General features: G+C 36.8%; 1 protein-coding gene across 1 annotated transcript; it reads left to right on the forward strand.

The window, feature by feature from the left end:
• Positions 1–24974: 24974 nt before the first annotated feature.
• Positions 24975–115568, forward strand: KCTD8 (potassium channel tetramerization domain containing 8). The gene is made up of 2 exons (XM_053975670.1): positions 24975–25859; positions 114260–115568. The coding sequence occupies exons 1-2, from the start codon at positions 25016–25018 to the stop codon at positions 114718–114720; spliced, it is 1305 nt and encodes a 434-aa protein (XP_053831645.1). The 5' UTR covers positions 24975–25015; the 3' UTR covers positions 114721–115568.
• Positions 115569–144179: the final 28611 nt, after the last annotated feature.

Genomic DNA, 144179 nt, shown 5'->3' on the forward strand with positions numbered 1-144179 from the left:
TTCTTATGTTGCTATCTTGTTAATGTAGCCTTGTCAGAATTAGATGTCTACATATGCATTACCCCCTTTTTGCTCTTTGTAGAACTCTTATAATCTGTTGTGGTGTTGTTTTGTTAGTGTAGCTGCACGGCAGGGCTGCCCACCTGCGTGCATACTCTTACAATGGTTAGGCTGGTCTGCGTGATGAGTCTTGTACAATTTAGATGCATTCCTTACTGCAGTGGAAGATTAATCCCTGCTGCATGAACAGAATTCTTATCTCTCATTCTTGGTCTGCACACCAGGCATATTGACTCCATACCAGCTCATAGACATGAGATGTCAGTGCACACATTATCAGGAAGTTTCTAATGGAGACAAGAAGAACTTATATACAAGTTGGAATGATATACTGAAATTAACATTAAGTTGATTTTCCATATGGAGGCAGAGTACTAAATAATATATAACAGAAGATCATATTCAAAAGTTCATTGACTTTGCTTCTAAATCTACTCCAGATTTCCCCAGATTGACAAAAAAGCTCTTAGATCAGTTTGGGGACTTAAAAAACCCCCAACTAACTAAGACCTGTGTTTGGTTACAAATAATGAGTTTCTTGTTTCCTTGTTTGCTTTTTGTTTTGGGTTGTTGTTGTTGTAGTTGTTGTTTTTCTTTTAACAAATAAATAAAAAAATAATAACAGAAAAATATTAGCAGCTGTCTCTGTTCTCATTGAACTCCCTCAGCTTGGGAAATTACTGCTGCTGATTGTGGCTCGTCACCATTGTATGCTTGCATTCATTCAAGCCTTGAGACAGTCACCCTCAGACATCTTCCCTGAATGCTGGAATGCCCTTCAGTAGTCAGTCCTGATGCCTAGCTCCACTGGTAGAATATATCTATATATCTATATATCTATATATCTATATATCTATCTATATATGACATACATATATATATGTATGTATATATATGTGTATATATATGTGTATATATATATATGCATATACATATATATATATATCTGACATACATATGTGTATATTTTCCTGTAGCAGATGAGTAATGTAAACGGTTTAAATTATTCCACATGAATCCATCTAATTCAGGCCATATGGTGAATTCTTAAGATTCTTGTCTTCAAGGACACAGAGCTTCTGAACAGACTGTTCATGACAGCAGAAAGAAATTAATTTTCAAATAATTTTTACTTTTTGCCAGAAGAAATTATATCAAACATGTCATGTCAGTTTTTTATTGTCCTGCCACAGAAGGGCTGACTGAAAGATCAACCCAGTCATTTCAAGCAAACTCTACCACTGGTGAAGCTCTCCTGAGATCACTTGTACTACCTTGTGGTTTGACCAGTAATACACGTGACTTCAAAGTGACAACTCACATGCTTAAATGTTGACATACTTTTGCTGAACTGCAGCTTTCTGTGACTACATTATTCATGATTAGTGCAAGAATCATAAGAATAAAATCATAAATGAGTAAGTAAATGAACACATGAATGAATAAATGTTCAACTAAAAGAATAATCTATAGAGCCTCTCATTATGTCCACATGACCATTTCATAAGCTCTTGAAGGACAGCTACTTTTATGATTAAAAGTAGAGTTTTACTGATTATAAGTTATGAATTTATGTACCTGTATTTATGATAGTTCAGTATTATATATTGTATCACTTATATTAAAACCAGAAAGGAACCATCTAGCCCTGAGGCATCAAACTGCTTGAATTAACAGTAAAGGAAACCACATTCTTATATATGATATAATTCTTTCAAACACTAAAAGATGCACCCCTACGCCATCACTAAAACAGTATATCAAGAGGCATAAAGTCACTCCTCTACAGGGACCTCTTCTCCATACTGGTTCTGCCTGCAGTGGGAAGGCATGCTGTAATGAGCTTGCTCCCTCTCACTGTGGTACTCTAAATACCAAATTAACTTCTGTAAGGATGATTTTACTTCTCATCACCTTTTATCATGAAATAGATGCTTTTATAGTTTAACAGGATCTGGCATCCAGCCCTTGGTTGAAAAGAGAAGTTCAGAAGAAGGAAGACTCAAGTAGGTATCCCAGGCTATGGCTGCACTGTGGGGTATGGGAACCCTGCCCAGCCCTCATGCTGTCAGAGGTGCACTCCAGGATTTCTGACTCCATGCCAGGATAGGACCTGAGCACAAATTCCCTGCATTTGAATACCCTGATTTCTGCAGGGACTGGCCAGGAGGGAGCTGCCAGTTGCCCAGGTGAGTACCCAACCCAAACCATCAGGGATCTCGATGGCACATCAGGATCATCCGGCCTGAAGGCTGACTAGATTCTTCCCTCCCATTTCTGTGCTCCCCTCTGGCAAGGAATTTAGGTACATAAATGAGTCCTCTCTATTCTGGAAAGCCTCTAGGTATCAAATAGTTGAACTGGTTTTCTGTAAAAACATTCCCTCATCCCTTTTTCAATGTGCATCCCTTTGCACCATGTAAGGGACTGCTGCGCCACAAAAAGGAAGGTAGATAATGTGTCATGCAGGTGGAAGGAGCTAAAGAATGTTACCTGATTCACAGCAGAAAATTCGTAATATGACTTTGATTTGTTTGACTATAAAATGTCAGAATATTTGGTTAAATGCTTGTGTCTCTGTTTTCTTGATGTATACAATTTGTTTTCTTGGTTTTTAGTGGGAAATAGCTGTTAAATAACCACTGATTTCTATAGGCAAAAAAAAGTTTGGGAACATATTTTAGGGAAAAGTTGAGAAAAAAATCAAGCATGGTCTTTTAAAAAAATACAGTATTTAATAGTATTCTTTTAAGGAAAAATGAACCCAAACAACTGATCACCTCTCCTGAGACATGAATCTTGCTGAGAAGATTAAGTTCTTTTTCTTTTAATAAGCATATTTATAATGATAATATTTGAGCATAGCTCATTTCATAAAAGCAAACATAGAAACCAATCATTAAAATTCTGTCTCTCTCACCAAAACCCATGCCTGGAAAATTATAATCTTCTGTAGGATAATTTTGTAGACAGTATATAATGTCAAGAATGCTATTATTGTTACAATAACTCTTTACAGAAGAATTTTAAAGACCAGTAATTCTGTCAGTAGTTACTATGTCCCTGCCAGATAAAAAATTCAGGTATATATATATATAAAAAAATATTCATCTTGAAGTTGCACCAGAAGAAGTACTTAGCAGCTGTTTATACTCTTTGGTAGTAGAAATTGATGGAAAGTACATTTAATGCGGATAGCTAGATTGATTTGTCATTCTAAATATCTTGACTGATTTTTTTAATCTTTGCAGTAATTATACAAACTAAATGACAAACTGATATAAAAATAATGCTTAAGGCGGAACTAAATAACCAATTAAATCTAGTTCAAGGAGTGAAAATCTGTTTACAAAACATAAATGTTTTCTAATTCAGAATTATTTTACTACCTATTCTTCCCTCCAGCAAAGAGGTACTGGGCATCGAATCTAGGTATTGAATTCTGCTCTGTTTCTGTTGCTTTCACAATTTTTCCTTAATGCAAAGCCTATGAAAATACACATTTATCTTGCAGGGGATTAACAAAAAAAAAATATAACAAAAGGCAAAAACAATAATTTGTGTAGCAATTTCATTTTGCTGAGCAGAGCAGAATGGATTTGCTCCAAAATGCTTTATAATTTGTGGTGTGTTTCACAAGAGTAGTATGTATCACCTTAACTGTATAATAGGTAATGCTATTGTATTGTGATGATGTAACTGCCAGCTTTTACATAACACCTGGTTTGTTGAGCATGTTGCTCCAAGTCATAAATTATTGGTGCTAAAAAAATTAACAAATTATTTTTTGAATATTACCAGAGCAGAACAACTACCAAAATTACTTTTTCTTTTTTCTTTTTTTTTCTTCTACTGAGGAAATGTCATAGCAGGAACCAATCTAATGCTTATGCAGAGCAGCATCTATTTTTAGTAAAGCAGTTTTCACTAGATACAATTTGGGCATTCTGAATAGAATATTTCAACCATTTCAAATTATAACTCCTCCCGGTTATGGAATAAAGCCCATAGTGTACGTGACAAAGGTGATTTTCTAACATTAGGATATGATCTTGGTTTTGATCTGTTGTTGCAATGTCACAAATTATAAGTGACTCTTGCATAATAAACAAAGAGGATACTCATTTCTGTATCCTATACAGCAAGAAGAGACAAAGTCAAGTGACCCAAATGAATGAAGATTCATGTAACTTGTTTCATTAGGGTAGGGTGGCCCCAATTATCTATGCATGGAGGAGGCATCCCAGCAAAGCATGGATATTTCATTTTGCATTGTGTTAATGTTCTATGTATTCCACACCTGTTTCTTCCATACAGAAATATAGTACAAAAGATAGTAAAAAAGGAGTGATTAATGTTTGTCCATTGCGGGTTCAGCCTATTAACTTATCTGTTTATTTGCCTGTATACACAGATTTTTCATATGAAGCCTGTGAAAGTAGTATCTAAGCAACAGACTGAACATTTCAGCTTTGTCCTGAGGACTCTATTCAGCATTTAGAATGGAACATAAATGCAGACAAGTTGTAATAGCTATGGGGAGTTTAACCACTGTGTTATCTTACTGGGTTTGTGCTAAGCAGCTGTAAGCAGTGTGTTATTTAAATGGCCACTATTTACACCTTGAGACAGCACTCTCCCTGTTGTTACCACTAAAGAAATTACCCCAGAGATGCTAATCTAAAGAAGTGCTAGGAGAAAGATAATACTAGAAGCAAAATAATCCAGGGGAAAAATTTTTTTGAAAAATCAGTGTTATACTTTGTTATAGTGTCTGCATGTGGTTGCAGGCATATGTGAGATTTAGCAGGATTTACTTTTCAGATAGTTAAAGAAGGCTAACAAGTTTTGAGAGTTTAGGGTGTTATTTGAATTACTTTATATATTTCAAAAAGTTGCTGTATTTTTTCACCTGTAACTCAGTGCTTCTTGGAAGTCTTCTCACAATTTCTATTTCTTTGTACCATTCCTCACCAAGACCTGAGACAGCGTGGTCCTCAGTACTATGGCAGATTTGGCTTTCTCACATAGAAGGGTTATGAAGGAAAAAAGGAGACCTTTCAGCAAGCCATCTGTAGTGAGAAAGTTATTTGGATGGCCCATCTTGAACTTTTACCAATTTTGATAAATACAGGGAAAATTTTTGAAAGAAAACTTGAAAAGAACTATCAGCCTGACTTGTGAGAGTGTTTTCTGTTGTTGAATTCCATTTCCACTGTTTTTGAAGAAAATAAAAACCCTGCAGCAATTAAGCAAGCAGCAATAAAAAGTCCCCATTTGTAGATCTCATCTGTATTAGACAAGTCACACTGATTGTATTGCAACTTTGATAGTACTTCCACAATTTTTGCTACAAAATGCGAGGACATCAGATATGAATATTTTCAGTTTAGAGAAGGACTGGAATATTGCATTCAAAATCTGGCCTTAGCTAAAGCAAACCTGAAAATTTACAATATTAAAGGTGAGGGCATGAACTTATTGGCTTAAAGCAAGAATTTCTTCTTCAAACAATGGGCTTTTCTGATGAAAATGAAAGAGAAGTATAGTAGTAATTGCTTTCATATTAAATAACTCATTGCATGCCACCAGATAAGATGCCAATGTCTTGTTGCTGTGAAAAGGAAATGGAATATTTATCTATGAGAGGACTCTAAAAGACTTGATGTGATGTGTTCATCCGTATTTGCAAGCAACAGTAATTGATGTCCTGGAAATTTTCACCTGATAAATTGCGAGTCACTATATGACTCTGGGACAGTTGTAATTCTCTGGATTCTATTTTAGCCTTTAAGATACAAATTCTTACTTTCTATATATACTGTTAAGGACAGTACAGATGTACACATACACTTCTGAATAGAATGTAGCTTGTTTAAAGTTTTCTGAGAGAAAAAGAATGACCAAAATCTGTCACTTGTGTGCAGAAATATATTTTATAAAGCACAGAGTACTTAAAGATAGCTAAGGTAATAAGATTTGGAAATTTAATCTTGAATATCTTGGCTAAGGTCCGCATATTTACTGTTCCGAATAATATCTTTTTATATATTGACAAAGTTGGATTATAGTTATACTCTCTTGCAATAATTAATACTTTTATAGAAAAGGTTTGATTCAGAATTATTGCTCATCTGTGGCTGTCCTCTTATTCCTAGGTTAATGAAAACTTTTTTCGTTTCAGATATGCAAAAGTAAGTGCTTTACTAGCAATTCTCATTTCATTTGAAATACATATTGCAATTGTTTATGTCTTTTGATTCTGTATTATTATTATTTTTCATCTATTTGATCAGGAAGAAGAAGTCACTTAAAAGAGATGTATTAAAACTGATGATCTTAGTAGATAGCCAGAGACTGTGGCCACTATATTATGAATAAAACACTGCAGTGATGCATAGTGAAGGTTGATTCATTGCAGCAAAAAAAGTAGAAATGAGAGGATGCCCCAGTAATCTAGAAAAATAATGCTTAAGACACCTGAATAAAAAGTAAAAAAAAAAGTTATTCAAGGGGAAAACAAAAAGTCTGGCAAAAAAATTTAATTGGTAATTAAATTAAATTTAATTTCTTGTCCTTGGTACAGGGCAAGAAAATACCAAGGAACTGAGAAAAAGAAAAAAAAAAAAAAAAAGGAGGATTAAATTGACTAAATTTTCTTATATTTTTGTATTCTGGCAACTATATGTCAACATAATGCTATTTTAGAATTGAAAACCAATTTTTTCCCTTTTTTTCACCAATAATTTTTTTTTTTTTGGCTGGTCTCCACAGAAAATACTGCAGTACTTTTTTCATACTATTCTTGCCAGTAAAAGACTATTCTTGACTAAGAGAAAAAACAAGCTGCTGCTCTGGAGGTGGCTAGAAAACTGGCATGATACCAGTGAACATAATCCTGGCATGGGACAGACTAGCCTACCTGCAAACTTTCCCTGATATTGAACATCAAGGGCTTTCTGGAAGTAGCAAGAGAAAGGGAGAGATTCCAAAATACCAAAACCTGTCATGATGTTTTAGTTGTGAAGAGTTTAAGGGACTCCAGAGATATTCTATTCTACACCACATGCTTCACTCTCTGTTCATTTTGCTTTTCATCTTGTTTTAAATTAAATTAGATGACTGCTTTAACTACTTCAGCTTAACCCTTCACTTTATCTATGCAGATGAGAAGAGTTTCTATGCCAGGGGCAAAGGCAGCCTCTCTTAAGTAGAGAAAAAAAGCAGTTTGAGTCCTGGATCAGCACTAGAGTGCAGTGCACCAGGGTAAGCCTTCTGGCAGTACAGGTAAGGTGGAGGAAGGACAGATTGGAGCATATCTATAAATTTTCTTTCATTTCTTGCTTTCCTGTCAAGCTTAGCTGCCTTTTCGAAGCACTGACTTCAAGACTGTAAACCTATGTAGACCTGAGGGTTTTCTTCTTGCCCCTGTTATAAACAAATCCATGATTTGTTTATCCTTCAAGAAAAAGTATCTAAGTATGTTTGGGGATGAGCATTTAATTATTTCAATTATTGTTTACAATATTTTGAAACATACACTTCTGAAAGATTGTAGAGATGTCCTATATTTAATAGAAAAACATATATATCCAATCCCTCAGAGACATCAAGCTCATTTATTAGTACAGGAGCCAGAAGAATACATGCTTGAACCCAGCACTGACACTGCCACATTAAACAGTCTTTAAAAAAAGTTCAACAAAGCTTCAGACACAGTAATTTGACACCTTAGACTTATTCCTCCTTGGTCAACTTTCCATTCCTATGTGATTTAAATATAAACCAGCCATTTGATTGAGAACACTTATTAATAAGTATTCAAGACTAGAAGCTGTGGAAAAAACCCACAAACAGCCCACAAGCTAACAGGACTTGAAAAAGTGAAGCCTTCATTCCAGATATGGAGCTAGTTTGCATTGCCATTTCTAACAAATAGTACTGAGCCTTTTATTTTCATATCTTGCTGTAAGTCTTTGCCAGCCTGCTTCTATTTCCCAAATAGCTTCTGCTTCACTACATTTCCATCTGTACAGAAAGGGCATGGCATAAACACTGATAAACAGTGAATGAAATCTTCCTTACTTTCCAGCTAAGGCAGGATACTGGCAGGCTGTATTTTTCTTTTCAGAAAATATTATGCTAGGGATTTAGTCTTTTATTGTGATTTAAAAGGGATTTTTACCAGGAAGCTGGCAGCATCAAGCTTCTTTTGCTAGATGTGGCACTGCTCTGTGATATACAGGCGTGTGTCTTTTGGCTGCTGTAACAACCTTTCTTAGAATCAGCAAAGAACCATTTCCTATAACGTCACCTTTTAATCACTGCCTTGCATTTTTTTTGCCTGATTTTTCCTCTGGTTAAGAACAAGATAAAAGATGCCCATACATGTATGTGCCTGTGTGAAAGAGGGGATGAAAAAGGTGGACTTTCCTCCAGGAACCAGAGAAAATATCACCTGGCAGCAGGTACAAAATGGATTTTGTGAGGATGTTATTTCCTGCATTAAATTAGCAAGAAACACTTGCATGGTTAGGATTTGGTATAATCCTGAGTTCTTTTTCCCCTATACCATTACTGTGCTGGTAACAATAGGTAGAAATTTATGTGAGCCTGCTGCACAATTTACACAGTTTTGCATCTACAGAAGAAATGCAGATTCTAAATTAGTGGAACTTTAGGACAACATAGATATAAGGTGTGGTTAAGGAATTACAACTCTAGATAATAACAAATGGACAGTTTTAGAAACCAGTAGCAATAGATAAGTCACTGAAAACAACCACTTTGCATCTGTAGTTCTTTTTTCTGTAGAAGGAAATTTTCAATATGAGAACATTTCAAGGAGGTACAGATGTATCACATAATCAGAATTGAGTTGTTTCACATCATGAAAATACTAAGGAAAAAATAATTGTCCATGTTGTATGTTAAATAAATACTATTTAGCTGGTGTTCCTGTAAACCGCAAGCACATCTATTGATGAAAAAGGGTAAATGTATGTCCTAGAAAACTACTGTTACATTACTTGGAACAATGTTTTTCTATAACTAAATTAATGTCATCACAACTAAGTTTACATCATTCTCATTAATATCAACAGGAAGCTGATGCCTTGAGAATAGATAATAGAATCTTTACACACACATGAAAAACAGATTTGCAGCTGAGTAATTATTAAAAAAGATTAAACTTGCTTTTATTCTCTGATCCTATGCAACACACTTGCAAATGCATATAAAATCTGTGCCTTGCATTCTCACAGGTCAGCATCTGCTCCTGAGTCCTGAACCCTTTTGTAATGTAATATGATGGCAGAAATCTAAGAAGAAGGATAAATAATGTTCTCCTCCATTTAACTGTTTGCCTTTCACTTCGAGGCTGTTCATCAGAGCTACTTGAGCCTGGAGGAGCTTCCCCACATGTTCTTCAGCCATGTTCAACCTCCAGGAGTCCCATGTTGAGCAGTGCACCTGCAGGAATTCACTCCAGAATATGCAGGAAGCATCTGCAAGAACAGGAAGATGGGGCAGAAATGGAGTTAAACTGTTTAAGAAAATTATTTTCTTAGTAATTGTAACAAAGGAAAAACACACTGGGAAGAACACTGCAAGAAAAAAAATGTATCCTTCAAGGAGAGCTGCACAAATTAAAACAAGTTCCTGGGCTTTAACTCTGATTTGGAATGAAAACAAAATTGTGATTGGAGAGGCTAAAAGTGACAGTTATAGCAAAGGGTTTAAATTGTCTGAAAGACAGATGCCTGAACTTTTGTTGTTGTCTGCCATGACCTTACGATATAACATGAAGGAAAACAACATAAGCACTTTAAAGATACTATCTTAGTGCTGTGCATTTTTCAAAGCCATGGTGACTATAAATCCCCATACCAAAAATCCATGTGGATCAAGCTATCCTTTGGATGTGATTGGGGGTATATGAATCTCTTTTAAACAAAACTCTGGCATGCAAACATTTCCTTAGTTTGTCTGAATGTGATATTCTTCTGCAGCTGCCCAAGAGCAGTATGCATGAAATGCATGTTACAAGTCACATGAAAGTTTGACAGTGTGGGCAATGGCACTTCATGAATTCCTACAAGATTTCTGTCTTGTACTGGTGAACATCTGACTGCTGAAGTCAAAGAACTCAGAAGTGATCAAAATGCTCCAACGGACAAAGAAAGTAGAAAACTCCCCTCTCCTTCCTTGAAATTTTGCATGCCTCACTGTTTGGCAAAATACCAGACAAAGTAATCCCAAAGAGCATTAAAAGGTATCTGAGAAGGCTTTTAGCTTTTCTGACTTCATATGTCATGAAGTTATCTGTCAGTACTATGAAAAGAGAAACTTACTTTCTTCTTCTGGGACAACTGTCCTTTCTATGCAGGTGCAAAAGGAAGTGGAGAGGCAGATTTGCCCTTCTTACAACCTGCTTCAATTTATTAAGCAAAGAAGCAAGACAAAGAATTTTCACCTGCTTCTTCTAAAGAATGTCTCCTGACACTTCCACAGAAAAATGGGAGGTCCCTGAAACTTAAGGAAGAGAAGACAGTAAGGGGGTAAGGCAAGGAATGACAGCAGATAAAGTTGCAGAATGAGAGAACAGATAAGGCAGATATCAGAGGAAATGCAGAAAGAATCTTGCACATTATTTCACACATCCTCCTGTTGTGTTACCATCTTACACCATTCATTCATCACTTGATTGATGAATTTTATAACTGAACTTGACTGATAAATTGATATTTACCAATATTTTAAGAATGCATGCAGGGTCTGCTCTTTGGACAAAATATATTCAGTTCATATTATTATCTTTAAGTGACACATTTGAATTTTAATTGGTTTGCCTACTCTTTTGTACAGTACAACATATATACAATAATTGAACTTTTCATTTTTAAGTGTTTATGATAAACAGTATTCTAAACTAGGAAAAATGAAAAAAAATTAAGAAATTATCAGAAAGAGGAAATGTAAAATGAAGTGATCTAATCACCAAGTCTGGTGATTAAATTTTATCTAAGATACAGATTTATTGACAGATATTAAGCCCCATGTCAAAATATTATGATGCACACAAAGCAAAGGAAACTTCTTGCAGACTTTTTTTTGGGGTTCTCTAATTAGAATGGCTGGTCCCTGATTGTTGGTAACTCACTAGACACTAATTAAATTTAGTTTTTAATTTTTATGAAATCCTTTTCCTGTACTATCCTAAAATATTCCAAAATATAGAAAACTGTGGTGAAATTACAATAATATCTAAATATAGTGAAGACAATTTTGCTTCCTAGTTCACTGTAACTTTGGATTATACAACAAGAATAAGGAAGATGGATCCATACATTGTATTTTTCTGATTTTCTAGATCTTCATTTAATGTGTTAAATAAGTTGGACTGAAAAGGGCAATTTTATGTGTTGGACTTCCATTTTGAAGAACCTGTGGATTGGCATGGTGTGCTTATTTTTTATTTTTGTTTTCTTTTTCCAAAGAGTATTGTAAAAGGAGCAAACTGGGTCAGTTAGGACTTTGAAGTTAAGTACCCCAGGAAGTACAGTACTTTATTTTCACTTAATAGTCTTTTGGATCTGTATAAAAGATTCCCACTTAGTGACATGATGTCTTACCTTGACAGTATTCCAGACTACGCTTAAATTAATCCTGACCCTCTGTTTGTAGTTTTCAAAGCCAGTCCAGTTGGGTTTTGTAATTAGACCCTCTAAGGCAGCAGGAAGCCAGTGCTTTGGCTCCTTAGTTAGCAGCTGTGCACCCAGCTGGGCGTGTTTTATAAATGAGGACAACTCCTCAAATTTCCATTCTCAGCATGATCATGCTTGGCTTCAGTCTCTGTTTCTGGACGTCACTGAAGATGAACATTAAAGGCAGTTCCATTGTTGCCTCGTAAAGATTTGGTTGACATAATGTACCAGAATGGTATATTTCTAATCAGGCTATTTAGCATTATCAAACAAAATTTTAAAATATGAAATCATAACTTGTTATTTGAATATATATGTAACCTTACTCAGACAAGTCTCTGTATAAAAAGTCTATGCAGTATAGCAACTGAATATGAAATTCAATATCTGTCTAAAGCATGCAGGTGATAACAAAACAATGGGACATGTTTGACCCATGGAGAAAGCATTTCACTGCTCATTTGAAGAAAATAATTGCTTGTATTTCAATCTCATTATAAAAACTGGAAAATGTGCTCTATGGCATTATTCACAAAATGCACAGCATTTTATTGTCTCACACCTAATTTGGATGGTTTAAGTGAGATTTAAGGAATACACAGGCCCAGTACTGCTTCTTAATATGAGAATTTAATCATTAATAGCTATAGATCAGATATGAACCTCTATTAAAAAAAAAGTTATGAAAAAAGCCTACATTTAAAACTAGTTTTTCCTGAAGTCTCTAGAGTATGCTTTTGTAGAACTGGAGGTTTTTGTTTCAGGTGATATTTTTACATGTACAAAAAAATGAGTCCTTTCCACTCTCCTTTCTGCTTAATTCTCTAACAGGCAATCTTTCCCTCTGCACCTTCTAGGACTTCCACTGTTTTTTTCGCATGATTCATTTAGCTTTTTGTCTCACATATTTCATCCAAGTGTAACAAATCCCCTCGAGCCAGCACTGGTCTAGAAAAGGCTGAGTATGGGAAAGCAAGTAATTTCATATCAGGTTAGAGACTTTAGATTATTGTTCTGCATTCAAATAACATTGAAATTGTCTACTTGATTTATTTTCTTTTAAATTAGAGTTTTAGTTGAGTTAAAGATTTCTCTGGCAAAATCCTATCAGGGTAAATGAGAATTTTGCAGCTGATTTCTGTGAAGCTAGGTTTTTACTTGACTTCTTTGCTTTTTAAATTTCTAAGATTTAAATTTCTGTTTTCTTGTTCTAATTTGCTGCATTCTCCTTTTTGGTTTCTACACATTAAGTCATCTAGATCAGCGGAATACAAAGGTATTTTCTTCAAGGTGACTTCCATGCTATTGAAAGCAATCACTTTCTTCCCTACAAATATACCTCCCAATGATCAGATATTCTCAATCAATTGTTTAGGAAGTTTTACTACTCATCAGTATTAAAATATATTGGTGTACTGCTCTGTTAGGAATATATCTGGTCCAACACATAATTTATTACCTCTCCTCAAGAGTCAGCTCTGGCTAGTGTCCATTAAGTTGTATGCTCTGAGCCCATTATCATCACTTAGGTAACACTAAACATAACCATAAGAAAACTAAACTGAAAAGCTTTCAAGAAAAAAAAAAAGGTGTTTTGTTTCTACCTCTTTCTAAGTAAAACAGTTTAGAGATGTTGATCCTTTGGATATAATTGTTAAAATGTAGTGTTGTGTGCTCCTAGGTAGGATGCTCTCAATATTCATAATATGAATTTAGCACTATCATCAAATTTTCTTTTAATGCAGTAAAAATTCTTGGATGGCAGCCAGCCTCTTTACCCCATAAAAAAACATCCTCTCTGATTACCTATGTAGTAGAAATCTAATAATATGTTACAACATAGTGCCTAAAAGATGAGTAAACTGGCTGAGAACACACCCTCCACACATGCAAAGTTTGGTCCCACTCACTGCTTGTTTGATATTATTGATGAAGATGTATTTTTTCTCCCAGAGATAAACATGGCTCCATAGGCCAAATTATTTTTTGATTTACATGCAATGCAGACTCTCTGGGCTAACTTAACTAATTAGAATGTGCTCCTTTACCATATCGTGCCTTAGAAAAATTACCTTTTTCTATCATACATCTTAGAAATAAGATATTTCACTTTGGGATGGTGACGTTGCTCTTGTGCATGCCAACAAAACCTGTCATCAGCCAGGCAGATAAAAATTAATCCAAGAAAAAACATGTAGGTATTCATGTAGGTCATTATTCATGTAGGTGACAGTCTGAAAAAATAATCCACAAAATTGTACTGAATTTTTTTTTTCTGCCTCCATCCCCAATTCAGTTACTGCAACAGAACTGGGGGCCTTACTTGATAATTTTTCATTATAAAAAGCTCTGAGATTATAACAGGCGACTGTTGGGATGAAGATGGATCTTATATTCCGCTAAAGTGATGATTTCAACCTTTTTTGATCAGCATCACCTACAAGAGGTTATGTCCTAATATTTAGTAAACTTCAACTTCATAGCAGTAATTTTGCTGCGTTGACCCCAGGAGCTGAGAGAACACAGGCTGTCTATGACAGGTCTAAGATGCATTTGCAACATACACAAATAAATTATTTTTTTTAAAAAAAGAAGACTTCAGAAATATGATCCTTCAAATCCCAATTTCCAGCAGATGGAAAAATGAGCAACTCCTATATTTGATGATTTATAACATGAAAAGTGCTTTATAAAACTGGAACCAATTTAAGACATTTTTTAGTCAAATCTAAAATTAGTTGGCCACGTTCTTATGTCTGTGTTAATGCTTTATTAGTGCTGGTATTTATATTACATTTATTACCTGCTTGCAGCACTAAGTACCTTTAGTATGTTCAATAATTGAAATATCTTTGTATTCCCTAGTACCTCAAGCCATTGGATTTTAATTATTAGTTCCTGAAACATTGGTTTGATGCTTAATAGGATTCATCTCTGTTTCACTTCAATTTTTGCTTTTCATTTCATCTTTATGCTTGACATCTTCCGTGCTTTCTTCACTCATATTTGTGGGATTTGTAATTCTCAGCAGTATTTGTGCTAAAAGTATTTTGAATCTTATGATGTAGGAAAATAGTAGCTGTGTTTTATTGCCATATATATACTGCCAGCTTCATTTCTTCCACTTGAGTCTCTCAAATCTATGACTAGGTTAAGAAAATCTCTCATTACTCCTACAGCTCTCTTGACCTTTCCATATGCCTTTTAATTTACTCAGTCATTTCACACTTGAGCTCTTGTTTTGGGAGAAGGTAAAATATAGCATATTGGTATAACCAGTTTATTCTCTGAGACCAATTCAGATTCAACACTGAATGACACTGCAGTCTTAGGAATGACCAGGTCACGATTGTTTTTCACTCAAGTAACAAGCAAGTCAATGACTATGTGAAAACCAGCCATGGGAGAGAATGCATAAGGGAATGTTTTGACTCCTCTCTGCCTTTTCTCATAGCAGGGATTGGACCAGCTGGAAGGAAAACCCAAACTTTTCCTCTTCACATTGAATTTTCTAGCTCATTTAAGTTGGTATTACAACATTTTTTTACCTTCTCCTTTACTCCAAAGTGAAAAGGAATTAAGTGGTCTCATTCCTGACGGCTGCTGCTCGTAAGGAAGGCAAAGGTTTCCCATTTCACAAACTTTTCATTTCACATTTCTGCTGATTTCATCTAATCTGTGACTGTTATTTTTAATAGCCCAGATAATGTAATCTTCAAGCCAGATTTAAGTTGTGCCCATAATAGCCTACTTCTCTTCATACGACTATCTCTTTCACCCTCCCATCTACTCGGTTAAACATATTTCCAGTTTTATATATTCATTTTAACATCCTTTTATTACTGAGCTTACATTACTGTGTATTAATGTCTATCAATTCCCCATTAATCTCTCATATAGCACATTTCCACCACAAGGAACCCACCCAAACCCTTGTTAACATTTCCTCTTTTTGTTTTCATCCTCTCTATGTATGTATTTGTTAGAGGCCACATTAAGGTAAGACTACAGTTTGCTTGAATAGGGTCAGCTGACTATAAGGTGTTCTTCTAACATTACAATACCTAAGAAATTGAGTTACTGATGCACTCAATTTCTAGAAGTCTTTCCTCCCCATTTGATAGATTAAATGAGAAGGGGTTTGCAGCTATTTGAAAGAGTCTCACAAGAGACAGGGAATTTGGATCACATGGAATGGTTTGGGCTTGAAGAGACCTTAAAGATTTCCTCATAAGTCTGTCAAGGTCCCTTCCCTCCAGCACGTCGACTGCATGCTCAGCTTGGTACTGTCAGCAGCCTTGCTGAGGGTGCACTCAATCCCACTCTCCGTGTAACCAACAAAGATGTTAAGCTGTGCTGGTCCCAATACTGACTCCTGAGGAAAAGCACACATCACTGGCTTCCATTTGGACTTTGAGCCTTTTACCACAACTCCCTGAGCATGACCACCCAACCAATTCCTCATCAGTCAAGTGGTCCATCCATCAAATCCACATATCTTCAGTTTAAAGACAGGAATGTTGTGCAGGACAGTGTCAAATGCTTTGCACAAGTCCATGCCAGGCATACCAGGCAGACCATGCCAGCTGTCCACCAACACTGTCATCCTGCTGCAGGAGGCCATCAGATTTGTCAGGAACCATTTGCCCTTACTGAAGCCATGTTGGCTGTGACCAATTCCCTCATTATTTTCCAAGTGCCTTATCACAGTTTCCAGGAGGATCTGCTCCATGATCTTGCAGGGCAAGAGAGGGTGTCAGACTCTGTCAATAACCAGCTGGAGTGCATGGAGCTCCACCTGGGAGTGGAAGAGGAGCCAAGCAAAAGCTTATGGGTTGGATATGAGGATCCAGGATGAAATACAGGGCAGGGACAGGTGACTTCATAGTGGGAGTCTGCTACAAGAGCCTGGGCCAAGACTGCTGCACAGGCAAAGGGTGGAAGCAAGGACAGGTAGCCTTGGAGGGATACAGACAGGCTGTCTGACCAGCCAGCAATGAGGGTAGGAAAGGTAATGCCTTGACAGAATTAAATTTGACTAGAGCATCAAGGGCAACAAGAAAAGTTTCTAGACTTATGTCAGTGGTAAAAGTAAGACTAGAGACCCATCACTGCAATGATGGGTCTCAGTCACTCTTTGTTCATCCAGGACAGCATCCTTGTATATCCAGGACAGCATCGCCCCAGGCTGGTCCTTCCAGTACCTGTGTCATCCCTGACACCCTTTGGGAAACTCCCCAATGCCCATTCCTTTGCAGCAGGTGCCAGGAGAACTGGTGCCTGTGACAAGAAATTTGGCTGTGCCAGGAGCATTGTAGTTCTGTATCTACATATGGTGCTCTAATTCAAACAGAGAAATCAGGAATATGAGACTGAGCTAGCAAATAAAATATATTATCTAATTATTTCCTATAAACATCTTGAAACAAATTAAGGCTGCTTTGTTGAAGCTGTTGTTTGGTTCAGATTTTTCTTCTTTTTTTTCTTTTTTTTTTTTTTTTTTTTTTTTTTGACCTTTTGATTCTAGCAATAAAGTATGAGGGTCAGAAACCCTCTCTTCTGAAACTGACCTCCTTCCTGTCTCCAGCATAAATGTATCTAGGATCAGTTTCAACTTACTTGGCCTTGGGCCAGCCTGGCCATTCAGGATTTCAGAGCTCATACCGTAGTCATGTACAGTAATTATACTCCTCTCAGCTTTCATTTTGTGCAACCAAGTATGACAAGCTTCTGTAGTTTTGACTTCTTTCCTTTTAAGATATAGTTATACCCTTAAAAAAGTCTGCCAAGTACGACACAGAACAGTTTCAAACTACCAGCATTACAGTAAGGGAAAATAATGTGGGAGAGCATTTGAACCAAAATGTCTTTAACTCTGTACTGTGTCTATTTTTTGTCTATTTTCCTGACTTTTTTATTGTCTTCCAAAGTGTGGGAGGCAGACACCTCTATGAATTTTACTTTATTATTTTTTCCTTACCGTCTAACACTATTTTGATAGTGATAACAATTTGGCTGTAAAATCAAATACATGTTGTTATTAGTACTACTGACTTTTGCATTCTTATGTGTTAATTTTCTGTGCTATTCTTTGGAGGTTTGTCACTTCCATACTTTTTTCTTTTAAAGCTATCATTAATTTATCATTGTAACACCTTCTGCAGCTTTCTTTTGTGAATGCAGCCCCCCGCATGATAAAGAAATTCTGTCTTTGTATTCTGATTTGGTTCCTGAATTCAGGAAGAAAATAACAAGTACACAAAGAATAAAAATACATGGAAATTACAAACAAATAATCATATTTCATTATGCTGTTTTGTCTCTTGTGAATGACATGAGTAGACAGGAAACTCTAAAACATTATGAATTATTGTTTTAAGCTTTATAGAAATACTATTTTATACTAACAAAACAGCAGTATAACAAACACAGAAGCAAAGACTTAGTATAATCTCTGATTCTGCATTGCATGTGCATACTTTTTACATTAATCAGTACTCCCATCATAAGCAATAGGATTCTTCAGATACTGCAAAAATGTTTGTATGTCCAGAGCCAAAACAGTAGCTCCTGTTTAGGCACCTCAGTCAGGAAAGGTTTTTGAATATTCTGTTATAAATCTGGCCTTAAGTGTTTTGCAGAATCAGAGCCTTGACAGACATGTCTTCTTCCTTTTTCACTTGACTAACAGAAACATTGACTTACAACATGGCAAATTAGGATATTACCAGAATAATGACTTTTATTGGTTTTGTGCATTTAGAAACTCAAGCATAATATTAAACTAGAAAAGCATTGTGTATTTTATTTTCTTTGAAATCTTCCCCCTTAATGAAGAAGGAAAAATTGTTATGATCATCTATTCCAAAATTAGATAACCTAGAGCAAACAGGAAAAATCTGTACTGAATTTAGAGAAGCCATAATTTGCACTACTGTAGGGAGTTCCTGAAATAAACACTCTGCATTCATTTCTGTGTGCTAGACTGTAGATACATACCCACTCAGACACTAAGTGCCTACTTATCAGAACTCCTGAACACTGTAAACACAAGCTGAAACCAAAAGGAGCTGTGATTGTGTAGACTCTATCAAAACACAGGAAAATCAGAATCTTTATTCACAAAACAGTTAGACTCAGACTGTAGCTGCTCCAGCACAAGTGTGTACCACTATACCTATGTCCTCACTACATGAGATTTCTGTATTTCATTCAATTTAGGTTAATAAAGAAGTGGCAGTGAGAGAATATGAGATTCCCTGTTCTGATAACAACAGTTTTTTCTGCATAAGAACTGTTGCTATAGCAAGTGACCATATTAAATGTCTTAATATTGAGGAAGTATTAATGAAATACAGCCTAACTTCACTATAAGGAAACCATATGATACCATATATATATATATATATATATATATATATATGTTCTCTCAAGCTGTTAATTTCTTCAGGCTCTGGTAAATTGCTGCTTGAGAATAAGAAAGAAATGAGCAGCTGAGCAGAACATCAATAAGCGGTACTTCTGTGGAAATGACTTCACACTGATCAACATTTAAAAGATGTTTTTTTCAAAAAAGATAAATGAATGAAGAAGGAAAAAAAATAGTACATTCAAATGCTAAATACAGCCTACACTGAGAAAAGTGAGAAAAACGCCATTGTCATACTTGGAATACACTTGCATAACTGTTCAGGCTATTAGGCCTAATTAACAGCAAGTGAACAGATTCTTGCTGTGGGGGTGTTTATAGGCAGAATATGTTAAATGCAGAGTTTGACACATTGAAGTTAGAATGTAGTCAGATTTAGGCTAGTGTAAATTTACATAGAAGACACATTTCTACTCTGAAAAGGAACTATGAACTAAATATTTTTGGAATGCTAATTCTGCATGCTAATCTTGATGATGAAAAAGAAATTGTGCACTTTTCATGGAATAAATCCAATAATATAAAATATCAAATTATTCTCATATATGTCTGGGTAAATAAATACAGTTGAAATATTCTAAAAAAGGTTTATAATTCCTGGAGTTATTCTTTCTTTTAGTTTTGCTTTGGTATTGCTAGCAGGGAATACTAGTTATTTAGTAGGGAACACTCCAAACTGCTACAGTATGAAAGCACAGGCATCATTTTAACTTTCATAAGTGAAAAGTGACTCTCAACCTGCAGAACTTGTCAGGTAAAGCTAATGCACCTGTTGGCATGAATAATTCAAACAAATCACTTCAGCCACAGTATGACAGAGCTGACTTCACAGTGGTAACCTCTGTAAATACTGTCAGAAAACAGATAAATTAACTATTAGTGAATAGAACTTCCAGTCTTTGGGAAGCAAAAGTTGCTAAATTCTTTCTTGATTAATCTGGCTTACAAAACTTCTCATCAGGCCTTTTTTTTTTTTTTTTTTTTTTTTTTTTTTTTTTTTTTTTTTTTATGAGAATGCATCATTTTTAAAACCTTAATAGCTGTTTGCTATGTTTCAAATGCAACTTAAATTAGAGCTATGAATAACTACGGACTGTAAAGAAAGTTCCCAGATTCCCAGAATCAGGCCTGCAGGCTAATTTCTTCTGATTTAAGTCCCAGTACTGCAACTAAATAACCTATAGTCCTAACCCAAATGTATACAATGCTGTTTAGGTCCTGAATGTACAAATTCCCACAGCACATCTACATGTGTGAGTGCTTCTCTTTAACTCTGATAATTAACTATATAAATACAAACATTTCTAAATTCTTGTAGAACACAATTCCAATAATTTCAGAATAATGAAATGTTAAATATAAATACATCTAAGGTTTTAAAAGGATGAACCTCAGGACTGGAAGGAAAATGTGCTGAATGAGCTAATAAGGAACAAAGAGAACAAACATATGTATTGAAGGGTTGACTGGTAGGTGGATGGAAAACAGACAAGCTCAAAGTCTTTAGAAAAATCAGTACTTTGGATTGATGTTTTGTTGCTAATAGAGAAGCAAGTAAGACCTTAACAGGAAGAATTCTTAACAGCAAAATATTAATATCTCTAAAATTGACAGAAATGACAACCAAAAGGAAAGAAGGAATTGTGAAAGTGGCCAAGACTTGTAGGCTTACTGGGCCAGAGTACAACAGTGTTGGAAATATGATTCTGCTGGCAGTTTGTCACACTCTTGTCTACAATTTTAAGATCATTCTTTGTGCTGATGACTGTTTAAAAGACAACATAATAATCTTAAATGCTTATTAGGTGATTTCTGTAATTACTGCAGACCAGCTCATAGTAATCATCTGGAACTTCTTTTTCAAGAACTCTTCCTTCCTGATCCTGCAACTCAGGACAAAAGACCAAGTCTCTTTGACTTCACCAGGAACCCACCAGAAGAATTTTCTCCTTACTAGAGAAGTTGACTTAATTTATTTCTTTGCTGGGACTAAAGAACTTTTTATATTTCTCTCTCTAAGGGAGTATCTGTTCTTTCACTACACATTATCCTTTACTTGGTTGTTGATTTTCATAGAGAAATAAGATTTTTTTTTTACAATTTAACTTGAAAACTGGTTATGTATCCTTTATTTCAAGTTATCCAATCACCTTGTATTATATAAATGAATAATTTTTCTTTTTTTAATAATACTCAAGAGTGTCTTTAAAACAAGTCTCTCATGAAGAAAACTCTCACTTTCACCTCTCTCCTTTCAGAAACACTGTTTATCAAATACAGTTTCACAAGTGATTAGTGTTGCATTTTTTATATGTAAAAAAGTTACCTTTACCTGGGTAAATCAGTTCAAAACCTGGCTGAGCAGGAAGCCAAGTAAATGTATTAATTCCTGACATCCTAATTTCCATTTTAGAGCTGTCTGAGCAGCAGTAAATGCATACTTTTATCTACATGAATGTTTCATTAGAATGACCTGGTTGATCAACATGATGTGGTCCAGATGATCCTCCTGACCCTTTTCTTTTTTTTTTTTTTTGTTCCCTCTCTCAGCATGATTCTCTGAGGTTAGTTGAGTTTTATCATGTAGACTGGTCAAACCAGCACACCAACTGACTCCAGGGCAGGAGGGACTACAGTGAAAAGAAGATTTTTATCTGAAGAACTTATCCTGACTGTGCCCCTCCAGGCTACTTCCAAAATGATTGTTGCTGCTGCTGCCTGCTGCTTGCAACAGTGTCCCTACCTAAGGGAATCTCCAACTAACATGAATTCTTCAGCCCAATCTCAAAACACTCCTGACAGAGAAAGAAACAGATCATGACAGATTTTCACCTGCATTTTTCTTCTTTGCTTTAAGCATCAGAAACCATTACATGTCTGAAGCTTAAGGATATTTACTCATGTACTTAAAGATTTACTTTTCTCCATTGCACTGCCCTTAGACTTCACTCAAATAGCACTTCAGGATGCTGCTACAATACATAACATAAACATGTAAGAAGATGGCTCCTACTCCACAGAGCGCAAACAAGTTCTCTCTGTCCATTCTCATGAAAAATTACCTTTGGAGTTTATATGGGCTATTTTCATCACCTCAGACAAAGGCATTGATGGGCCTAGCATATGCTTATTCACAGAGGGAACCATAAACTGACCAAATAACAGGCAGCATACAGAAGCTTAGTATTGAAGTGCCTGTAACATTTGGTGTATGGATTTTTCAAGTGTCACAGTGGCTGTTGAGCCTAGGAAGAATGTAGCACGGATTGTCCCTTCTTTCACTGATAATCCTGAGAAGAAACTTACTTCCATAAGTAATACATTAATATTTGCTTTATGCATGACTTCTATGCAAACTGACAAACTCTGGTAAATTCTGTGTGGCAAATGATCTCACTCTATCTTGTTGAACTGTGTATTCTTAGATTACACATCCTTGCAAACACAAGTCACCAGAGAGAATGTTTAAGATACAGTTCTGCTGCAGCTGCAGGCTTCTGGAGGGGAAAAACAAATGCAATTATCCTTTTGCTAATGGCACCACTCTGACCATAGGAACAGTTCAGTGCTGCCCATAAGTGTGGTGCTGCAGTGTCACAGCCATGCAATATTCTTGCATGAGTTGTCTTAGACGTGGGCAAACTATTATTCTATATTACACAGAAGACAGTGGACAGGAAATCTGTCCTCTTAGAAATCAGTAAAAACATTTCATCTGAATCCTCAAGAGAAACAATATCACCTGCAGAAATGAACAAGACAATGAAAACTGAGTCCTCTCATATCCCAAGGAATTAAACCTACAGAAGCATACAGCAAAATTGTCAATAAACAATGATGCCTTTCTTTCTTGCCCAGCAGTTTGAATGTTTTTTTCTGGCCTTCAAGACCATTTCAAACAAAATAAACAAGGAAAGGGACAAAATTTTACTTTGTTTCTTACAGTTATTTCTTTTTTCAAAGCTGATAATTGGTTTCAGTAAGTGGTTAAGTGGTTAAGAAGGGGCACTGCAGAAATCTTTCCTGAAATCTTTCCTGCACATTTGTTTGCATGCCCCTTAACTTCCACAAAATTCTTATGTCTGAGGCACAACACATCTTGTTTTCTTGGAGTATTTTCTCAGTTTGTGAAAACCATGTAAAAGCTAAAAGAGCTCTTTCTAAACACGGATTTAGGGTTAGTCTATAGCAAATGAAGTGAGAAAAGTTATCACCATGGACAGATTCCTTCCACCCTGAAGGAGATATCTAAGACAGGTCAGATGAAGTGCTGTAGATGTGTATGTTACTGCTTTAAAGCAGAGAAGTCTTTACTAGTGGTTTAAAGACCCTGACCAAGCTTTGGATGACTGGTCATCTTGATCACACCACACTAGTGAGGAAGTAATAGATTACAGCTACCTACCTGCTGATGATTTTTACCCCCAGGCCTGAAGTCACTCTTGTTGAAATGAAGAACAAGTTGGGCTCCTGCCTATGTGGCACAATTAATGGTTGAGCCCTCACCACTTAAAGGACTACAAAAAAAAAAAAAAAAGCTGAAATGTTCCCATGTATGAAACACCCAGCTTAACAGTCACACTTAGGCCTGGCACTGATAGTCAGAGAAACACAGTCAGGTTTAGGCCTTGGTTTTTACTGGCAAACACAATTGTACATCTCTCAGTCAATGCATGAGCACAAATCTGGGCTCTAATATATTCCAGCAGCACAGCCTGGAAATACATGCATCAGAAATCTGGATGCAGGTGAGCTGTGGCTCTCACTAGAAACAGATAAAAATTAAAAAACCTATACTGCTTGAATATAGTACAAATTGAGGTGTTTCATAGCCAATAATCTAATGTGTTCCAAATCACTGTCATCTGGACCCTAAAGGCAGCTGACTTTTTTTTCTGCTCTGAATCACCCCAATTCCATCGTCAATCTAGAGAGCATGCTTAGATTCTCTGAAAATCAAGATCCCAGTGTGCCTTGCCATAGTGAATCCTCACAACATCAAAACCAGCATTTGTGTCCCATCAGGAGCCATTAGATTTGTGCCACGAGCACAGCAGAACGCTGGTTTCTTTTGTACCCTCTTTTAAATGCCCTCTTCACTACCATTAAAGGCATGCTGATGGAGGAAAATGGGCAAAAATGCTGTCATATGCATCCTGCTGGATGCTACTTTTGGAAGGACGACCATCATTCTGGCACTGCAAGTGTCGACTGGAGCGACAGTGTAAGAGAGACAGAGGCGTTTGGGGGAGGCTGGGAGATTTTCAAGCGGGGGAAAAAATTAATTTCAAACCGAAGCCAGCCAGCCGAAGCGAGGGGAGGAGCCCGGTATGGGCTTGGCTCTTCCCTGGGCCGAGCCTGGCAGCGCGGCAGCGCTTGGCAAAGTGGCAGCCGGCTCCGGCGGCCGCTCGGCCCCGAGGCGAGCGCGGCTGCGGGCTCCGCGCCCCGCGGGCGGAGCGGGCAGGGCCGGGGGGCGCTCGGGTCGGGTCGCGGCGGGCCGGGCCGGGCCAGCCCAGAGCCCAGCCCAGGCTGTCCCACCGCCGGGACAGAGAGAGGACGCCCGGGCCGGGGTCCTGCCGCCCGCTGTCGGCGGAGGGCGGCGGAGCAGCGGCTCCGTCCAGGCGCTTCCGGGCGCGCCGGGTGGCGGGGGAAGGAGGAGAAGGAGGAGAAGAAGAAGGAGGAGGAGGAGGAGGAGGAGGAGGAGGAGGAAGGGAGGTGTGGGTGGAGGGGAGGGGAGGGGAGGGGAGGGAAGGAGGGGTGGAGGGAGGCCGGCTTTTTTAGGAGGGAGACCCTCCTTCGCGGCCGCCCGCTCGCAGCCATGGCTTTGAAGGAGGCGGGCGGCAGCATCCTGCCCATCAGCGACATGGTGTCGGGGCCGTCGGGCTCGCCGTTCCCCGAGGTGGTGGAGCTGAACGTGGGGGGCCAGGTGTACGTGACGAGGCACTCCACGCTGCTCAGCGTCCCGGACAGCACGCTGGCCACCATGTTCTCCCCGTGCCGGGGCGGCCCGGCGGCGGCCCGCCAGCTGCCCAGGGACAGCCGGGCGCGCTTCTTCATCGACCGCGACGGCTTCCTCTTCAGGTACGTGTTGGATTACCTGCGGGACAAGCAGCTGGCGCTGCCCGAGCACTTCCCCGAGAAGGAACGGCTCCTGCGGGAGGCCGAGTACTTCCAGCTGGGCGACCTGGTGAAGCTGCTGTCGCCCAAGGTCACCAAGCAGAGCTCGCTCAACGACGAGGGCTGCCAGAGCGACCTGGAGGATAGCAACTCGCAGGGCAGCAGCGACCGGCTTCAGCGGGCGGCGCTGGACAAGCGCTCGGGCTTTCTCACCGTGGGCTACCGCGGCTCCTACACCACGGTGCGGGACAACCAGGCGGACGCCAAGTTCCGCCGCGTCGCCCGCATCATGGTGTGCGGTAGGATCGCCCTGGCCAAGGAGGTCTTCGGAGAGACCCTCAACGAGAGCCGTGACCCCGACCGCCCCCCCGAGAAGTACACCTCCCGCTTCTACCTCAAATTCACCTACCTGGAACAAGCCTTCGACCGGCTCTCCGAGGCGGGCTTCCACATGGTGGCTTGCAACTCCACCGGCACCGCCGCGTTCATCAACCAGTACAGGGACGACAAGATCTGGAGCAGCTACACAGAGTACATCTTCTTCAGTAAGTGCTGCCCGCGCCCCGGTGTCGTCCCCCTTGCCCTCGGCCCCGGCGGGTGCACCTAAAGTACAGCTGTACACCCAGAGCACTTGCTGTCCCAAAGCAACATGTAGCTGGAGAGAAATGGGGGCTGCCCCGTTTCCCCTCACTCCGCTCTGTCACCGCCATAGTTCAAATTTCATTTTGTGCGTTGTGGGGGCGGGACAGGACTGCTTAAAATGCCCCGTCCGGAGCGCGGCGTGGGAGCATTTCCCCACGCACACGCCGTGCGGCAGCCTGGTGAGATCCCGCCTTTCAGTGCCGAGAGGCAGCCCCTACGTGTCGGGGTGTCCCGGGGGAAGGGTCACTGGTTACGGGTCGGGGGGCTACGACCTCGGGGGGGTGTCCCTGCCCATGTGGGCGGGCGCGGTGCGGGCGGGCGCGGCTCCGGCTCCGGCGCGGAGCGTTGCGGTGCTCCCCGCCAGCGAGGCGACGCAGAGATCCCCGAGCAAGGAAGGGTTTTAATATTTTATCGCTGCGTTTTCTTCAAGTGAGCGCACTGCGCCTAGGCACTGTCCCCGTGAGGGAAGGGGCAGCGAGGGTACAGCCAACTTCCCAAGGAGCAAGAAAGAGTCTGGCTCCAAGGTGGATGAAAATTGGAAAAGAGAAATTAACCACTTCATAGCCATTACACAGCTCCTAAGCAACTTCGCTGGTTGGCTGTGGGTAGCTTTAGAGGTTTCGGGTCACTCGCGGATAGGAAAACCGAGCGATGACGAATGAGTTTCAATCTGGCAAAGTATATAGTGCTATGTAGGGCACTGGCTGAGCAGCGGGTTCGGGTCATGAAACTGCAGCTGGATCGAAAACACCATCCCCTGGCAGAGATTTGTCTTCGAAAGGCACAGGCAGCCTTAAACATTACAGATGTGTTTGAGAGACGAGCGAGTCGGCAGAAGAGAGATGCATTCACTTCTTTCTTCTCCTGCCTCTGTGTGGTCTCACGCTCCCTGAGCAAAGAAGGGATGAATTGGCAGAGCATCTGCCTGCCTCTGTGGTGAGGTGGGAGATGCAGCCTCTGACTAACTTCACTGGTTAGGCAGCTGAACAGAAGCAACTTGTTTGCCCTGCAAAAGTGGACTTAGGCACGGTATTTAATAGAGGAGGGAAATGTGAATGGTTTTCTACTAGGAGGGGAAATTCATTAGTTTATATTGTTCTATATTGTATAGGTGGTGACTTCCATTTGCTGAGCAGACTTGAATACTCAGATCAATCTTTGAAACTGGGTTAAAACAGTTTTTGAAGATTAATTGCATAACTTACCACTGGTCGTATTTCAATGGAATATGTGAAAATTGAGCTCTAGAGGAGCTTCACATTCTCCTGGGTGGAATTCTATCAAGTATTTCACATGATTATTAAACCTTCTTTCTCAGAAAATTTGATGTAATTATTTTCTAAAGAATAAAATTTCCTTGAAATAGTATGTACTGTTTGCTTATAAATAGATTTGTAGGTGCATAATTTTTTTTGCGTGCATTTGTGATGCTCATAATGTTTTGGTTATTTTCTTGTGTGTATGTTATGATGAGGTTGCTGTATAGAACAGTCCTCTAATTCACATCAGTGTTCCAAATTAATCCCCAGTGTAATACCACTGATTTATTTGGAATAATGCCAGGGATGAACTGGATGTTGTATGTCATGATTTTTGTTTTGGTTTTTAGTTCAAGCTTCTGATGTGAAGAGTAAAATAGTTAATTACTTAAATTGATACAAATAACTGAAAATTTATGGTTTTGCTTAATTTTTCAGGTAGGAGTTTTGTTTTATTTTACTTCTGAATGCAAAAAAAAATGGCTAAGATAAAAATAGGCTGAAAAGATGTTGGTTGCTTGTTATGCATTTAGAATCTTTTTTGTATAACGACTTTATACATTGTTTTATGATCAGATACATTTCTCTGAAATATAGCAAGATGGAAACAACACTTAAGAAAAATCACCAAAATGGGAAGAGAAAGATGTGAAACAGTGCCTGAAGTAAATGCTTTAGTTTTTTTGTTGTCTTTTTTTTTAGTCTGACTAGATGTCCAATTGATGGAGACTGTTGCTAAGACAACACTTTATTATAATAATAATCATAATATGCCCTGGATGGATTGTGTGTGTGCTGCTGCCTTACCTGACAGCTGCACAAGAATCCAGCCAAGGGAGAGCGAACCTTGGAAGCCTTGTGCTCTGCACCAAGAGTGACAAGAGGGATCAGGGCTACTGGCTCTAAGCTCTCCAACAGCCTTAGCCAGGGCCCTATTCCTTCCTTGCTCATGAGCAGACCTTAATACACAAAGAAGAGCAGTTGCTTTTCAATTCATTCATTGTGAAATGTCCCCACGAACCCTGAAGAGGAAGCAGTTTTAGATGGGAAGTTTAACTTGCTGATTTCAAGAGCTCTCAGGTCCAACCCTGGGCTGTGTTTTACAGGCAAAAAAAATATCAAGACGAAAGACTTTAGGGAGCTTATTTCAGTTTTGGACAGTGCCTGAGACTTAATTTGGTGCTAGCAAAGAAGAAACCCAGTTTTATATCCCACTGGAAAAAAAGCTGTACCTGCATTTGCATTTGTTATTCACATCATGAGCATCTGCAAACAACAGCAGCTGTATTATTTGTTGCTGTAAGTCCATAGCAGTCACATAAACTTATTTTTCACCATTTCTCCTGAGGACTGTGGACAATTCTGTTTCCTAGTAATGGTAGATAGTAAAGTGATTGAAAATATACATGAGGATATATTCATTCTGTCTGTTTTCTGAGGCCATAAGTAGCTGAATGAGTTTCTACCCAAGAGCTACTAAAGAAAGACAAAGGTTTAATCTGTGGTTTGTGAAACATATTTCAGGTCTGTTTCTAGGATCTTTCAAACTTTGGTAGGTTTTTTGAGTTGAAATGATCATCTATCACTTTTCTAAAAAAATGGAAATTACTTTATATCCTTAAACATTCTGGAAGATCAAATTCACCTGGGATATTGCATATACATTTAACTCATTTATGAGCTGCTTAATATCTAGGGATAGATGCAGACTAATTCTGATTGAGGAATCAGAGGTTATTTGACACTGCTTACAAGGAAATAACACTTCAGCCTTTGGCAATGTGTCATGACGAATACCAAACCAGATTTCCTTCTTAGTATGTATAAATCCTATTAAAAAAATTAAGTTCTTTGCCCCTAGTGGTGTTTGAGCTATCATGTATGCAGTGACAGATTCATTTGTCTACACAGTTAGTACATGGCCAGAATTTAGCCTGTACCTTGCATTCGTGGCTCAATTCTGAAAAGTACTCATAGATCTGTTCCAGATGTCCATTACAAATCCTGTCCCTGTCTCTTAATGGTCAGTTAAAGGAGTAAGCTTCTATATGGTAGTGAAAAGGCTCTATCAGAGAGTACCACAAACTGGTTTTTTTTGGCTCCATGCTATTAAGTCTCACCTTAGTACATGTGAGGATGACTTGGGTCAGGTTAGTGTAATATGAAATGCATATGCAGTTTGGGAAGGATGCTCAAACTCTTCTGCTGCTTAGTTTCACACTGCCATAGAGGATGACAGATTAATTAATTACCTGTTGATATACAGTAGGTTATGGCTGTCACAAAAGCTGCTTCTAACTGGATACAAAAGACCTTGCTTCTTCCTGTGGCTGCAAGCACTGTAACATGTCTTCTGTTAGCTACATCTTGGTGAGAAAAGGGTGAAATGTATATGTTTAATGTTTTTGGGGGGATTTTTTTTTTGTGGTTCATGGTATCTCTCAGTACAGTTGTGTAATGCAAGATTGCCTGTGCATGCTATTACTAGTTTTTTTGTTCTGTAGAATCTAATTAGTCCTAATGGATTTTACTTTTAACATCTGCTATGCAATGTGACTTAGGGGTGTTGAGAGTATTGTGCTCAGCTGAAAGCTTACTATGCTGAACTGACATCTTTATTATAAGAAGAATGCAGTAGTATTTCCTGAAAATTTTGACATGCTTTCTTTGTTGACACTCCTGTTTCACATATGACAATTTCTGTTTTCTCTTGTTTTTGTTTTATAACAGGTGACATTATCATGGATTTATGGTGCTTATTTTCCACTTGAAGTCACAGCATTTTGAGATTACATTGGATGCTGTGGAAATTGTCATAAACAAGTGATAATAATTTTGTAATCAGATGGGGAATAAGCAGTTGGAAGAAATGAATTTTTAAGAGGCAATATGGTATAAAAAAAAAAAGAAAGAAAAAAAAACCAACCCCAAACTCAAACAAAATGATAGCAGCAACCCCCTCCAAAAAAAAGCCCACCCAACAACAGTGAAACCTAACCAACATTGATTGTGTCATTGCATGTAAAATACATTGAGTTGTTAATTGTAAGTGCCAAGTCCAGTTCAGTATCCCACTGGGGTAGTAAGGGGTTGATAGGTTGGCAGATAACCCTAGACTGCTCTTTTGAGGGCAGAGTGCTGTGAAGGCCATCCTGCAAGTGGTTACTGTGACCATGTCAAGCTCTTCTCCATCCATCGCTGCATCTTTGGTGGAGTTTTTAATATGTGGAGTGTATCTGTGCCATTTTTTTTTTAATCTGGAATAAATATATGTAAGACATTGAGGAGAAAAAGGAGACCAAGGAATTTACATCTCTGTGATGCATGGAGATAAATGTGGACAATTTACTTTGAACCTGAACCAGAGCATAAGATTAGAGTACAAATTTTTGTTGTGGCAGGATGATGTGAAGGTTTAAATCAGTATCACAAGCACAGTGTAGAAAAGCTTCAGATTTCTAACAGTTTCAAGATCTAGATTGTTGTTTCTGACAGGACTATTGAGCAAAATAGTCCTCCCTTTAAAGAGAGATTTTTGTAGGCAGTCCTTTGACTTTGGAAAACTGGTGTGGAATTTTAGGATGTTCTGTCTTATGATTTCAGCTCAACTCTTAATACAGCTTAAAATTAAAGAAATAATAGACTGCTTCTTATCTTGCCATTGTTTCAATATGTATGTTTCTGAATGCAAAGGGAATCAAAGTGTGCAGTCATAATTAATAATATAAGAATATTACTCTTATGCTGCCACTTGATATAACGTGATAATCTAGTCTACTGAAACTGGTATTCTGATGTTAGTCATAATTTCAACCAATAGACTTTATCTCAGAATTGTTTTAAAATATGAGGTTAAAAAGAACTTCGAACAGATTTGACTTTCTAAAAAATGAAAATAACCTGCATTCCTCTCCAACTGATAAAAGACACTGCTGCAGTGAAAAGCTGTGCCAGGAACCTCTTGATTTTTTTTACACTTCCTTCAAAATACGCATAACTCAATACAATGATTTGTGATTACATTTTATCAATTGTCTCCAGTTTCTGGCCTTACTACAGAAAAATCATATTTTAAGTATTGTGGAGCCTTTTTAATATTTAGAGCTGGGTGTTGAAAATGTTGTGTGGTATTTTAAAAATAGAATTAGAGATTAACTAAGAAAATCAGCTATCCTGGATATTATATACCAGGATCAATGCTCAATAAAGAATAAGCAAGAATTGATGGAAGCAGCTGTTTTTTCTGATGTCGGGAAATGGAAACACAGTGGCTTTGATATTATCCCAGACTGGTATTTCTTGTGGATTACTTGGGGAAAAAAGTGACAGTGTTAGAAAAGCTGACTTTGCTGGATCTGTAATATTTTGCAGGAGAACCACTTCTTGGTGTCAGATCATTTCATAGATTTTCAAGGATTTATGACAGTAGTTGCAGGGAAATGTTTATTTTTTCACAGTAAGATGAGCAAATCATATTTTATTTTTTCTTTAGTGTCAACATGAAATTCTAGTTATCTACTGTTCACGCACAGTAGTTATGCATATAAAAGTATTTTTTTAAATATTGTTCCAGGCAGATAACTTAAAATTAAAGCATTACTGCTAATAAAATGTATTCTGCAACGTTTGCTTTCTCAGTATGATATGGCTGGCATTTCATTATGGCTGGTCTTCTCCTTTGCTGTAAATACCACATTTGTTACACTGTGGTGAGAATTTGTGTGGCAAACAAAAATTCACTGAGATTTGCACCACGAGGTTTGTTCATTGATTGTCACATTAGCCCCTTTCTTGCCATAGTTCCACACACAAGTGTCTAGAAATTAAAAACTGCTCAGGCACCTCTCTCAGAGGTCAAAAGAAAGATCCTGTGGGTGTGAGGAGGGAAGAGTATCAGGAAAGGTCATCTTCTTGGTCCAGCTGAATACCAGGAGGGCCTGGACAAAGCGGCCAGAAGTAATTGCTCGTGTTCTGGTGTGTTACCAGTTTAAGGATGAGCTCAGAATACCCAGATGGGTCAAGAAGGAAAGTGCACAGGGTGGTGTGCATCCATCTCACCCTGCTGGGATCCTGAGCAGCTTGAGACTGGTGTGGTTCTTAGTGGAGGTTGCAGCCAGCTCAGCATTGTCCTCCACTGTCTCAGCAACTCAGCAGGTCCTGGGTGTCACACGCTGCAGAAGAGGTGAGTGGTGCAGCCCTGCTCTGCATTTGCTCCCAGATTTTTCTTCAGATTTTCTTTCTTCAGTTTTGGAGTACTTTACTGTAAGAAGTCTGTTACAGAGTTAAACTGGCCATGGTTGTGTTTGCAGGGCTTTTTCACACTACAGACTGCTTATTTGGTTGGTGGTTATTTGACTATGATTGAAAAAAGGTGAAGGCTCTATACCAGCTAAGATCCTAACCTAACAAATGGATGTTACTTTTATATCCAAGGATGATTTTGTTTCACTTCTCCTTACAAGACCTTTATTTCCTAAAGCATGTGGAGTACTAATGCCACTCAAATCATAGATAGCTCTTTTATAAACTGAGCCACTGGAACTCCAGTGGAAAATCCTTTAAAAAATGACTAGGCAAATTCCATTTTGCTTTAGCAAATCAAATGCTTCATGATGGATTTCCTGGAGAGATTGTTCACTCCAGCTTGATCAAACTGCATGTTCTTTATCAGAAGAAGTAATTTATACTTTACTTAAAATTCATATATTGAATAAACATTAAGAGAAAAATGTTCTATGTGTAAAATATTCTCAACAGAAACAAAGTACTTTCATTTCAATGTTTTGTATTATTTTTATTTTTTATTTTTAAGCCAGTAATTGCATATTTAGCTTTTACCTCATAAAAATTGAAGAATATTAAGAGAATTAATTACTTTTTGTTTTTTTTTCTTTGACCTAAATGGAACTAATCATATATATAAGGACCCACAGTGTGTGAAACTCAGAATCAAGTTCCATTCAAATTTGCAACTGCACTGGGATTGAAGCAACAAATAGCCTTGTGCTAGTCCCTCACATAAAGGTGAAATTCAAACTACACGAGTGGTTCTTTGGTTTTGTAACTGTTTCTAATACCAAATCCTGTCAGGAGTTAAGCAGTGATGATTTGTAATTTTTACGGCAACTTTAGAAACTGATGCCATTCCATTTTGGTTGCATTTGATCAGATTGTGGTAGCTAAACTTATCATGTTTGTTATATTTTGACAGTGTAGCTTCAGAAGACAAACTAAAGGGTGCATCTTGCTGCAAGGTGCAACTCCATTCATATCATCACAGCTCTAAATATTCTGAGGACTTCGCCAGTCAAAATCACAGTGGTGTTAATGAGCTTCATGATTCTTGCAACCAGATGAATGCAATGCTTTTAAAACTTTTATGCAAATACTGTTTCTTTGTGAGATTCATTGTATCTTGTCTTTCCTGGAGTTGCTCAAAAGGGGAGATATGCCTTCAGAGCTGTGGAACAGTGTGTTTATCCATTCCTTGTGCTATGGGGTTTGCCTGGCTTTAAGCAGTGTGAAGACTGCTCTGAGTTACAGCTGGTGCAATGATTCCTTCATCAATATCTTGCAGCTGAGAGCAGTTGGGTCAAAATGTATTTGTCCCCTTTCTCATTGTTCCTAACATGCCTGAACCCTGTGGCAGAGGCTCTGAGCAAGAGGTGCAGAGACAGGGGCTGCTGCCTCTGGGGTCTGCCACCGCCTCTGGGTTGGCTTTGTACTGCTCCAGTCACATACCCCATACCTGACCTGTTTTCTGTCCCAATGGCATGCACTTAGCAAAAAAAAGAAAACTAGACTAGCTTATAGAATAAAAACTTATAGTACTTTCTTTTGAAGGGAATGGTACAACACTTTAAAAAAAAAATACTATGAATAACTCAACCCAGAGACAGCAATTCAGTTACAAGTGCAACCAGTGCACTGAAATAGGTATTCTGCACACCTCTTCGGGGTAGAAGGTTGTGGGCTGGGAAACTGAGGGGGAAAATCAACATCATCATTGACTATTATAAATGAAAGTAAAGATTCAAGTCTTCACTTAGCATATGTTCAGTTGTATTTAATAATTATAGAGATGTTCTCTTTGCATTAGCAGAAAGATATTATTCAGAAACTAAGTCAGTATATTTTTTTGTTGAATAAGCGAACAACAATAAGCTTCAGATGCATTTGTATATTTCTCTTTCATGCATGCTGGGTTTTACCCTTTAGTAGTATTAACAGATATTCCCAAAGTGCTCAGGTACTCTTGTCACATTCTGTTATAAACATTCTCCTGCAACTTAAGTTAGTAGTGAAATTCTTCTATATGTTATTGGATGTACATGTTCAGCGGTTCTTTCAAGGATTGCAACTATGTCAGTATATTCCACAGAAGTTATTGAAAGTGTACTATCATTCCAAAAGCTTTGTATTAGTGAATATTTTATATATGTCACAGGGCTCTGTGAAACTCTTTATTTAATGATAGGAGCAAAAAGGTCTAGAATTGCACATATTCATGATTATATAAATATTTTTTCTGGAAAAGGGTTAATTTCATAACCTCTTACTAACAGTTTAATTAAATGGGATTTTCCCTCTTTTGTTACTCAAATCATCATTAAAACCACCATACCTGCAAAACTATGAGAGTAATGACAGATGCCCAGTTTATGTATACAGAAGTACTCTAACACTCTGGTTCTTAATCCAAGCTTTTTCATTCTCATTGAAACTCATGAATACAAAATAATACGAAAATCAACTACAGAAGGGCTGGAAGGCAGATAAAATAAATCAGTAAAATTGAATGCCAACAATTTAATTAGTGTAATGTGTAGATAATACAGTGGAGAAAGATTAAAACTAAACAACACTTTTTGCTAGTTTTTCTTAGTAAACACATTTTCTTTCCCTTTCTTCTCACAGTCACCCTTTTATAGGCAGTCACTCACCAGTATTGTTCTTTTCAGACAGCTGTTACTATTTCTGTTGTTAATGCCTACTGTGGCTTTTGAGCAGTTCTGAAACAAAGCAGAGGCATGGCTACTCTTGCCTTTCCATCTATTTTTGTCTCTTTCCAGTGTTTGGTAATATAAATATCACTCATTCTGTCCTTCTAAAAATACCATTATAGAGCTTTATACAAATACTGATCAATATTGCTGAAGCTACATGGACTTCAGAGGGGGGAAAAAGAAAGAAGAAAATAATTTATCTATTTATGATGCAAGATGGAATAGGACTGTTGTTCAAGCAAGGTTGTTTCTATCCGCTTTTAATTTCAAAATTTTGGCATCAAATCCCACACCCTTTCTGCTTGACTTAGCATTGAAGTACCCCTTCTTTGGAGAAAGAATTTTCAGAATCTGTATGTGCAGTTAAACCTTATCATATTTAAAGAGGAAAACAAAACTCTTTAAGGAATGGAGCTAAGACCACTGTAATTAGCAATCCTGCTTGGAATTTTTACTTTCCCAGGACCCATAGATTTCAATTTTCTGTTACCAATCCCTCAGAAAGCTGTGCTTGTTTACCTATCTTAATGTTGTCATAGATTACAAATATAAATTTCTCATCTTCATACTGTCAGTTTGTTTCTGGGGATACAGGAAGTGAATATAAATCTTATAGACAGATGCAGTCTGTGTGGTTTTGTTCCCCCTAAAACATATGAAGTAACAGATAATGACATCCTTTGGCTTCAAAATAACCCTGTAATTCTTTAGGATAGAAGGGACAAACTTTTCAGAACTGATTGTTACTTAGATACTTGAAAATACTGGAATTTTTGAAGTTTTACCTCATAATCTGCTAAGTTTATATTTTCATATGACTTTTAGCTGTCTAGTAGTTCAGCCTCCAGCCATAACAACACTCACATTTTTATTCCTCTACTTTCAGTATTTATTTTTTCCACCTGTAGCAGTTTGGTGTCTGAATTGGTGGAATTATGCCACTAATAATTGCATCTGTGATCACATCTAATTACAGGAAGCAGAATGTGCTCATGGCAGAGATTAGGTTAAATGCTCTCTGTCTAATCAGTTCCCCAGGTACTGTCTCCTGGCAGTACTTCCTTCCTAAATCCCATTTCTAGGGATGCCGTGAATAAAAACTGCATGGCCTGTGCGAGTCCATGTCTTCAGAAGATGGTTTTGCTTTTCTGGTTTGAGGGGTCTGACATGGACTTAGGAGCAAGATTGAACATTGGTCACCCTTGCCAAAAGTGTATGTGGGGCTCATGGTGCTTTTGGGTGGCCTTGGCAAGGTGGGTGTAAGGCCGTGGGGAACTAGAGAGTGTAGGTGCTGCTGCCTTGGGGTCTGCCATCCCCAGGGGGGACAGCTGGAATGGGTCCTGGGCAGGCTGGGGAAGCCCAGTGGGTCTGTCAGGGCTAGTACAGCCCTGGGGGTGTCCCGTGGGTATCTATATATATTGATATTTATATTATTTCCCATGTCTGCCCTCTGTGAATACCAGCAAATAAGCCAAGAGCTGCATCCTCCAATGACCTCTGGCCAGGCACCATAGTGACAGGTGTCCTTCAGTGCCAGAGCACTGAGTCAGGGTGGGCATTCCACAATTTAAAAACTTGTTATAATGCAAAATACATGAGAAATAACTCCTTGGGTTATTTTTATGCATGAAAACCAAAGGGTTCTTGGTCAAAGGCACCAGTAAGACCAGAGTTGCATCTAACTAATATTTATGCAGTGTTATGGCACACCATTTGTGTTCTTGCAACCATGCTGCTGAAGCAGCTTAAATTCAATAGTAACCTCAGTTTAGTTAATCTAAATATTCTTTATTTGTCTGCAAAGTATGGAGGGACAAAAGCAGTTGTTGTAAGCAATATGTAACCTGAAATAAAAAAAAATGGAAAAAATTATTTGCTTTTTAGACTATGGCAAATTTTTTCATTTATAATTAATATTAATGATGTATGCAAGACTTTTTGTATTGTCACACATGATGCATGAAGGTACAAAGGAAAGCTGGAGTGGTTGCTTAGCTGCATTTTCTAAACACAGAAAAAATATTCTGAACAATGAGAAGACATCCTTTGGTTTTTTTTTAATATTTTAATACATGATTTTGAAATCAGGATTATCCTCTGTCATCATAATGAGATTACTAACAAAAATAGTTAACCTTTTAAATGAACTGTGTAATGAATCACATTTGAGAATAATATGAGAATAAAATTGACCTCCAAATCAATGCTTTCAATCTTGAATGTATTTTCAGAAAATCCAGTCAAGTTCAGTGAAAATTTCTATCTGCACTTTGAGTACCAGGCAAACAACAGGGATAGAAAAATTTGAATTTAGACTGCTGGTTTGGAAAATTTAGTTTTTCTTATCAGCTCCATGACTGGCAGTAAACCACACTTATTTCTTTCCTTCCTTATCCTGTGGTTATAGCGTAGTTTTAGCAATCCAGAAATTGACTTTTTATTGAAATTCACCTTGCTTCCTAGCAGTGGTTAGCTCTCATTCATTAACTTGCTCAATTGGGTCAGTTTGTAACAGTGAAAGCAATGCTAGTAAAAGCTATTTATTACCAATCAGTCATGTAGCAAGACTATTGCAAATTACTAGACAATTACTGCTGATCCAGAGCATGTTGCCATAATTTCAGTTCAAAAAGGTATATGGTTTTTGACTGTGGATCAGAAAATTAAGAGTATTAAATGTTACATGTGGTAGGCACATAAAACTCAGCCTTCAAGCTTCCTAATAGACTTAAAAGTTCCTTGATGAAAGGCAAAACATTTCCTCCATTAAGGAGGTGTTGAAACAGTCTGTGCAGTGATGCTGTGCGTGTTGTGTGTCCTTTCAGGCTTTCAGGACTTGTCTGGATCGAGCCCTGCTAACCTGATCCAACCTCATTACTGACCGTGCTTTTGAGCAGAAGGTTGGACTGCTCCTAAGTTATCTTCTGGTTCTCTTCTCTGATGTGATTTACATTGACATTGGCTATTTGAAAACACTTGTCAGAACAGGGGAACTGAACTGCTGCAGGTAAATTATGTAGATGCTATAAATTCTGATTATTCTCAAAGTCAAAAACTTCAAAGCTTTAGCTTTATGTTGTCTTTTTACTTACATCAGTGTGTCTTATCAGAATGGAAACAATTGCTTCAGGATAAAGTTTCTTATAGGACTTTCTGGCCCAAATTCAAAGCCATAGAATTTTAAATATGCCACAGTTAAGAAAGTATCTGAAAAAGTAATCAAACTACTTATTGGATAGCACTGTTGTTGTTGATCACATGTTGCTTGAAGAAAGAACTATCACAAATTTAGAAAATCGCCACTGTTTAAAACTTTAATAATTTTTATTGTCATTCTTTAGAGAGATTCTGGTGCTATCTCTCACAAAGGTGACAGACTGCCTTTGATTTCTTTGGGTTTCTCTCCATTTTGATGGTTTTAATCAGTGTTGAATTCCTTTATTGTGACATATTTTTTTGCTGCTGATTTTCAACTTCAGTATTTTTCCCCTAGCATAGCTTGAATCAATTTATGTAGTGACTGCAAAAATGCTGAAGAGGATTATTTTGGTAGCCTTTTTTACTATTAAAAATAATAATAAAGGAAATATGAACAATATGGAGATACTTGTTAGCAATACACTGCGGAATGGATGCATAGCTTAAATACAAGGTAGTTAATTATTAGGATATTTCAACAGTTTAAATTTTTTCCTTCTTGAAATTTTAATGTAAGAATAGAACATGAGGCACTAGTAACTAGGATTATAAAAAAAATGTTGGATATTCCTCTTGCTTTTCCCACATTACTGAAAAGATTGCTGAAGTGATGTAGCTGAAGGTTCTTTGTGCTGTTAAGAATTCCCTTATGACAACAAACTAAAACAGAAATATTGTTTGCTTTGACTGATACCTAATAGTTAAATATAGATACATGATCATAGAGAAGCGGCATAATAAAAAGATCTTAAGTAAATTCTTGTGTCAGTTGTAGGTTGTCAAAACACTCAATATCAATGAAATTGTGTCAGTTATGCCTAGTAATATGTTTTCTTCTCAAAAGTTATTTTTCTAGGTGAGGCATATGTTGTTAAGGTATAATGTATTTCCCTCACTATTTATTGCACAGATTGGTACAGATACTCTTGTTATGAGCTCACCTGCATCCACTCAGAGAACATCTGGATGTCTTGATGGTGTCAGCTAGTCTGTGCCTCTATGTTCACATTAAATATAAATCAAAAATTAAGTGACACGGTATTCAAAACCCTTTGGCTTGTGTTGTGTGAACTTTCAGTCATTGATGTAGCTTGTATTCTAAAGAGTTTTGTTCATCCTCTAAAGAGGATGATACAGAATATCTGTACCAGCAATACATAAAACTCTCTTGCTACAGTTCTGGAAAGAAGTCAGCAACAGCTTTAATCAAGTGTTTAAAATTCTTGATAATAACGGCAGTAATATAGAGATTACAACAAGTTGTAGAAATACTAAATAATATAAAGGTGTTTATAATCACTGGTCTTTATGAAGGCTCTGCAACTTTTGTAAATTTATTCTATCTATTCTCCATTGGCTCATGTCATGTGTACTTAACTTCATCTGTACAAAGCTGGTCCAAGCGAAACAGGTCAAATCCTTTGCATGTTCACTGAACAATTGTAGGTAATTTCACAGGACATAAAACAAAGGAAACTGGGGCTGCATGGAAAGGAATGTCTGGAAGACAAGAGAAAATCTTCAGCTATTACACAAAGTGGCAAATCCATAAATTTCTGATTTTCTGGTCTTACAGATTGCTATGTTGCAATGCTTTCCATATAACATGATTTAGAAAATCGAGTCTTGAAACTGTAAATTTGCAGTAAAATGTGTGGTAATTAAGAAAAAGCTCTTTTCTATGAAGAGATTCCTACCATTAAATACTGTAGGATTTTAGTTTTACAGAGTTACACCAAATGAGGCTGCTGGGACTAAGGGCTCTGCTGAGTTTGTCTGACATGATGCAGTACCATCTGATGGAAGCCATTGCAGCCTATCAGGTCAGAGATTTTCCTTAAAAGGGAGGGCTTCTGTGCTTTACCATAAAGTGGAATGGTGAATGTTATGAATATCATGAATTGAAAATTGATGGAAGTCAGTAGAATTTCATCTGCCTTTTGGTAAATGCTCTTTATATTTTTTTTTCTTTTCTATTTTTCCTCTTTCTTTGTTATATTGATTTTCCACACTAGATGGCAGTGCCTTAGCACTAGTGCATGACAGGGGAATTGATTTAATTTATCCAGGGGGAAAGAAATCCTTCTGTTTCATGTTTCCTTCTACATACATAACTTAAAGAATTGCAGGTGGGAGACTGGATTTTGATGAGCCACATATGGATGGGCAAAGAAAAATGCAAATTTTTTTCCTTTTTCTTTACACAAATGGAAGGCTATTCAAGCTGATTGAACCAGGCTTGCATTGGCTGGATGTGAGATGAACTGGGGCTGTCTTTCAATGCTATTCCCAAGGAATTGCATTCATAGAAACTTCAAGTGAAAAGCTGTATTGAGTTAGAGCTGAGAGTGCAGCTAGACTCTGAGCAGATTGCCTCACAGTTTTGAGCCATATGTTGTCTATACTGAGAAATCAGTGAGAGAAAACACAGCTTCTTTCTCTTTCCAAGAAAACCAAGTGCTGGAGGGGTGGTGGTGGAGAGCTGAGAGGTGCTGGGGTGCACCTAGATATTGCTGTTTTAGTACTGGAAAACTGCCAGGGCTCATAATTCCTCCTATGAACTGGGATGCAATCCTGGATTGTGTATTAGTTGAAGCACTGTAACTTTGCTGACTTGAAGTATTTTAACTAAGAGGTTATTGGAATGAGAATTGAGGGACACCGTGATTAGAAACAAATGGGCTCTGGAGGAGTAAATGTGGCAGTAATAGGTGAAGGCTAAAAGCTAGAAGTTAGTGGTTAGAGTTCAATTTTAAATTGGTAAACAATGTTCAAAATTTATGGATGAGATCCTTGAAAAGAGAGGGTTATTAAAGCAAGCATCTGTCTCTACTGTTCATATTTTCAACCTTCTTGAAAGAAAACCTCCAGTTAATGCTCTGAAAAGAGGGGACAGAAGTTTTTAAAACAATAAATACCAAGAGATTCTGCAGTGAAGACAAAAGAAATAGACATATCATTAACAGGATAAATTAAATACAACACAAGAGTAGGAAAAAAAAAAGAAGACACCTGACATAGGATTGATTGACTTTATGAGGAATAGATAAAAGGAAGAAGGTATAAAAGCACCTGAAAAAAAACCCAAAAATTAAAAGGCGAGAGTTGTCAAAGACATTTTCTCTTTGTAAAATTTATTAAGATTATTCTCATTGTATGGTTTGTTCAAAAATAAGATAGTTTCAAGTTTCTGTCCAATTTATACTTCACAAAGGAAAATTTGATGCAATACCTTCACCTTTTTCATTGGAGTTAAACATTTAAGAATCTGGAAGGCTCTTGCCTGAGGCTGGGAAGCATACTGCCATGAATACATTTTCTTAAAGAAAATTTAGCTTAACTTGGTGTCTCCTGGGACCTCACTGCATGCATCTTCTGTCTTATTTATTCAGATTTTTTTTCTACATGCCTCCTGAATGAGCTGAATAAAGCCAAATTGAAATACAGGAAAAACAAATTTTCTCTTACGTTTTTACTGGATCTGCCATAGCTGAAATTTCATTAATACTGCTGGAAGGAAGGCAGGCCAAATAGATGTTTATCTGTCTTCTACTGCAGCATTCGCAGAAACTGAATATTCTTTTCAAAATATGCTGCTATTTGCTGTCATTTTTTGCATGTCACAGAAAGTGATAGTCCTGTCTATAATTTATTACATAACTGCCAGAGCAAAAGATGCAGATGGCTTACTATAAAAATGCAATTCAAATTATATTTGATAGTAATGCTTAGATGATTCCTTGCTAGTTAGGGGAAGCAACAAATGGTTCTAAGTTGGAATTTGGTGAGGGAAAATGAGCCTTAGTCTTGGGGCAGTTATGTGGGAGGTAGAAGTTGCCAGTTCTTTAAGTCAGAGAGAACAAATGATTGAAGATAGACTTTCCACCTCCCAGGTGAGTTTTCTAATTTCCAGGTTAGATTGTCAAGGGATGTACCTATTCATTTTGCAACAGGGATTTTTTTTTTCTTTCTGAATTTGAATATAAATATCTTCCCTCAGAGATTTTCATAAAATAGAAACTTGCCTTCCAATTAGGCTTCTTCACATCAATAGAAAGAATGACACAGAGTTTGATAAAAAATTATTTATATGGACAGTCTTATGCAAAAATTTGAACTTGGGCATGTTACTTGTTGATTGTTTTTGTGTTTTGTCATGGTTGGTTCTCTTTCATCTTGTGGTGGAAGGTAAAACTGGGATTTTCTCTTGGTACAAGGAGTTTCAGTTTTCCAAAGCACTCAGTTTTCAAGACTGGGTTATAGAGAGTATTCAGAGGTAGGGAGGCCCACTGGATACCTGTAGCCATTCTGTTGCCATGTTCTCCTTTTTTTAATCAGCCATGCCCAACACTTTGCAAAACAGAAGAACCCTTTTTTTTTTTTTTTTTTTTTTTTTCATGCAAGCAGAGAGAAGGTCACTGTAATAGAAGATTTTTATCTTGCTCATGTGTTCTGATTGAATCTGTAGAACAAATGAATGCTAGGATACTTCAAACCACCCAAATGATTTGTCTTTACTCAGATTCATTATTTAAGTGAAAGCAGGAGGTTTGTCTTTAAAAATTGGGTTTTGTAAGCATAAGGATTATCCTTGTCTGTTAAATGTAAACACTTCTGATTAAAACTTCTATTTCCTAAAAAATCATTGTGCTCTTCTAGATTGTTTTCTTGGGTTTACTCTGGCTGTGTTCCTGAAAAACAAACCCAAACAGAATGCCAACTCTGTCCAGTTCTAATAATCAGGCATTCACAAAGAAAACATTCAAGATGTTCTCTTTAGCTAGTGCTGCTTATTGGTTTGTACTGCTGCTTCCCCTTCCCACTATTTTGTTGGCCTCCTTCTGATTCTAAAAATGTACAGGAACAAGAGAGCTGCCACTCCTGCCAAATTAATGTTAGCATTTCTCATTGCAGCTTTTATGTCATCCTCTTGGTCAAGTTTTGTAGATTGCACTTGAAGTACTCCAACCATTTACTAGAAGATATCCTTCTGACTCACTGGACTTCAGAGAAACATCTTAATTATAAATTCAATTTTGAATGGCTTTTCTTGACAGATACTCTTGCAGAATGCTCATTAAGTACTCTAGCTGTCTTCCTGATTTTTACTTCCTTTCCCTTATTTGGATATATACAGCTTCTTCTCTTGCCATTACAGAAGGATTTGCATTGGAAGTGACCTTAATGAGCAGGGACACCTTTCACTAGACCAGGTTGCTCAAAGTCCCATCCAGGCTGATCTTGAACACTTCCAGGTGTGGGGCATCCACAACTTCTCTGGGCAACCTGTTCCAATGCCTCACCATCCACACAGTGAAAAAATTCTGCTCAATATCTCATTCTTATCTAAACCTAGTCTCTTTTAATTTGAAGCCATTCCCCCTAGTCCTCTCATTCCATGTTCTTGTAGCGAGTCCATCTCCAGTTTTCCAACAGGTCCCCTTGAAGTACTGAAGGTGCTATAAAGTTCTCCCTGGAGCCTTCTACTCTCCAGGCTGAACAACCCTAACTTTCTCAGCCTGTCCTTCTAGGAGAGGTGCTCCAGCCCTGTGATCAACTTGGTTCTGGACTTGTTCCAACAGGCAATAAGGCCACTAAAACCTCACTTGATGAGACACTCAAAAGGGCTTACGTTACATATTCTGAGTTACATGCACGGGAGAAACACCAACAAGTTATTCTCGAGAGGTCAAAACAACAAAAAAAGCCTTTACTGTCAACTTAGAAAATCAGAAAACTTTGGCAAAAGCTTTTAAGTAATTTTCAATCAACTTAAAACATTCCACAGAACATTAAATTAGCCCATTCAGCTTAGCAAACTCCAAGCATATCTGACTTTAGATTTCTCAAAATGTTACTCAAAATTCTGAGAATAGGTAATTAGAAAAAGACAGAAAAGGTACAGAAAAGAACAAACATTAACTACCACTCATGATTCCACTTGTGTTCAGCAGATAGAAATTCCAGGAGAAGGGAGGGTCAAGATGTACAGGATGAGGTTGGCCTTCTGAGCTGTGAATGTGCATTGCTGGGTCATGTTGGTCATACTCCTCTTCAGAGGCTTATAAATTAATTCATTATGCTTTCCACTGTGATACTGTTTTTCTTTTACATTTATTTTCTCAGTTTTGGGGTTTTTGTGTGCATTTTGGTGTTTTTGTTACTGTTAATTAAAAAATTTCTGTGTCCTTATACAATTTGACTGGAATACATTGTTCTACCAGCAGTTGAAGACTGTGGGATTTTTGCATTTAGTCCACTCTATCACATTTTATCTCATTTGTAACAAAATTAAAACCTTTAGAAGACATCAGCTTTGGTTGTTTCTTAATTGTCTTTGTTTTCTCATTTCCATCATGCCACACATATGGAAAACAGCAGGTTCCCTTTTTGGCATTCCTTAACTGTTACTTCCTACAGTCACATGCTGGTCTAAATAAATGCAAGTTCTTTGGGTGGCGCAATAGAATCAAGAGGCTGGTATTTTCTTTATAAGATGCTATGCTTCCTTCTTTTTCTTTCAATTGATTTTTTTAATGGAGACTGAATTACATAATTTCACTGTTTATGCTGTCTTAATTTACTGCATTTATGAGTAAAATTCTGCAGCATAATCAGAATTATTTACTACTTTTGTTTGCTGCTGTAGATACAAATCCTCAGTCCATCTAGAAAAACAGTTGTTTGCTAGAGAGAAGGTTCAGATTCAACTGGAGAAGTGAGAAACTTCTATAGTCTGCAGACCTCTGTGACTACGTTCTGCTGGGGGATGTACAACAATAGCCAGATTAGCATTTTTCACGCTGTCATTTCAGCTGCCCTGGGTTATTCACAGTCAGTAAACTTGGTCGGCAGCTCGTGCAGGTCCCTCGCTGATGCGTAAGGACACTTTTTCATCAGATGCAGCCACTTCTCTAAGCAATTCTAAAGGGAGATTATGGGCAACAAGATACCTTGGGATGTCCAAGTTCCCACCAACCCAGCTCTCTGGTGAATGTTTTCCTGCTGTACAGACAGATGCCTGCACTAGCTAAGCCAAGGCAAGTGTTTGGCCCTCTAGTTTGCAATGCAGGCTGTGGCTACTATTGAAATCTGTGTAGGGGTCTTTTTTGTTTATTTAGCAAATGCCTATTTCCTTCAGATGCAGAGCAGTTATGTCACTTCTTTAATGTGGAGACCAGAGGATTGACACGGCATACTACTCAAAAGTCAGTGCATGTGGTAAATTGTGGCTGGCCTTGCAGTGCACAAGTAATAAAGCTCTATGCATTTTTATTTCTTAAGACAGACACACATACAAAAAGTAGGCAAATGATTAAATAACAGCTAATAAGATGTTGGAGTCTATATTTTTGTCCATTTTTTTTGGTTTTCTGCAGTTTTTAAACTTTCTGCCTCATTTCAGAAAGTCACCAGAATTTATGTAAGTGTGCTGTCTAATGATTGAAGCAAAGGTACTGAGGTAGATGTCCTTCCCACTGTTAGAGGCAATAACTTAGAAAACTGAAATGTAATAATATCTGTGCTAATATTACTATATCATTATGGAGTGAATTTTTTTATCTTTAAAAAAGTTTCTAAGAAATAAAAGAGAAAATGGCCAATTTTACTCAACTTGAAAGTTATTAAATTAAAAGAACTTTAAAAACTATCCCAAAAATTAAACATCTATTGGCTATTTCTATTACTTCTATTCTATCCTGTGGACTTGATTTTCCAGTTTAGGTATGTAATTTTAGCATTGCCTCATTGTCATTTTAGCTTTTTGAAATTTTATGTTGAAGTGAGTGTTTATGGAAAATACTGTTCTCTACAAAGATGACAAGAGAATCATGAAGCATTAAAATTCAACAGGAGTTGTCTGAGGGGGAAGGGAACATCATATTCAATCATGCTATTTCTTAAGAAGTCAACAACAAAAGACACAGGATATTTATCTGAAATGATCACAGCAGTGTATACAGACAGAAGGAAAAAACAGATCTGGCATTTTAATTTAAATATTCAAAATGGCTGGTCCTGTGGAACTTGTTTACCACTATTAAAATTATTCATTTTCTTCCTTTGGAAGCTTGTTACAGTTTGGGATGCTGCATGCTGGCAGTGGCTGTGCTGCTCCCCACATCTCCATCTCTGACATTTGGATACAGTGGGTAGCCTGTGGTGGTGCTGTTTCTCCTGGGGCAGGCATGGGCAAATCAGGCTGGTGTCCGAGGAGGGGTTGTGAGATACTTCTTAGAGACAAAAAGTCAAGGCAGACACAGAAGGCTGGAAACCAGTAGGGCAAGGTGAGAGAAAGCATTTTTAATTTCTAAATGGCTAAGAATGACTTAATTGATCAACTGCTAATACAAAACCCAGAACATAGTGGAGTCACAAGTACATTCCTGTTGGACTTTGATGGACGTGCCTGATATTTATCATTTTGGGTCTTGGTGTACTCACTTTCCTCTTTGACATTTAAAGTATCAGTGGAATTAAATCTTGTAAAATGAAACATCCACCCTAAAACATTCTCTTCCATTAGCTTTAATCTATCCCTTTTAGTACCAGTCACTATTTATTTTCTGTATCAGAGAGCCCAATTAAAAATATTTCAAAACAGCTAGAGAAGATTTGTTCAATGCAATAAAGAGACAAAACCCCAGTTCCTGCGTGTTCTTCCCAAATCACATTATAGATTTCCCTCCATTCTTAAACCACATATCATGTATTTTTCTTCCTTTTCATTTTCATTTTTTAAATCATTTAACTTGGGGGTGATGTTAATTTTTATTTGAAGCATTTGCCAAAAATCCTTAGGCAAGGGTTGTTGAATTTGTACTCTGACTGTGTAATTCTCCTCCACTGGAGGGTGGAACTTGTTTCTGAGTGTGATGGTTTTCAGGAATATAAATAATGAATGCTACCTCACACCTCCTCTCAGCTTACAAAAGATTTTGAATCCTGCTGAAAGACTTGGCTCAGTGGTGGATTTGGCATTGTTAGGTTAACTTCATGATCTTAAATGTCTTTTCCAACCAAAATGATTAAGTGATTTTATGACATTGTTTGATTTTCTAGTAAATTAAAGTGTGTGAAAAGAAAAAGGAAAAAAAAAACCACCTGCCTATTAAGTTTCCATAGTAACATGTATAGAATAATTGCAAATGTTTGATTTTATTACATGGTTCTATTATCTGGTATGAATAGATCAGTCTGGCATAATGAATTTTGCTTCATGTTTTACTGGGTTCTGACTCGTCGTGGCAATACAGGCAGCAGTCAGTGTGACATGCAGATGAAGGCAGTTTAGCTTGGTGTTGTCACAGAAGTTTTATTCAACTACTGTATTTATTTAATGGAAGAGCCTAGTGAAGAGAGCTGCAATGCTTTAGCTTCATGTTGTTACAGTTCTCTTATGAAAAACATAGCATAATATGTAAGGTTTGAGAACCTATATATTTTCCTTAATTGTTGGTGTTGTATATCTTTGTGTTTCAAAACTGCTAATATTTGTTGCCCAGTTGGTGATGTAGGGATGTTCTTTATCCTGTTCTCTGGAAGTGCAATCCCTGTAAAGTAATAACTCTGGGGCTGGTACAATTCCTGCAAATATAACAGTGAGCCACAAACCCACACATTCAGGGCTGCTTATGTAGTTCTGCTGTGGAGGACTATGAAGTGTTAGCTTGAATTGAGGTCTGCCACAAATCAGTCTCAGTCTGCTTCATTTTTTGCTTTAAAGAGTATTTAAATTAATGAGATACAATAATAATTTTATTTCTGTGAGCTAAAATATAATTGATCATATCATAATGTCGTCTGCAAAGATTAGAGATTCTTAGGTCTTTCTAGTGTGGGTGTGGAGTGATAGATACTCTTCTTATCACAGAATAGGTCTTCCTTTCTGTAGGTTAGTAGTGAATCTTAATTTTATATATAATCCTGCATCTCCTTTTATAGGAAGGCAATCAATTATCATACAGAATTGAGTGAGGTGGATTATTTCCTCCCTCAATCGTCATTCAGGAATACATTCTATATCTTAAGACCCTTATCTTAAGGGTAAAGATAAAATAACAGATTTCCTCACGTAACCCATTGAGAGACCTATAGCTTTTTCTTTTGCTGTTCTCTCTGTTCAACTTCCAGCTTTACTAGTTGGCTTGTAGGAAAGTAGGATGCAAGTGTGGGAGTGATGCTCCAAATTCTAAAGAGCTAATCTTTTGCATTAGTAAGTAAATGTACATCATCCTATATCAATTTAAATGTACATCTGCATGAATTTAAGAACTATCACTTTGTTCACTATCACTACTTTTGTTCGTTAGAAAACACTTCAAAATGTCCAGCCTTTGCTTCAGACAATTTATTCTTTTTAAGTGCTGCTACTGCCACAGTTCACATAGGTCTTCTTCCACTAAAAGAACAAGCAGATATTTTAAGTGTTTTGGTTTGCTAGGATGCACAAGATCTGATTTTTTCATGTGCTATTATTTGATTCCTCTGATCTCTAGTAGATTTATTTTCTGTATCTGATTATGTTTAACTGTTGATTTTCTGAAGAAAGAGAGAATGGTATAGATTGCATTGAATGAGTTTTTATTGTTGCTGTGGCTTTTACACGTTTTAGGATAACATTCATTATTTTCACAAAACCAAGTCATGCAGACATTATTTTATCCGATTAAGATAGTCATGTCTTTCACATGCCTTGTTTTCTTCAGATGACAAATTTCTTGTCATTAGTGCAGCAATCAGTTCACTTGGTAGTACTATTACATTTCACCCCATTACATTTCACACTACCTTGATTCTTTGATGATCTTTTGGTCCTAGCTTATTAACTTGTCTGAACCCTCTATTGTTGGGAAGGTTTTTCTTGATCTCTTCTGTTTCTGGATGTTTTTTCTTGTCTGTAAGCTGCTGTGTCTTTTTACAACCATGCTGCAACCCTCACAACCTAGAGATACAGGATGGTGTGGCCAGGTAAATGTGAAACTGTTCACTCTTTTTCTTTTTTCTTTTTTTTTTTTTTTTTTTTTTTTTGTTGGTATTTTTTTTTTATATAAAATTCACAGAATCACAGCATCATATAAGTTGTAAAAGACCTCCAAGGTCATTGAATCCAACCTTTGACTGACCACCACTTTGTCAACTACACCATGGCACTAAGTGCCACATCCAATTATTTCTTGAGCACCTGCAGGGATGGTAACTCCACCACATCCCTGGGCAGTCCATTACAATCCTTAAAAATCTTTTTTTGTGAAGAAATTTCTCTTGATGTCTAACCTGAACCTCCCCTGGTTCAACCTGAGGCCATGTCCTCTCATCCCATTGCTGGCTGCCTGGGAGAAGAGACATCCTCACCTGGCTACAGCCTCCTTTCAGGTACTTGTAGAGAGTGATAAAAAAGCCTCCTTTTCTCCAGGCCAAAAAATCCCAGCTTCCTCAGCTGGTCCTCACAAGTCTTGTGCTCCAGACCCTTCCCCAGCTCTGTTACCCTTCTCTGGACACACTACAGCTCCTCAATGTCCTCTTGTAGTGAGGGGCCCGAACTGGACACAGGATTCGAGGTGTGGCCTCAGGTGCAGGACCTATTACTTCTCTTTCTATAAACCATTTTTTAACATGTGGTTTTAGTGGCTACTTGAGTGGGGTAGTCCAGATACTTTTTTATATTGCTTTAGATCCACTGTTGTTTGTCATACTGTGTAGATGTTTTGACAGCCAGTCTTCACTGGGGATTTTTTGCATTATTTTTATAAAAATGTAAACCTATATTTGTTTAAAAAATATAGGTTTAGTGTTGGGGAATACATTTAAGAATAACTTTTGGTCATCATATATATGTGTGTGTGTGTGTGCATGTAAACATATATATATATATCTTATCTCAACACCAAAGATTACAAAAGAAAGTTGGGAGGAAGGATTCTGTGAAAGGCAACAGAAATCACTTACTGGCATTTTTTGGTTGTGCGGCAAAACATCAATATGTCATAACACACAGGCTCTACTTTCAATGTTGTGTTTATTCCATCAGCATTTAATGCTGACAGGTGCGACAGCTGACATTCTCATTAATCTCACTTTATGTAGAATTAAAAGAAATGTAGATAAGAGCTGCTGACTATGGATTTCAGAAGTTTCTTTTTGACTGTTCTGGTGCATAAACTGCTGAGCACTCTGTAGCTATAAAATCTCCTTGCTTTTTGAAATTGCCAGAGCTACTATAGGAACAGTGGAAAAGACACTTAAAAAAAAAATAAAGCAAAACAAAAAAACCTCCAAAGAGCTAAAGACTGTAAAAGAAAATTCCTTACAATGTGATTGTTATAAACATCAAATACAAAACAAATATTTTTCAGATTTTGAGTGCAGTTTTGTTTTTCCTTGGGAAACATAGTTTTTTATTTTGATTTTTTTTTCATTAGACCAAACCCCTGATCTCGTATCTCAAGTGTTAACAGAAGGTAAGAGAAGCCATGATGAATGCCAGAATAAACTGTAGGTAAGATTAAGCTGAGAATAAAGAACAGCAGAACACTCACTGTCATTTATCACAACTTCCTAATTGACAATTATGTTAGTTAGGAAATCTTACAATTAAGTACAGTTTTTTTGTTGTTTTTTTTTTTTTCAAGATAATTCCTTGGTTATACAATCTGGAATAATCTCATAACTGAGCACAGTGGCCTACTATGCATCTGTGTTACATTTGATTTTTAGTCTGTTACCAAATAATGTGTTTTTTGTCAAAAAGAGAGCCTCTCACCTTGATGCATACTAAAAGGTGTGGAATGGTTGTGTTGGGATTAGTGGTCTTCAAGGTGGAAGAAATAGCTGTCAGGCTTTTTGCCTTTTTCTAGTCAAAACAGTGTTTCTATTGTTACTGATACTTTTTTTTTTTTTTAATAGAGATCACTTTTTTTTATAGAATCATAGAATAGTTTGGGCTGGAGAGGATCTTTTAAAGGACATCTACTCCAACCCACATGCAATGAGCAGTGACATCTTCAATGAAATTAGGGTGCTCAAAGCCTGTCCAACCTGACCTGGAATGTTTCCTGGGGACTGGGCATCCACCACCTCTCTGGGCAACCTGTTTCAGTGTTTCACCACCCTCATGGTAAAAAAAATCTAATTTGACCCTTCTTCAGTGTCAAACAATTACCCTTGTCCTATCACAACAGGCCCTCCTATAATTTATCTATGACACCATAATAAAACATGCAGTTTGACTTGGAATCTCAATATAAGCTGAACACAGACACAAGGGTTTCCCCAGGTATTCGGTTTTTTTCAATTTTTATATGCTTATTTTTCTATTACTAATAACTAAGAATCTTTAATCATTCCATTAAAATGTGGGTTGAATAATTTGTTACTTTCACGCTTTTCATGATTTAATATTTGCTGCTCTGTAGATAATTTTGTCCCTTAGCTTAATATGGAATTACTTTAATTATGTCTTGAACTCTACTTTTTCCTCTTACCTGATGCTAAAGATATCCATTAGAAAGGGATGCTTCAATTCCGACAAAAATTAAGCAACAAATTTGATACCTGCTGTGAGCGTTCAGAAAACTGCCCCCAGCTGTGGTATTAATATTGCATTGTTTATCAGGAAGGTAACTTGCAGGGTTATTTCAAGTTAAAGGCCAGGGTTATCTCCCACTGAGATAATAGCTGCATACTTCTTTGTAGAAAATGATTAGTCTAATTATGCTTTTAACTGTGTTTTTAACTATGGTAGCCATACGATTACATACATTGGAGTTAAAATGATTTTACATTATATATTTGGCTCTAAATTACCCTGGATTCAAATCTACTTTTAAATTTTTACAAAGTAGCCTGTTGCCTTGGATTTGGATATTGTTGTTACTGAACTTTATTGTAGTGATTCAAGAAAATTAGCTGCGTAGAATTCTTGAACATTTGAATGTTTTAAAAGCAAAGTATGCTTTTTTGGTGGGTTAAAGAAATAGAAATAAAAGGAAGAAGAAAAATACTTTTAGTCTTTTCAGTGCAAACTAGTTCTCCATGCTGAACTTTTGTAAAAAATCGAAAACAAGCAGTAGCAAAATGACAGGCTAAAGCAACATCCATGGTATGGGAAAAGTCATTATGAAAGTGTTATCTTAGCTGAACAAGCAGCTAACACACTGGAGATTTCCAGCACTCATTCAGTAAACAGCATATGGCAAGGAAAAGCTTCCCTTTGCTTGTAGCCACTATTGGAGGTTACGTGTTTAATAAATGGGCTGAGCTCATCCAGATGCAGTCAGCTCTTGATTATTCAAGGATAAATCTTTCAGACTCAGGGTTCAGTCTGCAGTTGATGTGGAGACACTGGAGCTGGCTCTGCATGAGCTGGTTTCATTTCAGGAGGAGTGCAGACATGCCCAGGCTGAGTGCAGAGTGTGTTCTTGACTGCTTGCCGGGTGCCAGTGGGGGGATTTCCCCATTCCACACTCATCAGCAACACTGCCCTTCTCCCACTGCACCCTTGCAGTGTGTTCTTATGACCAAGTGGTACATTCGCCTTGCATTATATTTGAGTTTGACTTACCCAGGTTATCCAACCCCTTCAGAGTCTGAGAGTGTATAAGGAAGACCTGATGGTTGCCTGCTGTTTTCTCTTGACATTTTTTATATACCAATTTCTAGGAAACTATATTAAAAGTAGGAATGAAATAAAAAATGCTAATTTCAAAGTTGTAACTTACATGTGACTTTAAAATTAGGCTTACTGCTGTGTTTTAGTGATAGGATTTATTATCTCTTTTAGAGTCAAAAAGACATTCCTACTACTGTTTACTTAGACATTTTGTTTGCCTTGGGCTTTTGGTACGTGGTGAATTTAAAGCATTCCTGCAATGTAGTTCTTCTGCACAAAAATAATGACTGTCCACTTCAGAACTTTGCATGGAGTAGATGCACTCTGCAATAAATAGGAAGTAGTGCGAGATTTAAATTTCATGTGGTTTTATTCACCTCTTTTTCACAACAAGTCCCATTTTGTGATATTTTCACATCTACATTCAGAATTTAAAACTCGTCATCAGTCGTTTCCAATGCTTCACCATGACATGCGGTGCATTTTGGAGTGCCAGTTGTACACGTATGTTCACATATGTAATTTTTGGCTGTGAACTATATTTAATACTAACAGAAGGCATCATTGGCACTGTCAGACCAATTGATTCTCAAGCACAAAATTCAGTCTGTGTCTTGTGAGTTGGCATTTTATTTATAGACTATAATAGACAGAGTCATTTGAGAGTAGTCTAATGGAAATCTACTTATGAGAAGTACTTATGTTGCTATTAAAAGAAATTATATATTTTACTAATAATACATAGGTTTTTAACTATCTTTTTTCTAAGGCAAATATTTCAAATGCTTAGCATGGCCATTTGTGTTTGAGTTACAGTTCAGCTTCTAAGGTCTTACCAAGTCCATGTAAAAAGCTTTACATTTTTTTGATTACTTTCATGATGGAAAGCGTGTCAAAACACTGCACAGCATGACTTCACCTATGAGGCTAAAGCTTTGTAATCTTTCATACTCTTTCTGTGAAATGTCTATAATTGAATTCTTGGTCAATCAAAGGAGTGATGTCTGTAATCATACGATGCCGTTTGTTTCATCAATTTCATCAACTGCCTCACAAAGAAATATGAAAGTGTAATATTACAATCAGTGAAATCATGTGAAGTACGTATCTGAAAGGTTAAAATCTACATTTCCACTATTTCTGCTGGGGAGTAGCTAAGCAAGAAAAAAAAAAAAAAAAGAAGAGCGAGCATTTTGAAAAGTAATCTTTTCCTCTGGCCTTTAGTTCCACACAATATGCTAAAATGGTAGGTACTTTTGAAATACCAAGCACATTTTTCTTTGAAAGATTTCCAACTTTTTCATTAATATGTAATATCAAGCTCCTGTTGAAATGGAAATGAGCTGGTATCAGTATTTTTGCTTATTAGTCCACCTGTACTTTAACCCACCTGCATATATCCCTCTGGACTTGGCTATAATGTGCAAGCTGGTCTTTTTGTTACAAGGCCAGGGCATTTTCTTATTAATATATGTAACTGTTCTTGTGATATATTCCCAAAGGCTTTGAAAAGCCTTCCTCTGTGTCTTTGAGCCAAATGGAAAATGTAATTCTTCCAGAAAAATTTCAAAAGCTTTGATGTTGCTAATAGCACCATAGGTTGGATTTGTTTTTGGAACATATGGCAATAAGGATAAGTAGGTGTTTCATATATAAATCTTTAGTCTTCAGGATTTCTGATTAACAGCAGACAACCACAAGTAAAGTTTCTGTCATTATAAGGATCTATTTGTCTTCGATTTCCTAGATGCTTCCGTCATGATCTTTAGCAAATTACTATATATAAAAAGGAGAATTGAGTGAAGATACAGATACTTCTGTTCTAAGAGCACTTCCCTGGTAATTCTCACTCATACAACTGCTCAGATTTCAGACTTCTGACTCTTTGCTTCACAGCAGAACATGCTCTGCTCATTTTCCCTGTGGTACTTTAGGCTGTTGCAGTTGTGACCTATTTTCACACTTGTTTCAAGCAGCTTTAGTATAAATAATAAGTTCACTTTAGCTTTGTGTTCACATGGTTTGTCTCTTGCTGAGTAGCACTGAGCTGTTGAATCATCATCCTTCCCAGGCACAACCAGCTGCCTTTCATCTATGCCCATTTGTTTAATCTGCCTTTTCTCTTCCATCCCTCTTTACAGTCTGTCAGCATTAGTGACTGCTCTTCTAGCTTCAGCCTTCCATTCCCATGCCTTGTTGGTAATGTTTTGCACCTTCCTCTGCCCTTCCCTCCCATTTAGATCAATTTCCAAGCACTGTCCTCAACAGTACCCATCCAGCATGAGTATTTGCAACTTCTTGTAGCCTGTATATGTCTCTATGTTGTAAGATGGGAAATTAGATGTCTGAGATGCAATTAAAACCCACATGAGCTAAGTGCTACATTTGATCATTATGCAACTGCTTTAGACAAGACCAGACAGGTTAATTTTATCGTACACAAGATGGACTTGAGAGACCTAAGGATATTAAGCATCAAGTAATACCTCATCCTTTAGGAGCATTGAAATGCAGAAGGAGCTACAAGCCTGTAAAGTTTGCACAAAACACATAGAAAGGAAGGGTGCAGCTCTCTGTCAGCAGTTATGTGGGGGATTGGACTGTGTTCTTACTGATCATCTTCATCTTTTGGACACTGCCCTAGCAGACTGGTGAGCTCCACACTTTGAAGATGTCAACAGAAGCGTACAGAACATGGCCAAGCTGATAGGAATAGGAGAAACAGGACAGAAATAGGAGGGACAAGGCAGGGTTGGAATAAGAGCTCTAAGAACCCTGAACCATTTTCCCAGTCTTTAGAAGCAGCCTAGATAAAATGAATAAAGATATAAATTTTATCAAAAGCTACCATCAATAGCAAGCTTTTCAAACAACGACTTTTGTTCCTTATTTCTTGCACTTGCTCTCTGTACTCGTATCTTCACCTTTAGTTGCAACTTCTCAAGCCTGCTACAGGGTTTCGCACAGATGACTTGATTTGCGATTGTCTTTTGTTTCTGTCTACTTGGGTGTGCAATAATCCTCTGCCTGCCAGCATCTGGTAAAGAGGGATGCATTCAACTCTGCTCATCCCTCCTGGCTCTGAAACTATATGGGGCTGAAAACTGTATCTCTCACCAGTGCACGTTTGTTAGAGGCCCCTTACTGAAAGAAAAGCATGTGGAACTAGGAAGAGACAACATTGCCCCGAGTATTCCCACACACAACACAAGTACAGAAGAAGGATACAAATAATCTGGACAGTATTTCATTCCTCTAAACCAAATTATGTGAAGAAATTAAGTTTCCTAAAGTTCTTCCCCTGCACTCCCAGATTCTTTGAAACTTGCAGTGCACATGCTGACAGGTTTCCTGCAGTAGTGAGAATAAAACCTTCCCATCTCTCACCTGTCCCTCTTAGCCAGGACCTTGTCCATTGATGACAGATGTCTCTGCAGCAGATCCACAGAGCTGTTTTACTAGAGCAACTTGATGATTAACCCACATGCAATGAGGCTCAAATACAGAGTAATTCTTTGCTCTACACCACCACTGGGATGGTCAGCAATTGTACAATTACTCACAGCATGAAAAAATATATATACCAGGTATGTATAACTTCCCATTTCCTGCCTCTGCTGCCTGGTCTGTCTATGACGTTTCTGGGACAATCTTTAAATCTAGATTTTATTCTTTCATCTCCATTTGTATTATCTCCTTACAAGCTGTGTAAACTTTCTTTGTATTCACCAAAATTGTAGTCTCTCTTGTACATACACATTCCTTCTCCTTATATGAAATACCCATCCCTACAACATGCACATGTAGCACATATCTGCAATATTATCTACCTCCCTCAACTGGGCAAGTTTTCTGGGAGACTGCAAGTCCCCCTGTACTGCAAGCACAGCAGCACTGTGTCTTTCTTGAGTGACAAGAGTAAGGAGAGTTGGGTTGTCAATGGGGGCTACTTGGTGGTGGAATAAAATCCCACACATTCAACAGAGACATAGGTGCAGTCTGTGTTGTAGAACTGCTGCTCAGAGGTTGTCTTTGCCCAGCTGTGGATGTGACCTGCTACAGATGAGGGATCTGACAAGTCTTGTTGGCTGGTCTCCCTTGGCAGTTCTTTGTAAGGCACTTTTAACTGTCTACATCATTTATTTAGCCTGATCGTTTGATGGTGTTAGCTTAAATGAGTGAGATTCCTAGCAAAGTCCTCAAATTCATTAGAAATGATGGTCTGTTGCTGGATATGACAGGACCTGATAACTCATTAGTCACACCAGACAAAGAGCAGAAACTGCTGCAGTAGTTGTTTGTGATCTTGACTCATTTCAAGTAAGAATCTGCCATAGTCTGGGTGTTCTTTTTGGAAAAACACAGAGGCATCAATACATATGTGTGACAACAGCTTCTTGGATAGCATCTCACATCTCACAGAGAGTAATCAGTCGAGTGATTCACTCATTTAACACTTTCTCCTGGATATGCTTTGAAACACAGAATTTTTGGGGTATGATAGAACATGGCTAATGTTACTCATGAACCATCTCTTCAAGAATATAGTGACATGATTTTTTCTTCTGAATAATTTTTACAACAGTTTTTTTCTCTTAATATTCAGGAAGAAAATGTTCTGGTGGTGGCTATGTGGTGGTCATTTCTAGGACTTGATTGGCCAAGGAGGGAAATTAATATCCAGACTTGCTGCAGGGGGAATGGCACAATCCAGCAGCATTTTGCAGTAGCACATCACAAGGATGGTGATTGAAGTACTGCACAGAGGAAATGCAGACCCACAACATGTGGTTGAAGAAATGGCCAATGTTGCAGCATTCAGAGATTCCTCAGAGCTCAGCAGTGGAACCAGCAGTGCCCTTATCAGTTTCCTGAATTTGTGGAACTGAAATAGCCAATGACAGAGGATGTAGATAGAAATGTCTAGGCAGAAAACTGGATATGATTTCATCTTATATCTTGTTCTTCCATACATCAGGTGCAATAAGTGCCTATAATGGTAAACATGGCCAGTTGAAAGAACAGCATGTTTTGTTTTGGGAAGAATCTCTCTTGTTTCAAAATTATTCCTGAATTCAGAGAATTCTGAATCAAATCTGAAATGTAGAAGCACTTATATTGAGTTGCTCAATGCATCTCAGGTATGCTGATCCAATTTCCAAGTGCTCTTTTTCAGTGACTGGAGCAGCTCTTCATGCTATGAGTGCTTGCTGCATGTTCTCAGGACTGCTGCTTCCTTCTCGAAGGAGCACATTCCTGCTGATTCTTCTGCAGGATTACACCCTTCCTGCCTGAGCCCCACAGCTGGACTTGTGGAGTGGGACATGTCTTACTGAAGAAGCCAGCAGCAAACAAGCGTGACTTCTGGTGGTTAGTAGTATGAACAAAATCACCTTCACACGAAGGAGCTGTGTGTGATAGAATTTCTTCATGGGCCAGAAACAATATTTTGCATATGCAGTAATGGCATCTTACCTGGGTATTTATAATTTTAGTGGCCTTTTATGCATACATAACATTTTCTGCCTTCTGCTTTCATTTCCATGACTATGTAGGAATCTGGTGTCTTTTTCAGAGAGAAAATCAACAAGTCCAGCATAACCACTACTGATATTACCTCTTTCTTTGCATTTGTCGATATTGAGATTTTTCTTAAGCTTTCTTTCTTTGGTCATTGCATCTATTTAGAAATCAAACCAACAGCCTGTCGTGGCAAGTGCTGACTTAGGTTGTTATACTTTGTCATTTTTACTGTTCACTTACCCGGTTGCCAGCTATCAGCCTGTCTGGTTTTATGACCATATGTCATTTCTTTGCACTTATGGCATTTCTGGCACTGAAGAGAGAGATTGTTTGCAATAGATAAATTTGCTGGTTACTAATTGTCTTTTGTAATTCTTGGAACTTTACAGTATTTTTATAAATTAATGAAAACAATTTAATGTTGTTGATATTAATGACACTGTTTTTTTTAGGTGCTTAGCTAACAACACCAGTATATTGCTATAGCTGGACACCTGCTCTGCATGAAGAGTAACACTACAGAATTAAACAAGATACAAAATACAACTAAGGTGGTATACAATGTCACCTTAAGTGTATCACAAACAGTGATGCTCACAATAAATTAAGCAGATGTCAAGTCTTGCCATTGGTGCTTCAAAACTGCACCCTGTTCCTAAATAACAATACTTTAGGAAGATACTGCACATGCTTTGTTGAATTGTTGCTACAGAAAGCTGATTATTCCACCTGGGAATCATGTGCTTATGGCTGTTTGGAAATGCTCTGAAATACTTAGTGGGGTTTTCCTTTTAGAAGACTAAACTCAAGGTACTTTGCTGATTTTACTTGTTTATATATGAAATGACAGTCCTAGTTGGGAATAACTAATGGTTTATGTTTCCAAGAGGCCTATAATAAATAAAAAGTTTCTTGTGTGGAAAGTATGAGATACTTGGGGAAATTTGAAAAAAATCAGGGCTCAGATGACTCAAAATTAATTTAACTCATGGTTTAGAAAACTTGAATACCAAAGCTATTCAATTCTATAGTAGCTTCAGATTTGAGATGTAAGTTCTAGTGATAACAGTGTGACTAAAAACCAATTTACTGAATTGTTTCAACAAGAGTTTCTGTTGCCTTCATAAACTATAAATATTTACGTTTCATTCTGTTTACTCAAATGTTGTATTGTTTTAATACTGCTACAGCTCTCTTTTTCACTTGTGACCTTTTTTGCAATGTTTTTCAGAATTTAAGTATGAACCAGCAGAATAGGGAGAGAAATGGAAAGTACAAAGGAATATAAAGTTCAAAGCTTTCACAGAATGCCTTAAGGTTCTTGAAGTCTTTCAAGTAAAAAATATGAGGAAAATTAATTACTTGCTGGTGACAAAACATAATTAAGAAATAAAAATGCATAACACAATATACAAAAACTAAACAAAAGTCATAATATATTATTAATATCTGAACTATATATCCAGAAGCAATTTTTCAAATACATCCCAATAATTTGTTTTTTAGGTCTACAAATACAATTTTAATGAATTGAAATAAAGCTTTACAAGTGAAAATTGATGTCTCTGGAGCTATGATATTGTCACATTTAGATCACATTTCACATAAGACCTTCTTCACTTGTAATTTCAAGCCATCTCCAGGAGAAAGGGGCTTCCTCACACATAATGGTGACTTGGGAAGACAAATGCTGTCACTTCAAACATTCTCCCTTCCTCCTCCTTCCCCCCACTTTATACAGTGAGCATGATCTCAAAAGGTCTGGGATATCCCTTTGGTCAGTTTGGGTCACCTGTCCTGGCTGTGTCTCCTCCCAGCCTCCCACACACCCCCAGTCCCCTCACCAGTGTGGCATTATGAAAAACAGAAAAGGCCTTGGCTCTGTGTAAGCCCTGCTCAGCAATAACAAAACCATGTCTATGTTGTCAACCCTGTGTTCAGCACAAATCCAGAACTCAGGTCCACACCAGTCACTGTGAGGAAAATTAACTCTTCCCCAGCACAATCTATATTTTAAGATCATGACATGACCTCCTTTAGTAATATCTTGACTTCAGCTGGGGGTAAGTTCATGCTCTTAAAATTAAAACTTCATCTGAATAAAACTGTAATTTTAATACTGTAATTTTAAGAGGTGATATGAAGCTAATTATAATGTTGCAATACAAAATGAGCTGTTTAACCATTTATAAGAAACAGAGTTTGAAAGTATCAAAATTAAGGTCTGCTGGCTAAAATGAAGTAGACATGGCCTTAAAGCTAATGCTGCAAAAGAGAGAGTCATGAAGAATATGTAAGATCAATGTTAAATAAATGCCCAGAAAGGTGTATGAATTCTGATGATCCTATAGTGGTATTTCCTCTGCTTGTATATACATGTGCAAAAATATCTGGCTGAAATATAGATGCTGGTACACAAAGCATGAGGCCTGAAAATAGGTGTCTGGATACACTTTGGGAAATATTTTTGCAAACTATGTATTTTCCCTAGAATTTAATATATCTTGCCAAAAGAAACTTGACCAGGAAAAGGTAGACAATTTTGTTGGCAAATGATAAAACTATTCATTTTAAAGTCAACATTAAACTTTACCTATCTAAAATACTTTTGAAGTAACTATTATTCACAGATCCTTTGTAATATCTTTATGACTTGATCATGAAATTTTAAAATATGGTAATGTTTTATGTTTAAAGAAGAGGAAACTTGGAGACACCAAAGAACGTCACTTGATGTCCTGAAAAAGAGCAGAGAAAATAATTCATAATTTATCTGCAGGATTTTTTTTTCTCTCCTTCATGAATACTTCACATAGAACACTTTCCCAGCATCAAAATTCAGACGTTGATATTTGAATTAGGTTTAAGTTTATGACTTTGAGCTGGTATGCTTTTTTTTTTTTTTTTTTTTTTGTTAACCATTATTAAATTTACAAATGCTTGACATGCTTGGACTGATAGAATATTTTTGACCCTTAGTTGTGACTCTGTACACCACTCTTCTAGAAGAAATAAGGATAAATAACAATTTATTTTTGTGAACATTAGGATCTCAGTCTTCAGTTGCCTCTGTAATTTCCTCTCTGGAGTTCTGAGATCCCTGATACTGAAATTCTTTCATTGGAAAATAGAATATATTATAATTTCCCCTAAAAATGAAATACTCTAAGGCTTGTGACAATGAAAAGAAGTGTTAAATGTACATGTTTATAAACTTAGAATAAGTTTGTTTATTGGTCAAGGACAACATGAAAAGTAGAAGAGAAAAAATAATGCTCAAAGGATGGAGATACAAGTGGTTTTATAGAATGCAGGAGAGATCGAATTTCCCACCTCAGATTTTTTTTCATCTTATGAAAGATAATCCATGGTCTGAGACATTTATTCTTAAAGAGAGATGGTGCTGATTGAAGTCTTGTGGTTGGAGATAAGCATCTGACCTTGAGAATGTGAAATAGTTGCCAAGTTCTAAACAATGTTGCTATGTACTTCAAGTTTTAAATGGTGAAGGACATTAACATAATCTGCATAAGAAAAAAAAATGTGTAATCCTCTCTGCATTTGATTGTAAAAATATTTTTAAACTCTAGTCATATATATGTAGTTATGTAAATTTTATGTATCTTTTTTCAGACATCTACTTTTACTTCAAAAATTAGGCACAGTGTTTGCTCCTGTCCTGTGTTTCCACTAGCAATGAGTATTTCTTTCTTCACTTAACTACCAATCAAAGAATGATTTTTATTTGCTTGGTTCTAAATGCTCAGGGGCAAAGTGGAAAATAATTTTATATTGTTTCAGCTAGCTGAAAATCCCTGCCTTCTGGGGTAGCCCATCTGTTCTGGAAAAGGCTTGCCCAGACCAGTAGTTGGCACTTTATGCTTTAATGATGAATGCAGCAGCAGCTCTTGCAAGGACCTTGTAATATAATCTAACCCTAGTGTTCTTCAACATGTTGATCTTAAAACATCAAATACACTGTACTGCTGAAATAGCAGTAACATGCAGGGCATTTGCTACTTTGTGAAATGCCCTTCATTGAAAACTAAACCTATTTTGAAAAAGCCAGCTCTGGAAATAGAAAACAAAGTGACTTATGAAGAATTAGCTGTATGAAGCCAATTAAGCAAGGTATCCCCTCTCACAGTTTAAAAGACTTTTTCCTATGAAAAGTGCATATCTTGGCAACTGGATTCAGATGAGAAGATATTAAAATGCAGAATCATTGAATTTTTAGGGTTGGAATGAACCTTAAAAATCATCCACTCTCTTCCTCCCTTTGCAGATATAGGTAAGGAAGTTAACACGTTACTTTTGGGCAGATAGCTGAAAAAGTTGAAGTAGCTCTTTCCGCTATTTATTCTTGCCATGGCTGTGCTTTTAAGAGTGTGATGAAGATGGTACCAGTGTTTTATTCCAGCTCTCTGGTTACCAGCAGTTACTTTGGGATCTGGGAGTTCTCTGTTATGCTACAGCCATGTATGAAGTGGCATCATGCAAACACTGGTATGGGCGGCTGCAACTGACTATCAGAAACTTCTCTGAGCTCTCATTTGGTCCTGAGCACAGTTAGTTTCACAGCTGGTTTAAATGAATAAAAGAAATAAAAACTCATGATTGAACTTTACATGCTTGAAATATGCCTGATATTACTATAGTAGAGTATTAACCAAGCCTCTGTGCATGCGCATTTCCCTGCTACTGAAAATTTGCTGTCTCTGAATACTTAGCTCATGAGATTGCATGCAAAAGCCTCATTTATGACTCTGATTCTTTTGTTCTTTGGACCACTGTAACTTTACATTTGGTTTATTTATGTCTTTGTTTGCATGTGGTGCTTAATATTGTCAGAGCAATGCATTTTTTACCCAAACATTTTCTTTGATGTAGGTGACGGATTATTCAATCACTAAAATAATATTCAGTGCTTTATATTCCTTCTGTTTTCAGCTGCCTGGTTTTGCTATGCCTGCTGTAACTAAAACCATAATGTTGTCAGCCTAATTATTCCATATACCTCTTTCCATTTTCTGTAATTTTTTAATTAAAATTCAGCGAAACTTTGCTTTTCTAGGATTTTGTGACACCTCATTTCTTGTCCTGAGAGCCAAATTCACACTGTGAATAAGCTTATCTGCCAATAGTGAATTGCCTGTCTATCTTGACTATATTTTCTGGCTTAATTGCTGTGAGTCAGCAGTAGGAAATTAGAAACATGCTCCATAATGAACGGAAGCTGTTTGTGAATACAGCCTTTTTCCAGTTCAGAGCATTTGCAAGTATAAGTTGATTTTTATGCTTTATTTTATAGGGTTATGCTTTGTTTCAATTTTTTTTTTCATTTTCAGAATATAATAGCTTGTCATATGTGAAAGGTCAAAACGAGGCAAGAGTTGTAATCTGTGAATAATCAGCCAAATGATCTTGTATTTTGAAGTCTCTGAGATTTGTAAACATGAGCTGTAATTCTGAAAATCTGATTATTTTCATGTCCAGCTTTTCCCATGGGAAGTGTTCTTGTGCAGTTTTGGAGATGATACCTTGTTATCCCATGTAGTCAGAGAAATATTTCCAGACAAAATTCCTATTGCAAAAATTATGAGTGATACGTTACTTTATATGGTGACACACTGTTTTATATCAGAAGGATTAAATGGATGACTCAGATGTGATCCTGAAGATTTATGCACACAATAAACTTTTAGCATTGGAGTCCATTTAAGTTTGCACATAAGTCTTCTCAGGATTAAATAATAAAATTTAGGTGCTGATTGCCAAATATTTACACTAAAGAGTGACAAAAGTGTTGTACTTGGTAAACTATATTTAATCATATGCCACTCCTTCATTTTTTTTTTTCACACTTAGGGCAAAAACATTGATATTACCTTGAAATCGTCCTTTCTTTTCTCTTTTTATATTTTGCCTTTACTTAATTTTTTGTATGTCAGACAGAGAGTCAAAACAATTTGAATTTATTTGTTATGTTTTCACTACTGGAAAGCTTTACATATTCAGAAAGATAAAATGAGCAGGTGTTTATATTTAAAGCAGATCTGAAGCTCAAAGGAAATGGCTCTTATCAGGTGGTTATGCTAAGCACAGAAGTAGGATTTTTAGAAAAAATGGATGAAAAAATTGCACAACACTATACATCATAATAAGGCGCATTTTGTTAATCTTGGACATTTTATTGTCTATGAGTGAAATGTGTAAATGTAGAAATGCCTCTTTTGGGATATTTTTGGTTAAGGAATACTTCTGTTGGATTTTTGAGCTATAAGGTCAGTGGAAGGGTTTTGCTGGCTGCTCCCTTTGTCTGGTAATTTCAGTCCTTTGTGTCCCAGTTTTTCCATCTGTCCCAGTTTTTCCATCTGTGAAGTAGCTGTACTGATTCTGATTATTGTCAAGAAGTGTTTTGATATCTGTTTATGAGATGATGTCTTTAAAAGCCACATACAGTTAGTATGCTATAACATACATGAATATATCTCCTTATTAAAAAAAATCAAGTAATGTAACATTTTACCTACTCTAAATTACAGTTTCCTTGATTTACCAAGAATTCTCATACCCCACTCAATTTTGGTATTCTTTCTCAAAAAATTGCAACGAAACTCCTGGGTTCACCTTATAATTCAGAATTTAAACTTTGGTTGTTGTTGTTGTTGTTGTTATTATTACTATTATTATTATTGTATTTTAAAGTGGTTACTGGCTTTTGTAAGTTAGAAAGAAATGATTGACAAATTCACCTCAGTAGGATGAAATGAAGACAACGAATCCTTTTCCCTTCTTCCTTTCAAGACTTTAAAGCCTATGTTATGATTGTGGTCTTATCTTCTGAATTTGAATGCTTGGAATTAGTATTATTTGTATAAAAATTCTTTGTCTCCCTAGACTAGCCATTAAGTACAGTTCATCTTTGTGGGCTTATGTCCCCTTCTGTTTCATAAAGTTCGGCTATTGACTAAGTCCATCTGTTAAAATATATTAGAATAGCTAAATCATTTCTGGACACTGTATGGAAACCTGAAATATTCCATAATGTTTTCATAATCCAAAATGAGCAAACCACTGTGGGAAAACAGTAGGGAGTAGATACTAGGGAGTAGATACACCTTTAATGAGAAACTCTTGAAGTTTACTAGAACAGATGAGGAGGTGTGTGTTCAGTGATGTCTCTCAATCTGTAGAACTGGCAAACTCTGTCTTAAGTTGCAACAAAGATAGCAAAAATTTAGAGCTGGGGTTATTTTCTCTGAAAATTGTCATGTTATTAACCTTTCGTAGTGCTACAGTTCTGTGGCTTTTGGCCTCCCCCCTGCTTTTTTGGCAATGTAATGATCTGTGAGTGATACCAGCTACCTATCTATCACCCACTGAAAACCTTGGTGAAATTATGCTGGTTACTTGAAAGCATCAAGAGGTAAAATTTAGCTGCAGGCATCTTTTTTTCTTTTATGTCTCTTTGTTCTCTTTTTGCTTCTGGCTTTCCTCACTAAGGGGATAGAGAACCTACTCGTAGGTTAGTATTTATCCAGGAGGTCAGTGTTGGAAAGTTCAGCAGCCTGCCCCGAGCTGAAACAGTAAACCCTGCTGTGAAATTTTTTAATGCTTACTAAATTGAAAGTTACTTGAAAAGCAACCATATTCATATGGCTTCTGAGACTCAAGGGTTTCAGGAAGGCATGCATGCACATGGAAACAGAACTGGATATAGAGAGAGAAGAGAACAGTGTTAAGAAGAGTTCTTGGAAAGGAAATCCAAAACTTAAGAAATGGCATTCCAGAAACTCTACTCAAAATGAAGGCCATTACACACAATCCTATTAAAGAGCACAGAGGAACTCAAGTTGTCGCAAACTCCTGTGATGAGTGAAAAATGCAGAAAAAACAGTAGGTTCTGAAGTCAAAATAGGACTTTTCCAAATTAATTAAAATTTATTTGAATGTTCTGATAATGTCACAGAATCAGCTCATTTCATTCTAGAGACAAAGGTGAAAATAAACCAAAATCTCTGACTGACACAATGCTGATCCTCCCATTTTTCCAAGGTGAATGGAACCCAGTCTCCTTCTCTTGGCAACCTTAGTGTCATATTCAGTGCTTTGTAATGACATGTCATAATGTATATCCTCTTACTCCAGCTGAGGTTCCCATCAAAGCATTTATTGTTTCACTGTTTGTCCTTGCCGGAGTCAAAACGCATCCATTTGGTTCTTCTGCTCTTAATTAGTTTCTTTGACCTTCACTTGCCTGCAAGTACCACAAATTCAGCTTTTTATGGTGAACATGTAGAAGACTGAGGCATTAAAAGAAAAAGCTGGTTTCATTTGCTGGCAATTAATATTAGGTTATTCATTGCTCTTTTTTTCTTCTTCTGACTAATTATATAGGTCTATTTTAGCTTCAAAGTCTAGAGCATCTTCATACACACTGAGTTCACATCCTCACAGGCAGTGTTCAGCGGTGCTGAAGGAATGGTCTCAGGGCTTCCCTTGAATCTCTTAGAAGAGCAAGTCTTTACTAGAAGGAGAATGTATATTCAATTCCATTTCTGTGTAGGTATGTTTCTAACTTGAGAACTAGTTAGCATACATGAGAGCTGAGTGATGAATACATGAACAAGGCATATATTACTTTGGAAATTTTTGCATCCGTTTAAAAGAATAAAGTTCCATCTGCTGTCCCCTGATAGCAGGCCTTTGGGAATTATTTCAGAATAAAATACTAACATAATGGATGACAAAAATACAGTGCATGTATCTAATGTATCATAAAGAAGCATCATTCCCTTCTTTAGAAAAACTCTATCAAAACGAAATGGCTTTATTATAAAACAGTGTAAATAAGACTAGTAAGATTTAATGGGATATGAGACTAGTTGTTTTTATTAATGAAATGTTTGGCTTGTGTTGAAGAACTCTGTAGTAAGGTTGGTGTCCTTAGGACATGATTTAATAGTCATTACTGGCTGGCACTATTACATAATATTTTTTTTTTTAATTTCTTCTTAATGTATAAGTTTTCAGCCTGCTGGTTGCTGCTAAACTTTGCATCTATGAATGGAACAAAAAATCTGTTTCAATTGAATGATTCATATATAGGAAAATGTAAGCTCTTTTTTACAATCTTTCTCTAATGCATAACTGTAATTTCAAAATCTATGGAAATATTGCAAAGAACTTGTAACAACCCTAATTGGAAAAGGGTGATTTTTGTGTCCATTTTAGATAGTTAAGGTATCCTACATGGTTAGCTAAGGATTCTCCATAACAGAAATTCTCAATCTTACTGCAAGTTGCAGTACAGGTAAAAATTAAATTAAAAAATTGAATCTCTATTACTGTAAAAAAAGAGTCACCTGTAAAATCATGTACTTCATTCCTTGGTCGTCACTTTTTTTAGAATGCACTGCAAATGATTTTTACAAGAAACTGCAGACAATCCTCTGTGCACATACTTTTATGGCTATTTATTTCAGCAGGTGTTTCCACATGGATGTGGAGACAATGATGACCCAAGACAAAGCTGATTTTGCAGATTCCTTCTCAATATGGCCCACGATCATTTTATCTTTCTTCACATAGTGAGTTCACTTTTCTTTTTAAGGTTGTAGTGCATTTTTAATGTCTTGTTTTCAGAACACTTGTCCTTTACTGTACAATTTCACAATTTCAGGGGAGAAGAACTATTGTAGAAAATCCTAATTCCTGGTAAGGGAAGAAGGGGAAAGGTGGGAAAAATCCTACAAGAATGCTCAGATGCTGGGAGGCAGTAGATGACTGAGACACTGAAGGTTGGACACAGGGAACAGATCATTATCATAGTATCTTCATGGTCTTGTGTTCCAATACAAAGCTTGTACATGAATTGGGATCACTAAATCTGCAGCCCAGAGCTATGACTGGACACTGTCACCAGTAGATGATGTGACACATAAGGTGTTTGTTACCAGAGCACTCATGTCTAGCATGAACTCATGTCTAGCAATGAGCACTTTCTTTTCTGCTGTGGATGTCTAGATATCTTGTCAGCATCCTGAAATCCAGAAGGTTGAACTGACTAACTTAAAAGTGGATAGGTCAGTCAAAATATATGAAGGATTATGCTTTCTAAACCAATTTTGATAGGGAACCAAAAAGTTGTATTTGAAATTAATGGGAATTAATGGGAAATTGATGATATTTGCTTGTTATATGACACACTTTAAAAGATGTATTTCATACCTACTCTGAAACCTTGTAAAAAAAGCCCAAACTACTGATAAATTAATTACAGGAAAGTTACAGGTGCTCGGTAGCAGTATAACTGAGGCCAGAAAGTGGCCATTTTTTAAAAAGATTGCATATAATAACCTGTTAGTTTATTAGAGTAGTAGAGTGTTGTCTTTGTAGCAGGAACTATATCCACTTCACTGTTTACAGGATTCTCAGAACATTATGGCCTAAACTCTGGGCTTCAGAGCCATTACTTTTCAGTGCTGTGGTGGCATATCAGCAGTTTAAGGCTGTTTTAGTGGCTGTACAGGCATCATGCCTCCACAGCTGACAGAATACCAGTTTAACACCACATCTGTCCTTCTAACCTCAGGAGTGCTGAGGGCTTTCCTCTACCTCATTAGCTGTGAATATTTAAAGTTGCTGGCAGCTATCATAATTTAGAGGGATGAACTCCATTCACACCAAAGCAAAGACTGGGAGAATTCATGGAAACCTTGGCAGATGCTCTGTAAAAGCTTAACTAAGTTTCATGTATAGAATGAGAGACAAAATTTTATATTTAGTATTAACTTCATGTCATTCTCTTGTAATTATGCAAAAGCTCTTTTGTATAAAAACATCATCATCGTTAAACTTTTAATCATATATAATAAGGTGTTCAAAACAAATCATGCTAGGAATGGAAGATGCTTCATCTATATACAAAAAAAAAAAAGATCTGTAGAGAAAGCCTGATTGGCTGGGAGAACATTGTACACAGTCAAAAGTTGCTTACATGAGTAATTTTTAAGTCAGACTTCTTTGTATTTTATTCCACATCTCAGTGAATTCTGCATGAGAGCTCATGGTAGGCTTTTTGAATATCGAGTTCTCCTATGACAGAAGTGGCTCCGAAGCATTTTGTACCGAGCAGTGTTGGCCTGTTGGACAGACACAGTGATGGTTTGTCTGGGGATGGCTCTGGTAGTCTGTTATTTTACAGTTTCTGTAGTATGTTTTAATATTCCTTGTTATAAGTTTGTAGTGGTTCATTCTCTGTACCCCATTTGGCTTCCCAGATGGTTCAGTTCTGAGTTGTTTACCACAGTTTTCCCTGCCAAAATGTATGTCAATCCACATGTCAATCCACCTGTATACCTCCCTTGTTCCCTTGTCTCACCCATGTCAAAGATAGCACACTCCTTTTGTTCTGGAGTGTTCCCTGCCTTTCATCCCTTCCTCAAAGCAGAATTGGATTGTAAGGTTTGCTCCCTCCCCATGTTGGCTTCTATTGGGCAGCCCTTACCCTGCACCCCTCCCCTGATGCCCTCCTATTGGTCAAAGGTTGTGTCCTCCTTGTGTTGCCCCTATCGCTTAAAAGTAGCCCCTTCAGGTCCAGATTTGGTTCACTTGCTCTGCCCCAACTTTGACATTAAACATTTGGAGACTCAGACAAGTGTCCTTCCCTTATTCCTCAGTTTCCTCATGCCCTGTGCCTCTGCTGTGCTGCCCACGCCGCAGCAATCACCGCCACCCACAACAGTCTTGGCAGAGACTCGGGGGCGGCCGCTCGCGTGTCTGCCCCGCGGTCACCAGCGGGACAGCGGGCCGGCCACCTCCATCCCGTGGCCGCTGCGAGCCAGACACAGATGGCCTCTCCTGAGACTCCTTGGTTTGCTTGAATCTGCTTCCCAACATCTATGAACCCAGGGTGGATGATGAGTTTATTATGATTTTGTGAGATGGGAAAGAGGAAATACAGACAATGTAATAAGAAGAAATATAAATACAGATGGAACCTCCTTATCTTTTACTTTTTTTGCCTTTGTAGCTCCAAGTTACAGAATTTGATAACATGCTGTGACATATACCGTAGATTGGAGAAATATTGAGCTGCTACAAGAAAGAAGACATGCACCAAGGGACATGTAAACACCTAGGTAGAGAGGGAAGTATTCAGCCGGAAACAGTCTGCTACAATGATTGCTTTTAATAGAATGCAAAATTAGTATTTCTTTATCTTGCAAAATAAAAATTAAGCCTGACTTTTAGGGACAAAGTGCACATCAAATATTTCATTTAAATATAATTAGATAAAGTATGTTAAAAGCAGAATTGCACATTAGCAGCACAATTCTAATTCCTCAGGTGCAATTAAGGGAAATTCATCTGCTTTGTATTTGAGGCCAAGATAAATAAAACAACTTCAGTTTTAATAATTGATTTGGTATTGTTAAGGAAACATTTTCCCCCATGTTTGGATCTCCAACATATTAGAGAATAAAGAGAATAGAAATACAAAAATAAAACAGCTGTTCTTAACAGGCAGAAAGGAAAAGAGAAGCCAGTTGTGCAGTCTCATTCACCACCAGGTCACCATGGATTTAGTCCATGGAAGTAGTTTCTCTGGTCATAGCCACGTAGCAGTTACTGAGATTCAGAGGTCCTTTACTAGAATGCTCCTTTAAGAATGCACTGGAGCTTTTCAGTTCATTATCTTCCTCAGTTGACAATGGTGGTATATATTTTTAATGGTATAGAATCAGCCTGTGATATAACTGACTGTGGGAATCTTTCTGGCACTGCACTGTGAATACAGACGCACCACAGCAATACGACCAGGGACTCAGCTGAAGGAAATCACTAAAATCACGGTCTATCCTTGAAAAAGAAGTGCACAGAATATGAAAGGGAGACATTAACCATCTTTGTAGTTCTTAGTAAATGAGAAGTAATTAAAAGGTGATTCATAGAGACCTCTGTGATGCTCAGGGAATAGTTATGTGGTTAGTGATAAAAGTAAAATTTAAAACATCTCCATAAATTAAAGCTTTACTGTTGTGATTTTTTTGTCAAAATATTCATTATATAGGATTACACATAAAATTTCTATTTGCATGTGAAAATTCTTGGGACTTGAGAATATTTTTTAGAATATTTGTTGTTTAAAATTCATATCAAAATCACTATACAGGGGAGGTCTATACAGGGGAATAAAACCTTAATTTCAGGATGTATTTTGGTAGGTACCTCTTGAAAACCATTCTCTGTTTTCTGATCCTTTATTTCATTTTATTGATTCCAAGAATTATGCCAAAAATAAGGAGCAAAAATAGTCCAGCCAGTCTGTTCTTTATTTTTTTCCAGTAAAAGTATATCCAGCTAAATTGTCTGAATCATGAAAAAAAAATGAACACATTTGGGAAACATACACCTGCAAATGGTTCAGGTGTCAAAAGAGGCTTACCTGCATTTGCAATGCATGTCTTTTCTAATGAATATTTAGCTCTGTGGTTTCAGCCACCCAAAGTGTCAATCTGCTCTGCCCATGAGAATAAAAGCACGAGGTAGCATTTTTCCCTTGTCTCAGCCAGATGTAGGTCTGTTCATTCCCAGCACAGGTTGTATGAACACATTTAGTTTGTTCCTTGTACGAGTCAACCTACTATTCTTCAGAGGATCTACAGGAGATAATTTTGTAATCAGTTTATTATGCATTATTTTTTTTCTCTCTAGTACAATTTTCATTCATTCTTCCTTAATGTTGTTCCATAGCTGACAGATGCTATGTGATTGTGAGATTAATTAATTAAAACATTGCCCTAAAATAGAGTCCCAAAGTGCCTTGCTCTTCCTTTCCTGGCTGTATTACACTTTGCTGTATTTTCTCCTTGTCTTTTAAGTCTTTCTATTCATTGTAAAAATTCATATAATCAAATAATTGTTGACATATGAAGATGATGCAGATGCAAGACTCCATTCAGAAACAAGCCTATGTTATTGCTCTTCTTAGAAGGATTTGAATATTTGTGGGTTTTCACTCCAGTCCCATATGAGGCAAAAAGCTGCCCTATTATCAGCTTCAGTAAATTTTTGATGAATCTTTTGTGTAGGCAGTCCCAGAACCTCTGTCCTAAAAATGCCAAACCTGTTTTTACTGGTTGCCGTGGGAGGGTTTTTTTTATCGATCTGGGCTGTCTCATTTGCCTTGCGGGTAAGTACTATGCTAATATTTAGAAGTGATGACTTCCCCCTTATTTCATTTAGTCAGAAGCCAAGAAATTGCCTATTTCTTCATCTTCCAAATTTTCCTGTTTTAGTGTACCTGGAAATTTACTTTTCTTTCCGATACCTTTACAGAGGAACAAGCTAAAGTGGAAGGCCAGGCATATTTACACTTGACTGTTACAAGGAACAATATTTTAACAAACCAAGCGTGCTAGCTTAGTTCTCTTTTTCCTTTATATTCCTTTGGAAAAATCCATGTCCTTTCAGTGACTTCAGAAAGGCACAGTGTGCAGATAACATGCACCTTAAGGAACATGTGCTGAAAGAGACCAGAAAATTCACTTCCTTCTGCCTTCCCAAGTATGTTTCAAGCAGTCCAGAAACTTATCTCGGGGCAAAAATGTGGAAAGAACAGGTGTGTTATTCAGTCGGAGCTGCTGTTTTTCCCAGAGGGTTGCACAAGAGGAGCTAGGAGGATTTATTCCCTTCTACAGCTCTATGCAGCTGGGCACCAACTGACCCATAACTGCTTTTTGAAACATGTATGTAATGCAAATTTCTAAGCTGCCACATTTTTATTTGAAATATTCACGTGTGTCTCCTGAAACATCTAAAAGTAACAGGCAATACAAATCTGCACTAAAAGAAAAGAAAATCTGGAAGCATTCAAATGGTGTCATCATCAATGCATCTTTCCCCACAAATTTTCTGGTTACTTGTAATGACTAGCATGTCAGTCAGGCAGTCTTGGTCTCAGATTGCTCACAGTTCTTAAAAAAGAAGGAGTCTTTTTTACCTATGTATAAAATTATTCACATGATAAATAATTTCTTGATGGAACTTTGCATGTTTTCTCTCCATAAATAATAGTCATGTTTTCTGCTTCAGGAATAGAGAGAAGGTTGTAAAACTCAACAGAGGAGACCTTGCTGGATTAAAAATGTAGAATACACACAATAGATGGCTAAAGTTTTAAAAATTATTGTGGTTTCAGGTATTTATTGTTTAAATAAGTACTCTAAACAGCATGATAAAGATGTTTCTTAAGTAGACATCAGTATGGTAACATCACCATAGCTGCAAATAATTTTATCCTGTCATCCTAACTTCCTGGCATTCCACATGCTCTCAAACCTCTCCAAATACCTATTTGCTAATCCTTCCAAGAAGAATAGAAAAACATTTTTACTTTACAGCATTTTAGAAGGACTGAAAAAACGTAAATTAATAAACATTGTGAAGACTGCTCTGAGGTGAGCTTTCCTAGAATACTTTTGTGACAAGTATTAGCAGGGACAAAATGTGACTATGAATAGCTATGTAGCTAACAGGTTCCAAAAATAGCTTTATGTGAAGAATTACTATAGCTTAAAGTTATTTTTTTGTCTCTACTTTATTTGTCCCTATTAAGAATTGAGAATAATATTTTGCGTAAACAGAGTAATAATAGCTAATTTTTTCTATTGTATCATTGGCAGACTAGAAGTCCATGAACATCCAAATAATCTCAGACATCATGACATTGAAATGTAACTTTCCAAAATTTAGGATGTTGCATAATTGCACATCAATTTCTAGCAGGTATGAGATACTTACTGGCGGTTTTATTTATGGAAAGAGAATGATTCTTTTGAAAGTACTTGTCTTATAAAGAATTTTCTAAGTAGAGAACAGAAAAGGAAATGAGTAGATTTAAATCAAGTGAACTGTAAGCAAAATCATCCCTTGCAGAGGTGATGTGGGATTGTATTTCTGAAGATTTCCTTCCTGACTAATATTGTACTGTCCATTTTTGACTCCTCTCTTGTACAAAGATTTCTGTGAGAGCTACAGAAGATACAATCCTTTCTTATTTAAATTCAAGTAGCTGTTCCTTGAATGGATTCTGATTTTTTTACAAGTTCAAGTCTCTGAAGTGGCATAAAATAGTAATTTTTTGTAGCTCTGCTGTTGGGTTGCTTCCTGTCCCATAAGACTATGCTATGACTTGAATGTTTTTTCCACTTTTATTTTTAAATCAATAGGACAGTCAGAACAGTGGTTTATAATTGATGCTTATGTCCTGAAGATTTCACTCTATTCAAACACAGGACTGGTATTTTAATATTTAAAAAAACCTCCAAAAAACTGATTGATCAAAATTGCAGAACTGAGGTTTAAATATAACTACATCAAAAATACCAGTACTGTAAACAAATACTTCTAAATGCCTGTCGTGGTAATTTCAAAACAGTTCAAACTTAAAATGTAATTGAAGTTACATCTTTAGGCCATATATTAATTTTTAAATTAACTTATATGACTTTTCCTGTTATTACAATGTTATTTCCTAAACATTATATTCATGAAAAAAAGTTTAAACCTATATATTACTGTTTACATCTTTTAATAGTTTTCCTATATATGCGAGATGAAAGAATGTTCTTTTTAATTCTCATTTATGTTGCTAGATCTTTAATATAGTTCAGGCATGACATTTACTCATGTGATAAAACAGAAGATTTACTTTTCATTAAAGTGTTATTCATAAGCAAATTGACTAAATCCTTTATGACCTTCCTTTTAAATTTATTTTTGAAATTTCAGAAGCTTTAAAGAGTTGCAGTTCATTCTTATCTTTCAAGGTCAGATATATCTGACCTTTATTCTCTTTCACATTCCTTTTAATTCTTTGATTCAAAGAATCCCTTATAGTGAAATACTGCCTTAACTTTTACATCCCATCAGTCAAAGGAATATCTGCAAACTATGTTGATAAGAAAGCTGAGGTCATTTCACAAAATTAATTTGTTCATGTTCATATTGTTATTATGTTAAGATGCTCCAGTGCAATGTTTCCATATTCTGCTTATTCAGAATGAAGTGGGGTTTGAAATAACTGTGTCCTGAAATAACCTGACATCCAAGAGTGACTTAATCATACCTTACATTCCTAAGTCAGTCAAACATTACTGATTACTGATTGATTACTGATGTTAATTTTTCAAATTAAATTCCTTGATTGTTTTTTAGAGGATGATGAATTCTGACAGTATTTTGATGAATCTTCATTTGAAAACTATGATTTACTGCATAATAGGGAAGCCCATTCCAAGGTATTCCATTTCCTCTGTAGCTTTTGATGAGAATCAAGTTACACAATTTTGTGTATTTGCTCTTCTACCTTTCCTTGTTAGCAGGAAAAAGTGGATAATACAGAGTGAGTAAAAGGATTGGGATCAACAAATCAGGTATTAATTTCACTGCAGTTACCACTTCTACTGTTTGTTGCACTAACTTTGAGTGAATCTGCACATACTCTCTGATGAGTCTTTATTTTTAGCCAATAACTCCTTGTAGTTGTTCAGTTCTCATTCTGCATTACAATTGTGCTCCACAGACAGAACAAAACTTGGTTCCAGATTAGGAAAAAAGTATCTTTTCAAACTCCTCTCCTCTGACTTTGTGTCTGTAACCACTCTTTCAGTGTATTCTAGCAGGACAATCACATCATTATTGTGATTGTCTTTTGATGAAAAACAAAAGCAATATTCATTTCCCCATGGCTGCTTGTTCTTCCTCAGGCATCCTCAAGCTGTCATAGCTATGTGTTACTGAGAATGGGAAGTGGAAAGCCAGTCTGCTGCTGGATGCTGAGCCTAAAATCCAGCAGATAAAGTCTTCTAGGATGCTAAAATGAAACAAAGTCCAGTTCAGGATTTAGTTATTGTGACAGGTATTTAGTAAGCTTGGTTCAGTTTTGTGCATGACAAGAAGCAGTCTTGCTTTGGTCTTGGGTCTGAACTCAGAATAATGATCATACGAGTAGCCAGAGAGAATTTTTGGGATGAAGCTTTGGGTGGAAATACTTCCACTGTGCTCAAGTCCATTCTAGATGTCCACTTTAATGGGATAGAAAAACTCCTGAAACCAGTTCAGTTCAATCATTATGCATGTATAAGCACACTTTAAAACATTCTATCTGCAGGTGAAAACAAGTATGAACAACTGACAGCTCACTGGAAACAGGGAAATGGCAAACTGTAGGTCCAGGCATATTAGGGATTTCTGAGAATGGTCATTGTGATTGTCCTCCAAGCCCTCTACACCTGATGCTTTCTAGAATACAGGGCAGCAGTGTCCTCAGGTTTGTTCCTGAACATCCTGAAGGTGTGCCTTGGTATTGCTATTTCTGCAGGTGAGATTGGATCCCTCCTAACTGCTTGCAGAAGCTAACTTGCTATGATAAATGAAGTTTGTCTGGACAGTGGCCATTTGTAAAGGTAGCCCAAATGAATCGGATTGTAGGCTGACTTCTCAACATGCCCTTACCAAACCTGTCTGCTTCTAGAGTTGTTGACTCAAGTATCCATTTAGCTACACATCAGATCAGGAGTGGGAAAGGATTAACTCTGGAAAGCCATTTCAATTCACGTGTAACCTTAGTGCAACAGCAGCACTTTTGGAACCTAACCCTTGCAGACACAAGTTTAGAAATTACTCAAGGGAAAGCCTTGGAACTGTTTATAAAACAGACATTGCAAATCACCTGCTTTGTTTTAAGAGCAGAGTTGCTGATTTTTTTTAATTCTTTGAAATTCAGTCTGATGGTTCCTGGAATTACTTGCAAATGAATTCCAGTGTGGTTTAGTATCATCAGTGGAAAGAGGAGTGTGAAGCTGAGCAAATCTCTTGCCATCTGGAATGTAACCCAAGCACCTGATAGTTCCATTCTGAGTCCCCTCAGGAAGCTTACAATTATATAAAATGTTTAATCAAAGCTGTTATGCCAAGTATAACTGCAAAGCTGACATCAACATAGGAAAAGAAAAGTTAAATGCCTCCATATGAGCTGTTCTTTTCACTAGAATTTTGAAAGACAGGAAGAAAAGATAATGCCAACTTTGCTTCCTTTATCTGAGAGTTACTAAAACCACCCTTTTAGTAAACAGTGTCCTTGGCTCTACAATGTTATTGTCACTTTTTTAATTACAGAATTAGTGCCCATAGATATATGGCTTTATGTCCTTAAAATGGAAGGTTTTTTCAGTTGCTTAAGACATGGTAATTTCTCTAGTCTGACAGTTAATCAGGCAAAGATGCCTTAAACCCAGCTGGTTTAATGTGCATATTTTTATTTTTTATTTCAGTTCTTTAACAGAAAAGACTGACACATTGGAAGTGGTGATTAAAAAATGAACAGATCTGATAAGCAATCTTCATGTAATCTGTATTTTAATAGAAAAATGACACTTGGGTATTAGAAATATTGTATCAGATTTGGGAGATGAGAAAAAATCTCATTTGATAAAAAAGTTCCATGTAAAACATAATTTAAAAGTATTTATTAAAATATCTTTTTTGAATTTATGTATGGTGAATTTGTATTTATAAAATTGTTGGAATGTAGGCCTTGGAACAACATTTTTTCATAACAGGAAGTGATATTTTCGATAAATTTAGTTGGAAAATTGTTTGTATTAACAACTTTTCACTGAAGCTCAGTTTAAAAATTATTTACTCAAAAGAATAAACTAAAAAATATTGTTGAAATTCACTTTCTTTTAAAAAAAAAAGTAACTGTAGATTTCCAAAGCAAAATATAAATTAGTGAAGAAAAATACTAGCATAAGAGAAGTGATCTTATGGATTATTTTCTTATGAAATGAAATTTTATGAAGCATCTAACTTCACAACATATTAGCTACTTCAGATTATTTTAATACTATCAATTAACTAAAAATGCTTCAAGAAAAATCTGAATCTTTAAATACTTGCTAAAATAATTGTAAAATATAGAATAAGTTTTCTGCATTTTCCTTTTTTTTTTGCAGTGTATGTCACAAAATCTTATGGTGTTGAAGACTTGATCCTCCAGAGCAAGTCTGAAAATGCTGAAAAGCTTTTATGTCCAGTAATATAGATAAATTTTAGCTAGCCTTTTCAAATAAATTATTATTTGTATAGCTGTTTAAATAATTGCCTTTATGCAATTTTAATATAGTGATAAATATGCCATGTAATGGTGGTGTCATCAGCTGAGGCTTTGGCTGCTGTGTTATGTCAAATAATTGTTAAAATACGGATATGAGAAATTCCAATTCCAGATAATGAAATGTCTCTGGTACCTTTTAGCATTGTAACACACTTTGTCATTGGCAATGATTTTAAAGATGTGAGAAAGGAATATAGATCTCATGTTCTTAAAGCCACTAAGGAAGCTACTGATTCCTTAAAGCTAAAGCTTTATTATGCTAACAAAGTTAATAGACCATTTTGACTCTTTGAAGAATATCAGCATATGCTTAAAGGACCTAGTTAGAGATAAATTCATAATCCCAGAGGTCCCACAGATAAGGAGCAGGTTCAAATACCTCTGTACCATCTGGCACTTCTACAGATTCAGTTCTTTTTGTTGCCTCAAGGCATTCAGCCTGGCCAGACAGCCAGCTGTGTAAGTGTACAGTGCTCACTGGATGTTGTGAGTATTGGTCGGCAGGAACCTCCCAAGGTCATCGAGTCCAACCTGCTGCCTGAAGCAGCACAGTCACCCACCTCACAGGTCAGCCAGCTTTGCTTAGCTGAGTCCTGAAAACTGCAAAGGAAAGGGTTCCACAGCTTCTCTGAGCACTGTGTGCTGTGTGAAAGTTTCTCCCAATGTCCAGCCTGAATCTCCTAACATGTTGCTACAAGATTACATCATGTTATTAGATGATCTGTCTCTATTGGGAAGAGTTCTGTTCCATCTCATTGATACCTATCCCTCAACTAGCTGTGGGATTAACCAATCTCTTCTCCTTCACAGGTGTTGGACAAGATGGCAGGTGCTGCAAAAATCCTTTATCTCCACTAACTAGCAGTGAAGGCATAGCATCATGACTGACTTTTATAATTCCTTGAAGGAAGGCAGAGAAAGAATCCATACAGGATGAGGAGCAGATGCAGTAGTGACTGTTTTGTTGAATGTCCTTTTTTTTTTTTTTTTTTTTTTTTAATCAGGAAAGCTTCACTTCTTTTGAGCACAGTGGAAATCTTTACCTTATCAAGAGACAATTTGGTTCAAGGGGGAAAGAGCTTGGCTAGATCCCCACCATGTGGTGGATGAAGTGTACCATGTCAGCAAATTTTGAACAGGAGATTGACATTAAATTGTCTAAGCCTTTACTCAGCTCCCTGGGAAATCACATTGGCCTAATTAGACGTATACCAGATCTTCAGTTACCACCATGTCTTTCTACCTACTCTCATTTCATTGATCAGGAGGGTGAAATTTCTGTTAAGCTAGTCTAATAGCAGGCTTATCCTGCTGCTTCAAGGGTTACTTTTATTTCAGTCAGTGTGAACTCTGAAGAAAAACTACCAACTTTCAGAGCAGCTGGAGAAGGTACATTAGGTACACCTGTACTAAAAAGGAAGAGGGCTGCATTAACAGGCTCTCAAAGAAACCTATACATACTGAAGGGATGTTAGCACTTACCTGTCATGAAGCTATATTTGAGAGGTACCAATATGAATAGAAGCTTTTAACTGCCAAGAATTTGAAACTTTAAACTAGTTAATTAGAAGAAACAAAACAAAAAAATGTGTGTGTGTGTTTCAAGTGTGAACACTTCTGCAGGAAAAGTGAAAAATCTCAAAAAACTTGAGTGGTTCTCTGTGTCATTTTTTTTAAATGTAAAGCACCTGATTGCCATGCCAGTAAATAGCCATTAAATGATGCAGAAAGTAAAGGCTATTATTTCTCCCTTTCTTTTCTCTATGCCCTTTCAGAAAGTCTCCCATGAAGCGACCCATTCATCTTAATGAGATACTGCCAGGAAATAAGAACATTTCAGGGATGTGGATACTGATAGAAACCTGGGATGTCTCATGGCTTCATTTCAGTGGGTCTTCTCATTTTCCCTACTTTAGTTTCATCTCTTATGAAGCTTGCTGGTAATTAGGTCATAAAGCTTTATATTTAGATAAGCAATTGGGCAACATTACATTATTTTTTCTGCTGTTTTAATGTTTTATGGCTGTTGTGTGTATGTGCATGCATTGGATACAGGAAAAAGAATTTGATTTATTTACCATTAAAAAAGTCAAATAAAACACCTGAGACAATATTCCTCAGTATTGCACAAAAAATCCTGAAAAAATTATTGGGAAAATCAGAATTTTAGCTACTCCATTTTCACTTGCATGATATCTTTATGCAGCATCTTTTTACTGACATTTACACAAGACAATGTGATCTGTGTAAGAGGCTCTAAATGTTTTCATTAGTAAGAAAACTTCAATCACTAAAAGCACCTCAACTTATAACTGAAGTGTGTTTGCAGGCTGTCCCATCTTCTTTATTGAGTGTTTTTGTTCTTCAAGTTTCTCTTCATTCTCTTTTTTATTATGTGTTAATAACTATTTTCTCCTAATAGGCAATTATTTTTTATTTGTAAAATACTAGAAATATGCTAGGCATTCAGTAAAGTAATTTTACATGTCTCTAACTACTTTCATTTCCAGTGCCCTTTCTTTTAACTATGATTTTAATCATTCTCATTTAGCTCTACCACCTGCAACTGATTCCTTGAATTCTATTCAATTTACTTCATAGCCTTATCATTTTCCTTGACAGTCCTTTGTATAAAACATGCTGTCATTTAAATTATGAATGATTCTATTGCTTCTTTGTAGCACTTTTCTGAGTTTTACAGGGTACACCTTCAGGTAAAATAAGTTTGACCTTGTTTCATGTGATCAAAGAGCAAGCAATACTTTAACTGGAATTAAGATCAGCTTCATCTCTAATGCTGCCAACAGCAAGGTTACACTGTCTGGATTGTTCCTTACAAAATAAGGTCAAAGAAGTCAGTTTTTGAGTCCAATATTGAAACCTCCTATTTTCTAAAGAGCTGTGGTGATTTGTTTATGTATATATGTTTAAGGAAATAATATAAAATAAAGGAAACATCTCTGCCAGGCATTCATTTTCACCTAATCTTGCCAATTGATGGTGGTAGGAAGTGAATCAGGTTTTCTAGACATGCTGTATTCAGTCCTGAAAAGACACATACCTGAGGTCATAGGATCAGTTGGGGTTTTTTAAACATTTAAACACACTCATTATCTGAAACAGTCATGTACCTATTTGTTTCATATTTAGCACACCACAGCCATTTGTTTCAAGAGATGCAAGGACTTAAGAGAGCAGTTCCTAGCTAAGCAAGCAGTTTTAATTACTATTCACTTATTTAGTTAATATAACAGGACTTGTAAATTGGGGCTTATTAATGAGGATTTTGCTGTTGTAAACTTCAGACGCTCATAAGAACTTGAATTCACCTAAAACTTCCTTGGAAGTTTTTTGGGAATCCGGAGCCATATGGTATGGATTAAAAAGCTTGAAAATCTTTAGGCCATGATTTTCAAGCAATTTTAAAGAAAATATTTATAAATATTTTATATATTTATAAAATATTTATAATTTATAAATATAATATATTTATAATATTTATATATTATAAATATTCTATATTTATAATATAAAATGTATTGATATTTATATATTTATTATAAAGAAAGTTTTTTAAAGAAAATATTACACAGTTCTATTCCATTGTATTAAGGATCAATTACCTTTCCCAAGCTTGTTCCAAGCTGGACACAGAAAATAGTCATCCTCTTTGATGTTTTGCCTCCATCCACTCTGTACATTTCTTAGGGAAAATCCTGAATTTTCAAGAATGCCTCTTGCCTTGTCTTCATGAATTATTTTGCAATTTTAATATGATGTCATCAAAGGGAAGAGGTTAAAAAGAAGTTATATAGGAAATCTTGCCAAAAAGGAAATGCAGTTTTAACAAAGGCTATTAGTGATTGAGCTTTTTTAATACAATGAAGTAGTGTACATTTCTCTTATTGCAGAGAAAATGTTTTAAGTATTCTCTCACTTTAGCATACAGATATTTGAAAGTGCATTACAACCTACACTGAATAAAGAAAAACATCAGAAGTAGTTCACACATTAAAAATATAACTCTTTAGGCCAAAAACTTCTAGAAACCCTGGAGGGTTTTTCCATTTTAAGGATTAAAGAGATTTTTCATTGCATGAAAGAATTCTTATTTTAGGCTATCTGCCCCCATTGCTTTTTTGGGTTTGATTTGGCATCTAGACTAGTATCTCTCTTCCTGTAATTAGGATTTTAAAATTTGTTTGTCTTCTAGTTCCAGTAGATAAAGATAGAATTTTTCTGAAAATGATACTAATTTTTCAGGGGTGCGCATTAATCTTCTTATAAAATGAAGAGAAAAATAAAAAGACTTTAGTGAAATAAAGCATATGAAGACTTTAGGGTTAACATCTTGGTCTCCATTTATAGCTTTTGCTGCTGTTCAGTTGGGACTTCTTAATCTTCTGTGAAGAAATACATAACTGCTCTGACAGAAAAACCTTTACCACTGTGTATTTTGGTGTTAAAAGTTAGAGGTAGAGGTGCTGATTTTCAGAAGCTGTTCAAAGGCAGCTGGTGGAGACTCAGGTACTGACTGTATTTCTTAACCGGAGGTAGCAGCAGTAGGCATTCATGAAGAGCCTGACTTAGGAGAGAAAATGTATTGGTGACCTGAAAGACTGTTCAGTGCTTGGGGTTGAGGTGCTGTGGGTATCAGGAAAACAAAGTTGAGAGAGACCCTGGAAACACTGCTTCAGAGCTGTCTACCAAGTACTTGATCACTTTGGCTATAAATAATACGTAACAATTTCCTTATTTAAAATTTTATTTAGAAAAGAAACCCAATTTTCATTTGCTCTTTAAAACCTGTCCATACAAACTGGAAGTAATGATTTTATTTTTTTGTTAAAAGACAGTTGATTGTACTGCCTGATCTGAGAGGATGCTTCCTTACTGCTTGAATAGTAAGAAGCAATTTCAGTAGTACTGGGTTGGAGTGGACAAATAGCTATTCTTCCTGAATGAATTCTCAGGAGAAAGACAGCCTAAAGCATTAATGAAAGTGAATTATTCATCTTTTATGTTTTTTTATTTACTTGTGATAATTTAAACATTCTTTGTCTATAAATTTTCATCCCTAAAGTGTAAATCAGTTTTGAATTAATGTGTTTTGATAAGAACATAAAACTTGATCTACCATCCTACCAAACACTGCTTCTTGAGAGGTAAATCTCTCTGACAGCTCTTCTGCATCTGACTGCAATACAAGTTGGAATTTACTTCAGAAAGTGTCATTTTAGAGACTTCAACCTAACTACTCCTTCATTTATCAGCACTCTGAAGTCAACAGTTGTCTCTTCCACACCAGAAAGAAGAGCAAGAGGAAATTCAGGATAAATTATTTTTTTTCCCTGCCTCTCAAACTGAAGATGTTGAGATGATGCTGCAAGATTTATATCTCTCTTCGTTGCTCTAGTAAACTTAACACCTTCAGTGCCTTCTTCTAGGAATAGGATTTATTTCTTTTGCAGTCTTTGCTGTTGCTTGCCCTGGCTGCAAGACAGGGTTTGTAGCTGTGAGGGTCACAGCATTGTTCAAAGAACACTTTGGTGTGAGACTGGGCTCAGCTCTACATGTAATTAAATGTCTTGTGGAAGAGGATCTTGGTAGCTTTAAGTTAACTAAGCTAAACTGTGCTTCTACACCTCAGTGCAGTCACCACTGACTTTGATATCGATCTCAAACGATGGCTTCCCCATAACCTTGCAGTGTTGAGCATCACCTGTATGTTAGGCAGAGTTGCTGGAGTCAGCCTGATAGCTCATTCTGTAGGCCATGTTTGCTATTAGGTTACATCAGGTAGAAAAGGTGGGGTTATTTTTGCTTGGTTTTTTTTTTTTTTTTGTTTTGTTTTTTTTTTTTTTTGTTTTTTTTTTTTTGTTTTGTTTTTTTTTTTTTTTGTTTGTTTGTTTGTTTTTGGTTTTTTTTGTTCACATGGATGTATATTTGCAAATATAGGTGAAGAAACACGTGTTCTTGTGTTCTGGAGAGATTGTTCCATGACTGGAGCTCATAGGATTCAAAGAACAAGGAATTTAGAATTTGAAGATATGTGCAGAAAATTCAAACTCTCTTTTAGGTACTGCATGAATAACCTGATTTTGAAGAAGTCAAAGTACATTTTACTTTCACTTGTAGCCACTCTTCAGGAAGAGATTCAGTACTTGTTTCCCCATTCATGTTCTTATTTCCTGACAGCTTTCCTGCTGCAAGTGAACTCCGGTAGAATAGTGGGGAGAAACGGAATTAAGCATTTTGGTGACTCCAAAAAGCATAAGATTATTTGGCTTAATTTTCCCATCACTGCTGTGGTCTAGAAGGTGACTGTTGTTCTCTGACTCTTCATTAATAAATCCCATTGTGACCAAGTGCTATCAAAGACAATCATATGGACAAGCATATTTCTTTTTCTTGAAAGGGTGATAAAGCTTCTCTGTTGGGATGACATGGTTTTCAGGTGGGGAAAAGGTTTCATTTCACACAGTCTCATCAAACAGGCTGAAAATAGTTCTGCATCTAAATGGAAATAGAAAACATATGGTTGCTACTGCTGATTATTGGCACAATATAGTGGCAGGAACGAAATAGATAAGTGTATATAAGTGAGATATTTGGAAAGAATTTTTAATTGCTTTGTTTTATATGGAAGTGAAATACGTATTTCCAGAATATGCCTTTAGGTTATGTTGGTGCTTTTCATGCTACTGATTTCAGCTGTTATAATAAAGGACTTTTTTTTTTTTTCCTTTCTGTCCAATTAAGTTTTATTATTTCGCTGTTTTCAGCTTCCAGAATATAACCATAGTAACTGTAAAATTCCTAAGGAGGAGACCAAATTATTATTACTGGACACTAGATTTTTTTTTTTTCATAGGTAGTATTCACTGTAAAATGCAGTAATTTAAGCTCACTAGGATTCATTCTATAAGTTTCTATTATCAGACAGTTTATCAGCCCCTTAGAGGAGATTTAGTTGTTGCCGTTATTAAATATTATTTTTTCTTGGTTTGTGCTGTGAGGAATGGAGATTTCTTTTTTCTTCAACTTAGCAGTTTTTTAAGCAAAGACTGTTGGGTTCTTTCCCACAGTTTGCCACAGTGGGAACTTTGTGCCTCGATGCATTAACCAGGATGTACTAACCAGACCTTACATCCACTAGACCTGGAATTAGTGCCTTCCTGTTGAAAATTTCTTCTATCTGTGCTTATCTCAAGTTCCTGCTGTCAGGGCTTATCTTATGACAAGTTTCTCTTGTGGCCTTGGCAGTGTTTTAAGACAAGCAACAGTGATCTTAAGTACTTACAACCCTGTATATAGAACTTTGAAGTCATGGTCCACAGCCTGATTCGTGTCATCCAGCCTAAAAAACCTTCAAGTTTCCTGTACCCTACAATTAAAAAAAAAAAATTCTTTAAGCTTTAAAATCTTCTGAGCTTCAGAAAGTACTAACCTTCAGAATTCTTAAGCTTCTTATAGAAAGACCACTACTGGGAAATTGATGTCTCATATCTGCAAAATTCAAATCAGTATTCAGTCACAAATCACCAACTTTATGCCACACATGGTTAGTATCAATTTCTCATCATGGAACTTGTCTGGATGTTGATACCAGTTAGGTAGAAAAAATGAATGAACATACATCCCAAAGGAAAAGCACTTTCCTTCTGAACACTTATAGGTGTTAAATTTAGCTTCATTAGAACATACTCATATTATCTGGAAGAACAGTCAATGAATAAAAGAAATGAACTGCTATGTGTAAGATTCAAAATATTTCCAATAGGCACTGAATTCAGAGTCACTTATTTTCCATTTTCTAAATAGATGTTTATTGCCCATGTTCCTCTGTTAGTAAATAAATCACTTTTCTTCACAGTACAGTAGTTATGCCATATAGGCCATGATGCAGTGACACGTGGTTTGATAGATAGCAAAAAAAAGATACTTAAATCAGAGATACTTTGAATTCTTTTCTGAAGAACAAATTTCTGTTCTTCAGAAATTTAGAAGGGCAGGGGTAGAGAGGTGCTGGTTTTCACTGCAAGGCTGTAGCAAGGCTACAGCTGAGGCAGTAGTCCTCACTGTGTGAGTCAGAAGATCAGGCTAGACACAGGGGCAGTGTGCACCCACCCTCCTCTCACAACAAAGCTCATTCTAAAAAGAATTTCAGTAAGTCACATTCTAAGCTAAAAGGCGATTGGGAAGCATCAACTGTGATTGTGAGATTCAGGTGTTACCTGGGGAGCTTTGACAGCTCTTCCTTGACTAATTTCTGGTTTTTCATGTGGTTCTCTCTACAAGGATCCTGTGTAAAACTCTTGATAGAGAAAATGTAAAAACAAGTTATTATCAATTTTGGGAAGTTGTGTGTATGATACTTTTAGATGATTCCCACTCTATGTAAGAAATGTAGTGCCCCCCCTGTACCTTTGCTGCTTAGTTCAGAGAATCTAAAATTTCTTGCCACAGTGATACAGAATTTTGGCAACATGGGTAAAAGAAGTATAATATGATTTCAGTCATTTAGTTTGAAATTAATTAAATCAAAACTAATGAAAGAGCAGGAATTAGAATAAAATCTATAAATGTCTGCATCTTCACAGTTCCTTCATTGTTAAGCATTGTTTCACAGTCCTCAATGAACCACCTATTGTCTCCTTGTAATATCAAGAGATTTAAAGGTGTTCTTTTGAAAAAAGAAAGTAGCAGGCTTCTTCCATGCATGAATGCCCAGGATACATACTGAGCACTGCTCAGCCACATAGTCTTGTGAGACTAGAAAGACATGGACATACTGGAAACACAAAAATTATTAAAGGCTTAGAGCATAGGAAAACTCAGAGAGAGCTGGGACTGTTTAGTCTGGAAAATAAAAAAAAAACTCAGGAGGGGACTTATCAATGTGAGTAAATATCTTTGGGAAAAAAGTAAAGAAGATGGAACCAGATCCTTCCAAGTTGTGCCCAGTGACAAGATAAGGGCAATGAACACAATTGGGAATAGAAGGAATTCTGTTTAAACATACAAAAACCCCTGTTACTGTGGGCATGGTTGAACACTGAAATAAGCTGCCCTGAGAGGTTGTGGAGTCTCCATCCTGGGAGATACTCAGAACATTGTCTGGGCATGGTCCCAGGCAACTGGCTGTAGTTGATCTTAGTTTGAGTGGGAGTTTGGATTGGGTGATCCCCAGAGTTCCATTCTAACCTCAACAATCCTGTATGTTTACTTTAGCCTTGCCAGGGGTTATGAAAGTAAGATCTAAGGTTTAGCCAAACAGCTCTGGGTCATACAGACACACTTTTCATTCAGTGTTTACCTTTCTGTAGCATAAACAGCTTTTCTTTCATTACCAGCCAATGCTTTAAAGGTACCAACACAGGTGGTGTGGGAAGTAGATGCTGTTTGTTGTCCAAATACAGACTCAGTTTCAGAAAACACCAAATAAATTTTATTTTTCTGTGATTATTAAAAGATTCCATGTATGCATTAACAGAAGGGTATGAGCAGTTTTGGGTAACCATCACCAAAGTGCTTCCTCAGCTGGGTTATTTTATTCTGTATTTATCAAGTCTAGTGCTGTTTGTTTTAATTATTTTCTTCTACAGAAACCGCTTGAAACAAAAATTAAATGCCAAATTGTCCCTTAAATAACCAATTTCCACTAGACATATGATTTGTAATGATTAATTTTTAAATTAATGTACAGGATACTTTGCAAGAATCAAATTATACTTAATTCTTGTTCTGTAGGTTCATCAAGAAAATTTCAGTGCAAGGTTGTTGCAGGAAAGACCAATTTGGGTGAGAATTTGATGTCCTTTTCTCAAAATTTATAAAGCAAATTATTTATTTTACAAAATGTGACAGTTTTAGTAGGTTTAATAAAACACAAAAACACATCAGCAAACCCAGGTACTGTACATAATTTTAAACTGAGCAAATATCAAGCACTTTGTCGCAGCAAGGTCAACTCTTCTGAACTGGAATTAGCTAATCAAACAAAACTTGAAGTTGTTACCAAAAATATCCTATCTCTATATACATTCAACATGAATCTAAGGATGTGGCTGCATGTCTGGGTTGCAGATACTAACTAAATGATTCTGAGAGTCCTTTCACTAAAGAATTTGAACAGTAAGTGCTTTAGTACTGCCAGAAGGCTATGATCTAACATCTCAATTACGTTCTAAAAGGTAATAATAAAAAAAAATCCAACAAATAAATTTACGTGGAGAGTTAAACCTTTCTCAAATATTTATCCAATAAGGGAAGCCCTGTCAATTTTTACCAGGAAATTTATTGGAAAATAGACATTTAGCAGCTATCTTTTATCAGAAAATGCCAGGGAAAGGCTCTAGTCTTCCAAAACCTCCACAATACCAAAGAAATCATTGAGCAAATTTCCCCTTGCTGCGTGGACTCATTAGATGTTGTCACAGTAATAGTGCGTTTAAACACAGCAAACACGCAGAGGTTGCATGGATATGCTACCATTTCTGAAAATTAAAAATAGAAAGGGCATCTCCAAATTAATAAAGAACAAAATTAAGAAGAATGAGCTGCTGAAGGCATAGTGGATCTTGGACCCTCTATACCTCCCACAGGACAGGTCTACACAGGGCAGTGGAGCACATCTCCAGCAAGTGCTGATGAAGCTTGTCCAATGCCAGAAGTGATACAGTTGATGTGTGTTAGTACTGCCCTGGTGCTCAGGTGCAGCTCTGGAAATATGCCATGGATAATTCTTGATGTAATGTGTTAGCTGTCAGTAACTTGGATGGTCTCAAACTGAAGAGCAGCACAGAACAACCAAGGAGTTTGTACCTAAGTTAAGAAAATAAATCCCTGCTCCTGGCCACCTACCTACCTACCTACCACTGAGCTAATTTCAGAGTATTAATGTACAGTTTGAAATGGCAAACACAAAATAATGGTTAAATCTACAAACATTTGGAGAACTTTTCTTCTCGCTTCCTTTCTGCTATAAAATCTTATAAGGGCAGATTAGAAGCAGAAGTTTAAAAAAATAAAGATTTTTTTCCTGAAGGCCAGAAACTTGGTCTTCAACCTTCTGCTCTCATGAGTCCCATTCTATTTGTAATATGCAAACTAAATGCCTGTCTCAAGGCATAATGCAAACTGTCATAGCATCACTTTTGAATAAAAGAAGAACATTTGTTGCTTTTTACACATGACAAGAGAAGGTCTGCCCTGTGGGACATGGCAGTTTGTGTCACTTCTATCCAAGTTTCATCCAATCAATTTTAAGTAAGTAGAATTGACAACTATTGCGATTAGGTTGCAAAAACAAAACAAAACAATTTAAAAAATTAGTTGTTACTTTCTGAGCAAATCTGAAAATATGTTTCCTTGTATCATCTTATTTTTTATTGTGCCTTGGCCTCCACCAAAAAATTAACCCAAGAACTCTCCTTCTTTTGCTTCATGTGCTCTGTATTTCAGGTGCTTTTAAAGCTTTTTAAAATGTCACATGCTTTTTCAGACATCTTTTTAATGAAGAACTGAGAAGAGCCATGGAAAATATAAAATCCCATCACTGATGTCAGCAAAAAATTATAGTTTTTATTCTGACAAATTATATTGTATTTTCGCTCTTCAGTGCTGCAAGAACTACTGCTTATATTTTCTTATTGTCATTTTCCTTTTTCTGTTTGGTTTTGTGTGCTCAGCCACGTGTGTTGCACTTGCTGCTCTTCTGCCCTGATCCTGCAAATGTGACCACCAGTTCATTTGCATTTCATTTTCCATGCACACCCTGTCAACTGCAGGTTTTAATCCAGTTGATGGAGTGTAGAGGGGCAGCTCCATGGAGCCCTGCTGAACACAGGGTGAAGCTGCAGTGTCCGCGTGCTGCACAAAAATTGTTACCAGGGTTCAGAATGGGGTCTAGTGCTTTCTTTCATTGGAGTCTTTCTTAATACTTTTTTTATGATATCAATAATTAAAACCTGAGTAGATCAACAGTGCCTTTGTGTAATCTCTTAATCCTGTACTAATATTAGGCATTGCTCTTTTTTTCAAATTTTCTGTTTAACGTGTCTGGGCTAGTTCTTAATTTACTCTAAAGATTAGCCTTGGTACACCAACCTATGAGTGTTTCCCAGCAGTCAGTTGACTTCTTTCTCAATTCATCTTTTACATTATTTATTGCTTGCTGAGAGAGCCTAATTAAATCTAATGGACTGCGGGTATACATCTATTGGAATATTGACATTTTATCACCAATTTGTCCCTATTCCTTATCTTATTGTGCTCTTAGCTGGCTTTATATCACTTTACAGGATTAGGATATGCTTCTTCCTCTGGTTTTCAACATATTTGTTTTCAATTAAGGTATTGAGGTGTCTTATTTGGAAAATAGAAGCTCTACATGTCAGAAGATAAGAACAGGGTAATGTATGTAATTGGAAGGCATAATCATCTTAAATTTGCTTCTCCTTTTCTTCATTTGTATTCTCTCTTCTTCCAAAATACATCCCACAGTTTGATAAATTCAGCTCCTGTATGCAAATCTGCTTTCAAGCTAGAATTGCTTTTTGTTCCAAACCATTTTGCAACAAGAAACTCCTGGTGATTTCAACTGTAATATCTTGCTAAACTGTAATGCTCATGTGTTGCATTTGGAGATATCGCTGGAGAAATGACTGTCCCCTCATTTCTTGTCCCCAGTGTCTTGAACCAGTAAGTATCTTTAGACTTCAGAGGAGTGACTCTGCAGCACACTGCAGCACTGAAGGCATGGGGGGCTGTTGTGGAAAGCTTAACTCAGTGTCAGAGCTACTGTAGGGTTATGTAATGCCTGTTAGCTCTATGTCTCTCTGTCTCTGCATTTGGTCATTAGTGAAAAACAGCAGCAAAGCAGATGGAGGCAGAAGTGCTTGTCCAACAGCAGTTAGATTGTCTGGTTTTGATCCCTCATGAACTATTTCTTGGGCTTCTCAGCAAAGGAATAGAAGAAAGCTAAGCAGAAGTGAGTGCTAAGTCAATTTTGGCCATCTGTACTGTGTTCTTTTTACCAACTTAAAAAAACTCAAGCTGTTTCTGAGACAAAAGGTCTCCATTTATACACTAAACATCTCTTCACCCAAAACTGCTGTGGCCATGTGCAACTGACCTTGTGAGAACAGACCCTGACCCATGCTCTTTAAAGCTGTGCCCAAACGCTGTCTGAAAAAGAGCTTGTTGGCACTGTATATCATTGTTCAATGTGCCAAAAGGTACAGCATCTGCCCAATCCTTCACCAGTAGAGTTTTCCATGAGTTTTCTTGTATTTATTAATATGCATTTTTCTGTAGAGGTTTTCTTTGCACAGTTCAGCCTTATGTTACAATTCAAAGATTTCACTGTATTCCATTAATTTAGGTTGTAGGCTGAAGAAAATCGACTGTGCAGAGTAGTGAATGTGGGACTGGGCTACATAAAATTTTGAAAAAGAAAAATAAGTCCAAGTGGGTAGTTTCAACAGTTATAACAGCACTGATATGAGTGAAATCAATGAAAGCTACTTAACATGGGCACCATCTTGTATACTATATCTAGTGTCCCATTAGAAGTCATAATAGATAATCTGCACAATAGTTTTCCATAGTATATGATATGTTGCAATTATGTCATGTTTTCTGCACACACTGTGATGCTAATTAATTAGATGCTATACCTATCTATCTCTTAATTTTCAGTGTTAATGATGAAATAAGAGAGAAAGAAATGTACTTGCTACATAATAGAGAATATAAAGTCATCATATTAAATATATTCTGTTATAGGTGGAGTTTTTGCTACATATTAGGAAACCTGCTCACCAAGAATATTATTTATGAACTATAGGATTATTGAGCAAAACAGCTTCTAAAATATAAATTAAAGGGCTGCACTGTTGTTTACATTAGAAATACATGGTATTTCAGTGATAAAAGGAATGTCTCTCATCTACAATGTCAGAACCAAATAAAAGTTATATCTCTTAATGCAACACTGAAATGTTGTTTTATTAATAGATTTGGTTATTAGGCTGTGAATTGAGGCACCAGAGGTGCCAACACATTATTTTCTTTACTGTTTCAGAGAGCAATAGCCTCTTCCAGAGGTGCAAAGAGAACAGCAGAGAGTTTAAACTTTAGATCATTTGTCTCCCTTCAGCAAAATCTATCAGATGATGTCTGCCCTTGCTGCTTATATATGTCCCTTGAATCCTGCTCCTGTTGATGACCACTTGTATTGGTGTATGCCAGGTATCTGCCTTATAAATATATTACAAAAAAAGGTATATTGCTGTGGTTTCCAGAGGGATTTTAAGTCTTACGTTTCCCTCCTGGAATCATAGCACAGGTGTATAAATATAGGTGTATGTTTTTCAAGAGGAATGTGGAAGAAACCTTAAAGGTTCTTCTTCAGTGAGCAGATATTTAGGGTCTGGTGGCAGTGAATACTCTATTCAGTTGCTGCTGAGACCTTCAAGGGAGAAAAATATGTTTCATGTTGTCCCAAAAGTAAACACAGTATACCATTTTTTTTTTCTAAACACAGTAATTGATCCTTAATGCAGATAAGCTCAGGAAACAGATTATTAGCATAACCCCAAAAGACTTACCTTTCTGAAACAATAAAGATTTTCATATGTGTATGAATTGACTTCATAACTGTAGCACTAATGACTCTGGATTACAATTATTTGTTTTGTTTGAGACTTATAGGCAGCTCTATGCAAATTGTAGTGATGATGGAAATTAAATATTCATTAAAAATACCTTTACTGAATAATTCTAGCATAATAAGTAGCCTGCTTCATAATATATTATTATTCTCATCATGGTAGAGCAACTTGTATCACAGATGCATTCAATGAAGTAGCAACAGCAGTGGAGCAGCATAAACATCATGCTCCACTGCCTGCCCTGTGCTAAAGAAATTACAGTGTGGGAGGAAGGAACATAACATTGCAATTGCTGAGACTGACAGCCAAGGAAGTGATGAAGTCTTATGAAATCAACAGCATGTTGGGTACATACTCTCCAATTATGATGATAGGGTTTCACCAAAAGGTGGACCTGCTATCATTACACATAAACAGAGTTGTTAAGACAGTTTCCAAAAGATCAAGTGCAGCATATATAGTTTTAAATACATGATAAAAGTTGTTTGAATCTAGCAGATCTTCTAACATAGTCTCATCTGTCTCCTACCAGTATAAAGTTTATGCAATATTTTTGGGTTTGGATTATTATTTTCATCTGCAACCAAAATATTTTTTAGTCCTGTCTTGTCAGAATGGCACACTGTCTGGATTCCACATCCTCTGCTGAGAGCTTGTCTGTTAATCACCATGTTTGTAGCAGCATGTGTACAGTGTATGTGCTACTTCCAACTGTAGAGCACATTCCTGGGAAGACCTGCTAGGTAGGGGTTTTTTGTTTGTTTTTCTGGGCAGAATGTAACATTTATAAACTTTTGGGTTTTGTATAACTGACCAGCTTCATTGTGAGTCATGACAGAAAGCAGGTTGCATTCATTTTCCTGTAAGTTGGTGCGTTGCGCTGTAGGCAATGTGGGCTGGGCAAAGGGAGGAAAGATTGCTTCTGCCTGGTGCCCTCACTGGGTGTACTGAGTGGACATGAGCTGCAAAGCTGCTAAGTGTGCAGCTCCCAGAAAGAAAATCTGTCAGCCCACAGCACAAGCAATACAGGGAAAACCTGGTTTTGATTTTGTTTTTCGCCTTAATTTATCAAAAGATTTTGAGAAGTACCTATAAGAAAATTATCTATGCAATCCAGTACAAAGCTGTAGCTAATTTGGGGATCTCATCATAGATGTGGCTGGAAGGCAATTCCCAATTTACTGAATTTGTACTATCTCAAGCAACCACATGTGTATAAACTTATCAAACTGCAAAACCTTGTTGTTCTGTCTTGTTAGAAAACTTCTGAACTCACAATTGGTTAAAATCAACTTATTTTTGTACTAACACTGTCATTTCTGTTTGCATTGCTTTTTCTTCCTTTGGGCTTTCAAATAAAAAAGTATTAAAAAAAAGAGGAAAAAATCTAGAAACACTTTATTTAATTTGAATTGTCTTTTGTAAGTGTGAGAAGCCATAATTAAACGCAGTATTCTAGGTCAGGTCTTACCTGTACCTTACAGAGCGGTACAGTTTTTCCTTCTGGGTATTCCTCACTTGTTATGTTCTGGAATTGCATACTTCTTCTTTAATGACTGTATTACTGTGTTCAGGGGAACTATGATCAATTAGCACAACCAATTCTTTGCTCTCCTTTTCTTTTCACTCAGATGCTTAAAGAAGAAATTATTATTGATAATTTCCAAGATGCATTTTTGTACCATTACCTTTCATCCCATTTTTATTATTTAGGTCTTCAGCATGATTTTTCCTCTGTAATATCTTACAACTTTTTGTCGCCACATTTCTGCAGCATGCTTCTTTGCAAAGGTCATTACTACAGATATTAAATGGGACTCATCTCAAATATGATTCTGAACAAAAAAAACCCACTTTTCTCTAGTTCAACAATTCAATTTTCATCTTCACCTCCCATGTTGTCAAGTCTGTGGCCACCTTTGTATTCCTGTATAAGTCCTTTTCTTGTCTGGCTTTCTGCAGATCATTACTGCATACATTTCACAATACTTTTCAAATGAGTGAGAAATTGTACTGATATCCTAGCAAAATATTTATTGCTCAAAATTCATCTTGTCATGCAGCTGCAGTTTCTATTCCTATCAAAGTATTTATAGCACATCCATTACCAAAGTACAAGAAACTGATGGCAAGCAGAAAAATACACGTTTACATATAAACCTCCTCAGAGGACTACTGCATTTAAACACTGAAAGTTTTTCGTTCGTGTATGTAGTTTTGCAATGCACTTACGGATTCTTCATGCATAAATGCCCAGAAAAGTAAGGCATTACTTGTATTAAGTCTTGTGTAAAACAGAAATAAAATGCAATTAAATAGTGAAATATCTCAAATAGTTTTGTTTAATGTTTTTTTATACAAAGCTATACATAGAGTAGGAATCATTTTACAATCTAAGTTAAAATAAGTTATTTCAAAGAACACTTCAATAATAACATAAAAGCAAAATGATGAGGGTTTAAGTATTTTGGTCTATCTGGTATTTTTAAGCTCTGTGACAAAACTGGTTAGTACCATTTTACAGCACAGAGAATAACTCTGCCACTGTTTTCTGTACAGTCCCAACTGAGAAATAGCTTTTTTCTCCTTTCCTTGGTGACATTTTCTTTTTGGTTATTAAAAATAGAAAAGGACAGCTGCATACTTACATGTGCATTAACTTCATAAATTGTTAATCCTGAAAAGACATGCTGCTCACAGAGGGGATAAGTTTAATGCTGCAGACTGCCATTCAGTGACTATCACTGTTTCTTGCATTTGAAGTCATGCACATCAGACAATACTTGCTTCTCTATAAATTGAGCCCATTCTCAGGGTGTCCCTTGATACAAGCAAGAGTTTCATTTATTTCTGAAGAAACGCTCAAGTAAAAACAATAACTGACATGATTGTCTAGCTTGTGTCCCTGGGCAGAAGGGAGTGGGAAGCAGGTTTGCAGCCTGTCTTGAAGGTCAGCATGGATGCTTCTCCTTAGAGAGTGTTACCTCCCATCCCTCCTTCCCTGAGAGCTCTTGCCTTGGGTGACACTGTCCTGACACATCGAGCCATGTGTCAAACATGAGCAGGATCTCTGGCCCCACCACCCTCGTGGTCAGCACTGCAGTGGATTTCTTTGCAGGAAGCAGGTGCCATTCTCCTACATGGATGTTCATCAAAGCAGGGTTGGACAGGCACCCCAGTGACATTAGGACCCTGCAGTGGCAGGCAGGGCAGAAAAGAAGCATGGCAGAATCTTGTGGACACTTATGTACTGGTTAAACAAGGATTTTTTTGTGGATTTCATCCAGTGCTATTTTTGTTAGCTTTGTCTCAGATACTGTATATACCATTTCCAAACCTCTTTCACTCATTCATTTCCCAGCTGTAAGCTTTTGCTTGTACTTTATCATTAAACTGAAATGCTTGATGTGCTTAGTAAAGTCTTTATCAAAGAAACATGAGGAGGATAAACCTTGAAATTTTTCATTGCTTATATGACAGGAGAGTGGCAAATATCTCTAAGCTGTATTCCAGCTAAGGTAAAACTGAAATCCACATCAAAAAGAGAAGATTTAGGCGTATGTGGTTGAACTTAGATAGCTATGTGCAGCATGTCATCCTGAGAAACTCAACTCAGCTATCACTTCACTCTGGAAACACTTGCAATCTCTAGCAGAGTTTCCCTGTTTCCAGGCTTTTAGCTGTCCATATGTCTGTGCCTGGACTGCCTACTGAGGTTGTTCCACAAAGCAGAAAATAATTCATCATCTAAAAACGATGAATCCTTTTCTAATAACTATGTTCTAAAAACATATCTAAATCAAGAAATTGCAAATATATAAAAAATTTATATAAAAAATAAACTGCAATAGTTCCAGTACCGAATATAATCCTAACAGAGTTTTTTATGATGACCATGAAAACATTTCCAAGTTTTTGTAAACCAAGAGGTTTTAGCAGATGCTAAAAGGGAGCTGAGAACCTCCAGGTCCAGCTGTAGCATTGATGAATATAGGAGCATGTCTGTCTTGCACATATTCAGGTTAATGTAGAAGAATAAAAGAGACAGAACCTGACTTGTCTTCTTATGTGTGAGCATGATGGAGATCAGAGCATCTTTAGCAACACTGCTGGCGTGAAGCTGGATTCACAGCAGTGTAACTGTGTTCAGAATCTGAGCCATGCTATAAGAAAGGTATGAATAGCAGAACTGAAAATGTCATTATTGAGTGCAACAATAGCAGTAGGAAGCAAAGGAGGTGATGATTTTGAAGTACTGGCTGCCTCTACCTGCTGAGGAAATAAGTATGGATATATTATATAATATTTTGCCATTAGTAGAAATGTATTTCTGTATCTATACTTCTAGTACTGCATCTGTATTAACCACAAATACTGCATAATCGAGAGATACCCTTATTCTAACTACCTTATCATACACATTAAAATTAGTCCAATGTTTTGTCCCTTTCTGCCTTCTATTCTTTCATATAAAGACATTGGAAGAGCTTCAGACAAATATCACAAAAGGGATCTGTGGAATTATTGTTTCAGTTGTGTCACAGACTACTGTAAAGTGATGTAAGATGTGGAAAATATATGTAAAGTACTAGGTGTGTTCACAAAAAAAAGCTGTAATATTTTTTCAGTGAAAAATATGTTTCATCAAAAGTTAAAGTATTGTAAGTACATAGATTTAAATTCATTTCTTTCCTAGAGAAAGAAAGGTAGTTTAAGATTTCCAAAAGTGTTGAAAGTTATTAAATAACTTCTATTTTTTTTTCCTTTTAACTTACATGGATTTCCCTATTTATTTTACATTATTTATAAAAAATACAAGTATTTCACTTGCTGGAATGAAAAAACATATCTTTAAAACAAAAGACAGAAGTCAAAACCCACCCTGAGCAAGAGAAGAAACAGTTGTCCTTTAGACTCTAATATATTTTTAAAAATGTAGTATCTCAACTATGATTAAATAATAAAAAAACCCCTATGCTTTCTGTTTTCTTATTATGAGCTTCTACCGAAGAGTGTAAAATATAAACGATATCATTGACAGTAGTTTGAAAAGTACAATCAAAAATGTATTTTCTGTTAAGAATGGCCTTTGTTCTAATACAAGGAACAGTTGGTGGTGTTTGTGTCAGAAAGCACTTCATGACTGGTTCATAAAATCCAGTTTAAAGTCTTTCACTAAAGAAACAGAACTCATAACCAAGACTGTACCTCTTAATTCATGTTAGTATAATTAGCAAAACCACACCCAGCTAGAGCAATTAAATAGCACCATAGTGCAGGCACCATTCCCATTTGTGGATCCCTGAAGCTTGGATGTGGGGAAATAAAAGGATATATCAAAGTTTCTCTTCCATCACTAAAAGTCCCTGCCAGTGCAAATCTCCCATCTGTGACCTTGCCTGGAATACACACAGCTCTAAAGCTCTGCCCTTTGTGTGCACTAAGCATGACACAAAAGCTAGATCTGAAATGTGCAAGTTACAATTATCTTGTGAGAAGACTGTGAGACTCAATATCAGCATATTTTTCTTCCTTTTATCAACATTTGTTTACACTTTTTAAGTCTAATTTTAAAAAAAATGTTTGGAAGGGAGAATTTAATAAACTTTTGACTGTAGAGTGAAAAATCAGACAAAGTCAATCAGAAGCATCCTGGAGAACCAAACTTGTAATCCCTGGGCTTTCATTCATCTTTTCTACTAAGGATTTTGACTTCCTTTGCTCTCCTAAATTTGTCAATCCACAGTAATACTGTGACATACTACACACATTAGCAGACCAGAAATAGTAATAAAAATATAAAGGGGACATCTTCTACAGTCACATGAGGTAAAACTGTTACCTAGTTTATGGTTTGGATTTTAATTTCTCTTGGTCCAGCTGTACTTTAATCTATAACCCTAAAATAAATTTGGAATTTATTTTGTAAGAAACCAGCACAATTTAATTAATAAATTATTAGTATCCAGTTGTCATTTAATATTTTCAGCAGCAGGTCTTGAAGCTTTTTACATAAGGGACGACTTACATTTTACAGGTCGAGAAACTCAGGAAGTGAGACAGAAGAATCCTGACTTAAATATTGACATTGAACAGCAAAAGAAAATTACATTTTCAGGCAAGAAAACCAATTTGTTCAAGGTAACTGCCTTGAATTTGAAAGCTCAATGTACAGCTGAATAGGAAAGATACACTATCATTGGTAAAGCCTGGTTAAATTATTTTAGCTTGCAAGGGAATCAAAATAGAAGAAAAACAAGTATGTAGGAAGCAAAATATTACACTACAGGAAGACTGAGGCCAGTGAATATAACAAGAGAGGAGTATTTTGATCTAGGGTTCCTTTCTGAGGAATACTAAAAATGAGCAGGGGTCAGATATGCCTTTCCCTGATTTATCACTGTACAGATTGCGCTTGGAAATCTGAGTCACTGAAGTTACATTGTTCTCCCCTGCCAGTCCTAAGGCACATACACTGGTCTTTTTTGTCACCTCTGGATGATGACAGAAAAGAAGTACCACCTCAACTGTCATCACAAACAGATTTCAGTTGGGTTGGCTGTGTTGTTTCACTCTTTCCCAAGAAAAATTCATTTAATGAATTCAGCCTCTAGGGTATTTTATCTGTGTGTGGGCTTATGTTATATAGTCATAATACTTTGTTCATATGCATATATAATACTTTAACATACAAATTATTTACAAACTATTTTACTTTTTCCAGAGGAAAAATGAGGTGTTCTGTGCAAAGTGAATTCATTATCCCTTACATATTGAGTATTTTTTTTTTTACTTAAATATATACCATATAAATAATTTTTGTTGTTTTCTGCATGTATATTCATATTTTCTGTAGCTTTGAATGAATGCTTTGAATTATTCCATTAGGGTGATCTAGGAATTTGGATCTAAAAAAAGTGAGTTGTTATCATTGGCATGTGTTTACATGGTTTAGGATGGAGTGCCCCGTACATATAATTTTGTGTTACTTTATTTTTCATGTACTGGACCTGAATGATAAAATAGGTGAATGGCACTGCTATAGCTGAAATGTAAATCTCAAATATGCTTCATGCTGCATACACTGAAGTGAGAAGGACCTCACTGGTGACCAGCACTGTTACTTAGGGAAAGCTTTCAGCAAATATTTCTGGTCTTTTCACAGAGTTCTTGCAGGTTGAGTACTTTCTGTTATCGCAGGGACCAGCAAGGAAGGGCATAAACTAGACAAATATGATCTTGAGTATATTCTAAATTGCTTTCGTCTTAATGCTTCAACCCATAGGGTAATTCACTGTGGATTTTTGCCCAGTTCATATACTCACTGCTAGTTCTTGGTAATGAAACATTACTGAGTCTGCATTTCCCATTGTTTTGCACTTGCTTATTGCCTGTTACTATTCTGTATCAGCCACTAAGGTGGCTGATGTCTGAAATATTTCTTTAACATAAGACATTTTCTGAGGCCAAAGCCAGTGCATGGTATTTTGACAACTTCCTACTGCCATGTCTTATACACATCCTCTGAAGTCACATTAATTTATTTTGCATGCCAGAAGGAAAGACAAAAAAGAAAATTGAAAGAGCTGGAAGGAAGAAATGACGATTTCCTATTTTCCTGACAGTGTAATTGACACAGAAAAGTTATGTGAGATGATACTCAGAGAAACAGTACTACTAGTACTGTGATACTAGTGTAGTATCTGAAATTGAATGGGGAAACAAGCCACAAACATGATGGCTGATCCTGTCTTTTTTATTGTTTTTTTTTTTCCTCTTACTCATACTGTTAGAACAAAGTATCTGAGGCCACTGACAATCCCCAAAGCGGAGAGTTTGTACCAGTAAGTTATGAATAAACTTTCCTTCAAAGAAACTGTCAAAGCAGATATTCCTGAAACTTTGTGTTGGTCACTCTCCCTCTGCTTTAACTCATGCTGTAGCTTCTAAGAGAAGCAGTGATTTTGGACATGACTGAATCCCTGAAGTTCCAGTGAAATATGTTTCTGACTGGTAGACCTTATTTGAGATGACATTTTTTACATTCCATGTATACTTTTATTGAGAGTAAACTGTTGGGGGCATTATAAAGTCAATATATTTAATGTGTGTGTGTGTGTGTCTGAAGAAGGCAAGTAACTGCTTCATGCATGTTTCAAATTGCCATAAGCCATCACTGAGAGGTGCAGTCCTTTCCCATCAATACGCTTTCCCATCCTTCCTCCGGTGCTTGTTGTTCTGGCACAAACATTTATATGGCCACATAGGGAGCCACATTTGACAGCTGAGAATTTAAAATGAATTTAGGAAAAAAGAAATGTGAGTGGCTCAAAGAAGAGTGTTGCTTATCTGAGTGGAAAGAGATTCAGCTTCACATTGCTTAGAAGTCTGATAAGGGCTTTGCCAAACACAGACCTGGTGGCTAAAAGACTATTTCACACTTGAGCAGATGCCCAACCAATATTAATATTTACAAAGCAGAATGCAGCAGCCAGTAATGTGGTTGACTACAGACTGAAATGCCTGATTGACCAACAGATAAATATGTTCTTAGAAGAAAGGGGAAGGTGAGAAAGGGGAATGATAATAGTGGGCAACCTCAGAGTGACCCCCAGGGAATGGGGGGGGCTATATCAGGGATAAACAGGAATATAGAAGTCAGTATCCCTCCCCAGGTCAACAGCTACTTTCTCTGTTATCTGAGGATACCAAATAGAATAGGAAATAGAACTGAGAATCTAAACCCACAGGTTAAGCAGTCATTTATAGTTTGTCCTGTGAGTCATGGGAGGGAGATGCATTTGGGATGTGTTTCTGTAATATGGAGTGATTGTCTTTCTTTTTGTCACTTCTGCCATTTTAGAGCCTTTGCAAGTATACTGTCAGTTTTTAATCTTTTTTTTTTTTTTCTTTTTGTAACTCAAGCCTGCATCTGAGGTGAAGAAAATGGTTAAGAAAGCGCAGCTTAAAAACACTGAACATTCTTGACCCTGAGATTCTCTGGTACTATCCAGTATCCTAGGTGTTGAAAGAAAAAGAAGGTACCTCTGCTTTTAGCTACAAGGGCTAAAGTAGAAGCTGGAAGATGGGTCTGTGTCATGAAACAGTGATCAGCATTAATGAATTTAACTTTCTCCCAGCACTAGTTAAGGAAAGAGCAACACGATCAAATATCCTGCCTTTGATCATTCCCCTAACTCCTTTTTGTGGTGTATTAAGAATATCACTAGATAAGTCTCTCTCACTGACTTTCAAAGGCCAAATTTATAATTTGGTGGCATTTAATATCAATTAGCTATTTATTTTAGGGAAAATACTGCATATAAAAGGTAACTAATAAGCATTGCTCATGGTCAGAACAAAATATTTTAGTTCTTAACTGAAAACCAGTCAAAAAAAATGAGTCAAAAAAATACAAGATCAGAGCTGAACATTAACCGACTAGATTGTAAATGAATGACACATCTGCTAGATGTTGCCAAGATGTTACTGAAATAAAGCAATTGGGCCTATTCACTGTAACAAGTAAAACTATGAAAGAAGCATGCTTTTTTATAAAAGCTGTACTCATTTGTCGTCTATACCAGTGCATTAATTTCTGAGATTCTCCTTCAAGCATCAAAATTATTTTAAGTACCTATATTTTCAGATTTTGGGCAAGGGAAAAAAAAATCTTTATAGGTGGAAAGAGAAAAAAGATCAACCATTCTACATGTCAAATACTTTTACATCAAATTACTTTCATTCTAAAATAGTCAAATCACTCAATCATACTGCTGCTAGTATAATATTTGTATTTTATTGCTATTACTCTGCTGTTAATGGACAGTGATATAGCACATGACCACTACTGAAGAATGTGGTGATTTACCCAGAACCTAATATGGAAAATGTGAACCATCTGGTTGACTCTGGAAGTCTGTGTTGCCTGCTAGGAAATTGGCAGGTGACTTTATAATATTCCTTTATCTGGGATAGACTTCTTAATTTTGCTTCTAGGATTTTGCAGAAGATTGTGCAATCTGTTTGTTAAATAGTTCTTTCTTCAAGGGTAAACAGGAGGTTTGACATCTTTGGCTGAAAAATATTGACCTACTGATATAATCCAGAAATGGCTAAATCTGTCACGCATAATACTTAGTGGGTGGATATTGGCAGTATTGGTGGTTTCCTGACTGAATCTTTTGCTACAGATTCAGCTTGTCTTATCTATCCCAAACTTTCCTATTCCAAACTTTTCATTTTCTTCTTGTATGTCCAGCAGTGCATTAATGTCATAGTCATCTCTAACTTCCCAAATAAAAATACCATCTTCAATGTTGGACTCTGTTTGCAGTTGGATATGAAAATCAGTGGTCTTTCCTGTCATCTTATTATCTGTCTAGAAAAGACACTTTGCAGAATGATTTCAGAATTTTCAGATTAATCTATTTAATAAAAAACTGTGGTCTCTTTACTAGAATGCAAAAAATTGCATATGTCAGAATTTCCCTGTCTCTCTCCTATTTAAAATAGGAGAAGCTGGAAAAGTAACAAATGGAAGAATATGGGTTGCTTATTTGTTCAAAACAAGATTCAGGTGAAATATCTAATGAATTCAAGCCAGGCACAGAGGATTTATTATTCATTTTTCTGCCATTCCATATAACAAAAATAGTTCCCTCTCTATATATTAATTAGTCTTTCTGTGTCATGAATAATGATAATATTTAAAATACAGCTTGACTGGAAAGAAGCAAAGAAATTTTTCTCATTGATTTATTTCACTCATTCTACTCTACCCTTTCTAGAAGTTAGTTTAACATCAGGTGGTAGCAAATGTGACAGTAAAATATTTTTATGTTGTTGTGGGGTTCTTTTTTTTCTTTTGAGACAAAGCACTTATCATTTACAGGCATGTGGCCCTAATCTGAAAGATGAATTGGTTCATTCACTTCAAGTACCACATAACCATTCACACACCATCAAGCTTAACACTATTAAAGGGTAATTTCCCCTGTGGGAGCTATGCCCAGTACAGATGCTGTCACTACACAGTGTCTTTTTATCTTTCCATGGCAGGTAAGGAGATTTAAATAAGAGGCTTCATCAAGAGTGCAATCACAGACATATTCTTCCTATTGAAATATCCATGAAACAGAAAATAAACACTCCTAAAAATCTTAAACAAAACATTACCAAGAAGATTTCAGTGTACAGTTCACACTGAAATTTTGTGTTGAAAACAAAGCATGTAAGATGCATAATGGCTTGTAGGCGACAGGAAATATTGTGGGATAATTTGCATGTCCTATTAAATTCTGAATGTAGTAAAGCAGTTCCAAGTAATCAAGGAGTATATTTTGCCTTCATCACTTATAATCATTATGATTTCTTTTTAATTTGCTCATAATTTCTTTAGTTTATTATTATGGGTTCTATAGTCTATCAAAATTGATAATTATTCTGTGGTGAAGTTTTCTTTAGAACGTAATATTCATAAGTTTTTGCTCAAACATTTGGACTAAAGTTCAATCTGCAGTAATTTTGCCTCATTTCATCTAAAGATGAATTGTCTAGGGAGGCCAATAAAAATATGCTGTCTAAGTAAAGTACAGAAAAGTTATACAAATAATTCTTTTATTTTCTTTAAGAAGAGACAGTATTTTTTCACCTTATTTTCTCCATTAAATTGTATTTCTAATAAGGTCTTTCTTTCTTTTTTTTTCATTCACACTAGAATGAACAGGCTTGTGGATTTTTTTGGTTTTTGGGGTTTTTTTGGGTTTTTTGGTGTTTTTTTTTTTTTTGTTGTTGGTTTTTTTATTAATTTTGTTTAACTTAAGGTCACAGAGTATGTTGTCTTTGAGTTAAATGGGATCAACAGCTTTGTCTCAAACTTTCTTAAAAATTTTTGCAGTTTTGGACTCACAGCTCAGAATCGTCTTATCAGTGAAGCCAAACCAATTTACATGCCCTGCAGATAGGGATTTGAAGTTTTGCCAGAACATAGGGCATGTTTACAAAACTGTTTTGATAAAGTATGAGTAACCTAAGTACTATTCTTCATGACAGAGAAACCCTGCTGAGATTCACAAGCCTCTCTGTGGCAGTCTCGTTTGCAGGCCAACATGCTTGGCTTTCTTAAATCACATAAATTTCAGGTTCTGCTCAAAGCACTGAAGTTGATATGTCAACAGTACTGGCCTTTTATCCAATAACTTAGCACAGTAATAAGTCAAAGCCTTCTAGATACTAATCTCCCTTATGCCTGAGGGAAGTTAACTTCTTCCAAATGAATATTTTACCCTGAAGTAATTGAGAGTGAAAGGGACATGATTTTCAGGCTTTTTGAAGCTATTCTACTTTGCATTGACTATTGCCAAGACCCAGTTGGGTCAAAAAACACGAAAGTGTGAGCATTTGGCTATCTGTAGCGATGCGTCACTCACCTCAAAGGAGGAAGAAAATAGGAAATGCTGAATTTCAATCCTCCTTTCTCAAAAATGCTTTGCTATCATATACTAAGCATTCTTTGTATCAAGCCTTTAATTCAAGAAGTGGTTTGGAATTTTGTACCAGATGAAACCCAACTTGGAAACTGAATGCTTTTTTTACTTGAAGCATATTATGCCAGCATAAGGACTCCTACACAGAATTTTATTCCATGAAAATTTCTGTGCTGAGCTCTTGAATCTTTCCCATAAGTGCAAGCTGTCTAGAGCAGAGCTTGTCAAGAGCACTTAGGTATTTCTCACACTATATATTCAGTTACTAGTATTTTTTGTTTAATATGTTCATAATGGATGAAGTTCATCCATGGTCAGAGGGACAGCCAAGGCTGCACACCCCTTAATTCATATGTAGGTCTGCATATTAGCCTTAAAATAGGCATTCAATGGGACATAGCCTTCCTTCTCCCCTCGTCCCTCATCCTCCAGAACGAAGTTAAATGTAAACTGTGATAACTAAACTTAGTAGTGAAGTTTTCTTGATAAACTGTATGGAGTTAAATCCACATAAACTCTTACTGCTAGGTCCAAGGAGTGGATTTAGCTTTGATTTTTGATAAATAGGACAGAGTGCAGTAGTCAGGAAGCACCTTGTAAATTTGCTGGCCATAAAGGTATAGTTTTAACCTACAGGTCTAGTGGTAAGAGTCCAGCTGAGTCCTGTGCAGGTCTTGAAGTGAATTCATGTGTTGAGCTGAGCAGGATTTTCTTCTGAAAGTGGAAATACTATTAATATGCCACTGAAAATGTCAGGGGTTTAGAGCTATCCTTTCAGAGCTCTTAAAAGTAATCTTTTTTATAAATAAAGTGAAATTAGACATTAAAGGTAATCATTTACCATTGAAGTGTGATATTAAGTACTCAAAGTTATGGTAATGAAAGTGTTCCCACAGTAGCCATAATCTGTCATCAGATTTCACAGGTGACTTCTCTCTAAGCTTTCAGTGTCGTGTAATACTTCCAGTCTTGGTGAAAGGTAGTAAAAAACCCAGATATATTAGATGAGTAAGCCATCAATGTGAGATTAGATGAGTATTCTTTTCTGTAATTGTATATTAATTATAGTTAATTTTATTTAGATTCTAAAGATTAAATCATAAAACGCAATAGGTTTCATCTTACATTCTCTCTGTGTATAACATAATTTTGAGAGAGGAGGTGGGGGAGCCATTCATTCAGGGGTTTAATATATCTGTGTTCCAGACTAACGGTCCTGTGTAGCCTCTAAAAATAAGGACTTTTCACTATGTGAAACAATGTGGAAAATATTGCATTTTAAGCAAAGTCATGTACAAATCACATAATGCAAAAATTATGAATCAAACTGCAAATAATATTGTTGAATTACATATAATTTCTTCTGCCGATACAAATAAAAATAACTTCTGTTCTCATTGCTATTATGCTCCTGAACCATCCCATACAATGTCAGTTTAAAACCCTGTTGCCCTTCTATTTTCATTTTTTGAAAATCTACTAGAAAAATGAAGTTTATTTACTGTTTCAGTATTTTACATCATAATTTTGATAACAATTTTGCTGCAATTTTTTTGAAGATATTCTTGAAAGAAAAAATGTTCTTAAAGGTGTTTGTTGAATTTCTCAATACATATAAAGTATTTACAAAACATTTGTTGCTTATGCAGGAGTTAGTTTTGTTTATGGCTATATCATTTCAAACGAACTGATTCAACTAACTGGATTATTTCATTAATTCAGTAGACTGTATCAAGTAGTGCTGAGTTTGGGTTTTTAAGTACATTTGATGAAACAGGAAAGTATGAAGATAAAATACCCTCCAGAACTTTTTTTTTTACTAAAATTATATCACAGAATGACTCAAGATTTTGGGTTTGTTAGTTTGATTTTTTTTAAATTGTTTTAGGTTTTTTACTTAAATCAACAAACAGGCTTTATTTTATGGTGCTAGCAAGGGAATTCATAAAACTCAAATTTTATGAAACTCAAATTTCACTTCTTTTATGCATATTTTCTGAAATAACTGTAAGAGCATGTTTCTAGCAGATTTTATCCTTCTTGATTGAGGTGGTGCATATTGAATACATATAAAGTGTTGGTTATGGTTTTTTCCCAAATGACCATTTTTATATCAGCTTCAACTCATCTACATGTCTAGCATCCAGTTATAACTATTGTACTCCAGACTATGATTTTCCATTATTCATTTCAACACAGTTGTTACTAAAATAACTGACTGCAGCAGTCTTTACATATGTTCACAACTTTTTACATTTTGCAGTAAAAATAAACTGAATTATAAACAAAAAAAAATATCTTTCAGACACTGTAGGAATAAAGTAGCTGAGTGAGGAAATTAATTCATGCATCTGACACTGTGCATACAGGAAACCAGGTATTTGACTGAAGAAAGGAGAATCCTAAAGAGTTATTTGGGTTGAAAGGGATCTTTAAAGGCCATCTAGTTCAACCCCACCTGCAATTACATTGAATTGCTCAGAGTCCAGCCTGACCTTAAATGTTTCCAGGGATGGGGCATCCATCATCTCTCTGGGCAACCTATTCCAGTGCCTCATCACCCTCACTACAAAAATTTCCTTTGTTATACCTAGTCTAAATTTACCCTCTTTAGTTTAAAATCATTATTCCTTGTCAAATTGCAACAGGCCCTACTCAAAAGCATCTCCTCTTCTATCTTGTAGACCCTTTAGGACTGGAAGGCTGCAAAAGGTCTCCCCAGAACCTTCAGTTCTGTAGGCTGAACAACCTTAACTCTCCCAGCCTGACTTCCTAGCAGAGGTGCTTCATGTTCTTCATCCGTCTGATCATCCTTGAGGCCTCCTCTGAGTTTGCTTCAGTAGGTCCATGCTCTTCCTTCCCCCCATGCTGGGGGCCCCAGAGCTGGGCATAGCACTCCAGGTGGGGTTTCACCAGAGCAGAGGGACACAATTCCCTCCCTGGCCCTGCTGCCCATGCTGCTTTGGATGCAGCCCAGGATGTAGTTCACTTTCTGAGCTACAAGCATGTTAAGATCTGATGAGAGATGCCTCTGCCCGAATTAAGATGCACATGAGTCCATATGCCAAAGTCAATAGTACAGATTTTATTTAAATGCGATGTAGGGAGATAGAAATAAATAGAAAAGGGGGGTGGGGGAGAGAGAGAGAGAGATCACGCAGAAGATAGTTGCCACCCATAAATCCAGCATCATCCTTTTGGCCCTTCTTCGCCCTGGACTTCTTGGTGGTGAGGGTCCCAAGGTGGTTAAAAACTTTTTACTGTCTGCACAGTTCTGTTATTCTATTGGTTAAATGATTTCCTCACTTCTAATGCTACTTAGTCCCGTACTCAGTCTTTCTCTTCTTTTGGATTGGTGGGCCATGAGTTGGCAGTCACAATCTCCTCCCTGCCAGAACTTTTACCCTGTTGGAGATGACTTCAACATAATTACTGAGTTGGCTTGCCCTGTGGCCTGCAAATTCTGCATTCTCTTTGCCCATTGTTAGCGATGAATCCTTCTCCCCAAGCCTTGTTAGCCTGCCCCTCAGTCTGAGGAACCACCTTTATTTTACCTCAAGTTCCCACCGTGGTGGCTTATCTTACTGTCCAAGCTCCGGGTATCCACGGAGGCATATTTGGCAGGGGGGTTTGGTGGTTATTGGTGGTCAGAGGTTCCATCCGTCCCATAACTTGGGCTGATCTTTGATATGCAGATGTGATATGCATATGAGAAGTTGCTCCTTTACACAGTTTGCCCCAGCAGGAATTCTTGCCTGGATGCATTACCCAGGATGTGCTAACCAGATCTTCTTCCACCAGGCCTGGAGTCAGTGCCATCCTGTCACTCCATCTGTGCTTATCTCTTGGCAAAGTCCTTCTGTGGTAGCAGTGCTTGAATATGATTTCTTTTGTTTTAAGACTGTTGTACAAATATTTAAGAAAATAAGTATCTACAAAAACTGAAATATAGATAAGCAGAATATCATTATTTTATACTTTTAATGTTTCCAGTGTGGTATTTTTCTCTGATGCAGGAGACAGAGCTAAAAAAAAATCTTTGAGTAGTTATTCAGACTGCACTTTATGAATATCTGCAGCAATTTATGTAAATACATGGTTACAATTTTCAACCAATAATTTTTGGCCACCGGATGATTTGCTGTGGTTTTTGGCCTGTTCTTTCTCTGACTGGAGCTCTGTTGCTCAGTTACTGTTTGACTGGAAGTCTGAGAGAATTTCTTCTGGTTTCTGTTTTGGTTGTCATAACTGATAGAAGCAGATTTTCACTTCAGAGAATTAAGTTTATAAGTTTCTAGATAATTTTCCATACATATTTTCTAGCGATTGAGGGTGATTCTTTTATTAGTTGGTTCTCAGGAAATGTTGGCTAAAATCTGTGCAGAGAGCAACACAGATGAGGAGTAAATACAGTCAAAGTGTAATATGCCTTCCTGATCATAGAATGTCTTTGAACTATTCTTTCAAGTTTATTAGACTTTGGAATCTAGTTCTGGTTTTGGCTGGGGTAGAGTTAATTTTCCTCTCAATGGCTTGAACTGTGTTTTGGATTTGTGGTGAACAGAGGGTTGACAACATAGAGATGGTTTTGTTATTGCTGAGCAGGGCTTACACAGAGCCAAGACCGTTTCTGTTTTTCATAATGCCACATTGGTGAGGGGACTGGGGGTGTGTGGGAGGCTGGGAGGAGACACAGCCAGGACAGGTGACCCAAACTGACCAAAGGGATATCCCAGACCATTTGAGATCATGCTCACTGTATAAAGTGGGGGGAAGAAAGAGGAAGGGGGTGGGCATTGGAAATGATGGCATTTGTCTTCCCAAGTCACCGTTACATGTGATGGAGCCCTGCTTTCCTGGAGGTGGCTGAACATCTGATTGCCAATGGGAAGCAGGGAATTAATTCCTTGTTTTGCTTTGCTCATGTGCACGGCTTTTGCTTTCCCTGTTGAACTGTCTGTATCTCAACCCATGAGTTCTCTGGCTTTTACCTTTTTCATTCTCTCCTGGATCCTACTCCTGGGGGAGTGAGCAAGTGGCTGCGTGGTACTTGGTTACTGGCTGGGGTTAAACCATGACATCACCATAGTGGAGGTGATGAGTAAGCCCAGGTAAAGGGCTAGCTCACTTTCTAACTTTCTATGAGAGATGCAGCCATATAAGAGCATTAAAGGAAAAAGCGCCAACTGGAACTGCCTGGAGGAGAAGTGCTACCTGGGAGCTGTTTGGAGAACTAGGCAGTGAAGAGGGCAACAGGATATATCTTTGCAGAGGAGAATGAGTTGGAGAGGTCTGAGATGCAGTGACTCACTTCAGCCTCTCCAAGCTGGGGAACCAGCAGCTGGTGGAGGTCCTGGAACAAGCAGGAGCAGGAGAGACAGGTTGCAAGTCAGTGATTTTTTTTAGTCTTACATGTGGACTTGGCAGTGTCAGGTTAGGAATTAGACTTGATGATCTTATTTTCCAGCCTAAATGATCCCGTGTGCACAGTGGAGCAAATATACCTTCTCTGAGTTTTTAAGAACTATTCTGCACTCCTGGAAAATAAGTCGTTTCAGGTAGACTGAACTACTTGAATGTCTTTGGTGTTATCCTGGAATAGCTGAGGAAGTACAGTGAAAAGTGTGGCAGCAGAAAGGGCAATAACAATATGTTTTTTCAATTAGAAAGGTAGCTAAATTTATCAAATAATCCCTGATGTTGAAAATTCAACAAATCTCTTGTATATCCTTCTATATATATTTTAAAATTCTATTGGGTTTTAGCTGGCAGAAAATACTGTGAGAAAAACCTCCCCTCTAGCAGAACTGTTGCTTCTGTTAATAACACACTACTGAGAAATCAGTGCATAGGCATATAAAGAATTCTTTGTGAGGGAGGATTTGTTAATTTTTAAAAGGAGAGGTGTGGGAGAAACTTGTGTTTCGATTCAAGTCATTATGAATTTCAGCGATTCAGTGGAGCATATGGAGCTCACTGCTGTAAGATACTGAACCTCAGGGCTGTGATCCAAAAAAGTATTTAAATACCTGCCTATTGTCATGCTCCTGAATAATCTTATAGCAGGAAATCGATCTTTTTATATTCTTGAGGGTGTATTTCAATGTGCTTTTCTGAAATAGATCCATAGTACATTGTGGGTTTGAGTTCATGAGAAGCAAGGAGTACCAATAAAGAAGTACAGAGCAACCAACAAGAAATAACATCTTGATAGATGAAGTTGCAGCAAAAGAAATGGGCAGGAAAGAGATTTGAAGACTACTGAGTACTGCAAACAAAAAGCTTTAATTTCTTAGTTGTAGAGTGCGTTGTTATATTTGAAGAAGCCAAGATTATAAACTAGATTAGATATGGATGTTAATCATGTTACTGAGAATCAGAGTAACAATACTGAAATCACTGTCTGATTAATGACTCCGTTTGATAATTGCATGCTGCAAAGCCAGAGTAGTTCCATAATGCCAGCTGACTCTCAAGTTAGCATATTCATATAATCGTTTGAGGTATGAAATTAAATGCTAGATACAACAATAGAAGGAAAGCATGTAAATCTATTTAAGAAGGTGATCAAACTTCTGAAAGAGAAAGAGGAGGGAAATCGCTGCAGCCATGTGTTAAATATTTGAGTTGAATATAATGAAGTAGAAAATTGCTTCTGTTTTTCACTCTGCATAATGTAAGTACAAGCCCTGTAGTATTGTTGTCTCTCTTTGGCTCTTGATTGTTCATGGGTTTCTGTAGATGGATTACAGAAATGGGACACAGCATCCTTGGGATGCTGGCTAAAACAAAAGAAAAGCAGGTTGTTGAATGCTGCTATTGTTAGACTAATCTTTCTTTTCCTTTGTGTATTGCTTTGCTTTGGTTTTTTTTTCCCCCACATCCATCTCATATAAAATACTGCAATCTTCTTAGGTTCCTTTGAGTCACAAAACTGCATTGTCAAAAAGACCACTGGGTGGGGTGGTCATATTGCTCTGCACTTTTTTGTAATTGTAATTGCATTTCTAATTTGTAATTCTGAACAACAAAATGCTAAGTGAATCAAAAATCTTGCAACTCTGTCCCAGTGACCCAAGGTAGAACTGTCAACAGAGTTTTGGTACTGGCAATGGCAGTTAACTGGTGCTGGTGGTGTCTGGATAAACTGTAGGGATAATCTAGTTTTCATAAGATATTTAGATACCCAACATGTTTGGACACTTTTAGGATTTGCAGCAAACACACACCTGCCACTAAATCCCCACTCTATGTTTTCATTTAGATCCTTAAACATCTTTGAAATTTTTCTCTTTGGTCCCGTCCAATGTTCCTTAAACTCCATAGATATTTCTGTCATCTTTAGATAGAGTCCTAAATTAAGATTGTGACGTTTATATGATGTCAGCATAGCATCATTTCACTTCACAGCTGGAATTTTGAAATAAGTCTTCAAAACTGAAAATGCTTGTACAGATTTAGTGGCTTAATTTTCACATTCATATTCTGCATACGACTTCAAAGCAAAAATGATATATGGGGGGAATAAGAGCCTAGGTCTGATTTTCAGGCATGTGAATTGCTGAGCAGTGCCTGCCAAGAAGCTGGTGGGCCACTCCCCTGCCATGGCAGACTGCCTCTTTACCCGTAACTTCATAACCTCCTTTTCCCTGCCAGCCTGTGCAGTAGGAGGTGTACAGCTGAATTCTGAGATTGCACCAAGTCTGGGTAACAACTGACAGTAAGAAGTGCAGTGAAATCATTATAGGATAAAAAAACCCAAAACCCTAAAGACTCTGTCAGCAGTGAGCAATCTCTCTGTTATCCTAGGTTTAATACTCCCTTTTCTGTCTAGGGCTTCTGCAGACTTGATATCTGCAAAGCACAGTATGTGTACACTGTTCAGGGAAGGTGAATTAAGAGCTTCCAAAAAAAAAAAAATTAAAATCAAATCCTTGGAATATTTTTATTCAAGTGAAGAGCTTGCAAATTGTACAGTAGTATTTCCCTTATACAACCAAATCTAATTTATCACAATTAACTTCTTGCAGTGTAATAGGAAACTAGTTCATTTAAACTTGCATGCAGGGATTTCCAGTGCAGCTAATTTGTGAGCATCGTGCATGCTTCGTTACCTGGATTCTGAGGCAGGCAGTGAAGTTATTCTTGCTGTAACCATTTTTCGGAGTGAGAATTTTGAGGACCAGACCTTCAATTTGTGTACCAGTTGGGTATAGTTTTGTTGCCTACAAGGAAATGAGACCAACTTTTGCCAGCTGAGACTCTGAATCGTGCTTTTCTATATGGTATCTGATCAGTTTTATTTGTAAAGCAGTGCTTGCTTAATGCTTTTTTTCTCCTGCTTTATATTAGGGCCCCCCCAGCGAACCGTTTCCCCCAAACAAGACCATGAAGAAAGGAAGCACGACAAAGTTTTGGACAAGGGCAGTGAAAGTGGGACTTCCTGTAATGAGTTGTCCACCTCAAGCTGTGACAGCCACTCAGAAGCAAGCACCCCTCAAGAAAATGCCACCAGCACTCAGCCATCCACAGCCCACCAGCCAAATACCCTGACATTGGATCGTCCATCTAAGAAGGCCCCGGTGCAGTGGATGCCAGCACCAGACAAACGCAGGAACAGTGAACTCTTTCAAACTCTCATTAGCAAGTCCAGAGAAACAAATCTTTCCAAAAAGAAGGTGTGTGAGAAGCTGAGTGTTGAGGAAGAAATGAGAAAATGTATTCAAGATTTTAAAAAAATCCACATTCCAGATTACTTTCCAGAGCGCAAACGTCCCTGGCAGTCTGAACTCTTACAGAAATATGGGTTATAGTAATCAACTCTTTCCTGACGTATCTCTGAGGCATTTGATGTTTGTTACATTGCCTCTTACTGATGTCCTCCTCCTGGCCGACTCTGCCACTAGAGCTATTCCTGCTGCTTATTTCTTTCTGTGAACAGTGGATGTTGGATAGTACGTGTTTTTCTTTAAAAAATATATATAAAAAGATAGAAACTTCAAAAATGCAAAAGATGTCTCATCTAAACCACTTCATAATAGCAAAGAAAAAAAATTGCATGGTCAAGAAAGATGGTTTTTGAACCACAGTCAGTTGAGCTTTATTATTATTTTGGAACGTAGCAAAGAAAAATCTCAATCATCAGTTAACACCTCATTTTATGTCACCATTAAAAATTACTCAGACTTGCTAAGGATGAAGACAAACAGGGTTTAAAATTCAATTGAACTGGTTTTTGGAACTAATTCCCAACATTCTCTCAATGTTAATGCAATAAATCAAATACCTATTTTGCATGAGCACAATATTACAAATAAATCACACAAGAACAAGAGGTTGTCTGTTGCTTGGAGAATTACTTGTTTGATACCAAGCCTATAAACGTAAAATGTCTAAGGGATTGAATTTACTTTGTTCTGGATCTGTGATTTTTTTGTGTGTACAGTGTTCTGTATGTAAGGATGGTGTAAATATGCCTTATATTGTTTTATTATTGCACCAACAACGTTCATCTATTAGTGCTTGTCAGGATTATTTCTGTGAAATGCAAATTTATGGCAGATTGTGAAAACTGGTTTGATGATCTGAAAGTTTTTGTTATGTTAGTCGCTAAAAATGGAGAAAAATAAAAGAGACTTTAATGTATTTATTAAAAGAACCATCTAGTAGATTTTCTTGGCTGTTGTTATTGCCTCTCCTTTTTAAATAGAATCAAGCAAGTTTTTACTTTTTGTTCAATATTTTTGTAACTAGTCTGCTGGAAATAAAAAAACAAAACAAAAACATATTTCAAGAGTGGGAAAAATATTTAGGGTAGTGCAGTTTAATTGGAACTGCCATACAGACCCTTAGAGAAAGACAGTTGTGCTAAGAAGCAGCAGAGGATGAACTAAAAAATTGAGTGGTTTTACTAGGAGAGTGGAAAGCAGAAATTTCTATTTCTTAGAAATAGAAAATTTAAAATACCACAGCAGAGTGTTCTACATTTACAAATTAAAAGTTTCTGTGAATAGTCAGCTCTGTATGGCAAACCTGTTATCTCAGCTCAGATACAGGAAAATAAATTCCTTTCTCATTACAGGAACACCAAGAAGACAACTGTGGTTCAGACAGCCACAGCTGAAATGGGTAAGGACTGCTGGAGTTTAGAAAAGAGCTGCTGAGTTCTTACAGATTTCAAATTATTACTGTGAGCACACAAATGTACACATCCACATTTAGAAGGGTTAATCTCCATACATGTTCTATAGCACTAACTGCACAGTTGTGTCAGAAGAGATGTTTTACATCTTATAGTAATTTTAAATGGTTTAGCTAGAATGATTTATGGTTTTTAAATGGTTTTAGCTAAAGTAAAGATGATTTCTTGTATTATAATTTCCAGGGTTAATCCTGATACCCGTATTATTTTTTAGTCCTCTAAAAGGCCACTTTAAAAAACTTCTAAGAGTTTTTTAGAAGCAACTTCATTTACCAATTCTTTTCTTAACCTATCTAGAGCTAGTTTTTCTCCTATTCAGATAATTAGTTGGCTTCAACATATTTTGACTACATTTCAATAACCTGAAGGACCATACCTGGGATAAGTCTAGTCTGACCTGATGCAGACCAGTATGAGACCATTTGGCATCTCAGGTTTGCCTTTATGTTCCTTGCTTGCTTCTTCCTGGTCCAAAAGACTCATTCTTTCTTTTGAAAGTTTAATGCTTCTTAGACAAGGTTAGCATTTACTTTCTATTTTTTCTAATCTTTAGCTTCCTATTCTTCACCTGATGAAAGTTCCAACTGTTTAATCATCACTTATCCTCCAGTGAATACAGTTCTAGTTTTACTTACTCCAAAGTTAGACTAATAATGAGAGCTTTGTTTCCATCTGGGATTATACATTTTAGATGCAGACAGCATCTTGAGCATTCCTAGTAAACCTTGTTGAATTTGAAGGTTTGTTTTGCCATCCTAGTTATTCTCAGTATTCCAGGAAGTAACTGCCTGAGGAATGCTTAGGTGATTTTTTTGATCTGTCTATTGGTTTTGTCAGCATATAAATATTGTTAGGAGCTGGTTTTTTTTCATTTATTATACTGCCTAAAATTTCTCAAAACATATTGATTCATTCTTGAGGAGAACAGAATACAATGCTGATATGTATTTTTAATACATGAGTACTGTGAGATTTTTGATAACCTTAATCACTTTCCATGTGTTCATGAGGCATGGGAATGATGTGGCAGATAAATAACATTACTGCTACTTGGTAACCACAGTGGCATCTTAAGACAAAGTGATTTGGTTTTGGAATTAAACAGTGTACACTGTCCTTCGTTCAGAGTGAAAAATTCCAATGTGTTGTGGTCAGAGAGAGGGGAGGAACCACAGGTCACGAGAATCCCTCAGTTGTATTCTCTAATTCCTGTCACACTTTTCATCCAGGTCACCAGTTAGAGCTCCAACCCTATCTGTATAGTTATTATTGTATAGTTTTCAGACAATTAGGGAGAACACAAGCTGAGACATTCAGTGGAACAGGGGATTTTGTGGGTGTTGAGATGGCTAGGGTTGGTTGGAAGCTCCCAGGTGTTACAAGAGAATTGTAAATTAGAAGCACTTGGATTGTTTTGTATTGTCTTACATTCTTCTTATTTTCCCATGATAGCTACTTTTTCTTCTTTCATTTTAGAAAGAAGATTTTTTCATTCTTTTTATTTTAGTCTTCTTCTTCTCTTCATTTCAGCTATTCACTTTATTACACACTGGAATAGTCTACCATGGGAATCTGTGCCTTTTATTGGGTTTTAGCAGAGGCAGTCAGCACAGTAAATATCCACTCCATTTGAAGCTTATGAAGATAATGTTTTTCTGAAAAAAAAAACCAAAAAAAAAAAAAAAAAAAAACCAAAAAAAAAAAAAAAAAAAAAAAAACCAAAAAAAAACCAAAACAAAAAAAAAACCAGAACATGTCCAAATACTGATATTGGTCAACCCTCAGTTATAATAATAGTTTGGGTTGGAAGGGACCTTTCAAAGGTCATCTAGTCCAACCCTCCTGCAATGATCACAGACATCTTAAACTAAATCAGGTGCTGGGAAACCTCTTCTGGAGTCTCACCACTCTCATCATAAGAAATATCTTACTCATAACTGGTCAGAATCTATATTCTTAGTTTAAAACCATTAAGCCTTTTCCTTTCATAACAGGCCCTACTAAATGTTTGTCCACATCTTTCTTGTAATCTTGTATTTTCTAATTATCATATCTGTGTCTCTCCAGGTCAGAGGGGAGGATGTTGTGGGGATTCTGTCAAAGGCCTTACATAAGTACAGATAGATCTGTAGCTCTTCCCTGTCCACTGATGCAGTCACTCCATCATAGAAGACCACTGGATTGTTCAGGCAGGACTTTCCCTTGGTGAAGCTGTGCTGGCTGCCTCCCATAACACAGCTTTTAAGAGGATCTGTTCCATGATCTTCCCGGACACACAGGTGAGGCTGACAGGTCAGTAGTTCCCAGGGTCCTCCTTTCCATCCTTTTCAAAGATGGGTGTGAATTTGGTTCAGTGTAATTAAAGACTAGCTAGGTTTTAGTGAACAATTTAGTGGTAGGTTTAAGTGATAATTACTTTGATAAAATTTACTTTTAAATTTAAATAAGAAAAAAATACAAAGAAGTAATTTAACATGTAAATTAAGAAAGCACATTTCTGGAAGGAAAGCAATAGATTTCTTGCTTCTGCAGATTTTCTTTCTAAATCAACACAATTCCTTACATTATGGTCTTACTGAGAATTCAACATGGAATATATGTCCCATTATGTTTTTCCAATGAGCTTAATTCTTAATATTTGACATGTTCAGAAATATGGAAAGGTATGGTCTAGATTAAAGATTTGAAACTGATAAAAATAAAATCTTCCTTTATAAGTAATCTCCCATTTAAGCTAATATTTCATGGGAGTAATGAATTAGAATCTGATGCTAAAGTAATGTTATTATTATTCATATTTATTCACTAGATAAGTGAGTTTTAATCCCTCATTATAGATGTTACATGCACCAGTTATTGTTCTGAATGATGGGGACTAGAGATAGTTTTGCCATACAGTGATGATTACCCTTGAAAATGTGCAAACAAAGCACAGAATGACATGCTCGACTAGTCTATTACTGAAGGATTATTGCATTAACAAAAATGCTTAAGTATTAGAATAATTGAAATTAATTCTAAAATAGAATTTTAGAATTCACTTTGATTTCCTTTGAATTAATACAATATGATAAATTGCATAAAATGCACAATTTTATGGTCTCCTGTAAAAAAATATAGTTCTTACGCAATATAGTTTGACTTGCTAATGTTGTCTTTGTTCAAGTAATGATATTTAAAAATATACTTCCTACTGGAGGTGGAAAACCCAAATTAGTAACGAGAGGGCAATATTGAGTTCCTTTTGCAAGTGACTCATGTCCTGATGTCATGGGATGCTCAGAAATTATCAAGAAATCTTCAGATTTCTGCAGGATTGCACCACTCATGTGGCTCATCATAAAAATAACATTCACACATTACTTCAGCTAATATATTAGAGGCCAGCAAGTAATTTCTCATTTTCCAGGATCTGTTATCTAGAAAAGGTTTTCAAGCTGCTTGATATTTTTCACTCTGCCCCTCTCTTTTTCATTGTTACCATGGACTTCACAGACACTTTTATTTAAGAGCTTATCTGTTCCTTGCCTGAAGACACATATTCAAATTCAGAAGAAACTAGACTACACTGGAAACGGGTGGGGGAAGCTGGACACACTGGCAATGTTACTGGTTCGAATAACTTCAGCGCTGCTAGCAAGAAGATGCCATAAAGCACAAGCGGGAAGGCACAGTCACATTGCACTGCAGATTGTGCTCTGTTTCAGACTGTCAGGTGGCATATTCCTTTAGCAAAGACCTCCATTGAAACAAGCCACAAAGTCATTTTTCACTGATTAATGAACCACTGCTGCTGTTAGTGATCTTTGGCCATCTACACCTGCTGTCTGTTGGTACTGCACTTAAACTGGATATCTCAGTTCAGAGATAGTGGTGCTGGGCTGCACAAGGCAGGTGCAGGCAAAAGCTGGGAGAGCTTTTCCTCACACCATACCCATACACCCATTAATGGGGATATATAGCTTGTTCTATAGGCTAACCCTAAACCTAACCCTAACCCTAAATCCTAACCCTAAATCCTAACCCTAACCCTAACCCTAATCCTAACCCTAACCCTAACTCTCACCCTAGCCCTAACCCGAACCCTAACTCTAACCCTAAACCCGAAGCCTAAGCCTAAGCCTGAGCCTAAGCCTAACCCTAACCCTAACCATCACTCTAACCCTAAATCCTAACCCTAAACCCTAAACCAAATCCTAAACCTAACCCTAAACCTAACCCGCACCCTAACCCTAACCCTAACCCTAACCCTAAACCCTAACCATAACACTAATACTTAACCTAACCCTAAACCCAAACCCTAAACCCTAGCCCTAACCCTCATTGCTAAACCTAACCCTAAGCCTAAGCCTAACCCAAACCCTAACCCTAAACCTAAACTGTAACCCTAACCCTAACAGTAACCCCTAACCCTAAACATAACCCTAAGCCCTAAACTTAACCCTAAACCTAACCCTAACCCTAACCCTAAATCCTAACCATAACCCTAACCCTAACCCTAACATTAAACCTAAACTTAACCCTAAACCCAAACACTAAACCCTAGCCCTAACCCTAGCCCTAACCCTAACGCTAACCCTACCCCTAACCACTATCCCTAACCCTAACCCTAAACCTAACCCTAACCCTAACCTAAACCCTAACCCTAACCCTAGCCCTAACCCTAAACCCTCACACTAACCCTAACCCTAACCCTAAACCCTAACGCTAACCCTAACCCTAACCCTAACGCTAACCCTAACCCTAACCCTAACCCTAAACCCTAACCCTAACCCTTACCCCTAACCCTAACCCTAACCCAAACCCTAACCCTAAACCTTATCCCTAAACCCTAACCGTAACCCTAGCCCTTAACCCTAACCCTAACCCTAACTCCAACCCTTTTATTTCTGAGAAACTCATGTTATCTCTGCAGTGATCCCTATGCCCTTCCCCTCATCTCAATGAGACTGATCATCATCTTTACCACAGCTTCCTACTTCCAGTCCAAATCAATTTGAATTAAATTTTCAAGTAAGCTTTCTTGACATTGAAATCAGGAATTATTATGCTGTCCCATTCCTTTCTTCCACTAATTCTCTAGTGCATTTGAAAGGAATAATGTATCAAGTTTGTCTGACAAGAGCTATGTTATGATACTTGTTGTGTATTTGTCTTAATCCCAGACAGTGGTAAACAGCAATTGTCTGAGCCAATCTGTGATAGGCATCTCAGCAGGTGGCAAGTAATGATTCTTCTCTGTCAGCTACAGAAGCAAGAAGAACCCTTACACATACAAGCTTTCAATAAATTAGCTGTAAATCAGTGTTTCTGAAAAGCTACAGAAGTTTTCCAAAGTCTTCTGTGCCCCTCTGTATGTCTTCACACACAGTGAAACTGTCATGGAGGAAAGAGAGGGAAATTAAGTCAGGAATAGAATTAAAAAAAAAAAAAAGAAAAAATCTTCTTCATGGCTTTGAAAGTGATTTCAGTGGTTTCCCTCCATCTTGAAGTACCTGGGATCAATGTGATCTTTATATGCTTTATAAATTCATCATCCCCACATGATTACCTTGATGATCTGCTGATGCCCATTCTGGGAACTGAGGCTCCCAGATCAATGAGTTGTTCCCAGCTGGTGCTCAGGAGATGAGATCCTGCTTGAATTCATGGCAGCCATCAAGGGCCTCATCTCCAAAACCTCATCAATGCTCCACCTTAGGAAGCATAGCTGTAAATTCATGGATCATATTACTCCCACAAATATATTTTTTTGGATGTGTGCTACATCATGATCTTGATGGCAGAAAATTTCAGCAAAACCGCAATATTATGCGGGGCCCATGTCTGGAATTATATCTTGTATTTACTGTAACCATTAAATGATCAAAGGATTCTTTTTATCTGGTAAGATACCAAGGTCTTAAGCTGTCCCATGCTTACAGGATTATCCAGTTGATGCTTTCACACAGTGCCATTTTCTTCAGGCTCCTCAGTCATCCATGGATATTCAATAAAAATGACTGTGCAGTAGGTGTGTTCTGATTTACTTATTATCCCAGAATGCCTGTCATGATTTACTTTAATATTTATTTTGCATTACCTGCATGTTTAATGCTGTACACTTAAGCATAAACACTTGTCTCCTGTCCCAAGACAATTGAAAATGGCAAAACAAGAACTGGGACCATTGAAATGAATGTAACATAAATGCAAAGAGATTGTAATTCCTACTGGTATTCCTTAGAATGCTTCTGTTTAAATTTTATTACAGTATGTCACAATCTCTTCATATTCTTTTGTTTTTACATCAGTGAAACCCCTTGTGAATTAAATCAAGTCATGTCTGGAGCATGCTTTTTCTGCACCAAATCTTCCTGATTACCCATCTTCCTTTTTGACACCTTCATATTTGTAAGATTTATCAAATTACTTTGCTCTATTGTTTGCTCGTCAACTGTGTGATCAACTAACTTAGAAATCATATAATGAGCATGCAAAATAGAAGAAAAAAGTTCTCATGTATAACCAATTCCCCTGCAGAAGATTCTGGTTGGTGTGTGGTAGCTGAGAAGTTTTATCTTGTGCCACTAGGCAGGAAAGCTCCTGAATGGCCGAGGGTGTTTCCTCACAGGCCTTGGCCCTGCAGCCTAATGTTTGAGTAAGATCCTGGGCTTTGTCAAAGGTCTGTTCATATCAATTGGGTTATTTTCCATGGCTAACCAATTGCAAGATTAATGCCTTAAAACTGAGCCCTTAAGTTTACCATCTGTTCAAATGCTAGAAGTGCAGAGCAATATTCTGATGCAGCTGCTAGCCAGGGAATCTTATCTCATGGAAGAGGGGTAGATGGAAGAACACCATGTTCCTCAGAACGACTGATTAAACAATTCTAAAAAGGAACATAAAAGCTCATCTACATGTAAGAATGGAGACCCAGACATTTCCAGAGCTTCAAGGCAAAGTCTCTCCATCTTAGTACCACACAGCTGAATTCTCCAAATCCATTCATCAGGCAGAAGTACTGGGATAGGTGGCTGGAGGTGCAATTTTCTGCTCTTTCTAACAGATGTTCCACCCAAAGTTTCTCAAAGGAAAGAAAAGATGCTGCCCAGACTCTGTAGAAGGCACTTGTCTGAAACAATTTGCTGACCCATCACTGCCACTAAGTGTTTCAACATTTAACATTGCAAGTCCATTTATTTTACCCCAGTGCAGTGCTGCAAAAGGTGCATTCTCCTCTTTGGAGAATAACCCTATCTGTACCTTCTGTGCTGTGCTGTTCTGTATGCAAGTCAGGTGGGAAAATGAGCTACTTTTTTGAAGTTTTTTGAAAGAGAGAACCATTTCTGGCAGTAGGGATATTTCCTGTCAGTGGCAGAGTGTATTTTCTCTATGCCATCACAGCAAATTCCTATTTTCTTTCTCCTTTGACAGGCTGTATCTCCTGTACTGCACAGCATTGCTAAAATCATTGCTCCCACCTGGGAGCAATGGACACCACTGGAGGAGAGAGAGCAACTACTGCTGCTCTTCCCATCATAGGAGAAAGCACTTATAGCCTTTACCTCCTCTCAGTGTTTCTCTTTACCTCTTATGTCCTATAAGGCTGAATGAATCCAACTGCATAGTCTGCAGATTCAGCATGGAATTTGGGTTATTTGTTTACTGGTTTGTGGGGGTTTTTTCCCTCTGTAAGCTTTCTTCTAGAGACACCAGCTGCAAATCTGGGCTGGAAGCCAACTTTGTTTCTCCTTGAATAAAAATAAGACAGAGCTAGTGGGAAGTGTGGAGAGGGCAGCAGAAGATCACAGCAACTTATGTCAACCATGCAATGAACCCCCAAGATACAATGATGCCCCAGAGGAGGAGCCTTAAACAATATACAAGCAGACACAGGAACCTGCAGATGTGCAGCGCCTTGCCAAGCAGAGGCCAGGTGATGATGGCAATAAACTGATCTTGGCTTTTCCCGAACTTAGAGGAACAGAGCTGCAGGATGAGAGAGCTTACAGCCCCTGCACCAGCTGGGCTCAGGCTCTCCCCTCCTGCCACAATTCCTGCGTGAGACAGGCTGAGGAGGATCCTGCAGGGAGCAGAAGCAGGCACGGTATGCTCAGAGATCATGATTTTCCTAGGCTGAGGTGGGGATCATCATCATATTCACTGTGGGGAGGTCAGGATCACCTCTGTGCCGTTTGTGAGAGGCTGCAAAAAGGAGCTTAGACTGGAGTCAAGGCCATGAAAAAAAGCAGTGGCTGCTCAGTAAGGCAATGAGGGTGGAATGGGAAACAGTGATTTCTTCCCTTACAAGCTGTGGAGGATAGAAATATGCCTTCCAAAGGAAATAAAGTTGAATAGTAGGGAAAGGAAGAGAGGCATTTCTGAGTTCTGCCAGGCTTGTCTGGTCCAGAAAACTTTCTCTCTTATTAATCCACCCTTTCACAGAACTGATTACTGCTTTCCAGCACAGACCTTGCCTTTCCCCTCCTTTCCCAGAGGCTCATAGTAGTTTCTTCACCAGCTACCTTTTGACCAATTGCATTGCAATTGGACACGGATTCATGATGGAAAACAGCTGCTCAGCTCTAGCATCTCTAACTGAGCCACCCCTGGCAGCATAATAGCTGTGTCATTCACCTCATTAAAAAGAAAAATTAAAAAAGTAGGCTTTCAGGGAAATCCAGAGCAGTAAAGCAGTTCCAGGATGTGACAGATGTAACTGTTCAGATGTTCTTCTGGATGAGCTGGGGATGGTTCCTGTCTACAAGACCTGGGGTGTGACTGTTTGGTGTGTACTCAGGTTGCAGCATTTGGGTAGGTAGGCGATGATGGATGGATAGATACCTGAAGGTTTGGGCAGCAGGTGAGTTACAGTTTGATAGAAGTTTTGGATTTGTGGATTGTAAGCAAAGCTTCCAGTCTGCATCTTTATTAATCCCTCTCTGTGGACTAATGCCCTGGCCTCTGTCTATCTCCATCCCCAGGGAGGTGCACACTGGACAGGGTTGGGGCTGTCCCTGTGCCCTGGTTGCTCTGCTGGGATGGGGGACAAGTCCTTGCTGCCCATTCCCACTGCTCTTCCCCAGGAAGCCACCATGGTTCCTAACAGTGGATTTGCATATAGCAGCTGTTTAACTAGATATGTTCTTAGGAAGAGAAATAAGATTGGAATAATAAAGTAGTAAAAAAATATAAAGGAATATTCGCAAAAATGCAGGAGCAACAATGATGTCTCTGTCATTACAGTTGTGGTTGAATAAAAGTAATCTCTTTCCTAAATTTTCTATATTTTTCAGGTCGAGGAACAGAAGCTGTGCAAATATCTGCCTTGGACAGTTCTGCTTACTGCTCATTTCTACTTCCTTGCATTTGAAACAGCTCATAATAATCTTGTTTGGGACAAATAGGTTATGTGCTTCAACTAATACAGGACAACAATGAAGGTCTAACTGGGTATTGGAAGCAATCACTCACAAAATATAGCCCTTCTTCCAGGATACAATAGTCCAGAGGATGATAAAATGTCAGCATGCTTCTGGAAATACCTGTTTGTCAGAGAAACAAAAAAAAAAAACCAACCAAAACCGCTTCTCTGCCCCTCTCCCCTTCAATTTATGTAACTGCTGAGACTGACTTTTAAAAGCAGAGGAGCTGGTAGAAGAAAAAATACAGGCCTTAAAAAGTCTTATCAACAAGGGAGAGCATTAGGCATGTCCCTAGGGTTATTGACAAAAAACCTTATTCCTATTGTAATAACTGAACAGTTTAGCAAACAAAATATAGTATATGTACATGTAATGAGTTCTAAATCCTAGAACCAGCATTTGTCATTCACTGCCTGTTCGCTTTTCTACTCATAAAATCTTATATCTTTGCACATTTGGACACTGTCAGAACAGCTCTCTATCAATAGGGAGAGGTTTTTAAAACTGGAGACAAAGCATCTTACACTCCTATTTGGCCTCTTTTACTGTCGTTCCTTGTGAAGAGCCTTAGTGCAAATGAGAATCTGGTACCTTTCTCTTCATAAACACTGACATTTATTAGCAGGTTAAGATTGGAGAAGAGGAGTTCTTTTGATGAGTAGCATCGAAGATAATTAATTAGAGTTGTAATTCAGCAGAAAAGTGTTAATTTAAACTTCAGAAGAATTATAAAACTTAATGAATTGACCTGGAATGTGCTGAAATTTCTGGCAACTTCCTAATTTCCCTAAATTAAATGACCTAAAATCATGATTGGACATTAAAAAATTGTATTTGTTGACCTGACCTGTAAGCAGGCAGCAAATAACAAATTGGAAGGATTGATAATCAATGTGTGTTCTGAAACAATATGCCTATCTGTAGAAAATACAAATAATTTATTTAATAACTCCTAGCCAATAACATTACCATTTTAAATGTGTTTCCATTCATTTCTAGGAAGACCCAGGGGCTTCAGTAGGGGAGCTTCAAACAACATTGTAAATGAAGGAGTTCCCAATATAAGCATATAAATCAGGAAATGCCAAATGGGCAGCTTTCTTTTGGCTGCTCTGCTCTCCCGCCTCACTTAACTCCTGTCTCTTTTGTGCTGTGCATGCTGGCCTGGCCCTCAGTCGACTGTCACAGATGCTTGAAAACATGGACTGATGAACATGCTTCATGTTGAGTGTTTCTGATCTTCAGATTTTAATATGTTTTCTAGATATATTTTTAGAGTTTCCTAACCTAACACCATATCTCTAAAAGCAGGGTCATTCAGTTTAATGGACTATGAAGCTGGTATAGCTGAACCTGAGAACACACACAGAAGACTTATGCAAGGTTCTTATAACCAAAAAAATTTAAAAAAAAAAAAAACAAAAAAAAAAGAAAAACAAAAAAAAACCCTGCAGCTCAGCTTTGAGGAGCCCAACTTCACTCCCCATTTACTGCTATAAATGCTGATGGAAGCCACGGGGCAGCAGAAGGGAATTTCGACCAGTCTGTAAGTACAGTGGCAGGCTTAATCATTCCATATGTTTGTTTATTTTATCATTTCCTCACCCACATATGGCTAAAGCACAATATTCAGGCTTTACAGGAGGCAAAAAGAGCTGCATTCATAGCAACCTTGTGGTTGACATTGACACTGGATATAATGCAAGAGGTTGATTTAAACACTGCCCCCCACCATATTCCCCCTTCCCGCCCCTGCACAAACACAAGGTGTCCCATCATGACTTATTCTGGGAAGGTTCTCAACCTTTACTATGTGAACCTTTAGAGGATATCTGAAACTTTAGAGGATATGCCGAAATAATTTTCATTAGTGTCTGAAGCATCATAAGTGTCTCTTTCCTCACACTGATCGAAAGTAAGCTGACTGCTCCCCAAATGCCAGCATTTTTCTTTTTCATTGCCATTCTCCCTCTGCTGAAATCATGACATGTGCTCACCACAGCAGTAAGTGCTGCCAAATGGCATAAGATCACTGGCACTACAGGAATAAAACTGTATGAAAATCTAAGGGACTGGAAAGACTGCTTAGAAGCTCAGGTGGCTTAGAGGCTCAGGTGGTAAAAGCAAAAGCAAACAGATCCTGCAGTACTGCTTGGTAGGGACCTGGCATCCTAGGACAGAAATGTTGCAACACTGTGAGTCTGTGCTAAAGTTCTAGGCAAGTTGCAGTGTTTGTCAGAATCAGAAAGTCATCTGCCTAATTAAGGATAGATTCTAAACTTTTACTTCCCCTTCATTATTATGCACTGCAAGAACATACTACAAACATTAGCATCCCATTATTGGTTCATAATGTTGTGCCATTACTTTGTCCCAACTGAAATTACCACTGTAATGGCTGTTGGCTTCCAATAACCTACCCCAATGTGAGATTCCACAAGGGAGACACAGTTTATGTGAGGTACCACTAAAAATGTCCCATAATATGCATAAAAGACCAAATTGCGCATAAAAGATTGAACACTATCTGAGCACAGAGCTTTCGTGCTCTCTGCAACAGATGTTTTCTTTCATGCTGCCTAGAAAGGATATATCTTGGGGATTGTTTTAACACAAATATATATAATTTTCTCTATAAACCTTTGTTGATGCCATTTGTGGTCTCTATTTTCACATTGGCTTCTCTTTAGTTTACACTGGGATGTGAATACATGGAAAAATGTAGGACTCACCCTTTAGAGTATGAAAATATGCAAATATCATCCTTTATGGGGCTGTTTACCATTCTCCTAAAACATGGCATTGATCAGTGTGATCTCAGTTACCTGTATGCAATTAAATTCAGTTCCTGTTTCCTGCAGTGTCTTCTCTGTCTGACACCAAAATATTGGAGTTCCCTCCTGTCCAATGCTCACATCAGTCCTCACAACAGTTATGCTCTGCTAAATAAACACCACACACACTCCATTTCCCAACCAACTCCTCTAAGGCTATCATTATTTACTTGGAACTTTGCATTTTTTTCCAAAGTGTTTTAATTATAATTCTCTGTTCCTTTTTTTTTCCTCTATTTGCAGTTGCCATCATGCTTTAACTAAACTTTGATTAAATAATCCTAAAAATATATCCTGAAGGGTAAGCCATATTTTAAAACTGAAAGACAACATATCGCTCTAACATGGATATGCAATTCAGACTAACACTTCTTTTCACACTATTTATTTATTCATATATGGAATATAGGCAACTAGCCAATTTATCAGGGGAAAACTTCTATTTATTTTGTCTTTTACCCCTCTCTCTCTGTGATCTGCATCTCACAGTCAATAACGCTTTTACTCCCACATCATATGTCCTGCCAACTTTCTTTTCTATGATTTTAAATGAAAAGGCAGACTTCTTTTTTAAATCCATGCATGATTTTTCATTTTTGTTGATGCAAAGCCCTATAGCATTTTTTATTTTACTTTTCAGAAAACTTCTCTCTCATTAAAAATCCACTTCTTTGCCATCCATATTAAAACCTTGCATACTTCATAGTATTAGGTAATATTTTTTCCATTAATATTTTCCAATCTTTTTTCCAGTAATCTGCAGGCAGAAGTTCTCTGCTTTTTCTTGCTTATTCCTATATGAGGAAAGATTGAACAGTATGCTACCAAAAATCTCTGATAAGGATTTGGGACCATTCCCAATAATAATCATATGATAAAGCGCTAATCTCTGACTAAAAGTCAGACTGTGGACATATGAATGAAGGAGTATAAAGAGCCTACTAATGCAAATTGTGTTCTTCATTTCTTAAAGGAGGTTTAAGAGTTTCCTATGAGTGCATCCTGACACACTGAAGTTAGCAAGTACTTTACAGTGAGTCTTCTTGAGTTTTAATTACCATGGGGACTCTAGCAGATAGACAGATATCTAATATATTTGTGTGGAAGTTATTGTGTTCCCCTTCTTTAGCAATAATATTTGAATTTGGTGATGCTCTTACTTGCCAGCTTTAACATTATCAGAATTCCATGTCCTAATTTCTTTGGCAGGTTTCCAATAATGTGATATGAAACATGGCTATGAAGTAAAGATTTTTTATTATTGCATTCAAGAAGTGGTGAGGAAAGGAAGATGCCATTTTCACAAAGTATTTAAAAGGTTTTAATTTTTTCATACATAGGGCAAGTGAACTCTGACTGGAATAGCATTTTGTGTTTCAATGAACAATCAGCTAGCTTGTGCCATATTAAAATCAGAAGAAAATAAATGGAATATGAATGTAGTAGAAACACAAGCCATTTACTGTAGTAAAATCATGTTATTGTCTTGTAGGAATTTTGATCTAAAATGATATTAAATTAGAATTAAATTATATTTGTAATGAGCTTGAACACATTTATGTTAGAAATAACTTTCAAAAGGTCTCTGGAAGGAAGCAAAACGGTTGAGGGAATATATTTCTCATTTCTTGTTTTGTGGTTAACAGTCATTAATAACATAGAATCAATCTGATTAATGAGGCATTGTCTTTGCAAATTTGTTCTGTCCTTTAAGGAAAAGACTGAGGAAGAGCTGTGAGAAAGGTTATTAAGACAGCACAAGCTTCAGTAATGAGACTTGGCAAACTCTATGTCACTTCTGATAGAACAAATGAACAAGAGACATAAAAACTCTTTGTAAAGACAATTTACCAAAAAGCAGCGGTAGACTACCATTTCAAACTAAGACCTTTAGGAATGAAATCTGACCTTAAGATATCATGTGATTCAGAGATACCAAGATTAATGATCTGTCCCTTTCAGGTTACAAATTTAGCCAAATAATTTCTAAGTTAATTTTTTTTTTTTTTGCAGCTGGTTGAAATTAGTGGGGATAAGCACAGTAACCTTAGTATGTTTTATATAAGATCTTTGCCTTCTAATAAGACTTTGCCAACTTAGATAACAAGTACTGGTGGAACAACAATAGTTTTAGATGGGAATGACCTATCTTCTTCTTTGAAAACTTGCAACACAAAGATAACTGAGTTTCTCTATTACATCCCTTTGTACTAAGGCTGAGCTCTCATTTTTCTGCAGGACTCAGAGTACTCTGAAATCAAAATTAATCAAAATAATCTAATGATTAGATTCCAATGATTAGGAATCAGTGGATCTGCTTGGTGTTGGTAGCTCTAATTAGCTGGAAAATTAGCTGGGTCTTCACAGTTAAGACTGCAAACAGGGCCCTGTTAGCTCTACTGATCTCCATTTACTCATGATTTGAAAAGTCAGTTACTGAAACTGGGCACCTTCAAGAATGGAGGTCTCTTTGTTCTCAACTCTTTGAAATACTTTATCTTTTGTCCAAGCTTTCTTTTCCTGTCCGAGAACCAATGTTATTTCATAAGAAGCATCCTATTGTAAGCTGTTGTTTCTGACAGATGCACAAGAATATATACATTTCACCTCAGCTGGCTCTACTGAATTTTATCTGAAATTGTTCACCTGCCATGATATAAGAAAAACTTGACTTCAAGCATCCTACTGCACATGATGAACACCTATTTGCTCTGTCGTCAGCTATTTCCTACATCGGATACTCAAATACATTTAGATTCAAAACAGCAATTTTTTTGGTGGTAAATACTGGCAAAAGCTATTAAGTGCTTTGTTTAATATTGGAACTTGTATGGTTTTGAGCCAAAGCTAGAAACTGCCTATGTTCCTGGTTTTATGAAGTCAACCTTTCAGCATGGATATGTGAGCAAAATAAGTTGATCATAAGCCAACAGCAAAAAATTTCAGTTTCATGATCTGTCATTGGAAGAAAAACTTCACCTATTCAAGTTTAAGGACAGAGAAAATAATTCAAAATAGCATATTTTAGGTAATGCTGTTAAGGTAAAGAAAAATAGCATGAAGACAATAAAATTAAAGTATATAAAACAAGATGCAACTTCTTTGCTCAAAGGCTGATCTTATTCTAGATTATCTTGTCTATAATACTCTATTGTATTATTTTATTATTATTCTTTAATTTTCCTGTAGAGAGCTCTCCGTTTGAACAGCTGGTGAATTCTAGAATTTAAGTTTTTTTCAAGTATAATTTTTCTAATATGGACATTTTATCTTAGCATAAAAGGATTTATTTGTGAAATACCTCTCATGAAGCATTATTTGCATATTTTGCTGGTTTTAATTCTTTGGTCTGTCTAATACAGTACATAACTCTTACCCAAAGAAGAGGAAAGAAACTGAGAAATGCAACAATAATATTGGAAGAAAATAGAGATTGTGGTTTGTGGAGAAAACTTGTCTTTCTTATGCAATCAGTTCACTTGACACTTCTGGGTGTAGAAAAGTATAAGGTAAATAAATAATAACAAAATAAAATAAAATGAAAAACAATAAACCCAGAATATTATAAAAATGCAAGCTTAAATTTCTGTTCCAGAAGCCGATTAAGAACATGCCACAGAACTCACCTATATCATTATCTATCAAAGTGGCTATATTGGAAGAAAGTTATTGAAAGTTTAACATGAGTCAGTGCAAAGCTAGCAATTTTTAGTTACACCTGGCATTAAAAAATATATATATAAACACCTTTGGTAGTCTTATCTGTATACATACTATTTTTTTTTTTTACGATTGGTGTCACATCCAGGTCATTAAATACATTTTTTTAAATCTGCATTTTTTAGTAAATATTCATTAAGCCTAGAATTTCAAAATTTTGAAAATTTCCTCCTGGGGAAGACTCACCACTACATAGAGTTTTGAAAGGTGAAACATATATTTTTGTGAATCTGGGGACTTTTTTCCTAATTTCTGTTACTAGCTTGAACAAATCTAGCAATCTGGGACTGAGGAGGTGAACAAACAAAAGAACACTCCCTGATCACTATTGCTACAACATATTTATTTAAAAAACAGCAGCCTACCATTTGTGAGCAATGAGATACATGGCTACTGCGAATGCCCTCATTTTTGGAATGGCTCTGTCATTGTAGCAACAGTAATCTGGTGTGAACCAGAACCATTAAAATGTCAAGCCTCCAATGTCTTTGGAGGGCTGTGAGGGAAGATTTATTTTATCAGTTTTCCACACAACAGATCAGAAGAAACAAAAATCCAGCAGCTCTAGGAAGATTCATGGGACAAACATGGCTCAGACTACTTGCAGAATTCCTAATATTATCAAAAGATTTAGAGTCATTAGTATCAACATTTAAATACATTTAAGGAGTATTTTTTTGTAAATTTTGTAAATCCTTACTATACAAAGTACATGGCTTAATATTTTTAGTTAAAATGTGCAGAAATACACACACACATGTATATGTTGAACATGCATATGTTTAACTTTAGTGACGATTATTGTAGATTTCTGATACAATAATCTAAGCTTTTTAATGTACAGTTCACTAAGATGGAAAAGTTTATATTAAGTCCTGAGGAAATTTTGTTATCAAAAAAATCATTGCTATTAATTGTGCCCTTTGCTTCAGGATAGGTATTTATGACAATAAATATAATATCCTCAGTGCTGACTATTCTCCTTTCAGAAATATATTATTATAACTTCATTTTAATATATTCTGGCATCTTGAGTATCTTAAATCAAGATGTATCTTAGTCTAAGCTATGTATGAATAGATGAACAGGATTACAACTAAACCCATCCAGTCTGATGCCCTGTGCTGCAAAGTGGTTAGAAATAGGTACCTCAGGAAACAGTGCAGGAAACAGAGCATCCTCATCCTCACACCTCCTCCCACAGCTGAGTCTTGGCAGCTGTGGGATTCCCTGGCCTAAGTGTAGGATCATTATGTTTAATAGGTGCTCATACATCTATTCTCCAAGACAGCCCATTAAACAATTTTTATATATATATATATATATATATATATATATATATATATATATATATATAGTCTGCAACATCCTATAGCAACACATTTGCAAACAACGATAAGTTAATTTGGCATCTAGAAGCTGGATCTGTGGCCCTGACTTAGGCACCTTGGCTCTTTTTTTGCAAAATGAAAAAAAATTTAAGTAATAAGCCCTCTTTTGCATCCAGAATTTCTATGCATGTCTTTGCCTTCTGTCAAGTGGGAAGGTTGCAATTGCTCTCCCCCGCCCTGAGGACTTAGGATAACAGGAAGGGAGAGGCATCTAAGCACCTTAGGTTAGGAGGTAGCCAAGATCCTCTCAGGTTTATGAGATTATGAGGGGTCTCTTGATAGTTTTGTTCCAATAGACAAGAGTCTCTGAGGGCCTAATACCAAATCACTGCCATCTGGAACAAGGAGAGGGAGAAAGAAGTAAAAAAGGGGGCATGCTGTGACCATAAAAAACCCAGAAAGACCATGCTGTGTGGAAAGAGCCAAGCTGTGAAGCAAGTCCAGAGAAAGGCTACCAAGATGATTAGATGGATGGAGTTCCTCTCCTGTCAGGAAAGGTTGAGAGAATTGGGATGGTTCTGCCTGGAGAAGAGAAGCATCCAGGATGACTCTGTTGTAGCCTTGCCTACAAGAAAGATGCACAGGAACTATTTACAGGAGCATGTAGTGACAGGACAAGGGGGCATGGGTTCAAACTGAAAGACAATGGATTTTGATTAGGTGTTAGGAAAAAATTCTTTACTGTGAGTGCAGTAAGGCACAGAACAGGTTGCCCATAGAAGTTGTGGAAGCCCCATTCCTGGAAATGTTCAAGGATTGGAAGGAGCTCTGAGCTACCTGGTCTAGTGCAAGGTGTCCCTGCTTACCACAGGTTGGTTGGATATTTAAAGTCCTTCCAGGCCAAGCATTCTATGATTCTATGTGAAGCAGAGATTTGACTATTGGAGACAGCATGCAGTTGGAGGACATTATCAGCAGTAAGTGGATGAAGGAATTTATGTAGGCAAGTTAGGAGGGCAGGAAAGAGGCTTACTGAGTCTGGGGCAAAATTCACCTGCACTAGAGGGGCTGGAACTCTTTGACAGCAGAACTGAGGTCTGTGCACAGATCTTTCTCTGTCTGAGAAAGACTGATTCAGTGTCTCATTTCTAATAAATTAAAATAATTGGAATAATGAGGAATATTGCACAGGTGATACAGTATTGTACTCAAAATGTCTGTGTGCAAGCTAGTTTCTGTAAACTGCCCAGGAGATAGATAAAGGCACAGTTAGGTAGGTGATATAAGGTATGAATGAAAGTGCACTAAACTAAGAGTGTTAGATGTGCAGCAAATCTATGCAAGGCAAAAGGAAAAAGGAAACAAATCTATGCAAGGCACAGAAAGGTAAATTAATTTTGTAAATTCATTAGACAACCCTGGGGGAAGGGGTGCTTCAGTAATAGGGGTTTGCTTGCTTTGTCTTTTTTTCAAATGTTGAGACATCTGTTTTAGTTCATGGCTTGCTTTAAAATTTGTATTTATAGCAAGCCTTTTCCATCCAGTTTTGTTTTGGTTTTTTTTGGTTTATTTCGTTTTTGGGGTTTTTTTTTCTTTTTTTAGTCTATAACTTTAATTGGACATGCAATAATAGAAAATACAACATAAATTATTGCAAAAGGTGTGAAGGGATAAACTAAAACAAGCTAGCCATCAAAATACACAGAAGGAAAGGGTAGCTTCAATACTTCCGTAAAAGCACTGGGGTGTATTCACTGTAATGAGTCTTCCAGTATCAGTGACAATTCTGCATCTCAACTAGAGAGTAAAAAGAGATCACTTAGTGTTCATCTTTCTTCTCAGCAAGTTTCACATAAACAAACAAGAAATTGAATCTGTTGTAAATCTTATATAGAATCTGCACCTTTGTTAAGCAAGCTGCAAAGCAAAGTAATTGAATTTAAGACAGGTTTAAGAAAAGTAATTAAATTGAAGATGTGGCTTCTAATTAAGATGTAGAGTATATTAGTGACTTAATTTCTCAGGTTATTAATTGCTATAAAATAAATGTCTATATGACTCAACCTTTCAAACTTCTGGCTTTAATGGCAATTCAAAGCCTTTGACATTTCTATAATGTGCCCAATGCTACAGAGGATCAAGTTCCTAAAAGAAAAGGAGGCGTATTTTTCATTTTACTTAAGGTCAAAGTAATGAACATCCAGCTTCTCAGAGACATGTCAAATGTACATATGGATGCATAAAACCATAATGTGATCTTCCACTACAATTAAATCAATGATGCAGAAAAAAACCCGTGTAGATTCCTACTGGTTTGGATTGAGTTTTGTGTCCATTAGTCTATCTAAGTAATTCTGCAGAAATTAGAATGTTCATTTTGATGACTGAGAATTTCTGAATCAGGTCATGCTCCATGTGACTGTTTTACATCTTAGTATTAATCTAATCTTGCTGGGCTCAATCTGTTTTTATATATCAATGTAATTGTGACCAGCTCCAACGATGTTGACAGTTACACCTTTAAAAAGTTTTCATAAAAGATAGTGGATTCTGAACTATTTATCTTTTTGGTGCATGACTTTCTCTCCGAATTTCTTGTGGCCAAAACTTGGCTTTGAAAATTAATGTATGTTTTCAAATTACTTCCATTGGATCAAGATTGGACCATTGAAAAACTGCGTTAGTACACTCCCCAGTGATGTTCATACCCCAGTAAACTCCATTAGTAGAACTAATTTTATTCTAAACACTTATAACACAGCATTTAGGTAGGAAAAAAGTGCCATCAATCACTTGGTGTTGTCCCACAGACAACACTACATGCATCAGTGATGTGCTCAGAAGGCAAGACCCAGATGAATTGTTGGATTGTCAGGTTTTTCCACTTTATAAACTAAAATGTTGCAGAGTTATAAAACACTATGTAGCTATCATTTCTACTGTTAAACTCAGGCATATAAAATGACCTTTAAGGAAAACAGCAAGACTAAACAACAAAGGAAAAATTTTACATAATTGTATAGGGAAATGTATGAAACCAGCCTTACAAGAAAAATGTTTGGTATGATAGACTTATGATTAACAGCCAGGCATTACATTTTAATTTATGTCTTCTGCCTATAGACTGATGTTAGTTATAAAATTTTGCTTGTATAAAATAGAAATAAGTGTATTTACCTTATTGCATAATTTGGGTTTTCAGTAAAAGAAATGGAATGACTCAAGGTTCTAAAAGAGACATGCTAAAGGGAATATAATTAATAATGCCTTTTAATATATTGACTTTCTTGAGAAGGGAGAATAGCCTTGGCTAGCTAATTTTCTGAATTTGTAAGACATATCTAACAATCAAGAGCCATCTTTAAAATATCTGAAAATCATTAGAAAGCAATTATTTTCTGAATTATTCTCAGCAACCAGAATGGCCATTGGCCATTCAGTTACCATCTGTCAAGTAATACAGATTATGTGAAGTTCTGAAGAAATAGCTGGAAATGGAAATCATGTAAGATAATGTATAATAAGAAGCATAAAAAAATTTATTGAATGAAAACAACACTTAAGAAATTAAAAATAACAGCAAAATTTTGCTTTAGTATGTTAATTGTTTTCTGCCTAAGTTCTGAAATAATTCAAATCATATCTCTTTTATTTTTACATTATTTATCTTGACATAGTGTGTTGACTCTGCTGTTTATTAATGTAATGTCATGAAAAGTAATATTATTAGATATTAAATCTAGAAGAGATGGGCACATCTTTTTTTTGTAACCAGTCCTGTAGAATTTTATCAAGAAGTTCTTGCATACAGCTCAAGAAGTTGCATATTATTATCTACAGAAAGACTTAATACTGATTTAAGAACTCAAAGTAATGATAAAGCCATGTTATTTCTTGCAACTATTTTATTAGTTAGGGTAGGAAAAGGCTTTTTTTTTTTTAATGAAAGAGAAAAAATTCTTATTAATATGTATGCAGCTTCGGGCTATTTAAGCCATTCTTATAAGCTGAGACATTTAAAGATTAGAGTTGACCATTATTGTTGAATTTGCTGAACAGAATGTGGTAATTTTCATTTTCTCTTATAACATCAAGTCTAAATATGTGCCCAGTGAACTTGATAAGGTAATATGGATAGAATTTCATTCTGTTCAGTTTGCATTCATGCCATAAAAGAGAATCAACCCACCAGGGTCAGTTCACCTACATTTTTCCTTCAGAGAATTAAGTCTTGATGAGGCAGGTGTAAGTAAAAGGAAATTAAGTTCTTTCACTTCAGTCTTTAAAATACTTTTTCCAACATGTTTTTGTTATATTCAGCCACAGCCAATGAGAATTTTCTTCAGCAGCTCTGAAGAAACCAACAGAATTTTCTTTATAACTCCAGCAAAATTATTCTTTTCATGCAATAAAATAGCATCCCACTTCCTTTCTTCTCTTCAGGCTTTGTTTATTTACAACTTAATTGTCAGTAAGTGCAATAACTTGACCTTTGGCAGGGTTATAATGGACTTGAAATTAAGCAGCGAGGTTTCAACTGGCCTCTGAGTGGAGTAGCACTGGGCACTGCACAGCTGAGCTGCTGTGGATCATATGTAGGAGAAAGGCATTCCATCTGGGTGTTTGCAACAACGTACTGGGGGCTGCGCATCTGCAATAAATACATTATTGATCAAACAGATGGTATAAATAGGAGCAGCGAGTTCTGCTACCAGCACCAGCCCTCAGATCTCTGAAAGCTAAGATGCAATTAATGTATTCATATAGAAAACATAAACTGAGAGTAGGAACCTGCCGAGAAACAACAGTGTAAGGAAAAAATAAAAATCACCAAGATAAAACCCATTAAGAATTATAGTATTTATTAGATTAGACAGTGTTCATGACCTATGTGCTTCTCCCCAGCATGCCCTTCTTCTGTCAACATTCAAAACCTTGTTACAATTTTGCCAAAACAAGTCAGTTCTCAGTTTGATCAGAGAAAGAAAATCATACGATTCCATTAAATCTTCTGACAGTTCTGCTGTCAGGGCTGTCAGGCTGGGTTATGTACTTTACACTAAATGAAGCAGAATATAGTAGCATAGAAGGGCCTGTAAGGGTTTCTTCACAACAATTATTTATTTATTTTTGCTTTAAGTATGCATTTGTGTTGTCAGATGATGCAAAGTTATTGCTGTTTCTTATTATTTATTGCTGGTATTATTGCCATCATGCCTCAGAGAAGCCATGGACTATGATCCAATTGTTCTTGCTGCCACACACACTATTCTGCCAAGGAGCAGTGGCACAAGGAACAATCCAGCTGAGAGGATGTTTAGAGAGCCATCAGAGGTGGGACAGTAGCAAGCTTTACTCATTCTTTCATGGGTGCCAGGAGCAGTGAAACCACCATAGCGTGCTCTGTGGCTGCCTCAGTCCATTCCCTGTAGGATCTTAGGATCTTATTCCTTTTGGTCTTATGCTGCTCCCACTGCAGTCCGTGGTACAATAGTGATGGGGGTGGGGGCCAAGACATGCAGCTTGATGATTGCACAGCACCATGACAGAGAAGATACAGGACAAAGTGAAAGTGAGATAGGCAGGCAGGAGAAAGCAGTGAAGCCCAGTATGACATGTACAGTGGTCACAGGTCACCAGCTGCCTATCTAGCTATGTTTTCATTTGAGCTTTCATGGGAAAATGAGATTTTGCAAGGAAGTAATTATGCTTGCAGAGTTGCAAGTCGAGAAAAACAAATTGTACTCACTAAATGAAGATACAAAATTGGGTCAATAAGAGGGAAGAGCTTTTGAGAAGAATAGAAGAAAAATCCAGAGAGGTGAGAAGCTACAAATTTTCTATCCAAAGAAATGGGCCAGGAATAGGAGTTTTTCAAAAACTGCAGTAATTTTACATAAGAAAGAAGAGAGCAATGACAAAAGTTACTATTGGAACCCAGCCTATTTCTAAAAAATTCTTTTCTACTGAATATGTTAAGTGGATAATGTGTCTGTTTTATGGAAAATTAAGTCACAGCCTTTGTTTTATGGTTATGAATGACTACAAAGAGGATAGACTAATTTTTATCCATGAAAGAGGTAAACTTCTCTGCCTCTATCATTCTGTACATTTGCAGAGACACTAACCTTTGGACAAGCCAGAATTCCCTCAGAGCCTTGCTGCAGAACAGTAATATTCACAAGAACATCAAATATAGGAAAGTAAAAAGGAAATATTAGACTTCCAATATTTTTATCTTCATATTGGGAAAATTCTTTCTGCCATAGGAAGTATTTATATTTAGTATAGAAATGCATATATAAGCCTATCATAGCTACCGGTAGTTTTTCCTTCCAAGTAGTCATTATAGTATCAAAAGTAAAGCTTTATTTTTGAGCTGATCTTCCTAGATGAGGGCTAAAGTGCTTTTAATATTCTATAAATATATTCAACATAACAGAAGACTGATTTAAATAGAAACAGAAGATCTAGTTCTAAAGGTCTATTTGAAACAAACTGAGCATTTTGTCCATGTATCCATGGATATCCACTTTGAGAAACAGAATGAAGGAAATCTGTCTAATACAGAAAAAAAAAGAAAACAGGAAAGGGAAGAAGATCTTCATATAAATTAATATTATATGTTTTGTTACTATATTATACTACATATTAGTAAATTGTCCAAATCTGTTTAACAACTTGAGAAGTCTTTTGCTTCAGTAGGGAAACTTCAGGACCAGCTGAAAAGAGGTGCAAGATGGAGAGACTGGAAAACCTCCTGTGTTCCACATATTATAATGATATGTGGAATGTAAAGGAGATATGGATACCTGGATGTAAGGACATCTGTCTTGTGAGAATAAACTGTTAACATAAAAGAAAAAAAACCCACATAAAAATAATATTGCACATTAACATAATACAGAATATATTAATACATATAAATAATTAAGATAATAAACACCCAGGTATACTAATGATCCAGAGGTAAGAGAGATGATAACCAAAGATGGATCCCTCAAGTCAGTGACTGACAGGGCCTTAGAGGAACCACTCAAGCACAGCTTGGAAAATTTTTGGCCAGACTTTGTAAGTGATAAGAAAGGGCAAAACTATTGTGAGTTTTATGGGAACGAGACACTAAAATCCCTCTAAGGAAGTACTTCCCAACTTTGTTTATTTATTTCTGGACAAGCTTCAAAGTATACTACACTGAGATAAGTTCTGACTTCAAAGAAACATCATTTGATTTGCTTCTTTGGTACAGCACTGGGTCTGTACAAAACAGCACTTATAACTTAAGTAAAACGCAATGGGCAGAAACTAGAAACAGTTTCATTGATCCAACAGTGGTTATCTTTGCTGAGAACACTATTGTTACATTATAAATCATAATATGTAAGGCTTTTTGTAATTAAAGAACATTTTTATTTTCCTAGATTGGTGACTTGATGGAAAAGTTGTACTCTCCCGTAAGGAAATTATCTGCTTTAGGGAATGCCTTTAAATATATCAAAATGGAGGGATCATTACCTTGTCTGTGGCTCATTTGCAATATAATCTCATTTTGGTTCCAACCATCACTGAATGGTAATGGATATTGATCAGTTGTTTTAGCAGTGGAATAACAACTTCAATTTAATGACTGTGTAATAACATTATAATGGCTGAGACTGTGAGCTGAAAATGTTCATTATTTCTCAAGCCATACAAGGCAGCATTAGACCTTTTAATGGATTTTTGTATGATTTAATTGTGCACCAGGTTGTACTTTTATACATGGAACAACAATAGTACACAGAGGATTACAGTGGTTTTTAATGTAAAATATGTACAATTTATGCAAATAGAGCTGATCACATTTCCATTTTTATTTATAGACACCTGCCTACTTTTAAATAAACTTAAAGCATTTAATTTCTTTCCAATGGTGCAAGGTATTATAAATGTAATCTCAGCAGAACCAAATGTGTCTGTGTCATTTCAACTGACATGCCTGCTTCCAGCCAAAGCATAGCTAACCACTGGATTAGAAAAATTAGAGTGAACCATCAGACATGTTAAAAATCAGTCTCCAAATTTACCAGATCAGACAAGCTGACATAAAGTGGAAGTCTTTTTTTAGTGCACTAATGTACCAAGCTTCATTAATCACAATTTGCAGCTGTGCTACAAAGCACTAATTCATGCCTTTTTTTTTTCTCCTTTTTTTTTTTTTTTTTTCACAAGGTTTCTTTAATTTCATCCTTTTCTAGTTGCAATTCTTGGAATCATATTCCATATATTTTTCACCTCTGAAAAATGCCAGCATTTTTAAAGAGGTTTAAATAATAATTTAATAACTTAGTAACTAAGTTTATTTATAACTTAAATAATATTTTAATAACTTAGTTATCACCTTGACAATTTTCCACCATGTAAAATTACTACTTTATTGAAATAAGAACTTTTTTTTTGCACATAACTTCACATATTTAATAAAAATTTCCATTCAACATTGGAACAGAAAATATGAAATCGTTGTCTAATCAACTAAAATAGTGACAAATAAACAACTGTGGATTTATACCCCATATTATAATTTCCATCATTTATGTATTTGGAGACAAACATTTTGCTTCATTTAGAAAGTACAAAAGTAAATCTTATCTTCAAAAAACACAGAATACTACCATTTAGTATTATTTGGAAAAAAAAATTGCTGAAAGGGAGCTGTGGAAGCTATTTAAGTGAATTTAATTTAGTCTTTAAAACATTACCCTCAAAAAGATGAAAAAGCTAAGAAATCTTTTAGTTGAATAAGCAAATATAGTTTATTCTTAGAGTTATTCAAATGTTTGAGGGAATCTGCAATTTTTTTGAGCATGAAAAATATTTGAAAATCATGATGAGGTGAAGTGAGCTTCCTTAGTCTAACCTGAGAAATAACTGCTTTATTTTTCTATTAGATGATTTAATCCCAAATGAGACTTAGTGGAGCAACATAACTGTTGTGGCCTACAAAACTGCAGGGTAATGTTTCTGTTCAATAGCTCTAATCCTCTGAACTAGTTTTTATCATTTTCAGAAGGTACTGAGCTTGAGTGTGTCCCCCAGCTTCCTGGCAGTTTTTATGGAGGAACATACCTCCATCTTCATACAGACAATTGTAGGCTTAGAACCACAGTTTCAAAATTTTGTGACCATTTAAAAAATTGTTATGGTTTTAAATTTATCATAACTTTAAAGCTTAATTTACTAGGAAAATATCTACATCTAAATTTTCAGTTTTCTCACAACTTTACCCCTTAGCATGTCCTGCTTGTCAAATACTCATGGAACAGCTCAGAATAGAAAACAAGAGCATATTTTAGAAGAATTTTGAGGATGAAAAGGCCAAGCTTATCTTATTTTTTTCATCAGCGTGTACACATAATACTTTCTAGCCAGTGCTGTAAAATATGCTATCAAAACCCACCACCACTCTGTTTGAAAGTGGAGACTAGATATACTATCAGTCACATCAGACATTAGCATGCTGCATATCCCATCTCCTGCAAAATTGGTTTGACATACACAATTATCTGTCTGGATGAATTGAATGTTACCAGAACCTTCCATTTGCTTTCCTACAAGTGCCCTGTATATGGATTAAATCTTTCTTGGATGCTTTGAGTTTCCAGGGGATTGCAGGTCTGACAGAGCATTTATCTTTAGTATTCTCCCATGCTATTATTATTCGTCATTTGATTTTACTCCTAACTCTATGTGTTATTCACAGTCTCTTTGAGCCCAAACAGCAAGAAATTGACCCAGTTTATTTTGGAGCATGAGACTAATTTAACAGGTAATATCCACTTTTTATGTATTCCAAAATAGTTTCTTTTGAGCAGGTCAAGCACTTACATTCCTAACACACAGGTATCAGAAGTACACACAGAACTTTTCAATTCAATAACTTAAGCAGAAAAATACAGTTTATTTGCAAACCATATCTATAGCTTCAAACATTAGCTTTAAATTGTACATCTAGCAGAATAGAAACTGAGGTTTTGCAATTCTGCCTGCCATGTTTAAGACATGATTTTATATTTAGCATCCCAGCAAAACATAATTAACTGCCTATATTTAGTAACTTGATGATATTTGTCCCACCTCAGCAGATTCCTGCCAGGGTTTGCTTGCAACCATTCTTATTTCAGACATCTGTGTAGTAGTAACAGCTCATTTTAGCAGGTGGTACAGCCTTCCTTAAATATATTCAGGATTCCTGGCATAATTTATTCATAAATTAACTCTATGAACCTCACTTTCCCATACTGATCAGTTCATACTTTAATTTCACACATTGATGAGCACTGCCTGAGTAAGTGTGAAACACTTCTAAAAAGAGGTAGGGAGGATATAACAGGACAGGAAAGCATCTTGTTAACAACAAGTAAAGAACTCGCTGCAGCTGAGAATCTGGTGTCTGTCTGGTAAAAGCAACATATTAGATACAACAAATAGCACTTCAGAACTTCATCTCTAACTTCTGGTATTGATCAGTCTGAGGTACTATGAATGATCACACTGTTGTGATAATGAATCAATGAAGATGTCTTTGAACAGATGGAGTGTACTTTCTGACCTCTATTGTCATTATTTAATTTTATATGTGCTCATTGTTTGAGGTCTTTGATTTGCTCTCTACTATGGGTTGTATTGCTTAGTAACCCTATACATAACTGTGTAGTAATTGCTTGTGTTATTATATTTAGGAGCCAGTGATTGGTACTATGACTAGCCAAAAGTATTTGAAATATTCATTTTTGTCAA

This window comes from Vidua macroura, chromosome 4 (genome assembly GCF_024509145.1).
Source record: "Vidua macroura isolate BioBank_ID:100142 chromosome 4, ASM2450914v1, whole genome shotgun sequence".
Classification (NCBI taxonomy): domain Eukaryota; kingdom Metazoa; phylum Chordata; class Aves; order Passeriformes; family Viduidae; genus Vidua; species Vidua macroura.

Coding starts and splice junctions, on each gene's coding strand:
- KCTD8 (XM_053975670.1), top strand. CDS start 25,016: ATGGCTTTGAAGGAGGCGGGCGGCAGCATCCTGCCCATCAGCGACATG. Junction 25,860..114,259: donor CACAGAGTACATCTTCTTCA/GTAAGTGCTGCC, acceptor GCTTTATATTAG/GGCCCCCCCAGCGAACCGTT.